General features: G+C 39.3%; 1 protein-coding gene across 1 annotated transcript; it reads right to left on the bottom strand.

Annotated features, from left to right (window-relative positions):
- Positions 1 to 68,928: 68,928 nt before the first annotated feature.
- On the bottom strand, positions 68,929 to 127,954 carry CPE (carboxypeptidase E). Its single transcript, XM_063337355.1, has 9 exons — positions 127,631 to 127,954; positions 86,204 to 86,400; positions 84,244 to 84,411; positions 83,177 to 83,294; positions 82,002 to 82,184; positions 75,648 to 75,787; positions 73,089 to 73,188; positions 70,629 to 70,747; positions 68,929 to 69,528 (listed from the first exon to the last, which is right to left on the bottom strand). The coding sequence occupies exons 1-9, from the start codon at positions 127,908 to 127,910 to the stop codon at positions 69,430 to 69,432; spliced, it is 1,404 nt and encodes a 467-aa protein (XP_063193425.1). The 5' UTR covers positions 127,911 to 127,954; the 3' UTR covers positions 68,929 to 69,429.
- Positions 127,955 to 137,907: the final 9,953 nt, after the last annotated feature.

Genomic DNA, 137,907 nt, shown 5'->3' with positions numbered 1-137,907 from the left:
TTTTGAGTTTGGGTCTCTTTTCCTCACCTAATCTGTGTCAATAATAATAACTAAAAACAGATCCACAAATATTTACCATGTAAAGCAGAAACACATGCAAGACACTTCAGAAAGCTCCATTCAGCAATCCAATATTTGTTTTATTCAGTTCAACACCGATACACTGGGATTGGTGCCAAGGTTATGAATGTTGTTAAATGAATCCCAAAGTGTCCTTTTCCGCTATGTTTTGAATCCCCATTAGTATAGTTCACTGCAACAATAAAGCTCACCCGCTTCTCACCCATCTTTCTCCCTGTGGAGCAATACACACTTTACTTAAGAACTTACATCTACACAGAAACACACTGATAAAACATGCACAGCAGGAAGCTGTTGTGTCGTATCAGGGACAAAATAATTAACACAAGTCATTTCAGATGGAGACAAGATTTCTAATATCTATAGCACATAGCATACACCAGCAAACCCCTCTCATCAGTAGGACTGTTACTAGAGGAGAATTTGATGCAATGACTATAATGCTGGAAAACCAAGGCTGGTGTGTTTTCCCAAGTTTCAGAAAATACAGATGAAACTGGTTTCATTAGTAGAACTGGATAGTTCTAGTAAGAATGACTACAAGCAGATTTCATAGCACACACAGGCAAATCCTTCCTCTTTCACATAGAAATGAAGGTAGCAGAACTACTAGAGCCCATCTTTGCAAGATGAGGCTATGTATATCACATCATCTATCCCCCACTCTGCTAGTCAAGGTAGGATCTATTTTAGCCTCTGGGTACACAAGAACAGATGAATTGTCAAGTAGCCTGTGGGCAAGGATTGCCCTCTCCCAGGTCTACCATCGAGAAGTCCTAATGCTTCTTGAATGTCACAAGTCTTGCAACTGCAGAATAAGTTCCCGCTTATTCTGCTCAAAATTTCTGCTCAAGTAAGTCGATTTGCATGCTACAAATAAGAATGTTTTATCTGCCCCAGTATGTTTGTTTTATCATCATTTATATTATTACATGATATGTAAAAGTACTTGACCTGTTTACATAAAAACTAACTGCCATAAAAAAAAAAACACACTGCAAAATCTGTTTTCTTTATAATAAAGAGAAACTCCACCCTCACCCATTCCTAATTGCATTTAAAATTTTTTGGTTTCTTTCCTTTGAGAACATAGGAGCTCCGGTACTCTCATGCCCCTTGTGAGTTCACCATCCAATTACCTATCAACACCCAGCAGTGAATCACACCCTGAAGTTAGATTTAGTAGTTTGAAAATTCACTTCCAGCAAAGTTCAAATGAAACAGGTCAAAGGGACACATCACTGGTAACTCTGAGAGCACAGATGTTTAACAGAGACAAGTTTAAATTTCATTCTGGCAATAGTTTAGCCTTTGAACTCACAAAGAGCTTAGCCTGTTTAGCAACAGAGTATCCACGACAAATTCATTTTCATCAGTTCGTTTGAGTCAGTAATACTTAAACCAAGAGCAGCGTTATTTTAAAACACCAGGAAATTACTTTATAAAAGTAATGTAGAAAATTAGTATTTTAGTCTCTGTGGAACATTCCACTGAGCAAATCAGGTAGGGATGGAAGAATGCACTCGCAGTGATTTTTGTCTTCAAAACGTTTAATATCAATACCCTTCCATACCTCTGTGTCAGTACGAGAATTAAATATCTGCTTATGTTTCTTACGTGAAGAAGTTGCGTAGACATGCCTTTGTCAAGAGACCAATATGAAGTTGAAAATTACAATGCAGAACAAAATATAAATATTAGCCATGCTAAATATTTCTATTATGGTAATATCGTGTTGAAGTGTTGAAGACGCTCCTGTAAAACTATAGAAATTACACTACTCTAACATACAACCTTCTATGTCCTACTGGATCCTAACACTGTAAACACATTATAATACCTACCATCATCTTATCTGTTCCTTAATCTGTGGCTAAGGAACATGGCTGGGGTTTGAGAGACCTACATCTTGTACCAGAGGATCACGCACAGATCTTCAGTGATTATGCCAGGTGTCCTTGAACACGATTCCCACCCATCAATTGCATTCCTCATTGAAATATTGCAGGGCTAAATCAACTATTGTTCATGAAGCGTATTGAGTTCCTAGGTAGAAGTGTTATGAGTTAAAGATACAGCTTCACGTCCTAAGACCAGTTAATGAAACAAAAGAGGCCAAAAATGAGGGGAAAAAATTCTTCCTTTCAGAGGAGCATTTGGTCCACTATAACAGGCTTTACAAATGCTGACCTCTTCAACAAGCTCAAATAAAAAGCAAGGGATCCTTTTACACTTCTAAAAGTTCAAGTTACTATAAATTATTCTGCATGTTTAAAAGGTCTGGTTTGCATAACACAGTAAGTCTGCCATTACCTTTCTTTCTCCAATTAAAAACATATTATAATGTAATTTACATGACATCAAAAACAATCCAGCTTTGTTTGAAAGGACTTACTTCATACAAAATTACAAAGAATTTTCTTATACGATGTGGGAAAAGTAGAGGACTTACAGCTTGCTATAGAGAAATTACTTTTGAATGGTTTTAATTTTTTTTTTAAACTCCATTACATAAAAAATTATTATGGTTTCCAATGGAAATTGCACATGTATAAGAATGTAAAATCAGCCCCTCAGCCTGCTTTTTTTTTTTTTTTAAATATAGTTCTTTTCTGAGGGCACAGAACAGATCCCGGCTTGGCTGATCATTCTTTCTATTTTATTATGAACATACAGGAAAACACATTAGCATGATTCACTTTCCAAACATTTTTGGGAGAGGATAAAGGGCAGGATAAAACTCCTTTATCTAGCAACATCACCTATGGAAAGAGTACAGCGTTCAGGATTAATTCAATTTGAATTAAAGCAGTTAGAATTGTAATTTGGAAGGTAAGACGATTCTTAGAAAATAAAAATCAAATTCTAAATCACTGAATAGTGGAGGAATACTAATAGAAAAAACAGCAGTGTTGTATTGCTCTAAAATCTGGAAATTGGAATGCCTTCCTCACACACTTGTATTCAGATACCCACTCTGGCCTATATACTGCCTAAGTAATTACGGGACATAAATATATCTTACGTCTTACCTTGTGAATAGCACCTAAGTTCCCTTGTGATTTCAGGCAAAAAATGTAAACATCTCTTTGATAAAACCAAAGTATTTTCAATATTTCCTACTTGGCTTTGATTGTACTCCAAAATTCTCACCCAAAACCTCAAAATATGTTTTCTAACTTCCTGGAAGAGTATTATTTAGTTTAGGGGATGAGAGGAAGGGGAGGGGGGAGAAGGAAGGTTTGGCAGTTGCTGCGTAGGATATGCTGTGAATATAAATATATATTCAGTAGCAAATAAGATAACAGATGACTTATGTGGCCTCAGAATAAAGCGACCAGGCACAAAACTAGAGCCTGATTCTTCATAAGATATTTCAATCTTCACGTTCATGTCATAAGGTGCATTGAGACTCCAGGAAGAAATCCCGCAGGGTGGACAGAAGGGTATTAGATTTGGTACTTTTGAAGATGCAGGCTTTTTGTTTTCACACGTAGCTTTTCAACAGATTATTTCATTCTGCTATTAATCACAGTAAACACAATATTCCTTTTCAGTTTTTGCATTGAAATGGCATCAGCTTTGCTGCAAGTATTACATATTCTATGTTGGTAAGAAGAGGTGGAAGTTGGATATTTTCCCGAGTTGTACCCTTTTTGCAGGTTAACTATGCAGGATGAAACACAGAGACCTCATGGTAGTAGTTAATTTCTGATCAGTACTAATTTAACATGTATCTTATTTCACAGGATGTTAATGTAAACCTGAGGGTGCAATTATACCCTTTAAAATATTTTTCTTAAAACGAGATACTATTTAAACAAAGGAATATTAAACATCCAAATTAGATTAAACTGAACTGTTCGAGTATTAAGAAAAAATACCAGAAAGCCAACAGAGTTCTGATCCAGGCAAAACGAAGCCTTGTGGCTGCCAACCAATAAAAACTCCTTGGACTGTATATTTTTTATGAGTATTCTGTATTCAGAAGAATAACTCTGCTTCTTCTCTACAGCCCAGATACTAATTGCAGCGCATTACCACTTTCCTCAACAGAAACACTATGATGCCTTCAACAGGAAAGTCAAACCCTTGGAAGTTTCACATTTCATTGTCTCTTTGTAGTGTGGTTTCAAATCCCATCGCATGAAAGGCAGAACTATAAACATTAAAATGGAGCAATAAAATACTTTCATATCTTCCATTACAGCCCTGGGAGGCAATGAAAGTGCTGACCCTTACTGGTGTAAAGGAAAATTTACACCATACAGCACCTTGCAAGACCTGCTCCCTGTTTTCGATACACATGGTAGTTGACTATACCATATCTAGTAGGCAATGGAAATTAGCTAAACATATCACAATATCGTTAAATACATATAGTGATAAACAAGAAAACAGTGAAATCAACAACTCTAAAAAAATACTTCTAGTCATGTGAATAAATTATCTACTCATTGACCTAGTTACCATCTAGTCAAGAAATTCACTCGTATCCAAAGGGAAAACAAAATAATCAGGACTTTGGAAATATACTCCGAACATTTTTCAGTTCCATGGCATCTTTCATCTTGCGATTTCTTACTAACGTTAATCCTACACGTGAATGCCATCATTCCCTTTTATATGGAGAAAATAGATACAGGCACACTAAGAATAGTAAATATAGCCACAAGTATCCAGTCTGTGATTGAACTCTTTTAAGCAGGAGTAAAGAAAGTATTGTTTTCTCAGTTAAAAAGTGCTAGGGAGTTAGTCTTTGAAGTTACTACCACTACCTCAGTGGATTGTTTCCTCCTTTTCTGAGGGATTAGAAGCCAGGATATACAGATTCCTACAGAGGAGTCACAGAAAACTGGGGAAAAAAAGAATGCAAAGACCTTACCATTCCTTTTTCAAAAGAAAAATCTTCTAGTTCTTCCCAAAAAACCCAGATTTGGCTGAAGATGATGCAAGAATGCATTACAGAGGCTAGATGAATTACAGTGATATTGACACAGTATCTTAACCAGAGAACTATCCTTTCTTTATGAAGATATTTTACTTCCTCAGAAAAATAAAATCAGAATAAAACCCATAGATTCAGAAAACTCTTTAATATAATGGGATTCTAGCAGCTTAGAAGGATTAAACTGTGATTACTTATGTGAGTAACTTGTAAGGGGACAATCCCTCTAACACGGTGAACAGCAAAGAAGGCAGAAAGGAGGAATCTAACCTCTCTAACCTAACACATCAAAATAAAACACACAATAAGAAACAGGCAATAAGAATAATTGTATCTATTGGGCAATAACTCTAGGTCACTTCAGTTAACATACATTAGCTAAAAGTTTGACAAAGTGTAAATAACGCATGGTAAAATTACACTGAGAAAACTGAACGTTTTCACTGTAAACTGCGTTTCTTTCCATTTTGTTGTTTTATAACTCTGCCTCTCCCCAAAAGATTTGATTGAGTGCTGCATTTCTAATTTTTGCAAATAAAATCAATGAGATAAGAAGAATGATTTTAAACATAAACCTCTGGATAGAATATTTAATAATGCCGGCTCTTCTACAAAATAGCATCATTAGTTGAAAGCATTGATCAAAATGTAACTTGATTTTTCAGGGAGATATTTACAGAAGAGAAAATTTGCTTAAAAGGGGCCACAGGTTGGAAACCTGTAGCTTGTCTCAAAAAATAATATAAGCCAGGTTGGGATCATTTAAAACTCCAGTGTTGAAACATCTCTTGTAGGCAAGAAAGAGAGAGAGGGAAATTTAAGAAGTATACCGATGTGTTAGAGGACAGTTTATTTAAGTTTAATCTATCATATAACAGACTCAAATTCAGATGTCAATGTAATAGATTAGAAAGAAAGTGGGCTGATTAGATAAACAGATCAGTAGATCATTTAGACTCAGACTGAGATGAAATCTTTTCAATTTATGTTACTAAGAGAACTATTTATCTTGGCAGAAGGCTGACAAAAGTTTCTATAACAGCAATATAGATAAGTAGACATAGCTCCAGTTTCAAGAGGAAAAATAAGAGCAAATCTTGAATCTGTTCAGTTGAAGGCAAAATTATTACTAAATGGCGTCAGAACTTCACACCAAGGCCATAAAATGAGAAGAAATGTTATTATCCCGAGCAGACCTATTCTGGCATGCCATTCACTTTCTGACTACAGGACTCATTCCTACTAGTTAAAGCCCAAGCACTCAGAGCTGTGTAGGAACTAAAGACATTTGAGATGAGAGCTTCAATATTGCTGGAGGGTTTGTTTTTCATTTTCAGCTACCCAGCAGCCCCTGGAATCCACAGCCCTTTGCCAGAAGCCCAGGTTACTAATGCAATGCTGGGGAGGAGTCAGGGGTCTGACAATACCATGGGCCAATGCTCTGGCTCAAACTACTGTCTTCAAACTTGACAAGAGGCAAAGGAAAACAACGTGTTTGAAATCCCATCACTCCTTCAGATTGGAAGAAGGTGGAAAAGAAGTACCCCAAAAGAAATCTCCTTGTGATAGTATCTGTGTGGGAAAGTAGTAATTGTCATGAGTCAAGGGCTGAGCAAATGGTGGATTTATATTAATTCAGGCCCTGAACTAAAGAATACTGTGTGGGAAATGTGGTCAGGCTGAAACCAAGTCAATATTTTTTTAAGTTCATTTTTAAAAAATTAAAAAACAGAATTTGTCTTCCACGAATTCAATATTATGTGTAGACCTTAAATCTCATTTTTATTTGCTATAATTCATGTTAATTTTAAAAGAAAAATGTACTTTCAAAACAAATATTTGAAAGACTAAACTAAAAGAGGCAGAATTCAACACAAAGTCTTTATTGAAATGGCATATTTTTGTGGGATAGTGTTCTAATATCCTTGTACATTAGCTACGCTCTTTAACTGAGGGCTTATTGAACTAAATTCACATATATTCTTGCATCTTTCCAGACCTTCTCTTGTTTGCACAAGTGCTTCCGGTACATCAGAGTGGTCCAAGCAGCAGCAAATAGTGAAGTTTAGGCAAATAAACTGAGCCCAAGAAGTCCTATAGGCACAAAATAAGCATTTCAGCAGCCAGTCGGTTGAAAAGCTTCCTGGATACTACAGCTCACATGATGGTAGAAATAAGTCACATAAAGAAAGAATTTAGCTAGAAATTGAGAAAGACTTTACTGGAAACCCCAGCCCGATGTCTCAGTTTAAGACTGGCAGCTGTCTAGTAGAGATGGGGTGGGTGGAAGTCATAACTTCACTGAGGTCATCCATAAAAACTCTTTTGACTTTAATGAGGCCAGAATGATAACTACATCCTTTAGCACAGACCTTATTACACGTGCTTTCCTATGACACTATAATTTCAATATAATAGCACTTCGGGAGCGTTTTTCACAATGATGTATGGCAGAATACAAACTATAAATTAATGTAATCCAAGCCTTCACTACCTACAGTAAATGAGAAGTTTTTGCCAAAGCAGAGTTTTTATCCTGAAAACAAACACTAACTTCTGACCTTTATAATTAATCAGCCTTTAAAACTCTGGTAGTACAAGGCGCCCTTAAGAAAATACATTTCTTTCATCTCTGTGTGGTGGTGTTACATAGCTTTTCCTGAACAAATTGGCAACTTCTGACTCACTCATATTTATGAGAAAGACTCTGAGTAGGCAACTTCTAGCACTGGTTCTCAGCATTATATTTCCTTCTCTACTGAAAATAAGGAAGTATATTACGTAAGAAAACAACAAAAGATGAATAACTTATTGCCCTTTTGGGTAGTCTGGGATATTTACAAATCTACATCCTTGCTGACGCAGTAAAAATACAAACTACTGATCTTGAGAGACTTACTGTCCCCAGGGCAGCACTGCTTTTAATTTTATTATTGTTATTTATCTAGTCATGGGAGAACTGCAAACTGGAAGAGCTCATTTCAGTTAATCCATCTTCCACCCATACAGGAGCAGATAACATGTACAGTGAGACTTCTGAAACATTTGCTTCACTTTTTGAAGGCCTGTCAACTGTTGCGGGTGCAACAGTGCTACCAAAAAGATTCAGACATCGTTTGTTTCCTGTAACTCCTTCTGTTTATTAGGAGGAATATCCCCCCTGTTTCTGTGCTGGAGGAGCACTTTCCTTGCCAGCCAGAGAAGAGCTCTAGGTAGTGCTCAGCACCTCCTCTGGCTGCAGGGTCCTCACAGCGTGGGGTTTCCTCCTTCTGCCAGAGTTGCCATGTCGCAATAGTGGTTAGTATTTTGCAAACAGACAGCTTCAGGAAGTACGTAACCATGGCAGAATCTAAGATTTTATTTTAAAAAAAAAAAAAAAAAGGCAAAAATAACCACACCCCCAGTCCTTGCGAATCCTAGACCCCATTGTTAAAGAGAAAAATTCAGAAGCCATGAAACCAAAAAAAAACAAAAAACCAAAAAAATCAGGAGACAATAAAGAGACTAAAATATTTCTATAGAAAATCTCTTCTGATTTTGAAGCAAGTCAGATTATTCTGGAAGGACTGTGACACATTGGGTTTAACTGTTTGGGTTAAGAACGCAGCCTTCTTCAATATAAAGTAGAACATTGTCACCAACCCTTCTGCATGCAAAATCAAAATCCATCTTCCTTGTAGAGTGGCAGAAAGACACAAGTGCCACTGACGGTTCAAAACCCTGCCTTTCTAGCCACTGCCACCACTATTCTCAAAACACCTCTCCCTATCTGAATTTGCTTATCTAAGTCGTGGTTAAAATATGTGTGTGAGACAAAAAGGTGAGTGAGAGTCATGCATATGTTTTAAAGTGTTGTTAGAGTTTTATACCAAAAATGCTGTACAAGTGTTTGCTTTATTGTACTTACTTTAGAAATTCTGCAAAGGGCAAAAAGCTGTCATAATGCGGGCAACAGTAATTTCAGTTTTTCTCATTTCAGTGATAACGGTTTTCATCTGAAGGATTGAATCTCCGGTGTGTGTTTGCTTTTATAGACTTTAGATTAGAGTTTAATTTTTACCTTCACATCTGTGGATTGCATAAAACACTCATTAACTTACTCCTTTACTAAAATAAAATTATAGAGAATCCTGGGTAAAAGAGCACAGTCTCTTTCCCTTTAGAATTGGCAGTTCCCAATTATTTTTGAGCAAAATCAAATGCAGAGCAAAATGCTTTCCCAGACAACTGAATTTCACTGACTGGCTCCATACCAATGAAATTGCAATGACCTTTTCTATTTGGTAGGCAGTAATAACCTAGACCTACCTGAAATAAGGAGAATTGCTTATTATTCTTATCACATCACAGAGAGGATATTACTGTTTTGTTGCTTGTGTTCCAAACGTACGCAAAGCAAATGCGCAGCTTTTGCTACCAGCAGCACAGCTCACTCCTATCCTAATGCCTCAGAAGTGACAAAGACATATTCCACACTATTATTAAGCAAAATGATTTTACTAAATCTGAGTTTGCTGATATGAAGAAGTAGTGATAAGCCAGAACTTCAAATTCTTATAATGTCTTCAATTTCCTCCCAAGTTTAAAGTATTCAGACCTCTAAGGATACAATGACTATTCACAAACTTGGCTTTAGAGGAAATATTTCTACCTTTAATATTAGAAATTTATTCATATCTGATTAGGAAGATCATCTGATGTTTCAGAGACACCTTTGACAACACCTGTATTTTTATAGAGTTACTGTGCATACTTCAAACGGGAGCTGATCCAGTCAGTGAAGAAAAAGAAAGAAACAACCACCCCCCAAAACAAAACTGCTATTTGTACCACTGGTTAGTGAATGGGGTTCCCATTTGGCTGTGCTATATAAGCTCTTCACTCAGCAAATTTCTCATTAATAAAGGTGCAGTCTAAAAAGAACAGATGGTACACTTGAGAAATGTTGTGCTCTCAAATTAAGCCACACTCCCAGTAATATCCAGTAAGATATATTCAAACTTATCCTGTAACCCACTTTTTATTGATACATTTTAAAGCAAAATCAAATATTTTCTTTATATTTCTCATGTTTATGCAGCTACAGTACTTTTGATGTCCAACTTACTGGAAAAAGTGAACACTGCTAGAAAAAAAAAAAAATCATCAAAAGCCTTATAGGATTTTGAAATGCCAGGGTAGAGTTATCACTTCTGAGATTTTCTTGTCCAAATAGGTTGAATATTAATATCTAACAACATTAACATGTAGAACACACTGCTTAACATGAAATTTAGTGACAGTTTTTTCACCAACAAGAAAACAAAAATACATTAACAGGAAAAATACTAATATATTTGGCTTTTAATTTCCTTCCATTTACTTTAGCTCCTTCTTTCTAAAGTTTCTATTCACCTTTTATTCTAACAAGATTTGGATTTCATATTTATTGTTCTGGAATAAATAGTGAACTGCATAGTTCCTTGTTTATAGCTCAGGCACTATCAGCATATGATCAAGGTGTCTGGCCCTGTAAAATGGTTTCTATATAGTACATATATTTTTTTTTTCCATAAGAATAAATCCAAGTTATCCATAAGTTTTCTTATCTTCAAAATGAATGAATATGAGAAAAGTCTTGGAAAGAATCAGATGATAAAATATTAGGAATTAACAAAATATATGTAGAAGTATTTTCATAGAAAGGGTTAGAAACAGGCATTATGATGCATCTGACAACTTCTAACTGTTATGTTTCATAATGCCTCACTTTAGTACACCTACAATGTAAAATTGGTAGAAGATTTTGGGGTCAGACCTTGTTATATAGTCTACCAAGTCAAAAACATGTTGAGCAATCTTACCACAAAACTGCAAAGCAAAGAAGATTGACTTGCGAAATGATCACAATGAATAAATTGCCAAGATATGCAATTATATATATAAAAGATAATTTTAGTTAATACATATACAGTAGTTCCAAAGATGATTGCAATTATTTCATTTATTCATTTACTATAGCTTTTGAAAATACTACATCTTCCCCCGCTGTTTATTTTCACTGCTTTAAGTTATGCTGCTTTATTTTTGCTAAGAAATAACACAACTCACTCATTTTCAGAGGATTAGGACAACTTGATGATGAAAAGTGCTATGTGAACTTAGAACCTGTAGAATATATTATCTCTTCTGCTGTGTCGTTCTTCATGCAGCTGTACCAATCTTTCCTTATCTGCCACCTAGCCATACCTACAAACGGCCTCGTGTTTGACGATTCTTTTTACTTCTTAAGGTATATCCTCAGCATTCTTCTGCTTTTCTGGTGTTCAGAACCAAATGTGTTTATGTGTATACTATCACATCTAATTATACAGGAATGAATATCACCTCACTGGTGCAGCCAAATAAGTACTGGATTTTCTTATCATAGTCAAAGTTCAGGTCTTATATGGAGACTTTAAGCTTATGTTGTGGCACAATTTTTTCTTTCACTAGAAATATTTTTGTAGAAATGCATTTTCCCAGATTACCCTCACCACTTCTACACTACCAACAAGTTGTTAAATTTCCTAGATCTCGTTATACAACTCCCTAGTGCTCCAGGTTGTTTGCCAGTGAAAGCATCTAATTTTCTTACTACCTCAATAAGAAAATTACTGCCCAGAACGTTACTAATTTCACTGACAGCACAGTAATAAATAAACTTTCATCAACATCGTAGATTTATAGGTTGCGTCAGCTCATAGATAGCGCCAATAAACATCAACTGCATGAGATTTCTAGTTTGTAAATCATCTCTCTCTCTCTTGTGTCTGCTTTTTGTAATACTTGAAGTGTGTGATGGTGTCCTGTACTCTTAACATACTGACAATCAGCAATGCGATTAGAAGTCTTACATTCAAATTAGCAGAGTGAAAACATCTAGATGGTAAAATATGTGGTCTTGCTGTTCAGCTCTCTGGCTCCCATCGCCACTAATTTTCTCCCCAGAAATGGGGGGAAGTGTGTGGGGCTGGGAGAAGTTGTTGAAAAAATAAGAGCTAAATGAACAAACTATTTCAAATAATAACAAAAAAATAATTAAAATAATAATAATAAAAAAAACCAACAACACACAAACCCCAAACCTTTTTTTCCTGCTACCTGTTGGAACCCATTTTGAGTAAGCTAGAAGGAGCTCACGGGCTGGAATGCAGCCACTGAGGGACTGAGACCTTGTAGAGCCTATTCCCACCAACAAAGGCTTCTGAGGAGATGTTTGTTCCGCTTTGACAGAGTAACTTTATTTTAGCAGAAACTCCTAGTAACCTCAAAAAGTTGTATTTAATCTGGATGACGGCATATTTCACTGTGGGGGTATTTTCTTTTTAGCTGGCAGCCATATAATTGTGTCTTGCTGTGGAGATTTTTGTACAGCAAAGTTATTTCAATCACTTAAGAAACCTCAAGATTTATTTATTAAAGGGTATCTATCTTTCGTCTTCATCGAATTTCACTTTGCTTCAGTAGGCTAATCGGGTGTCAACTTTCCTGTTGTGTTTTTTGGTTGAAATGCAGCTCGCTGCCTGGATTAGATAGCAGCTCCTGATACCAGCCCGCTGCTTCATCAGCTGCCCATCAGTACAGAGGCGCACTGATGTGAGAGAGAAACTGCTGCACTGAGCCCAATCAAATAAACTCTGCAACGACTCATTACCTTGGCCCCCTAAGAACTGGTAATGGGGGGGCTCAGAAAGGCTGTGACTCCTCTGTCACGGAGAGGGCTGCTCTCCACTGAGGGGACACTGCTGTGCACCCCTGGGGTCTGGGGTGCATGGGGGAACAACAGCACTGATTGCTCATCATAAAGCGTCTGTCTGGCCCCTGAATCTTCTGCTACCTTTTCTTCTGTTTTCTGTGTTGGTGCTTCCATATCTAAGCAGGTAAAACGATGTAAAAACTATTTTCCCAGGGTTAGACTTTGATTGCCTGAAGAATAAAACTGGGCCTCTCTTTCTGTGTAGGTTAAATTTCTACAAACCACTAATACTAGTTCAGCGAGCAGTAGAAGTAACTAAAATCCAAATCTTGATCTTTTTCTTTACCTCTCCTCCCTTCCTCATTTCCCCCACTGCAAAAAAAAAAAAAAATGTAAAAAAATCAGACAGTTCTGTTTCTACTTTCCAGATGTGAACAACTGGATTAAATTCTATGGAGACCTTTTAAAAAATCATAACAAGTCAATGGGTCACGGTCTTCACAGCATAAAGGAAAAAAAAATGCTAAAGCCTCATTTCTGAGACCAAGCAACATGGCTGCAGCAGCTGCAAGGTCACAGAGATTGAAACAGAACCATGAAAAAGAAACCACAGCCACAAGAACGACAGCAGAAATGATTCGTAATTTTTTTTCCATTATAGGGACCAGAGAACTGCATTCCTTTCTGTAAGCAAAGCTGGCTCAATTGCTATACCACCGAAATTGCTTCCCCAGTTTGGGAATGAAAAGGCTTTCCCAACTCTGTGAAAAGTTTTTGATGTTTGAATCGAGATCATTGAGGAGATTCAACGCAGCAAATAATGCCCTCCAAAACTTGTGAAGATTATTTATTGTGACAGTTTTTCATTTTGAAAATAAAAGTGCCTTCGATGAAAGAACAACACAGACAACACTGGAGATGTTACCCAGAAATATCAAAACCTGTTTTCCCTCACCAGCTTGGATTCTCTCTGCCAGTTCTGCTAAAGGTAGCAAGATTAAAAGAGAGGAGTTGAGCCTATACGCTCAGCAGGAAAAGTCTGATCTTTCTCCCCCCACCTCTTTTCAAGAGGCTAAGTAAAGCTAAGGCATGAGAAGTCTTAAGGTCCAGAGTAAAGCTGCACGAACACCACAAAAAGCTTTGTGAAGATGTGTTTGAAGCAGAAGAATGAGCTCACTTAGCATTCATGACTTCTGCTTTCTGTGAACAGTCTTAATAAAATTACTGATTTTGTCAGTATGCACACCTTAGAAAAATACTGGGTCTCTTTACATGACTAAGTAAAAATAATGCAATGTATTTTAGACAAACTATCATATATGATCAAGTCTAAATGCAACTTTTTCTCAAGCAAAGATTAGTTAGTTTACTAAAATTTAAGTAGCAATGCATTCAGTTCTTCTGCTTTTTATACAGGCTCTGGAACTTAAAAACAAGGAAGAAATTTCCTAAACTCTTTTATTGTACTGTACTGAATAAAGGTAAGAAATGCAGAAAGAATCATTAAGTAACTGGTTCTTTTTAAAATTATTTTGTTCCTTAAGGAACTATTTTAAAATCCATATGAAAATTTAAGGGTATACAAAGGTACCGAAAGTGGTATTTTCTAATAAGAAACTAAATTTAATTGGAAGAACATTTCACACTGGCTTAGAGTAACACTTTGCATACAATGCATATAAACTTGCATTCAATGCACAACGAAACAAACATTTCTTGAATGTACAAGTATACTTGCTGTTTCTGCAGTGAAATTCTGTAATTATGCACACCTAATATGTTTATTGTTACTAGTGTTAGAGCTTTAATGTAAGAAAATTACACTTCCCATCAATAATTAAGCCTTTTGAGAAGATACGTATGTAAGAGTAACTCTATTTCATACTAAGCGTTTAAATTTTTAAGGCTGCAGGGGAAAAATAGCTAGAACTATATTCACTTTACCTTATTATTTCGATGAAGCTTCTCCTTTAGACGTTTGCTGCTTGGAGTGCCTTAGCACTTTGCCACCTCTGCCATGTCCACCCCATAAGTGCTGGGGTGGCCACGGTGGCTCTACGCAAACTCTGCACTGGTGAGTGGGGTGAGAGACGGGTGCAGGTCGAGCAAGTAGAGCCTGACAACCATGCTTTGGGAAAAGGGCGAGGGAAAAGCCCATCATGTCACACTGAGGGATGGGCTAGGCCACCACAGCACAACTGAAGGGAACTTGGGCTGAACCCAGAAGACTTGGGTGGATAAACTGAGTCCGAGACCTTGCTAGGCTTTTTATCACTGCATAAGGCTTTCTTTCTGCTTTTACCTATACATCTTTTTAAGTACCAAGGCAGGGGTGGAGAGCAGGCAAAACTCTCTGGCTTTACTAACACTGGGCATTGGGCATCAGAACCCATTTGAGGAAACAGATCTCTGTTAAAGGTAGCAAATAGCAGCCTTACTGTGTAAATTTTGTCCTTGGTAATTGATTCTGCATTTAAAATGCTGAAGGCTTTCTTATTATTTCTCTAGGAGACAGAAACCCTCTACTGAGCTTTAAAAAATCTTAAATTGTAATTCATGTTTTAAGCTAGTTACCCACATCTCAGGCCAGATCTGTACAATTCACTGCCGGCAGCCAGACTCACTAGTATTTTATGCCTCTGTCATGATCTAAGGATTTATCACGTTTTAAAAACTACATTTCCAAAATACAGCATACCTAGTCATTCTGCTGTATGCTTAACCTTGCTAGCATGCTCATTGCTCAGAAATCTTTGATCATGTAAAACTGGCAACAGCTGGTTTACAGAAAATCAATACCAACACTACTAAATGAAGATGATTCCCTGTGCATAACAGTTATTTTCAGAAATGACTGATTCTTGATTGACTAACTTGTTCTCACTATGCGTCATTCATGCTTAAGTATTAAGATGTTCAAAGTTCTCCAGGATACAAGGTCAGGAAAAGTGGCATGTGGCAATGCGATATGCTTGCTGAGCCTCAAGCAAGCGATGGAAATTAAGCAAGGCCTAAGATTTGTTCACGTTTTCATGGTAACAAATGAGAACTGCATGTATTCACTGGTAGGTAATTTAAGTGGAGACAGATAGCTATGGGGCAAAGTGGAGCATCCTACTGCAAAGGGTTACACACAGCTCTTCTGGCATAAGAGTTCAGTGTTTAATCTTCTCTGGCTAAACTGGCTTATTTTTTAAAAACTCAGACAAGCAATATGATAATGAGATACAAAAGGAACCCTTTTTTAATTGTAGGAGTTGTACAGTGTTACATTTTTTGGATTTACTACTCAAAATAAGAGGGAAACCTGAGTATGATCCAACGGCATCAATGCAAGAGCAACAATTTTAGTGCTGCTCCCATTGTTCACTGAAGCTGGAGGAAGAAGACACACAATAATTCTTTGATTCTTAATGGCAATGGAACTGAGATTTAGGGAAATATATCCCCCATGCAGAGGCAGCCCCAAATAATATCAAGAGCACTCCCCACAGAACATTGCTTAGAGATTTTTGAACAATCGGCTTTGATTTAAAACTATGTCTAAATGTCAATTATGTGTGAGAGACATAGGTTAGTGTTTTACCCTCTGGCAAGGATTTAAAGTCTTAACAGACTAGAATTCAATCTGTAAAAGAAACACCTGTAGTTATGTGTAAAGGTAACAGCCGGTCGCCATCATCACCTTTGTCATCCTTCAGCTTTAGCAAGGTGCATTCTGAGAGGGGTACAACCATGCAGAAAAGGCTACTGGCCTGCCATTGTGATTTACTTTCTAAATTTGTGAATTATCTTCCAAATACTACATTTTCAGGAGTGCCTTTACAAGTAATATGCCACTTGAGATTGAATTCAGGTGCAGCGCTAGCAAGCAAATACCACAGGCATCAGTTCAAGGGTAAATTTAGGGTCCAATTTCAATTTGATGTGGATGCTAATCTTTAAATCAATCTCATGCAAAGCCACTGGGAGAGTAGGAAAAGGTTTATTAGTTCACTGCAAGAAATCAGTATTTCTCTGGCCTTGTTTCCATATCAATACCTTTTTTCACTAATTGGTATGCTCTTGAATCACACGCTAAACAGCTTCTCTTTGCATTCATGCTTTTCCCTTTTTGCATTAACTTCTCATCTGCTTTCTGCATATGACAGTAGTAGAGTTAAGCAAGAACATTTTTTCATTTTAGTATTTTTATTAAGAGAATGGAAAAATGTCATATGGGATTGTAAACGTGTGTGGTTAGGATCTGGCAGATGTTTTATGATCTTAGACCAAAGAACTTATAGAAAGGTCGGTAAAAGAACTAATGATTTTAAAGCAACTTGCTTCAATAGGTTTGATGCAGGAAAACAGTGTGACAGTGTGAGAAAGTTAACCTTTCTTTGCTCTCTTCATCTTCAGCAGAGAGTTCTTGACTACAGATCAATGAAGATCAAACTTACATTAAGCTGACCAGCAGCAAGGTATGGTTTGAAGGAGTGGCACAAAGAGAGGCTGCTCTTATTTGCAGCTTTATGAAGAGTCAACTGGAATCTCTCCTTTCGCTCCTGATTGCTCTGACACTTAAAGGCTATTTATCACTTTCTTGACAAAACTGTTCAAGGTTAACAAGACATTAAACTTTTAGCAAGTGCTTAGCATCCAGAAATTCACCAGCTGAAATAATCCCAAGCAAGTATTTGGTGACCCTTTAATTTTCTTTCCTATGTAAATTTTTACAGACTTTCTTACAAGTCAAAACATACATATCAGTGTCTCAAGGTACTGCAGTCTGAATTAGGGTTCTGTAACTAATAGTGTTTCTATTCAGTGCTCAAACTGAAGTTGTGGTTCATCAAAGTCTGACTTCTAATGAAGTTAGTTATCCTCAAATTGAGTACAGACTAGATGAAATAAATCTGAAGTTTAATTCTCATCAAGAGCATTAATCTGAGATTTGTCTTTTCTTCATAAAGTGACACACCAGTTTGGTATAGAGGAGAAGAGTCTTTAAACAAAAGAGTCTTAAACAAAAACCTTCTTTCCTGAAACAAAATAGTGTCTAATAGCTACTGTTAAAGGCAAGCACATGCCTTACAGCAATGTCAAAAATGTCAGAAAAATTTTGAGTTTCCTCTAGAGTTAATTTGCTTTAAAAAAAGTTCCTGTCATGGTGGCCTTGGATTTAGAGTTATACACTAACAACAAAACTACCACCAGTAGACGCATGAATGTCAAGTGGAATGAGAAGATCTTTTAATCAGAGTATTTGGATAACTCCTTTTCTTCAGGCTCTTATTCTGCTCACTCTTAGCTTTCCAGTAACAGCAAAATATCCTTCTTGCTTTAACCTTGGACAGTCAGCTGTTTTCCCTGCACTCAGTAGACAGCTGGACCATGATGCTGAAGAAAGGGAAGGAAAGGATGCATTGACAACAACTATAATTTAACAAAATAGTGAGTAGAAGTCCCCTTGGGTGAAATGGAAGGTAGCCATCACCACCAAGCTAAACAATAAATTATCAGCTAGATCTGCAACTTCACTTTAGTATCAAGTACAGAGGAAATGGGTTGTACTTCCTATCAACAGTTAAGCAGAAAAAAAGAAGGAGGAAAAATGGCAAGCCTATGTCTTAGCAAACACAATATGATCGCAGTCCTACAAAGTACTGGCGTGGAAAGCTGAAACTGAGAGAATTTCACATAAGTAAGAAAATTCAGAGACGACTTCTGTTCCAGCCTTTCCGGCTCTTCTCCTCCAGCTCTCCAGTTATATTTCTTTCCCTTTTCCTTACTTTTCATTCTTTGCCAGTTTTTTGGTTGCTAGTCAAAAATAGTTGTGGGGTATTTTTAACAAAATAATAAGAAAAAATGTTGAGCAGAAATTTTCCCAAGTATTTCAACAAATTATATAGACCTCTAGTGATTTACAAGCTGATGGTCAAGTATAGCTAGCCTTCCCTCAGATGCCCATCCCTTCATTTTCATGCATCCTCACTATAAACTACCAACCCAAGTAAATAATAAATGAATGGACTTTCCATCAGGAGGAATAAATGGAATTATCTTGGACTACAGAAACTGCAGAAAGGATAAGTAAAAAGCAACACTAAGTAAATAATTTGTGTTCTCAATTATATCATCTATAATAAGCTAAGCTTTAGAAACTTTTAAAAAAGTGGAAGGAATGAGAAGTGCTATGGGAAATATATTTTGCTATTGAGAAGCAGCTAGCTTACTGAAGTAAATTTATGTTCTTCGGGAGAAAGTATACAAATACACTCAGTAGAAACAGAATTCTTCATAAATCCAAAGACTGGAAAAAATTTAGATGCAAACTTGAAAAGCTCAAATATGGTAATTTTAAACTCAATTCATTACAGAGTTAGACTGTTCCATTCTTTGGACCTCTATGCATCTCAGCTAGCAACCTTCTGCCCCTAACACTTGGATAATTACAACTTGCTCATTAGAGGAGCCGCCCTTTCTGCATGTGAAGAGGACTGGACACCCTGGGAAACCTGCTCTGTGTTTGTGGTTTTTAGGGTGACTGCTCTAAAAAAATAAATTCCAACTTCAACATAGACACAGAAACAGAGCTCTAGACTAAAGTCTTAATTTTATTTATGTGATAATAATTTATAACCACAGCAAAGAGAATAATAGAAAAATACCTCTACATTTTCCATGTCTCTCCTCTTCTTCTACCCATAATATCAGCCATCCCGGTCATTCATTCCTCACTCAGTATTACTTCCAGAGTTGGGTTCCATAGGCAAGAAGGACCTTTTTTTTTTTTTTAAGCTAGATATGTGCCAAATCAATCCAAAAATCTCAAGACTATAGAGAGCTCCTTTTACCGAAAAACAAATAGTCAAAGTTTTCATATTTGACATTAGGAAAGTTATTAAATTTTCTCTTGGTCTGAAGTCTTAGGTGTTCCAGTTACTTGCAGCGTGGGAGGATGGCATATATAAGTGTATAATATCATATAGGATAATAACTTTGAAATAAAATCAGCTGATATAAGGTTTCAGCATTTCTGTGGATGTTTGTGCAACAAACCAGAATTTCCTAAAATGAAGACAAATGCATCTGGGATTTGCTACAGCTGGACAATCTGATGAGGCTTCTTTTATGATGAGCATATGAGAAACTTGTTTAGTGTGGCAACGAATCCAGGAATTAGTGGAGAACATTACCATCAGGACATCAGGAAACATGTCATATCACAGCCATCAATAACATGCCCACAAGCTGGAGTGGGTGAATTTGTCATTACATTTCAGACTTCTCTACAAAAACAAAAACCAAAACAAAATAAACAAAAAAAAAACCAAAACCCAACCCCAACAACAGGATATTCATCCCAGATAAGGGAAAAGTGAAGGAATAATGTCTTCATCTCCCTGGCTATATCCCAATTTCTCTGTAAAGTTCATGCAGTTTCCCATCCATTCTTGGTACTAAAACACCACCAATGCTTTTTATTTCTCCTGTTTCTCTCTCTCTCTCATTGCCCTTTTAGCCTTGCTAATAGGGTGTAATTACCCAGGTGAATTCTAATCTTGTAAAACATAGACATGGTCTGGTTGAAAACAAAAAGCAATGCTAGATAAGTGGAAATGAAACATTGGACACCCACTAACTGATAAAGAATAATATCTCTTTGCTTATACTAGTCAATCATCTGATTTACAATCCCCACAAACAATCTTGTTGGGGATTTTTGTTGTTTTTATTTAGGTTTTTTTATTTCCTGCTATTCTTTTGCTCTCCCAATCTGTATACCTAGGTCTTAAGAACAAATGGTAAAATCTGAAAGCAAAGAGCTTCATGTAGAATGCCTTTTCTATGCCTATCCTTCCTGCCAAGAGCATTTTAAAACACAAAACAGATCTACAAAATTTTTTTTCTTATTTAAAAAAATATATAGAATGATTCTAGATGAAAATTGGCCAGAATAAATCCTGTGACTGTTTATGTTTTCTGTTCATAACATGCAAACTAAATAAAAATTTGAAAATAATCCTTCTGTTGATAACATACAAATAATAAAACTCAGCCCCTATTAAGAAATTACCATAGGTTTTGGTGGGAAAAGTTTCTGATTCTTAACAAGGAACAACCCTTTTTTATATTATTTATATTACTATCTGGTGAGTTTCACTCAAAGACATTCTGAAAAGTTAGACTGAAGGAATTTCCTTCATCCTTCAGAGCAGACGGTATTATTAGCAAAAGCTGCAGGTGAATACCATTATGCACATTCAGATGGACTAACTGTACAATCAGAAAAAATACAAAAAGAGTAGGAAAAAAACATCATGCTTAAAGATTCACATATACACACAAAATCACTTATCAATACTGTTGTTTTTCAGCTATTTTCTAACTTCAGGATGCTGAGTTTGGGGGAAATATTAATTTTGGGAAAAGGATGATAACATCACCCTCACATAAGATATACAGTATCTCTGTCAACCCCTCAGACTTTTCAATGTGATTCTGTAGCTGTGCATCACAATATCAAGGCTGGACTTCATATGGGATCTCAAAAAGTGTTTTGCAAGTACAGCATGTATTTCAAGTTTTTGTAGGCAAAAGTTTAAAGATGTTATAAACAAGCAAGTTCCATTGTTTGTAGCCTGCAGTCTTATGAATTTAGTAATTTTTTGTAAAACCATTTACAGTCATCAGTAGACACATTGTCTTGATTTTTGACTGCTGTATGGATAGTTTCCTCCTCAATGGGAGAGGTCAAGCTGTCCTCAACTACAACCATATCCTGCTGCAGTCACCCCACAGACTTTTCAACTTCTCATCTGAAAATCAGTCTGCCTTCACTTCTGGTAGATGTTAAAGCAGTGTCACCCTCAGGCCTTATTCTGAGGTACGAAGCACTGTCAGAAATACCATCTTAAGCACTACCCCGTGACAGCTCTGACCCTTTCCATGACTGCCCGTTTATTTACATTGCTGTACAGCGGTTAACTGCAACTCAGTCATGCCAACCAGCCAGGTCCGAGACTGCAGTATGAACCAGATGAATAACCTGAAAACAGAATTTATGAAATAATGCCTATTAAATCCAGTTTATGCTTTTTCACCCTGAGGTGTTTCATTGCACAACTATACAAACAATTGCATCTAATGCTTCTGGTCAATGAAATGTGTCTGATGACCTCTCTGGAGAAGTGGATAGATAAGTACTGGAAGGGCAGAAGATAAAGTCGAATCTGTGAGGAGGGGGATATAAAGGCAAGAACATTTGCAAAGAAAAAAATTTGCAAAGAAAAAATGCCACATCTCCTTTTGTGGCAAGAGTACATCCCTAAGTACATGTGTATGTCGTCCTAATACATAAGAAGTCATAATAGCATCAATAGATTTACAGAATTAAAGTGAGACACATGCTTAAGGACACTCTTGAAATAAAGTCAAAGTTAGCACCTATGTTTGGAAAAATCCTACATAATACTATGCTCCTTTTTCCTCCTAAACTACTTCCTAAGGAAATTACATGGGCGTTTTACATTAGCAGTGTTTACTTAAAGAACTGATGCTTGAAGCTACGATATAAAAATCACAATTCCTGCCTTGAGGAGTACTTTTCTTAGAAAAAGCAGGAGACACAAATCATACACCAGTTTTTCTGTAATAAAGGTAGATTCCTCCATTAGCCTTTTCTCTGTGCTGTAATGCATTATTAAACACTTAAAGGTACTGCTGATGGAACGCACTACAATAATAGCATAGCTGTAAGAGTTCTACTTCTTTTTCAGGATAATTTATTCCATATTGGGCCAACTGGAAAGCTTTTCAAAGACTGTCAGCACCATTAGCTCTTTTCTGTTGAGGCAAAAGCAAGAGTATTGGATGTGTATTGTTATTCTGAGACTCTACAAGATTTAGAAGCTGGAGAGAATTAGATATGTGGGTGTATCAGGAAAAACAAACAAACCAACAAAAAAAACCCCAAGAAACAAACACAATACAAAAAACTTATCCAGCCTCTGAAAGCTATTTGATCTAGGATTTCTTATCAGCACTTTTATTTCATTCTTTATATTATTATATATCTGGATAAAAAGTCCATTGATGCTCCAAAAAAAAAAAAAAAGAATGAGAAACTAATATAATTTATATTTTATTCATCTTTATTTGATATGTGGTCTCCTGTATATTTAGAGGTCTTAGTTTTACATCACAGAGGTAATCAGTGTTACAATTTACATGCAAAGAACATTCTTGAAGGCTTTCTGCAATATAGATTTTGGCTGTGGTTGCATCATACATATTATGGTCTTGGAGTGTTTAATTCCTAACATGTCTAGGCTCAGTCAACAGCCTGTTGTGGGGCACATGCATTAATCTCATCTAGATGTATATAGGAAGTATTTTTGACAGTCTATAGGTGACCAATTTACAGGTCTCAGAGAAGGGAGGCACTTTGCACTGAAATACACACACTTTATAAAGGAACGATATTGTTGAATAATAACACCTTGAGGAGTTTACTCTTAACCTGAGTTATTTTGTGGATCTACTTTATAACACTTTCACACAAGCAGCTGTAACTGTAACTGAGATGACAGCAAAGTGAAAGCCCTGTCTGAGTAGCTCTGGTAACCAACCAAAGCCTCTCACATCAGTTTTTCCTTGAAAGAGAAGATACACTCGGACACTGATGGGAAGATGAAGCCTTCCTTCCCGTCACAGAGTCACCTGCAAGCTAGTCAAATACATACGATGAAGATTGGTCTGCAGGCATGACTTTTACATCCCAAGGAAGGGGAGACTCTTTGTAATTTAATGGGAAGTATATCAAAACTTTCCACTGAAAATTTAGAGATGGAAACAGGATGGAAAAATCTGGATCTGAATGGAATCCCTGGAGGGCTCCAAGAAAGAATTTGGCTATTAAAAGGAGTGCATTTCAGAGGGAGTCGGATGCTTCTGTGGAAGGCAGCCACCGAGTGAAAAAGAATCCCAACCCCAAACAGCCATAAAATCATCTAACAGAGAGCTAGACTGCATGAAACAGCTTTTTGGTTTGATCTGTCACTAAGTAGATTGTAATGGTGGCGTTTCATTTCACTTCATTACTTATCTGAATAAAATTTTGAAGTGATATTGTTTAGTATGTATGAAGTGATAAGGTATTTTTAGTTGTATTTTATCTTATAGTGGATTACCATAATTTCCAAGCAAGTAGTTAGCATCAAGATATTCCTCACACAGGAGGGAGCGAGTCTAAAAAGACAGGTTTCCAAACACCTTGAGGAAACTCTGCTCCCCAGAATATTCCTTTTCTGCCAGCATAGAAGCGGTACAGACCTGTTTGAGACCGGGTTTTTACAAGACAGGAAATGGAGAAAAATAGCAAGAGAGAGGCATGCCTAATTTCCTAAAATCTCAAGGGAGTTTGCAGTAGACTAGGTCCTTACTTAGAGAAATAACTCTGATTCGTGTGACTATTGTGTCAGGAAAGACAAGTTATTACAATAAATATTCATCAGTAGTTCTATCACAATTTTCTTTAAAAAGTGACATCAGTGTCATCACATGCTTTTATTTGATCACTAGAGCAGAATCTGGACCGTATTAGGAAGATAAAATTTTCTCATTGGCAGGCAGACAAATGAACCGTCAGGAAATTTTCAGCCCTATCATAAAGGACTTTTTGATTTGTTCATCTTTAAAGTTAAGCAAGAAGTTCAGAGTTTTGGTAGATGAAGGACAGCATGCTCAGCACTTTACATTAAGAACCTAGCATGCAAGAGACATCAAAAATTAAACCTGAAATAGGAACACGAATTTCACAAAAATTTTCCTAGTACATTTTTCCCCAACATCATCAATATCAGATTTTGAAAACCAATCGAAACTAGGTGTTTATGATTGCTTTGTTTATTTAACTTTCAGGAGTGCTTACTAAATATATCCTATGGAGTTGAATTTATTTCTTTACCCGCTTTCTTGAAGAGTCAGCTGTCTTTTTCAAGACAAATTTAACTTTTCTGTCCATTTTACAGTAAAGGGCCTTGACTGCTGCCATGCAAATCAATAAATAAATTCAGACATAGATTTTTAGGTGGGCTTCAAAACTGTCAGACAATATTGTGCAGCTTTATCCAATATAAGCATTTTGCTGAAACACTCAGAAAGGAAAGTTCTGTATCTTTCACGCCACTTCCATGAGGGTTTGAGAGATTTAAATACCGCATAAGTGAGAAAGTCATAGCTGGATAGTAACCATTCAGGGTGAAAGTTTTCTAACCTGACTGCCCATTAAATCTACATATTCATCTATTTTACACATCTCAGCCCTACAGGCATGAGACAGGGTGGGAGCCAAACCCCACTGACCTCAATAGGTGCATTTCCTTCACTGAAATAGTTTTGGACAAGACTGAGCACTGATTCACTCTTTTACTGATGTTGCAGGTTCAAATTTAGAAAACCAAATTAGATCACCAGTTTGGAAGAGATGGTCCTGTAGGACTATAGTTCTAATTTACTTTTTTCAAGTAAGTATTTGTTAAGCACCAATTTTATACTGTAAGCTTATATTTCCATAGTTAACAAGCACAGACCTACGTGAGATTACTACCTATACAATGTCATACATGCTTATGGGACCTGAAACACAAATATTAGGATAATGGAGTATGGATTTATTGGCAAAGGGAGCTGTATGTAAACAATTTCACCGTGGTTCCTACTTTTAATCTAAAGTTAGACCAGCAGCATAACAAAAGAACGAGAGAGCACGTCATTGGACACCAATGGTAAGGAAACAGAGGGACTATTCCATGGGATAAGTTTGCTGCAGAAAATAGCACTGTTTTAAATCCCACTACAAATCTACAGCAATTTTTATTAATTACTAAATTTACAATCTTACTGATGGTTTATATCCATATTCTACTTTGGTATCACAATCTAACCAGCATGCTCTAATAAACAAGATGTTTAGAAAATATAATCCAGTTTATTACTCATATAATTTATAGTATGTAAACAGGATTTTTTTATGTATTGCCTAACAATATAAACTACAATCAGTCAATGGAATCCATATTATACGTTCAATAATGCGTGATTTGGGCCCCTGGTACTTTGATAGAATTGCACCGGATCAGATATATCTTGTCCCTCAATAAAAAAGATCAGTTAAATAAATCAGATTAAAGAAACTATGTCAACATCAGCCAGTGGCACTGCAAAAGCCAGAAACATGTGAGTACTTTGGTCTTCCAAACAGTTCTTTCCTAAAGCAAGTGAACTTACATGTATTTATTAAACTATTTGCCTCATCACACTGCCAATAATAATGTATTCCCATGTACAGAAATAGGCTATTACAAGTATGTTATAAAAAAGTCCAACTTTTCATCCTAACCAAAGATGTATTAAAAAAAATAATAAGAGAAACAATGATTTATTAGAATAATATTGCTAAATTTTTAGATAAATCCCAATGAGGAGTCAGGTAGATATTTGGTAGAACTAAATACAAGTGAGAAACAGAAAGGAAACTCCCTATGAGTGGGAAACTGGATAGATGTCTATATCTGTGCATGAGCTGGCAAGCTGTCTTAAACAACTGAACAAATTTCAATAGTTCTCCTGGTAGTTCTGTAAACAATTAAACAATAATTAGCTACGCATATCTGAAAAAAGAAAATAATGTGTTTTTCAAAGCTAAAGATCACATGGATGAATTGATGGCTTTCTGACAGCAGATTACTAGCAACCAACAAAGCTAATTTCTGGTATATGTTTAAAGGCAGTTTGATCATGTTTAATCATCTTGTAAAATTAAAAAAAAAATCAAAGCAAGAAATAATTTTGTACTGGGGGGAGGGGCATTTTTCTGACCACTTATGATCAAATGAAGTCATTATGCAAATGCACAATCACATGTTTGGCACGAGAAATTTACTAGAGTAGAGATACTAATTTCCTTAGCTTATCACGTAGTGCAATTTGTTTTCCAATGCATGCTTCTGCTTATTATTAATAATAAATACATCAGAAGTTCTGTTTCGTGAAAGTCTCACAGCTGGCCCTTCATAAATCTAAAATGCCAATAGCTATCAAGTGTTGCAGATACGCCTTAGTGAGAACATTCCAACTGTTTTGGTCATACTGTAATTTTGTTTCAGAAATATGGTTTTAATAGGATTTTACTAGGGAAAACTTTGAGTGGTAATGCTTGAATTTTCAACTCAGACTTCAAATTACAAAGCGAACGTGGGAAAATAGGTGGAATCTGTGCTGCTAAACACTCCCCATAAAGTTCACACCCTTGAGAATATTTCTAGTACCACAAAAATATTCTCACAAGTGAAATAATGTTTCTTTGTTCCATGTTAATCAAAAGCCTCCAAGAGAGCTGTTTTTATAGATGAAGGGGGAAAAAAAAAAATCTTTGAAAAACATCAGCCAGTCCATATATCAAACGACACTGTAGCATTAGAGAGAAGAAGAATCACCCTAATTGCTAGCATACTACAGAAAATGAGGCAGAGGTCTTCTAAAGGTTTCATGGGCCCATCTTTAAATTTTCTTGTGTCTTGTCAAACAAACTTCACATGTGCCTACTTTCAAAATGTGATTTTTCAGCTCTTCAGAACACGCTCCATGTCCAAAATCTCACTGAGCAGCAGGACTGAAATATAAAGCTATCTTTTTGCCCTGGAATCTTTTCTTCTGATCATAAAATCTTAAAACATAAAGCTGGAAGGGAAATAAAAAGGTCATTCATTAAGCCCTCTACCTCCACCAAGCAGGATCAAACTGCATGTCAGCTATTCCTGACAGATATTTCTCTAACTTCACTGTTAAAGCCCTTAGTAATGAAACCCTTTTGCAAGAATCTATCCCAATACTTATTTAACCTTATAATTAGTTGTCACATGCTGCGGTTAATTCACTGCTTCTTGCTTTAACCACAGCAGACAGCTTTAGGAGAAATATTTTATGTATTTGAAGACTTAACATGCTTCCTTCTTGTCTCCATTAGATTCAACAATCGGCCCAGTGCTTTCCCAGTTTCACTGGTTCTTATCATTTTGGCTGCTCACTCCATGACCCTCTCCAAAAGCCCATCCCTCCAGAAAGAGTGGTGCCCCAAGGCTGACACCACAAACCAGCTCCAAGGCTCTCCCATCTCCGAGTGGGAGCTATTGCATATCCTGTCACACCTACATCACGCCCTACTGACAGAGGTTAGCATGACATGAGCTATAAACCAGGCTTACATGTGACTGGTAGCAGCCAAACTGAACTCTTTGCGAAAAAGGGTTGTCCTGTCCTGTGCTCTGGGGAAGAGACACAATACCATGATGCCCCCAACGCTAATGCTTACCTCCAAGTCCAACCCCTGCTTGAAAGCGCTCGCTGACTCTCCCAGGAGGATGCCATCAACAAAGATAATAAGAACACTCTCTGACCTACTATCCAGCTAGCTAATTAAAAGAGTTGACAGTGGACCTCAGAAGGCTGCTGAATATAGTCTTTGAGTCTGAATTCATCTTCTAATGATTCATCTTACGTCTAGACTGTATTTCCTTTGCTTATGAAAATATCTGCTAAAGTAACAATATTTAATAACTTTTCTCTACTGACAAGGGGTATTAGCCAGTCCTGGGTGGAAATTAAATAGATTTAATTCATTTTTTACAGGCCTGTGTTGACAACAACTTATCTCCTTTTGTTACTCTCCTTTTTTAAAATACTTACAAATACTTGGCTTGATTTTTAGTTCCAGTATTTTTCTATGCATTGAAGCATAGCTGAAGCATCGATAATAATTCATTTTCAGTCCCTTCAAAGATAGACACTAACTTTACCATTTTGTGCCCTTCTGGAATAATATCCAATGTCCCTGATGTAAAAAAAAAAATCTATTCAGTTTTTCTGCTAGGCAAACTGAAAGTACTAGCAGACTTTCTGCTTGACCCTGTTCAATCATGTCAATTGTCTTGATCTTGTTAGATCATGTCAAAAAAATAAGTTATTTAATTTGTCACTTAAATCAGAATTAGATACATGGGCATAACTCTTTATTTTCTACATAGCTACACGTAAGATTAATAAAATATTTTTAAATAGAGTTTAAAAAGTAAAACAATAATAGTTATATTTTATGAGTTCCCAGGTAAAAAGAAAAAAATGAGTATTGGAAAAGAGAGATAAATATGTAAGATAGAAGAAGAAAAAGAATAGGAAGGAAGAAAGAGGTAAAACTGGCAGGAGAAAGAATCAAAAAGAAAACAGAAGGCATGACCAAAGAGTAAATTCTATAAAAAGCCATTTAGGCAACATAGAACAGAAATAGCTTCAGTCACATTATTACAGCAGAAAAAACATCAGCATAACAAAAAAAAAAAAAAAAAAAACAAAGACGAAGAGAGATGAGAGTAAGTAGAACAAACAAAGTATTATCAAATCTGGATTTAAAGTGGCTTTAAAATGTAACCGTATTCAAGATTTATTCATTAGGATAAAACTACTAAGACAAATGTTCAAAAGTGTATTTAAAATAATTTCAACAACTTCAAGAGTACTTAATTTTTGTTTTGCAGCTTTGGCTAGTATAATATTTCTCATTTGGATCACAATCAGACAAATTCCCCAAATTAGCACAGCCTTACCAAACAGAGAAGAAAAAGAAAGAAACAGATCTAAAGATACCAAGGTCACTCTTCCTTATGTTCCTTGGCCACACACCGCTTCTGAATCCCTTACACCAGCAGAGCTGGCAAAAATATTCTGCTTAGCTTCTCATTAAGCAAAGGACTACTATTGGTTTACAAAGCCTGTCTCTACTGGAGAACCAAGCCCTACGTTTGTTCTTAATTTTTTCTTTGCTGCAGCCATATTTAAAATATAGGGAATTCTTGTCTGGAATGAAAGAGGCTGTCCAATTTACACTTAACACATGATATGCAATAGAAAGATGACATGTGCGTGTATAAATAATCACACATAGACAATCCTGACTCTTTCATATATTCCAGGCATCAGATGGTGTAGCCTGATCTTATACTCTTCTCTGGAAAGCCTCCCTTGAATTTCTGTGATCCCTGTACATCCATAGATCATTACTAAAACATTTAGCTTACAACCTGCAATGTTTTTCAGGTGGTTTGGTTTTGTTTGGTTTTGGTTTTTTTTCCACATCCCCCCACATTTCATGGAAATTTCCAGTAGTCCTGAAATAGTGTTTTGTACAGTCCCCCAACCATTGTACTTGGCAGATCTTTAACGACATTGCTGTTAGTATTTTGAAAATCATCCAGTGACTTTTGCAGAGTGTCTCTGTGTCCCAGAGAGAATGGGATACATCACCCTCTCCAAGGGCAGCACCGTACCATCTCAATCCCTGATACAACAACAACAGCAGTCTTATGCCAGATTCTTTTTCTGTTAGTTTTACTTATTCCGATAAATAAACAAGAAAAGATAGGCTGCAAAGCATGTGGAAAGGCAGCTCTTTAAAAATGTTAGGGAAGCAGAAAACAAGAATTGGAAGGCAGAGACTATGAAGACAAATTGAAGTTCTCTTAGATTACATCTGCCAATCTGAAAAAACAACATGGTTCCAACCCTGCCACCAACGAATGTGAAAGTATTGTCTGCAGAGCACCATTTATCTGCTGTGATGAGAAAACTGATTAGCAAGCACCCAGTAAAATTAAGAACACACGTGAGATTTTTCAAGAAAGAAGTAAATAAGGCAATAGGGAGGATATGGAGTTGCTGACACTGAATTTTTCCATCCAGAACTCCCTTCGCTTGAGCCAAAAGACTATTTGCAGATGAATAATAAATGCATAAAGCCAAGTAATGAGTGTCATGTCATGATGTTGTTACATTGCTTTTTTGTGTGAAAAAAAAATCCTTTGCAAATGTTAATTATATTTCATAAATCCTTCATGAAAAATATATTTTTAAACAAAATTTAGAGAGGGAAGAATAATATCACACTGAAGTGAAACAATACAAGGTCACACAGCAAGCCAGTAAAGTGACCGGTCCCTCAGTCAGTTCTGCTCCTGAATTACACAATGATTTCCCCAAGATACCTCAGAGTGATAAGAACAGTAGTATCACAGAGGAGAAAAAACTAAAAGGACACTGTCAGTCCTCAATTAGCTACGCCTACTACCTTTGGTGTAGCTAATTACTACACCAAACTCCTCCATTTGGTACTATGCAGAGGACTTTGGCAATGCTTATTTTCCAGGTTCTTACATATTCACGTTTCCCCTCCTCTATTTTCCATCTGTACCAGCTTCACTGTTCAGATTCAATACTGAGGACTCAAGGCAGGAGAGGGGGGAAACCTCCAGGGCTATCACCATCAGCTTTTCGGGTAGATGTTAGCATATTCAGTACTTGGGAAACTACTTGCAAAAGTGAACGTAAGGAGATAAGCTAAGAAAGAAACAGTGAAGTTATTTTAATGTACACTCTGAAAAAGAATCAGTCACATTTACTAACAGAAGTTGAATTAGCGACTTTCTCGCATCTTCCTACTCGTTAAGGCAGATGTATGATTTGATATGCTGAAAGTGCGATAGCTTGCTGATAAAACAGGGGAGTTACGACACTGGTCATCATGGAAGCAGTTTCCATAGCAGCAGTTGCCATGCCACTTGAACACAGAGCACCAGCGCGGTTTGGGAAGAGCACGCTGTGTGCTGCACGGTACTGGCTCGCTCAAAGTTTGACATCTCATTTCTTCCCCGCTTGCAAAAAGGAAGATGCTTTAAGGGAATTAGGAGATGTGCACCAGCCTGCCAGACTAAACCCCAAGTAATTACGGAGAATAGAAAACTGCTCCAGGGTACGTGCTCAGTTATGTGAATGTGTGATTCAGCGTACATACAGGGTATCTATACATCGGCAAGCAGTAGGGAGGACCTGCCATTGGTGCTGTATGGGTTTTGGGGTGCTTACACTGGCTGAGCAATGCTGTCTAACTCGTGCTTCTGAATACAAACCAAACCAAAGCGAAAAGAGAGGATCACCAGAATACTCACTTTGAAAGGACTACGTTTGATCCAAACAAAAAGGATAATTTAGACACATCACTAGCTCCAGTTGAGGTGGGGATCAAATTGCATTAAAATCATGCGAAAGCCCCTTTACTAGTGTATTGGAAACTTTGTGAAGAAATCTCAAAATTCCACAACAGCAACATTTCACAATCAATTTAAGGTAATAAAAGCTGTGGTGACTTTGTGTGGTAAGCATACTGAGACAAATAAATGCTCGAGGGTTGCCAGATACACTTTCTACTCTAATTCTCCAATTTCAGATTCTCTAAAGCATTCGGTCGGGTGCCTAAGGGAGACAAATCATTTTGCTGCTACAAACTTTTGATGAAACTTTGTTCCTGTACTCCAAATTAACTAACAGGATACACAGCCTGTGATTACAAATCTTCTTACTGGAATTACTCACATCACAGCTCCTCAGAACTTATTACCCCCACAGTCTGTGTCAGATGAAAATAGAATCACTTTTCTGTGTTCCTTTAAAAAGAATTGCTTGTTTTTTAAGGATTGACATAAATTTGGGTGTGTCTGAAAATTTAATTCTGGAGGAGGGAGGTCAAGATAGGAGATAAAAAACAATTTATCTTGCAGACATACGCGGTGATATACAGTCTGTGTATGTTCCTTCACCAGAAGTATTTCACTGCAGACAGATACTGTTAAAAATTAAAAATTATCTAATTATGCTAGTTATGGAAAATCACTAGAAGCTAACCATCTTTTAGAGTGGGTGGAGCCTCCTACATCTGAACCGCATTAAGTAGGATGAGACGGACCTCCACAATCTGCTCTCTCTGAGTCTAGTCCTTGGGAACTGTCTTCTATCCCCTTTTATAGGAGCTAAAAATTGATGGGCCAATTTCCCCAGGGAGATAAGCAGGGAAATAGTTCTCTACTTGCATCAAGATTTTATCAAATTAATGTCTGTCCTATTCTAAAAAAAAAAAAAAACCCAAAAAAAAACTCCACACCAAAAAACCCCAAAACCCTAATCATCACATTTAGATTAGAAAACATTGTAATGGATGTTTATAGTTTAGTAAACTCTCTCAAGGACATAGCTATTTATAAAGTGCCAAATTTGTACAAATACAGAGTTTTGGCAGTCATCATGAGCAATCATTTCCCTCCCCATTTCTGGCCCTGACACTTTGAGGTGCTGAATGCTGAGGCATCTTGTGGAAAGCTTGGACAAACGTTCACAACTGGATCCTTCCAGGATCAGACTGGATGATAATTGCCAAGTAATCCTCCTATCCACCCTCCTAAGCTACTGTGAAGCCGTACGCTGCTCCACAGAGCCTATTTCACCTCAACAGCGGCACACCAGCTTCCTCCTGCCATGACTTACAGTGTATCTTTGGGCTTTGCCGATACCTCCTGCCCACTTCACCCTGCTGACCTGGAAGCCTGGCGAACTAGGAACCCATCTCGACAGCCAGACACCTAGAGCCCTCTTCTTCCTCTCTGTACGGTGGGAAGACAAAGGTTGCATCGCTCCATTGGATACCCCTCAATAACTGCTGAGGTAGGGCTTCAAATCCTTCCCACTGGAGGTAAGGAGAGGGTGTTTAAATGAACATTAAAAAATAATTAAGTCACTAATGCACTGCAGAAAGCCTTCTGGTTACTTTGGGGTTTTTAAAGCTTACTTTTAAATTGAGTGGAGGGAGGGGGTTCCAGGCTTTAATGCTCCCTTTCCCAGTGTGGGGAAATCAGCTTTCCTGTCCAAAAAGAAGCAAAAATCTGTGGGACAAAGCAGACAACAGAAAAGCATACTACACGTAAAAACGTGTGATCTTTCCTATAATCCCTAGGAAACTGAAAATGACAGTATCAAGTCAGATAGGGACTTCTCTTTGTGAAGCAGCACCCTTTAATATCAAGGAGCAGGAGTGTCTGCTTTGAGGTGGGACTGAGTGGGGGGAGACAGAGTCTGTTGTGCAAGGGGAAAAGTATCATCTTGGCTTCTTCAAAGGTCATCCTTACTGAGCTTTTTATCAACAGACAACTCTCTAATGCAGCAAGTAGGATCACTATCAGAGAAAGGTAGAAAATAACCCTGACGTTAGTGTTTCCTGCTCAGAAAGTCATCCCCAGTTGTGCTGAATTTATTGTGCCATTGAACACAATGAGGTCTTTTAATTAAACAGCAAGACAATGAAAATGTGATGAATTGAATCTAAATGGGGCTTATATTTGCCAGTTCTCATTCCGTATGGACAAATGCTTCTATCTGCAGAAAAGTCAAAAATCTGTCATTATTAACAACTCGCTTGGCTTCACTGTTGAGGTTCCTGGCTTGCTTTGTTGTGTTGGGTTTTTTTTCATTGCATCGACATTTTTAAATAGAATCGAGTCCAGATGATATAGAAAGAAAAATACGAAGCAAAGAGTAGCAACCTCGCCTCTCAGATACTGATATTTTCATAGCTACTACAGATTTAACGATGACCTAATATTGTTGGTGTAAAAGCCTGACCTTTTATAAGAAGCTACATAATTTCAGATTCTGCCAGTTTCAGCTGGACTTTGCAATATGTGTATTAATCCATCATAGGCAGACACTACACAATCATGCTTGTGAGAATGGGAGACGAACCCCGACAAATCAGCTACCAAAACACAGGAGATTGTGGGCTATAAGCGGTTCCAGTGCAGCTAGTCACAGACATCTCAAACACTGCCTTCACTGAAGTTAAGTTTCTCAGCCTGCTTTGCATTAAAATACATACATACATAGAGAGAGAGAGAGTTGTAAATGGAAACCGTTGTGGCAACATGCTATGAAATGATCCTTGGATTTATTTCAGAAAGTAAGGCTGATCCTTCAACTAAATGGATTGAGAAATGCAAGGGTCTTATACCAGTTCTATTTGTAAGCAGCGATTAATGATAGTGTAGGTTCTCAAACTGGATATTTAGGTGAATCTAAAGGGGAAGGAACTCATAGGATGTTTTCAAGAACAGTATTAAAATAATTTTCTGATTCTACTTTTGTTGGGTTGTTGGTGGTTATTTAACCTTTTCAAGATCAGACTCACAGTTTGTTGGTCTTTTTGGTTTTCTTTTTTTGCGGGGGCCGGGGGGGGACACGACGATGACACACACAGATTTAAACAATACTGCTTTATAGGTGAAAAACAGACCTGCAATATGTTTTTGGCTAAAATGTGATTTGCTTTGCATCGGTAAGCTATAGTTATAACAAAGACAGCTCTAAAGGGTTGCCATGAATCTGTGAGATTCTGATGAAAATCAAAAGAAATCTTCATTTTAATACCCAGTTCCTGCAGTGAAAAATCCACAGAACACACTGTGCAGAACTGATACATCTCTGAAGCAAGATTTACTAGTTCAGCCAATGAGACCTTCATGTTCCATGAGATTCAAATGATTTAAACACAGCATTTTCCTTCACTATTTTTGATCTCCAGAGCACTTTATCTGAGGCGGCAGCTGTGGCAGAGGAGCTAGCTCTTGAAAATAGCCTTTTCTTTTTAATCACCTCTCTGACTCTGACAATAAGGAGTTAGTTTGTTAAAAGACTTATTTTTTTTTTAAATACACACTGACAAAGAAACAACATTTGATTGGAAAAATATTTCCAATGCTGAAAGGCAAATCGCCCATAAATTCAAGTAGAATGTAGATGAGGTCCTGAAAGTAGTTTCCATGGAATCAGAAAAAACTACTGACGTAGGAAATAAAATTCTGTTCCAAAAAGTAAAGTCATTTTACCCAAGGGCATTGTAGACTTCATTGGTGCCAAAGAGCATCAGGACGTGATGACCAGACCATTCTAGGAAGTCCTGACTAAGGACACAACATCAAGTGGTAAGACTGCGGGTGAGACAGAAACATTTAGGAGTGTATTGGCTCTTTATTCCCATGAATCACAGAGGAGCTGACTAGTTATCAGCAATAACAGCCTTTCTCCCTACGAGAGGGGGACGATACAGGAAGCATATGCTCCAGGCTATTTATAAGGATGTTGCCAGAAACGGGCGTAACATTTTGAACATGGTGACCTGCACCTTTAGATTATAATTGTATGTGAAGTCCTAAACTAGACAGAAAGGATGTATAAGAGGGACATAGAAAGAAAATACAATAAAAACGATTAATACACGACAGTTTCCAATCCATTATTTTCTCAGGAAAAGGATAAAACAGCATATTGCAGAGCTCTTGCACTCCATTTTTTAGTTCCTTTCATCAGGAACAACAATATTCAGCTCAAATTTCTGTTTTATCTACTGTAATGACAAACATCTCATCTAGCGGCAGAGTTAATATTTGCTCTAGAGATAGCTACGTACCTCTGGCAATGATTATGGAATGACTGGGACATAACAACTGCACTGCTGGGTTCTGTGTCAACAGTGACTGCCAACGCTTACTTCAAGATGCCTATGGACTGTTTATCCATTTCTAATATCACTCAGAACAAAACTGTAAATTAATTTGTGACAATTTCTTAGTAACTTGTGGAGGAAGCTTCATAACAGAGTGAGCTGAGGTGACGCTGCTGAAATGCAATAATGTTTAAGACTCGGCTCACATTCTCCTCAGCTACATCAGACGTACAAAACTATTTTAATATAACATTCACTACCAATTTCCTTTGTCTTTCCTCTGAAACACCCCAGATCTACTTCCTCCCTGGCCCCAAGGGTCACTACAGCTGCAGGTGTTCCATGCCTTTGACTATAGTTTCTCTGGGTTTATTTTTTGTATTATTCTTCTATCTATATCTTATCCAAATAATAGAACTGACTATATTACTAGATTGACTTTCTAATGACAGATAGATTTCAACATCCAAATGCTAACATTCGGGTCCTTGTAGAAAACATTAATTTTTACTCGGCTTTCAGATCAGCAGTAAGCATAATTTAAAACAAAATAAGAAAAAAATTGCATATAAAAGCCTTAGAGAGTCTAACTTATGAAAGAATAAGAAACATTTTAATAAACCTACACATATTTCTGGATGGATTTGCCACAATTAAAGTGCTTGTTAGAGAGACCTGGAATTCTAATTCATTTGATTTTCCATAGAAAACTCTTATCCTACTAGAATTATCTTGAGGTACCAGTCAAAAATCCATGAGCTGTTACACATCAGAAGTGGCTGTGGGTTCTTTGCCAGACTGGATGATCAGCTGGCACTGCTGTCTGATCATATGGACTTCTGCATAGGAAAGCAGTTTTCCTTTGCATGAATACGTTAAGCAAGAGTTTCAGACATAAAACCGCAAATAGCATTGATGTGATGTTTAGCAAGGAGGAGTTCTCTGTTAAGACCTTCATTTCAGTTACTTATTATGGAAGAAACAGATGGAATTCAATTTTTGCCCAACTGTTATGAACCATGAATATCTTTTCAGTCAATGCTGAGGGAGTACAAAGATGTAACAAAACAGTCTGGAGACCAAAACATAAAGCATGATTCAACATGCAGAATAAATACAACCGTGTCCTGATTTGTTGATTCAACCAGTACTTCCTCACACATACTAGGCCACCAGCTTGCAGTTTTAGACTTTTGCTGCTATGTTCTGGTACGATAATTTCAATCCAATTAAAGCCCTAACTCAAAGTCACCGAGATCAATCAGCACACCTCCTTTAATGTCAAGGGTTTCATTTGCCCTAAGAAATCTGATCTTCGGGCCTTTGTTTGCCATTCTTGCAGATGGTCTTTGGCTTTACCTCAGATTTCTTACTTGCCTTTCATACTGTTCTGCCATAGACACTTTTTCTTCCAAACCTTTCCTCTAATTGAGGATATGAGCTTTCTTGTTTACTTCTAGTGGCAGAAACACATCCTTCGTAGTAATTATACTTTTCTCTTTGGAGTTATCGTAGTTTCTGGTATTGTCAAAGCAGAAATAATTAGTTGCAACACAAGTGCATGCTTTCCATATTACCTGTGAGAACCAGTTGCATTAAGTGTGGTTTAAATTTTCAGTCATTTGTGGGGGGGGGGAAGAAACTAAGCTGAAAAATATGTTCGCAGTCTGTTTTCTCCATGCTGAATCCTTCTCCCTCTGAAGCCACCTGGAGTTTTGCCACTGATTTAAATAGGAGATTGATAGGGCTCTAAATCAACTTTTTCTGAGATGCGCCCCTTGTTTTTTATTTTAACATCGCCCTGATTATTTTCCAACATTTTCTTCTACCATTCTAGAACACAATATAAATCAGAGAACTTTCTCTTTGTTGTTTGTCACATGTTTTCCTGGAAAATTCATAGTGGGGATTTAAAGGAAGAACATCAGCGATACATGCAAGATGTGTATACACATTTTTCTTTTGAACTCACATCTAAGGTGGTCTTCAGTACTCTATGATTTTTCCTATTGTACACGAAGTGACTCATTCGGACTTTGGCACTGTTCAATATTTTCCTGCTGTTTGAAAAAAGAAAAAAAAAGTGAGCGTGAAGAGGCCTGTGCAGACTGGCTCCATCTGCGCTTCCTCACCGGCTCCCAGGCTGTCGGAAAGTCAAGGACGGCCAACGCTCCCCATGTTCCAACATCACTCGCTCTTAAACAGGCCATTGTTTCCCTAAACACTATTATTGTTTCAGGTTGTCACTTAAAGGAGATGTTACACTTACGGTTAATTCAGAAACGCCAGGTCACTCTGCCCTCAGAAGCGGTGTTTATAACTTCACCTTCTGCAGAGGACGGCTGGCTGACATCGCTGCTGGCTGCAGTTAAAGGATAGCTGTAAAAAGCTCTTCTTTTACATAGTGACTGTTACGGCTTTTTATTTCCCCTCATGCTCCATGCTAAGCTGCGAGGTTTGCATAGCCACCTCCGCCACTACAAAGAGGAACGTTAAGTTCTTTTATAAATTAAAAGACGTTTCATAGCTGAGGTTTGGAGGAGCCAGGAGCGGAAATTTCTGTGAAGCTACAGAAAGGCTTCTGCGGGGAGTAGGCAATCAGAGCAAAAGAATTTGTTGAATTGCTGTATAGATCATTAGGTAATTATAGGTCTTAATCATCTGCATGTTGCAGAAAAAAGCCATGCTGCAAATCAGATCCACTCAGCCAGTTTACAGACTGGCATAGAACTGAGAAGTAAATGTATGGGTAGCTCATAATCATAATCATCTCTTTAATCTGGTGGCACTGCTGCACATAATGATATTCTGAAAGCAAATCTGATGCATGTGACACAACTTTAATAATACTGAGGAAAACAAAACACAGATGTTCCCAAAGTTCAGGAATTTCTAAACAAATACATAGAACAGTAAAAGAAAGATTAAAAAGAATTTACCACCTGCAATAACCTAAAAGAATAATAAACCTGACAACCTGAGCTGAACATTTAAAATGCATTTGTATACTTTCAAAATTGCTGTGCTGTTATGAAAAAAAGAAAATATTTTTTTTTCTCCAACAATCCTACATTAATCAACCTCTCTCATTATCCAAGGCTCTTGCCACACTTGGCTCACAGGTGCCAGACCACAGCACAAGCCAGCAGTTGGAGTCCTTCACCCAAGGACTTTCAGCTGCTGTGGAGCACCCATTATGCCCAATTTAGTTCTTCTGACACTTATATTTATTGTCAGAGGGGAAAAAAAAAAAAAAAAAAAACAAAACAAAACACACACAAACCACAAATTCATATGACATGAAATATAATGAAAAAGAGATTCAATTCCTATCCTGGGAGATTTACAGAATACTCAAGTTACAACTGCCTAAAGAAGTTTTGGGAATCTTCCACAAATACCCTCATACAACAAACACCTAGTGATATCAGGGGGAATTCTTCCTCTCATCCGAGATGATGCAGGTTTGTTTTTTTTTTAAATAGGGACAGTCTATATCAAATTAAGTCACTTTAGTACAAATCTCGCGTGGCTCATTATGAACGGCCTTCTCGTGATGCTATTTCTTTCACCTTATTTTTGTTAAGCAAGTTATTTCTGCTCAGTAGGGTTGTGTAGCCTGTGCAGTACCTGATGCAGAGACATGACACAACTATTAAATAAGGCTAAAAATCGCTTGCTCCCTACCACAGGGGTCTCTGTCACTACCGAGTATGAATAACATAAAACAAGTAGCATCTATACATCATATTCAGCTGGGAAATCCCAATGAATATTCAACTTAAATTTACTCACGTCCACAAATTACTAAGAAGTGTGCAAGCTACCAACCTAACCATGCAACTGAGCAGTAGAACACTGTCAGTAAGACAAGCAAAGGCAACGAAAATGAACAAAACTTGTTTCTGAAGGTTCTGGATTTGTACTATCGATGGAAAGATATAAAACTACAGCTGCCAGCCCAGGTAGCTGCTGTGAAGACCCATGTGACAGCAGGGCCTTTCTGTATGACAGAAACGGTCTTCATCATCACTAAGATGACACCAATTGTCCTTACGGCAGTTAAAAGTCTCCAGTAGACCCCCTCACGCTCTTTCTGCAAAATATTTATTTCCCAAAATAAAGCGTGCTCCAGAGCTAAGAGAAAAAAAAAAAATGCACGGACACATTCACTAGTGTGTCTTTCCTTGGACCGGGCTTCATAAACTCAAAGAGAGATGGTTTTTTGGTTCTGGAATAGTTACGACCCTTCTATCAAACTCAAATTCAGCAAACAGAGCAAAACATGTTGGATAATACAGAGAAGACAGAGCACCAGCTTTCCAGAAGCAGGAAGTATTTGTACTTCCAGCAATTTCCAGGACCCCGTCGCACTGGAAATGTGGAAGGCCTGTGCCCAAAAGCCCTCTACTCTCAGCTGCACGTGTCAAGCTGAGCCAGGTGATGCTTTTGTCTATACAGAAGCTGTCAATTTGCTTTACTTCTGAACCGCCCACTTCCATCTCCCTGCACTTTTACTGCAGCTGAAAGGGTAACCAAGGCATGTGTTGGTTTGTGCGTCCAAGCCACACAGGTTGTGCACTCAGTGCCTCTTGTATAGAGTTTCTTTGCATTTCCTGACTGCCATATCTGCTAATTTTTCATCATGCATTTAGATGTTTAGTGTTTTGTAGCAGGAACCATCTGTTCGCTGTGAAGAATAGCTAATGAAATAGGTAGCCCATCACTAACTGAGACATCTGGTTGTTACTTCACTGTTAATTACAAAGAAGAAATCTTGCTTTACATTTTCTAATAGAAAATGTGCTATTGCTTTTTATTTTGTTTTGTGGGGGTGCTTTGGGTTTTTTTGTTTTGTTTTGTTTTTAAAAAAGATCTCTAATGAGGCAAATAACATACCTTTGCAGAATGGCAATAGAAAAGTCACTGTAAAGCAAGCTTTCTTGCCTCCTTTAAAAGCAGGTTTATATTCTCGCACCACTGGACATTATGTACATAATATCCAGAAGGTGACAGAGATCCAAGCTGAAGAACACCAAAGATTAAACTGCTTTGTGACCCCTTTCTCTTGCATAAATATCTTTCTATTGTGTTTTATAATGGAAAAGAGTGTGAAGAATAACTTTCAATAACAAAGTGGCACTATATTCATGAGGAAGCCAGGGTTTCTTTTCTGAGCAAAGTAACTAGTGATCTGCAATAGGACAGATATCTGAATGTAATTGGAAGACTAGTGGCAAGGGGGAAAATATGTATTTAATGGAAAGGAAATATGTATTCTGGTCCAAATAACGCGTCCTCACAAATTTACACAGTCTAGCTGATGCACTAGAATTAGATTAACACAACATTGCTCATTTCCAAGTGCAAAGGCTGCGTGCAGAAAATGCTTAATGACAATACCAAGAGGAAACTTGCTGAAGCAGTAAGACACAGATGGCCAGAATTCAGTACTGCAACACCACAGGAGTCAAGTTGTGCTAGGGCTGAGATGAGATTTCCCCGTGCACTGATCTGCTCTGTAGAGGACAAAGAGTGATTGTGCCTACTCTGGAGAAAAAAGGAAACATTAGAACAGCTATGTGCAGCAGATTTAGGGATGGAGATGTGCCAGAAGACGGTTCAAAATTTGTTTCTCTTGCCAATAATGAGCAAGCAGATTGAACATTTTAGCATATAGATATCATTCTACATGCAATTAAAAGAAGAAAGGAAAAAAAAAAGCACCACTTTAAAAATCTCTGCATCGAAAGACCCTGGTGACAAGGAATGTATCAATAAATTATTTGGTGATGCTGGATTTTTTCTGTAGATGCTTTGGGCCTTTTTTTTTTTCCCCAAATTAATAGTGAGACTATGTCAAGACGCAAAAATTTCTTTTGCTCTCACATGATATGAACAGGATTTAGGGATTGTTTTAAAATAAAGGATATTGTGAAGCAAGGGGGGGGTTAAGCACTAGAGAAATCAAAAATATCTCCTTGGCTTTACTGCAAAGAAATTTGGATGATATTGGGGTAAGTCATTCAGTTTCGGTGGATTGGTTCTTTATCTACTTAATACTGATATTAGAATAATAACGTTTCCTCCCTTCTGCTTGTGTGTGACTTGCGTATTTCACTCCCTCAAAGCCAGTATTTTCAGCAATACTCTCTTCTCCTGGCATAATATCTCACAAACCGAAGCTGGAGACTTTAGGAATCATAATTCTAACAAGAGGCATGTTTGTAAACCTATCATTTGCTAGTAAATGAATTGAACAGCAGAAGAAAAATAGCTCAGAGGTGAGCATAATAAAAACACACAGGGACTCATTTTTAACATTTCTGTATGAACACTGTTATTTCCATACAGAACTATCTGTGATATCTTTAAATACTGCACTGAATGCAGATGTAACATGTTTATCCTCACAGCAGGGTGGGTTTGCTCAGCTGGCATGAGGCATTGCAGGTAATAAAAAGCAAAAATATTTCTGGATTACAGACATTCATATTAAAGATTTAAATGGTCCCCTGAAATCAAAGTTGATAAGCAAGTTTGCCCTGCCATAAATCTTGAATACACAGTACAATTACTGCCACTTCAGAGCAACAGGTATTGCCCTTTAATGTCATTTTAGATTATTGGACTCTCTTTTTCAACCACGATCAGCGAAATAAAGTCTGAGGCAGGCAGAGGAGAAACAGTGCATTTACTTCGAAATAGAGAAGCAGAGACATCACAAAGTGTTTGAGCAGCACTTTCTAAGTAGTGGTCTGTTACACCTGCCATCAGCACATTTTCAGATTTGTTTCTGAACAAGGGAAGATAGTCCCAAGTTATTTACACACAGTATGTCAGAAGCACCTTAATAGAATAATTTTTAAATGCCAGCGTTTAACCTTTTTATTTATGGCAGAGACGAAACTACTTTGGTTCCATACATATAGATATCTATATCCCATAGACATTTTAGAAGACAAACTTTCTATAGGTTTCTTGTCAGTTTTTCCTCAATAAGTTATCCAGAAAGCTATGAACTAGTTTATATAAAGTGTCATTCAAAATCACGTGAAACTCATGGCTCTGCTACAATGAAGAGACTTCTCTTCCTATCACCCATATTCCAATACCTTTCTGGGTGCTGCAGATTATTGATATTTCATCACAGAAACTTTTATAAGATAAATTATACAGCCCTACAGAATTAAATTGAAGACAGTCAGAACGAAACATGGAATTAAACCTATAATCCGTATCTGATTGCAGAATTCTGCAGTTGTCTTATTCATCCTGCTGAGCTTTCCAGCGCTAGACCATAGAATATGCTGGGGGCAGTCGGCACTGTAATCAAACATCCAGACACACAATCCCAGACATCAGCAATACGTATGTGCCTTTATGATCTGCAATTTAAGACTCATTCAAATCCCAGCAAAGGTCATAATCAGTGTCTTGTCAGCACTGGCATGCACTCCGCTAGCTGAAGCTTCTGTCAGCATTAATGAGGTCAAGAGCTTAACAAATGTAACAGACAGAAAAGTAACACTTAAGGAGATTTAAATATGGATGGATGTATCTACCTAAATTATGGACCTAGCTAGTTCGTGTTTAGTTGAGAACAGAGAAAAATTCTGAGAAAAGAAAACGATAAGTAAACACCAAATAAGGTTTTTTGCTAGTCTAAAAATAATTGTCTGGGTTAACAGGTTTGTGGTGTAAGACATTACTGTGGTCTGGTGCTCACTTTCTCACAAGCTCCATGCTGCGCTTGGCTACCAGCAGATCCTTCTGCCCCCAGGGCTCTTCATCTCCTTAGCAAACACAGCTTCAGCAAGCTCTATGCCGATGTGTGCACTGCCGCTGTTCTTTGCTTTTTATTGCTCTTAGGTTACATAAATACCGTGATCTCCCTCTAAGAAAACAGCCTTTAAAATCTATAGTATTAAACATGTTCACACAATAAAGAATATATGTGGATGGGCACAGAAAAGCCAGACACAGAATAAGACAAGTATTTGCAATTAATACATTGTAAAGGTGATGATGACTATCATCAAAAAACTAGCCAAGTGGTACCATTTTTTCATGTGGGGAGAAAAAACTGGATTGTAATTATGATAATTGGACAAATCTATATAATCATTGATCCTGAACACATATTAATGCAAAATACATGCATTTTTGCTATGGTTAATTGTGCGGTGTCCTTGCTGCTCAAGCTGGCTCAAGCCACTATAAAACACTGCAAATTCTAAGACAGCTAATAATTAAACTGTAGTTACCACTAAACAATCTCATACCACTCAAAAGCCAGGGCTGCCAAAACTGCAACCTTCAAATTCTTTTTACGCTGTTTATACATGGCCTTTTCAGTTATGGTGGTCCTCAGCAGAACTGGCTGCTTGTCACACCTGCGGCAGCCACAGAGTTCCTCACAGAGATGGCAGGAACAAGGATCTGCCCTAGGATCAGGCCCAGGGGTACCACGTCACAGCCATCAGTAGGGGTAGTGAGAGCCTACTCTTTACCAGCCAGAGAGGAGACGCCAGCTGGTAACAGAGATAACAGATATCCCGGCCTCATGCACAACCTGCAAACCAAAGACAGGCAGTCAAAAAAGCCCAAAAAGCTGCTCTCACGAAGAGCAAAGCCAGGTGCCAGAGACAGAAAGCTATGCTGCCTGAAATAATTGTTAGAAAAGTCATCTGCATTAGCGCCTCTCAACAATTTTTTCGGTAATGGTGCTGAATTCTCCCCGGTTGTAAGCTTGCATACACCAAGGGCATCCTGTAACTGATATTGAACAAAAAGGTACCATGGCACAGATTACTTTTGATATAAGGCCCTTAGCCTAAGTCCAAGCTATTAGGTACAGTCCATGAAAATCACTCTGGGAACTGCTGCTCACAATTAAAAATCCAGCCAGTAAAAAATTCTTGTTTCCTATTCCCAAGTACCTCTCAGAAGTAATTATAAACACTTTATAGTGCTGTGACTATGGACAATTGAATTCTAGAAGTAAACTAATCCAAGACTTTTTCTGATCATAGATCATTGCTTCCAGAATCATGCAATCTAATAAAGAAAAGAATATATACCACTGAATGTGGCAATACCACATAATAAGTAATAACAGTAAAGACAATACCGCTTTCTCAACTATTCATAAAGCCTTCCTTTAAGCAGTTCCAGCTCTGAAGATACCATCAAGCATCTTATTTCAGAACTGCTTAGTCAGAATATTTTTTTATTTCCACCTTTTTCTGTGATTCAGATTTTTCTACTGAAAACAATAGGGTGATAGTTTAAGTACAAATCAGGTTGGTTTCCTTTTAATCCGATTTCCTCACTGCTGCATAACGTGTATAGGTTATTTACAGTGTACAACTTTCAAGTACTCTCAGACACGGCTCAGAGGCTAAAAGTACCTTGAAAGCACATTAACCAATACATGCTAAAACCAGCAGTTTAAGACCCACTGCCCGGTGGCTTTGAACAGGCTGAGAGAAATGCAGTTTCATCAGGAAAACTGAAGTCCTTCTCCTACTAAAGTGATAGTATTCAAAATGGATATCTTGCAGTTCATCCCACCAGTCCTGTCCAGATGTCCTTCAGTCGCCTTTTTAAAGGTGACCATTTAGATAGGTAAGAGAATTGACCAAATTTAAGGATGCACAAATAGGCTGAACATGCAAAATTAAGAGCGTATGTCAGCCTGACAAGCCGGTCTTCCGTAAGGAAGAATGAATGACTACTGTCTCATGTTCATCATTGCTAGAAGCATCTACACAGAATAATACAGGCTCTTTCTGGATCACCACAGTCAACCAACAAATAGACATACTGCTCTAAGCCATGGTAATTCACAGGACTTGACATTTGGACATTTATTTAGATAGATGCAGATGACAGAACCGGAATTCTTTCAACCAGTTCTAACTTTGTTTGAAGTTGTATTCACTTGGTCAATAAGATAGAATAAGACTATTATTAATAAATCACTGTATTCTGTTGGCTGGCTCCTGCCAAGCTTGTATTTTTCAGTATTGCTGTTCTCCAGGTTCCCATCTTTTCATGATTATTTTCCTCCCCTGCGATCTTTCTTACTTTCTTCTGGATACCCTGGGAAATGTCTGGATCCTGCGTGATTAAAGTTAATGGGAGCTTTGCCATCAGCTTCAGCGAACATGGGATCATGCTCTGTGCCAAATTCCATAAACCTTCCAGTAAGCCGCAACACCTGTTTTCCTTCTCCTCCCATGCCCCATTTCTCTTCATTGCACATTTTTTCTCTGCTCTGACACCTATTAATCCATGCACTCTATCCGATCCATCATATTCATCTTTCTTCAGCAGTTATGTTGTTGTAGCTCTATGGCTGGAATTAGTGGGAGAGTGTGAACTCACTTACAAAAGTGCTACTTTTCCTACTGCCAAAATAATGTCAGTGCATCACAGAACACAAGTCCAAAATGGTATGCAATATCTTTTCATGCATCTTGATCTGATTTTAATTTTACTTCCAGTCCCACTTGGAAAATCACCACCCTATACATTTATTTCTAAAATGTTCTTATACCCAAGCATTAAATCTTTGCCATTGTTCAGTTTGTTGAATTCCAGCCCCCTCCTTCCTAGCAAACGTAATGAATGTACTTTATTATTTCTGCCAAAATGTTTCAGTATTTAAACTTCAGCAGTTCTTCATTTCTTGTGCAAAACCCCCCCCTGGAATTTTTAGTTTATGTCCTCCCAAGTTTAATTAAATACATGTCTTCTAAAAACACCTATTGAGACAAGCAGAACAAGTGAAACCATCTTAGTAAAGCGTAGACCTTCAGCTTTAGATTAATAGTAACTAAGCAGAGAGAAAGCAAAGACGATCGTTTGGGAATGATCACTCGGGTCAACAGTCTCAAATACAGATTAATCATGGGGGGAAGGGGAAAAAAAAAAAGCACTTTGGGAACAGTTGGTTCCTTATTGAAGCAAGACCTACTGCTCTGTCTCTTTAGCATATCCTCTCATTTGTTAAGACCTTTCATTAGTTGTGTGAATGTAATCCGCTACTTCATCTCCAAAATGCGTGACAGGCTAAGCAGCAGGTGAAGGACATCCTTTATTCAGCTCTTTCTGACTTTGACTTTATTAGAGTGATACATCATTCAGGATTCAAATTAATGTCTATCCCAAGAGACGTATTGTATGGCTCGATATTTACTCTAAAGTGTTCTTTGAATTTGCTGTCTATAGAAACAATGTACACTGCCATTATCAGAAAATTTATCTTCCCCTACTGGAGACTGTTCTGTGAAACCCAGGCTTCTACTCCTAGTAGTTTATAAGATTTCATTTTTTTTGCCTCCCACATTTTTCTTGGGGAAAACTAAAGTCTAAGCAGCTATAGTACTAAGTAAATAGCAAAATATTATATGTCCATTCAAACTCCAGCTAAACACAGACAGTTCAAGGTACAACTGCTAAACACTCATTGCCCACTCACTGCTTTTATAAGAAGTTAGGACACTGCCTGAGAGAGGCAGTGACATCAAATATTTCGTAATAGCGTCACTGGACTTGATTTTTACCTCTTTGTCACCAATTCCAAAATACAAAATCAAGCAGCTTAATCCAATCCAACATCAGCCCCAGATTGCTGGGGTCTCTGGTAAAGTAACCTGAACTGATGCAGCAAAGAAGTCGCACTGCAATCTTATTGCCTCCACTGTACCATACTTCATTTTTAGTCAGCTAACAAATGACATATTATCATTGTTTCTTCTTCTGAAGATTGGACTCAAGACTAAGAAAAGCAAAGCAGTTCTGAAGTGCTTGAACCAGAGCTAAAGCTTTAAACAGCAACATCCACTCAAACGGAAAAGCACGTAGGTAGATTCTTTTCAATTTCCACCAGAGAGATGTAAGAGCAAGCTACTGAAGCACTACTCTCAAATGCAGGAAAGAGAATTTTCTCCTGAGCAGTGCAAGCACACCCCAGACCCAAAATACTAGGATATTAGATAACACCACACAGCAATACTAGCACTTTCGCAGCAACCCCCATTACCACTCACTGGCTTACAGAGCTGCTGTTCCTTCCCCACCATCCATACTGGGGCAGCGTTCACTGCAGATGGCCTGGTGTGGCTACATGTGTTATTCTGTGTTGGTTTTATTTCCTTATCTTAACTTCCATCAGCAATTCTTCTCTTCAGCCCTCTGTTAGGCACCTGATCCTTTTCAGTAATCAATATGTTTAAAATTAAATAGTGGTTTAAGCTCTTGGGAAATTTAAAGGTATGTTGGGTAGTATTCAAGTTATTTTACAGGCACAGAGATTGGGAAACATGTTTTTACTGCGATATTTTATCCAAATAAATCCTTTCTAGTTAAAGATTGTATTTTTAGGGATTTTTCCCCTATTTATAAGTTGGGAAAAAAAAAAGCCAGTACTATGTTAACAAATGTTAACTTTTTGGCTTGCCTTTTTTTGTTTGTTTTTTTTTTTGTTTTTTACAGTTGATTGCGAGATTCAGTTTTAGATGTTATTAAACCACGGAGAGAAAGATCCGCTTCAGGGTAAGTTTTATTCTGTGTCATCATGCTGTAACATAGTCATTCTTGAAGTATTTCTCATCTAAGCTTCTTTCTATTTTGAGGGTTTGCTCTGTGTAGTGATCAACATCAGTGTAATTGATATTCTACCCAGCCATTAATCTACATTCGCACACACACACATACTATAAACCTCTGAGTTTATGGCAGTGCAATTTATTTCAGCATCAACTGAACTGTACAAAACCCACTCACACATCAACGGAATCACACATTGTGGATTGGTTTTATGTAGACAGGGAGTAAATCACCTGATAATCTAATGAGGATGGATTGTGTAAATAGTTCCACAAAGAGCAAATGTGCATAGATAGGGCAATAAATTGGAATGATCGATGGGACAAGTGCCACGGTAAGATCAAAGACATGAGGCTGCAGCAAGCTTTTTAATCACCAGACCTTGCACTGCCATTACCCACTTCCCGTAAATGCTCTCTCAGCACTCTGGAGTGGAGAGTTTCCACTTCTTTCTGCCTCACATCATTCAAGTTCAGTAGGATACAGCCTCCAGCAACACCAGAAACCAGGTGAAGTGCAAACACGACCGCTCTGAAGATGTGTCTGCTTGAGTTAGGCAGCTCGGCATGCTGCTACATGAGGGCTTTGCCACCCTGGCTTCCCCCCAGGCTTGTCTGCTGCTCGCAGTCCTGTCTTTCACAGGCAGATTTATTAGATAAAATCGTGACTGCACTTTTAGGGGAACAGGGCTGACACATCCCCGTCCCCAAGCCTTCAGTGCTGTCCTATGCTTTGTTTTACAAACCACCACAGCAATTTTGCCGGAAGAGTTCAGCACATGGAATGAGCACCAAATTCTGCCTGTCTCCCCTCATGATCTGATCATTACCGTACTTACAGTGCCTGACACTAATCTTGGGTTTGTTGTTGGTTTAAGTTTCTCCCTCTGCCTTGAAAAGCTGCTCATTCTCCATTTGCTCTCCTCAGCTACTGCAGCCTCAAACCCGCTACCTCTGTTATTTCCTTCCCAAATTTCTCCTTTATCCTTCACACATCAATAATCTGTTGACAACTTAACCCATTTTCTTCTCTGAATCTCCTCAAGTTTGCAATATCACTGCCTTACCACCCATCAAAAACTTCCTCCTAAACCTGAGTTCTGATCCCAGGTGCCTTCCATTATTTCATCTTCCCCAAAAGCTTGTTTCATTCCTCAGCAGTAATCTGCTGCTACAGCAACTGCTTCTTTCTCCTCCATCTAATTATTGCAATGAATATGTAGAAGATGCCAAAAGAGAGTGCTGAAATGCAATGAGAAATAACTTTGAAGTACTCAATGCTCTTCCTCCACCAGGTAGAGAGGAAGAGAGTTTAATTACCTGGAGCTTTGCAAATACTCAAATTATCAAATGATCTCCTCTGGTTCTAAAACTGTTCAGAATCCTGAAGATGTTTCAGCTACCAGCAGTCACAAAACGGGCTTCTTAGAGAAGGAAAACAAAAAAAAAGAAAGAAAAAAGTGCTCTTTTCACCTAATTCACACATACTGCGTCACAATTTTCTCAACATTTAATATTTTATGGTTTATGTTTAACATCTCTAACCCTTTATCTTCGCATTTTAATTTCCTTACACTGAAAGAATTAACAAGCATGCTGACTCTGCCTCTTCAAAAAAAAAAAAAAAAAGGTCACCTTAGCTTTATATGCAGCATAAATACAACCTTTGCTTAGGGGTAGGGACAGGGAATTCAGCATACAACATAGAAATGATGCATTTTTTAATAACTTTATTTTTAAAAAAGGATCAGTGTATTAAATATACCAAAATATTAAAGAAACTTTATACTGAAGAAGGAGAGCCACATATTCATATACTGAAGAAAGAGACACATTTGTGTTCTTTGTAGGTCTTGGGGGTGGTGCTGGTTTGAGGTATTTTTTTTAATTATTCTTATTTGTTCTTTTTTTTTTTCCTCTCCTCTCCAGTGTTTAGGCCATGAAGATTAAAGATTCTCAAAGAGATTTTTAAGGCAAATCCGAATGCCTGACTCACTTTGAGAACATAACCATTGCCATCATCTCAGGAGAGTTTTTTAAAAAAATAATTTTGGAAAAAGGTTTCAAAAAAATCTCCTACTTCTTCCCTGCCCACATAATATCCTCAGGCACATGTAACGTCAGTCTGACGTCCGTAGCTCTTAATGAGCTCATTCACAAGGCAGGCTCCCTGAGTAAGCTGAGACATCAAGGCAGATGCAAATGCTTGAACAATTGCTCAATAAAGGGTTACAGGATTTTCTCCAAAATATGCAGGTCAAGTTACTGGAAACGTGCGGGCAAAAATTATTACTATGTAGATTTTTTGGATTTGTCATGTTTTCGAGGTAATAGCCCTGTCTCTTCTCTATCTGGGAATTTCCGTCAGTGGCTGCGTCTTCTAAACTTAAGACCTTTGCAGATCACCATAAGCACTATGGGCATTTCTTACTAAATTGGCTAAGATTTGCTTTCAGCTCCAAGGTAATACATTTTATCCTGGAAAACAGAAAGTCAGATAGCAAAGCCATCCAGTCTGAACATTGTCACTAGCCAGATTCAAAAGATTTGCAGTGGGAATTATTTGTACAACTGATTTCCTTTTTGGAAATAGAATCCCATAATTAAAGAAAAATCCTTATGGGGAAGGCTTTGAACTTAAAGGAAGGGAACTACTTCACCAACAAAGCCAAAGACTTGGTGGGCCAGTGTAAATCCGACTTAAACAGAAAACAAATATGCGGTACTGCAATCATTACCACAGTCTCACTGTACGTCTAACTTAAAACAAAGCAAAGAAAGAGAAAATTCACATCAGGTTTGTTACGTTTCACATAAACTGTAAGTAGCAACAAAATGAAAATGAAATTTCAGCTGGAAATTGCAAAGAAGTAATGGGCTGAGATTCTGTAACTGCTACAGAGACTGAGCTGACACTCCACTGCAAAACAGTCATTTTAGCATTTCAGACACCCATGACTTATTAGAAGCTTCTTAATTTTGATTTCTGTTGGGGAATTTGGGATCAAAGAAGGACATGTGCAAATTTTCGTTTTTGATCTCAAAACGTCAGTCATTCTGGAATCAAATCGGTTTACCAGTGAAGCAAGTTTTAATTTTTTTATTTTCCTTCTGCTTCCAAAAGCCACTCATTTGCTAGCAAGAACTGTGAAAATGACTTATATGGAAGACTTATGTCTTGAGGCTAAATCAATTACACTAACCTTTCGCTTCTTACCTAATATACGTTCTTTATATGTTAAAATAAAAAACCCATATGGAATGGCTTCTGCTTTTTTCCAACACCTGGAACTGTGCGGTACCTTATAAAGCCTGAAAATGATCTGATATACAATATTCTGATGACATAAGACTTTAGCCCCAAAATTATAAAGCAAAACAATAGGTCTGCACAGGTTGCTTTGCTCTTCTACACTCGAGTGAAGACTGCTCCTCACTTGCAAAAAAAAAAAAAAAGTTAATTGCATAAAATTAATCTCTTCAATATATTAATCTCTTGCTCTATATGGAGGTGTGAAGACATCTTTCACCCAAGGCTGCTAACCTTATACCTCAAAGGAATCTCTCACTTAGAAACCAAAAGGACAAACTCTTTGTGTCAAAGTGTCAAATCAAACAACAGATGTTAAAATACATTTTCTAACCAGCTGTGGTTAAAGTACAGATATTTTTAATATGCATTTAATAGGCTTTAAAAACGCTTATTTTTAACTTGCTGACAATATCACATAACGAAACGTCTCAAATGCAAGATGCCCCATGGTATGTGCGGCATTAGGAAAGGAGGAATTTATCCTGTGACCCCCTTCAGCAATCAAAGGCACCAAAAGGATTTCACGGAGAATTTTCAACTGACTTTTATCTAAGGCCATACTGCCCGATCAGGGAAGGCATTTTCCATAAATTAATGCATTAATTCAGTTTTCACTTTTGCTTTCTGTTTCACTTTAAAAGAAGACCCCGAGGCTGGCAACGCTGCAGTACATTGCAAACCCATGCTGCTTTGTAACAGAGGGCTGTGTTCAGGGATAACTCCACAGCTGACCTCAACTGCAAGAGCAGGCCCTTGCTAGAAGAGAGGCTAAGGAAGGAAGCATAACTGCAGCAGCTTCCATCACGTCAGAAGACAAGAAGGAAGAGGGACAGTCAGGATAAATCCATGACAGCAATTAGTCCTTGAAATGCAGTGTTAAGCTTTCCTGTAGTTTTATTGTGCATGCTTACATTCATATACTCTGTTGAGAAAACAAATAGTTAATTGATCTTATGACAGAGTCAAAGCATGAGTATAAAGAAATAGTAATACCAAACCAAGCCCTCACAGGAGAAAACAAATCCAAGTAGTTCTGTTAATTCCCTGCAAGCTAACATATAAGTTCCTGATCCCTGAGGGTATGTTCTATACAGAAGCAAGGCAGGAAGAAGGAAAAGGTAGCTAAAAAAAGCAGATGGATGGACAGGACGGAAATAATAAAGAGAGAGAGAGAGAGACTGTTCTAGTGGGGGAAATACTAGAAGAATTAATTGGGAGATAGAAAATGAAGACCTGAGACACAAAGCTGAACGGCTATATGGGATGTAAAAAGATATTTGACAGGGTGGATTCTTGAGGGACATATGGGATTATTGCTTGTTGCCTTGGGTTACAGCAGCTCTTCATACCTAGACACCAGAAATACTGAAGAATACCATCTGGAGTGTCCCACCAAGCCTTCATTGACTAAAAACAAAAACCAGAATTTCACTAACTAAGGAGTGTTTCATTCTGATTACACAATAAAGAGAGCTGCAAAGAGTATGAATTGAATATTGCAATATTAACTTCTTGGCTTATAATTCAAAAGCTGCAACACAGCGATTTCCCTGTTTGATTTTTGGGGACAGCAGCACTACAAAAGAATGAATTAGAATTTCTGCTATGAGCTCAGGACAGCAGATGTCCTTTAAATTTTATTTAAATAGTACGTGAAGCAAGTAAATAATAATAATTTAAAAAAAAAAAAAACAGTAGAGGAAGAGTTTCCCAGTACATTGCACAACCTTACTGAACATTCAGATGTATTACACCTTTTTGTACTGTCCATATTCAAATGAGCCAATCACCTAAATACATGAATAAGTAAAGTACAGTACACGTATGTTAAATCAAATATTATCACAGGCTTATCTATGCCTGGGCTAAATCCAGAAAAATCACAGCAAAGCCTGAGAAAAAGGTAGACTTGGAATACACATGCAACAGAGCTTCCTTGTGTCCCAGAAACATTACTGAGCTATTGCACAGGCTTTCGGTCATCGGAAAAAGAGGAAATGAAAAGGGAACATCTGCAGTGTCTAAAGTATTCTAAAGGGAATATACGGGAAGGATGTTTCAAAGCTATTTGAGCTAGTGTCAAACAGGGTTAGGAGATGCAAAACCTAATGAAGGACATTAAACCACATACTACCAGAGTTTACCTTATGTAGTAATTATTAAGCTGTGTGATATATATATATACACAGTTCTGAAAATTAATAAAGAACTGTGAACAAGCAAGAATCAAACTCAGTGGACCTATAATGATCTAAACTGGCCTTGTGTTTTTCTCTTTCCTTAGAATATATGCTCACAGTAAAACGGCTAAGGCAAAGGTATTACTTTGAAAGAGCTTGTAGTACCTACCTCAAAGCGCTTTTTGTTGAATTCAAATTGGTAACCTCTTTATGCAGGTATTACATTGCCATCTAGTGTATGCAGCATATATTGTAAACCCCAGGAAACATTCACACCGTATATCGCAGCTGAATTTTCCCCTTAGCTGACTTTCCTCAATGTTTTTTATCTTGCAGAAAGACAGATCTCCTCCAGGGTATTCAATCCCAAGAAACATGACTTGTGTTTCAAAGAAATTCAGCACCATAAAGAACGCAGTACTCTAGAAGCAGCCGCTCTACTGAATCCCATTCTCTTGTATTTCGTGGGTACATCCACCTGAAGTTTTAGGAATTTTAACCGTTCTCATGCAGCAAAGGGTGTTTGGGATTCAGTGGTCCTCCCCTGGAGGAGAACCAAGCCCCCACCCCTGACAGCAACACAACCACTCTGCTCTGGAGCAACACTTGGTTGAGGAGAGAGGAACGATCCCAATCCTTCTCATCCTGCTTTCTATAACTAATTAAACCATCATCAAGAAAAGTACGGCAGCTAAGCTGCACCGATGACTCCACGTTGCAACAGCAGAGTCCACGTTGCAGCAGCAAAAGACCAATTGCTCCAGGCCCCAGGTGGCCATGTGGGAGTCTCCCAATCCTCCTTCAGGAGGAACTGAGGTTTCTCACCAGCACACCAGCCCGTGCAGACTGTTAGCAGTTACATATCCCACCCTTGAGGGCTATCCTTCCCCGCATTACTTGGTAAGAGTACTTGAACCCACAAGCTGCGAACACTGCTAGAGGCACGTCCCACCAAAGTTAACAACAACAGGAGACATATGGGCACATGTAAGAGTGGAGCTTGGCCATTTTGAAGTCTTGCAACACCAAGTACTGAGCAATGCCCCACCACGCTTCTGAATATACAGGCTTCACTCCAGTTTAAGAATTTGGGCTTTTAAACCAAGACCTCTGAAACACACATTTCTCCAGTCTTTATGGTAAGATTTCTCTTTTTCGGAAGAGTTCTTCCAAAACACAAACAGACGCAGATCCAGAATGCAAAGGTTAACTTATAACATTATTAAGGCTACAAAGGAACAAGTAAATGCACCAGCACTGTATTCAAGAGCCCCTGGCCACCACATTCAGGGTGAGGCCAGTCTGGCACTGAGCACTGGGATGCTGCAGCGAATGCTGAGTGAAAAAGAAAAAAAATGGTTCCACACTCACCTCATCTTCCAGTTCACCTGAGACAGAAACAGGCTCTCCACTAGAAAGAGAGAACAGGAAAGAACCCTTACTATGGTCAGAAAGGGAAGTAGTATCTCAAAACCATGCCTCTGCTTTCAAAATCAGGCTTCCCAGTTAGGGAACTGAAGAAGCTCCTTTAACCCCTACATCAGTTACAAGTATCTTGTTTTACAAGAAGTGGCTACAGCTGCTCTTTTCACTGCCTCACCATTTTAACAAGATATCAAGGGCCTGATGTTATGCATAACCAGCACACTTTGCCTTCTTTTTGCTAGCTGTTAGGGCTTGAATTACTGGTTCTCCTTGTTAACACATTAGCTTGCTTTACTAGCCTTATCCCATGATATATTGCACGGGGTGTAGTAACAATAAATGCATGTAATAGCCTGTAGCCTTTTGTTTAGCCATTACATACTTGTATTTTTTCATTACTACAATTAATATTCAAAATAAATCCTTTGTCAAATTCAGTCTTGGTTTGTTACTGACCCACATTTGCTACTTACATTGTGATTCAGGATGCAAATGTGCATGCAGCCCATAAACAGCTGAGCTAGAGGAGGAGGCTAGCTAGAGCCCTAATTCATTTCAGTCTAAAAGAGCCAAGTTAGCAAAACCCAACTGTTTCAGCTAACCAATGCCATTTTAAATGAAACACTACACTGGCTCTGTCAGCAGATCAGAGAGGCCAGTCCCTTCCCGCAGGGAGGGAGGTGAAGGACAATTAGGGCTGATAACTTCTCTCGTTAGTGCAGCTGTTGGGCGTTATGCCAAGAGGAAAGGTAGCAAGTGCAACAGGGTGATTATAATTCCTTTTTTTCTAAGTGTGTTGAACACTGATTATGCAAGACACCGATACTGGTACCTATCACCGATCGTGTGAATGTTCCCGTCCTCTTTAATAGGGCAGCAACTCGAGCACAAAAGTGAAGCAAGTACTTAAGTCTTTAATATAATAATTTACAGATACAGAACTAGGGAGAGATTTTAGCACACCTCTTCCATGCCCTCCTGTGGACTGTTTCCCTCATTGTATGACTATCCTGAAACTTCTTCCAGCCTTAAATTCACAACTCTTTGTAGGCCAACACAGCATCATCTAAGTTAGTTCAGGCATATCTGTAGCCTTTTGGTGTGTAGTCAGAACAAGCTGCCATTGCTGTAGCTGGAGCTTGGTACTTTTCCCATTTACTAAAACAAAAGAACTTACAAATAATTAGCTGAGCACCATCTTACTACATGACTAGCTAGTAGAATAAAAGTATGTTTTATTCAGAGAGCAAGATATGACAAGAAGGTAATTATTTCTATAATAAGTGGTATCGGCTTTATTTTTGCCACAAAAAAAACCTGGATTTTTGTAACTAAAGAAAAAACTGTTCCAAACAGAAGAAAAAATCTGTGACTGAATCTTTTTCTAATGATTTCTAGTGTATTTTTTTTTTAATCCAAAGTGGAAATAGAAAGATGCTTATGTTAAAATCCAGAGGAGAAAGAACTCCTGTGGTTAAATGCCTAATAACAGAGATTTCAACAGCATCCTGTTCATGAGCCTCAATTTGTTTGCTAGCTCTAGCAATCCTGTTCAGCATTTGAGTTGCAGCCAGCCTTTCATTTGAACTCGTATCTGTATGGGAAAGATGTTGTTCTGAAGAAGCCGAGGAGGGTCAAGAAACTTCTGAAAACACTGTCCTAACTCCTAAGCTAGAGCACAAGATGAAGCCCGTACCAAGAGCACGCCTGTGTGCTAGTTTGACATCAAGCATCGGTAGCCGGCTAAGTAAGTCAAACGAGGTTTCTCAAGCTTTTCGGACTACAATTTTACAAGAAAGTGTGTGCTGATCGTGTGGTTACACGCATTTTTTCACAGTAGAAGTATACAGGAAAACATGATTTCTAGCCATTCGGCTACAGAACTGTTTCACATAGTCCATGTCACTTGCTGAGCATTTACCTGTCCTGGTTTGAGGCAGTGGATGGCAAAAGTTGCCACTGAATTTAGCTGTGAGAGGTGTATTTTCTCACCTGGAAGAAGAGGACTTTACCTTCTTGTCCTAAAACGTGACGACTTCCAGTTAAGCTTCTGCAGCTTTTTGCATAGTTGCTGTAATATTTCTTTGTTAATAAAGGAAGCAGTAAGACATTGGAAGCAAAATTATAATACAAAGGGGAAAATCTTAGTGGAATTTCCCATGGCAGTGTGAGGCTTTTATTCACAAAAGGGGCAGCCATCTAGAATCTGATAACCAGATGTGTCCAGAACTCTCTGGTTCCAAATATTTCAGGTATGTGAAGTTTCAGAACATGACACGTTATGCCAAAAATGCACACAGGAGAGGAAACAGGTAATTGGGAGGGAAATGCGCAGTAGGAGCACATGCCAAACTGCCCCTGCTCAATGTGTGAAAGCTGAAAGAGGATCTTTGTGGTGGGAAGAAAAGGGACATAAGGTCATTTTCTGCTCCATAGGATGGCATTTGGAATCCAGAGTAATTCCACTGAAGTCAATGGTTTTAAATATAGAGTGGAAAATAGACTCTGGCTGTGATCCGCTTTTAAACAAAATGGGAGGTGGTGAGTCAGTTCAGCACATCTTTACTTCAAGTGTCTCCTCCTCTCTAGGGACAGCAAGGATCAAGGCCAAACAGGTACCTAAACACCTGAATTTGCGGACTCACAGGTGTGGTGGATTAAGGGGCAATACGGAGGATGGTCACCTTATTAGCCAAAATCTGCTTGTCCCATCTCTCTAACAGAGGATTGTACCCAGCTGCAGAGATGGTTTGAGTCACAATGCATTTCCCACTTCACAGAATTTCAAGGTGGAAACATAATAATGCAGTCTTAGCAGCAATAGGCAGCATAGATGTCCAGGTCTTGTTTTAAGTTTTGGTCATCAAGTAATAACTAAAAGGTATTTAGGGCATTTACATAGTTCTTAATTTTATGCTTAGATTTTCCACATACTCAGAATCCAAGTTTTTTGTAGCTTTTTTTTTTTTTTTAGCTTTTCAAAGCAAGTTTTCCAAATATTAAAGACTTTGGTTAAAAAAAAAAAAAAGCTGTAACAGGAAGTGTTTGCACAACTTGATTTTTATCTTTTGGTTATTTTGATCTGCGATTTTCTAAAGGAAAAACATTCTTTGGAAAAGTATGAAAGTATGATTTTTTTTTTTCCCCCCATTTTAGGCTTCTAAGTGCATTCCAGATCCACTCTCCCTCCTTGCCCCCCTCTCCAAAAAAAAAGAAAAAAAAAGAGAGTTTATATTTAAGTATTTATTGATTGCTCTATTGATTCCTCAGATAAATAACCATATTGTAGCTTTCCTGTCAGTTTTGTCCCAGATTGCTGTTTTGTTCTTTCTACGTAGAAATACAAAATATTTGAATAACTGAACTTACAACACAAATGAGAGTTGCAAGATTGTACGGGAAAGGCCTGTCTTCTCCACACAGCTAGTTCCCATCATGTCTTTTCACGTCCCCTTTTTGTAACCTCATTGTAAGCAAATCATTGTGGGTAGTATACGTTATGAAGAGCTAGAAAAGACATTGTTGGTATAAGCAAACTGAATGTGAGCTGTTGCCTTAAAATATTCCAGCAAGTTACTGCTTGGCTGCACGGCACAGATTCACAGCCGGTACCTATGGGCACACCTCCGCTACCTTCCATACAGCAGTGCCAGTGACAGCCGCTGTGGACCTTCAGCCTAAACTCAGCATCCTAAAGTTTCAAGGCATAGTCAAATTTCAAGGTTTCCTACATAGTATCTAGAAGAAATATCTGGGAAACATCAAAGGAAAATATACTCTGAGACTGACAGAATCTCAGTAATGGTAATTGTGACTCTGGCGTTAGAGGAACTATTGCTAAGGAATATTAGTTATTTAGCTGGTGGCAGGGAAGTGTAGAGAAGAAAAGTAAATCAAACAGAATCCCTTTTTTAAGCTTTCCTTCCTCCACCGCAATAATCTACTCAGTTGTGAAAAACAATTGTAGGATGCCCTCGAGAAGAACTGGTTTAAAATTAAAAGTGTGGTGTGCCTTTGTTGTTTTCCTTCATTGTAGATTCAGTGTCCCCATAAACACGCAGATTTCACGTTCTCAGCTTCGGCTGTATCCAAGAAGGAGTTTCACTGGGTGTGCTCCTGGATGTTTCTGCTCCTAGCTGCTTGCCTACAGTTAATGAAGCTTATCCTGATATTTCCTCTTATTACTAAGCATGGTTTTGATTCCAAGATTAAGCAGCAGCTCAAACTATTCGAATGAACAAGTTTTTCAAGTATTAAAATTGATGTGGTAGGGATTAGGGTAGGTCAAACGAAGCCATTTCACGGGCCATCCTCTCTTGCAGGAAAAATATGCCTTGCAAGGCAAAATGAGAAATAGAATATGAATAAAACCATGAGATAGTCCTGAAGTCTGAGTCACCTGCAGCTGACTGTAATATGCTAAGAAAAGTGCTGGGCCTTTTGCCCACCACTAGAGAGAAAAGGCTGTTAATTTATTATTGCCCAACAAATACAGAGGTCTGAGATAAACCCTATTGTTGCTGTTTTATGAAAGACTAGGTGAAGAAAACGCTTGAAGTGAAGCATTGAAGTTCAGGGAAGACTAAATATATGTGTATATTTAAATATATAGACAGGTATACAGAGGTATATGTATATAGATGTATATATCTATATATATGAATGTATGTGTATGTAAATAAATCTTTGCTTCCCTTTTGTGAGTGCTTTTTTGCAGTTTGCACAATATTCACCTAAGAATCCATTTGTCTAAAAGAAAGTACAAGTTGTGTTGGGCTGTTTGCTCTAGTATAAGAGACTTAATAGTATGAGGAACTGAACTGCAGTTTATGATTGCACTTTTCTAGCCCCATCTTCAAGGAGAATAATTCTTGAATAAAGATATGGCAGGACATGAAGTATAAAGACTACTCATTGCCTTCAACAATTTCTATCCAAAAGCCCAGATTAACGAGGTTGTTCATTAGAAATGATAAAGCAAATGATAAAACAGCACAGAATGCCTGTTCTGTGACTGTATGACCTTCTATTAGCAGCAGCAGCTTAGCTTCACCCTTTAGATAATGAATTTCGTCATATCACAATCTCTTTCACATTTTGTGACCTGGAAACCATCTTCTTCTGCAGTGCACAGGCCATACCAGGATTTTAGCGTGTACCTTGGGGATGCTGGAATGAAAAAAAAGGAGTTTGTGGAGAAAGGACAATTAAAAACCTCTGGGCAGGGGAAGGAACGTATGGCTTTGACATCCCATCCCTCCCTATGGAAGTAGAGGGATTTGAGAGGAATGGAGACTTGCAATACAAATAATTTTCTTGGATATTATGGGAGTTGAAGCTGCTGACAATATAAGTATCATGCAAGCAAGCCCGTCTTTTATTAGTAAATATTAGGAAGAGTGTAATTCCAAGAAAATTGAGAAACACGTAAGACTGAAGGAGAGAAAGCGCTTTTAAGCATTTTGATTGACCTTAAAATCAAATACATTCCTATAACGTTTCAGCAGGTTCTATTGTATTTGAAAATTCAGTTCAGAATCATAGCTAAAAATCTCACTTGGCTTCATTCAGAGCACAGATAGTAAGGGAACCACGCCAGAAGCAAACATGGAAAATCAATACCCAGATATTTTTAATGGCATACAGATACTGCCCACGGAATCCAAGCCTGAATTCTCAGAATCCTGTAATTAACGCATCCAAGAAATGCTCTTAGATTGATGAAGCAGAAGGGATGTGTGATTGTCTAAAGCCTTGGGAAACAATTAAACCAGATGGGACAATCAACTGAAAGGGCGTACCCATGAAGACTAAAGGATTGGTTCAGCCAAGGTACACAAACAGCACTTAAAGAGTCTTTCAAATTGACAACAGTCTTACTTTAAAAAAATTCATGTGATGAAAAATCTGCTGTACAGCTATGTGAACTTCTGCAAAGGTGAATTAGCCTCACTAAGAAAATACTGAACTTCTGAATTCTGCTTCCGCGTTTGCCTAGTTTCAGCTGCCAACTATTTGATCTTGTCGAGTCTTTCTTTGCTAGACTGTGGGTTCAATCATGTGGCTACATTAATAATAGCTATGAAACTAGTAAAAATGCTTTTAAGTATAAGCATTATACCATAAAATATCAAAAATCTGAATTGACATTTTTACAATTGAAAGATTCGTGAGAAGGCAGAATAGTAGGTTTTCCAAAATTTTACTGTTTATCTTTCAATAACCCTTTTTAAAAATTATTCTTCAACCCACAGTTTTCCAAGGCACTCAAGACCTCTAGGAAGTTTTATCATATGTGAATTTTTTTGGTACACAAATATTCACTGCAATCTTTTTATAATCATTTAAATTCGTATTTATTGTACTTTTATTTTGGAATTCATAGTGTTTTCTGTTTTTATTTTGGCTTCAATTTTCTCAACCTTAAAATGAGCTTTTTGAGATCAATTAATTTTGAAACAGTCTGTGAACACATCTGTTTAATTGCTCTCCCAAAGCAAAATTCCACTGGGTAAAAATTTCATTCTTCTGTGACACTTGTTCAAGTGTATTATATGTAATTACTATTTTTCTCATTTGGATTTTGTTTTCCTGGCAACTATTTCTCTGAGAATTCTTAACATAATGTGCCAGCAACTTATATAAACCCACAACTAATAGTACTGAATATTTTTCATGTTAATTTGAATTTATCTTGGCATCTTGTAATACCATCCAGTGTATTGGCAAACAGATATTAAATGACTTAACTTAGAATGTCCTCCAAATTTTGTTTCTTTTCAGTGGAAATCCCCTGCAAGCTATGTCTATCTTTTGAGACAGTACAAAAATGATCAGAAGATTTCTGCAGATGTTTAACTTCTTGCATATTGCCACATACGTTAACAGGCATCTGATGTTGAGGCCTATCAGACGGATGTGGAAATAGAGAGCTGAGGAGAGAACCTGTATTTATTTGGAAAGGCATGTATCATGTCCTGATATAACAAAGTTCAGAACCAGTTTCTTTACATTTAGTCTTTCAGTTGCCTGAAGAAGGCACAAGACAGCGTTCCCTTTTGCAAAAGGCCTACTAAAACAGCTAATAAATAGGCTTTTTAGGTCAAAATGCAGTAAAAGATTCAGCTCTACAGGCTTCAGCACAGCGCATGAAGGCATCTGGTGCATCAGACGTGATGCAGGGCAGCCTGTACACCGGGCCAGCAGCCGCCGTTGCTGCTTTGATATAGTCACCAGCCACATTAGAGTTGTAACTTACGCATTTTAAAGTGTTCCTGCAAGCAGCAACTGGACCCCAGGCTTCCCCGGCCTCTTCAGCAAGGCGACTGCCTGGCCCTCCCCACTGAGGGGCACCTCCTTTGCCCCCTGGGGCACCCAGCTCCATAACACAGGTCTGCCTGGGGTTCACTTGTCTAACATAGGCATCTAATTTAGACATCATTCATAAAACTAGGAGTCTGCATCCCCTTTATGGCAAACCGAGTAGGTGCCTGCAAGGATTTCTGAGCAGTTAAGTGCCTAAAATAGCCTAAAGAAGATGATGTACATTCTTGCCCTGCTCCTTCCATCCCACACACGTTCACGTGTGTATGCACACAGGGAATCCAAAAGATAAACTTTGTGGCATCTAAGTCTTTTCTTTGCAGTAAGAACTTCCTGTGTCCTAATTTTTTACACATACTAAACATCTGCAAGAACTGACTCCCAACAGTTTTTATTACACCTGTTAAAAGCTAGTAACAGCGGGACTGGAGTGAATGCCCCTCATTTGCTACGCAGTAATATTAAATGAGTCCAGCACAAGCCAGTTAGTTGTGTTTCAGTGTGTTTCTGCTCCCAAAACTGCTTCTGTATTTTATCCAAAGCTCCTTTAAACTAAAAAGCATTCCATCCCCCATAGGAAACACAAAGCAGATATGCTGATATATGCATATACAGGGATAAATATCACTATCATGATAAACCTTAAAAAAAATTACCTGAATCTGAAGGGGAAAGAAGGCAGTATTAGGTTTATTGCTATTCCTTTTCAGATTGAGCTTCTAAGACCATGTCTCAGAAACCACATCTCAGACCACATGTAACCTATGGAATCCAGGAATGCTTCCCAGCCTCCAAGTCTTAATGTATGCCTGCCACACTCTGACCTGGAGTCAGGGGCGTAGGCCAGATCCTTCCTCCTATACCACCAGGGAGGTGTAGCAGCTGTCTTCTACCTCCACTGGAAGAAACCTAAGCCTGTAGGCCAAAATCAAGCTACTGGTGGGTCCCCATCCAGGAGACTGGAAGATTCATGATGCCAGGCCATGCCGCAGAGGGCCTGCCTCACAGTGCAAGTGCAAACTTAGGACCTTAGGCACAAGAAAGCCCTGTAATCCACTCCTGATGGGTCTTGGCACAAGTGATCCTTGAGCTGCTCAGGCTGGGCTAGTTTTTGACACACCCAGAGAGAGAACGGGAAGCAGCCAAGGAAAGCCACATGAGCGGATATTTAGTGAGCCGAAGGGCGGGAAGTCAGACTGTAATTTCGTACTGCTCTTGGCAGCCAAGTCCTCTCTTGAATCTTGTCCATGGTTTCTGAAATGTGTTTAATTTACCTTTTGTGTGAGAGGTGCTGGAATGTGGAGGAGGGATGTTGGTTTTGCACCGCTGGACACCAGCACACGTGCCACCGCGGACTGCAGAACAGATGCTCCTCTGAGTTCATGAACTGGAATCTCACATTACTGGTTGGTATTGCAACACTGTGATTCCCTCTAGCGCCGAATGCTGCAGTCAGGTGAGAAGTTCACCTAGCTCAATATTTTGCCTCTAAATTATATCCCTGACCACATCCTGAGTAAGTGAATGTAACAAAAATGGCACCCTGATTTACCCTCCTATCTTCCACTGAGCAGCAGTTCCCACTGGTCCAGCTAATCTCCGTAATTTCTACTTTAGGTCTTGCAATGACTCTTAACAAGTTCCATGACCAGTTCTGTGCTTTGTGAAAGTGGTCTTCATTTCTTGGTTTTATTATTTTGCATCTTTCTCCTGGAAAAAAAACGAAGAACAATTACTGCTAATGCAAAATGAGTAGCCTTGGCAGCAGATAGTCCTGACTACTCAGATTCCAGGCTTGAGGGTCTGATAAAAACCTCAGTGAAACTAACAGGAATATTTCCAGAGTAGCTTTACCTAAAGTCTAAACACACAGACATACTGCACTCCTAGAATCCCCTAGGCACTATTCAGTCCTTTACTAAAGAATGACTAGCAAAAAGGTCTACAAAATCTACTTATTTCACAATACTAAACTGCTTCCATTGCATTCCCAGATGTCAAATTCCCTCTACATTCCCAATGCAGGAGCCAAACTCTTCGGCTTCTCTCTTTGACAATTTCCACTGTTCACTGAGGGAAGCATGATTACAAAAATCTGTGGTGGCTTAACTGAATACGAAAGTAGGACAAAGATAAAATAACATGAATTATTAACCATTAATTCAGGGAAAGTCTAGCACTGTGATAAATGGTGCCTAATCATGGATGTGTTTAAGTCATTGCTGAAATATAATGCCTGGGGCATGGAGAGGCAAAATAAGGAGGGCTGAAGAAAGATCAGCACGGCAAAGCCATTTAACTCAATTAACATACTCCCATTATCACAGTAAGCAAAAGTAAACAGTAGTTGTTTCTAAAAATCTCATTTTTATACTGTCTATTGCAATACTTGCTATACTGCTCAAAACTAAGGCCCTGGAGACACAGGATTACATCAACTTCTCAGTTGTCATTTTCTTCTCCCCCTAAAGCAGGCTTTAAAAATGGAAACTTGAAGCAAGCTCACTCAAAACCCTCACAAGCCGGGAGACAAACCAACCCACTGGGGTTTTTTTATGCCATGTCTTTCAGAAAATCTCCTGAGTGTTTTTGTTTTCTGGGTTTAATTATAGAAGTCAGAAACACTGGAAGAGGGGCTGTGGCAATGACCGAACTTATGAGTCAAATTAACAAGCACTCCATTATTCACAACAGATGTAGCTCTACATAAACAGAAACGTACAGGGGGAATAAAAGAAAATACCTGCAAGGAGACGATTAGAACGAGCTCTTTGCAAGGTTCAGGAAGGCAGAAAGCAAGTGCCGTGGTGATGTTTCTGGGTCCTGCATTTCCAGTGCTAACTGCAAGCGGGAAACAAGGCCCTCCTCCACTGGAGCAGGTTTACCGAGAAGCTCCAGATGGCTGCTCGAACTCTTAGAGAGGTGGACATTAAACTGCTGCTAGTCTACAGCCTCCACAGGCCTGAATGAGGCTCAAGGGAGCTGCACCTTTTAAATTTAAATTCCAACTTCTCTACATCTACCTGTCATCCTTCGCTGAATCCTCTTTCCTTTCATGGGCTAGTTATTAGGTTCCTAACACACCTGTTAGGTCTATTAAAAGAAAAAAAAAAAACAACTTGGTAGCAATTCTTTCTTACATACCATCTCGGTTTTAATTTACACGTTAATGTGTTATTATCAGCTCAGAAATAGCCAGAACTACACGTGAATTCACATATACCAACACAAACACCACAACCTAGGAAAAGGGAAACATAACTCAGACGCGGTGACTTTATTTGCATTATTTCATTATTATAACCCTGACCACCGTAGTTACCAGGAATACATAGTACTGCGGGTTTGCAAAGACACTGCACACTGCGCTTTCTGATCCTGAGGACTGATATGGAAAAAGAATACATTTGTAAATACTGGGGAAGGGAGAGAGATGCAGAATTGTATGCCCTGTCCCCACTGACCCTGCATAGATGCAGAGCATCTTATTCTTATCCATGACTTTACTGCAAACCCGCATGGGAAAAGTGCTCAGAAAGATGTATGCTCCAAAAGGAGGATGTTCTGGCACAAAGTTAAGGGGCTATGGATGGCTCTCAATGGGATACCGGCACTAATCCCAGTCTTGTTTCTCTGTTCAAACAGCAATTTAATTGGCACATGCACCTCAATGAGGATGTTTATGGCATACTCTGCAGACACACACAGCCAAAGAGGTCACATTTTGAACCTGTAAATTATTCACACATTTTACATTTTAAATAAACCTGCACATTTATTGTACAATGGTACAGCATGTGCCTTTTTAACCAAAAGCTCAGCATCACACAACACTTTAATCTTCCATTTAAACATACACAGACCTACAACACAGCTCAGTTCAGCTAGGAAAGCTACATAATGAATTCATTTATGGAGAGTCCTGGCTATGCTGTTCTTAAGGATGTTTACCTACAGCAGGAACAGTGGCAGTGGTTCTGGTGCTGTAACATTTAATCACTTTAACCTGTTTCAGCACAGTAATAGCAAGCAGTCATCTAGAGCAAAACAAAGAGATCACTTAAGGGACACTACATTTAATCACAAATGCATGACGCAGTAGCCCAGAGGATCTCACACGTGTAACACAAGTAAGGGTTAGAAACCTGTTATGAGATCACTTTGATGTAATGTCTGCATGAACTATGCCAGAGATCCACCACACGGGAAGACGGGATGCATGAAAGGCATCGCACCACGTAGTAACATCGTTTGGATTGAAATTGTTAGGTCTGGAAGGGGCAGAGCAGGGTGTTCTCCACAAATATACAATTGCATTATTACATTAGTTTACAGGTCAGAAACACTCCAATAGCCATATGCCCGCATGCCAGCAGTCTCTTGTTTTAATTCGTTTTTAATACTGTTTGCTTTGATTTTACCTGGTTCAGTTGAAAACAGTATCATTACTTCCAGGCAGTGTGGGTTTTTGTGCTACGTGTCTTAGACTTTTTCAAATTGTCATAAACCCCCGAGTTGGTGTAACTGAGCATCCTTTACGCAAACCCTTCTGCGCAGCTACCCACAAGTTGTTATCAAGACACATTCAGATACAATTCTTTATTTGCCACAGGAGTTCCTCATCGAAATGGAGATTCAAAGTTCATCACTGCTTAATGACTTACAGCAAGTGAAGTCCCCCTGAAGTTTGGAATTAAATATCTACTACCCAAGTGAGCTACAGGTTATATAGCAAATTCTGGATGAGAGAAAGTTTATGCCTTTTTATTGCTGTTCAACTTATCAATGCGTGTCAAACCTTAAGCCCGTTGTTACTTTGAAGGACCAGGTGTTATTTTAATTAAAGAATTTAAAATTCTCAAAAAACACTATTTTCAGTAGATTTTTAAATACCCAAAGGAGGTAAATTTGGATCCTACTCCTGAACACGTGATTATTCACTTACAGTGGGAGTATGATAGTGCATTGTTGGCTGGTACTGAACTCCTACAGCATCAACTAAAATAATATGCTAATCAAAACACAGACAGTGATAATAAAGAAACAGAGGAAGCGAATCTGTATCAAACACCTGATCTTGAATTAAAATAGACTAGCAACAGTGTGTAAGCTTTCAAACAGACGAGATGCTTAGTTGCTATCACGTAGCGTACCGGCAGCGGTTTCAGAAGAATTATACCAAACTTGCACCCACTGCACTTCATGTGTATTCTCTGACTCTGCATGTTTCACTCATTTTAGACAAAATACTGAAGTTAATTCAAAGTATACTAAAAAGAATGGGAGAAAGAAGGAACTTTTAAAACCACAGTTGCTTTTTTTATTATCTTCAAGTATTTTGGGAAAATTTCATCACACTGAAAAATTTCTCACTTAGATATCCTGCTTCTAGCTTTAGATAAGACTAAGCAGCAAAAGAAACAAAGTCGGAAACGAACCCATTCTTGGCTTATGAGACTAAATGCATGTCTTCGGTAGACTTCCCTTTCATTGTCTAAACTGCAATGTTTTCGTAGCTTTTGGTGAACATATGAACTTATGGCTGATTATCTAGACACCACTGACAAATGTAAAGATTACTGAAAAGGTAATTATCTAATTAAAACAGCCATCACCTGAAGCAATCGTTTTTTCTTGCTGTAAAACACAAGCAGCATATTAACTAGATGCACAAGCTCCTCTTCTTTGCCCATTCAGAAGTTTTCATTTTGTTAGTAAGTCATGAGAAATAATTAAAAACTGATCTTGAAATATCATTAACGGTTTAAGGAATAAAGCTCTGCTATTTCCTGAATTCTTTCCATGCCATCTTCAATAAAAGAGCTTACGCAGATTCCTTCTTCTTACTAAAATGAAGTCAGCTTATGTTTCCTACATAGTTAAATAGCCCCAACACCAGACACATACAAAATGTTATACTGAATTTTAATCCTTGCAAAACAGTATTACACCACACACTGTTATTATAAATCTTTTCAATAACATCCATTATAGAACTCAGTAAAGAGCACTGTCTACTACTATGCACTGTCAAATATTTCTGGCAGTATTGGGAACTGACTACAGCATATTTCTTTTTGAAAAATCAAGAGTTAACCTACATATTCTGAACTTGCAAATAATACACAACAGATTGTACTTCCATATAGGCGGCAGAGACATTCACTCATTTTTTTCTGATTTGTATATGAGAGTAAATTTTCTATAACAATATGAAAGAAAATTAATAACTTATTTATATAGCTAAGAGGCTAGTAGTTATTTATAATCATATTAATCAAAAGATGACTTAAAAATTCAAAATTAATTATTGTGAAGTGCACAAAATCTAGAATATAGGGACCTTCCACAGTACATTATACTAAGTCAACATATAATAGAATAAAAGCTGTAAAGCCAAAATCTTAATTTAAAAATTTAGTGTTTCTGACATCATCTTCCACCATTCCATCAACTCTTCTTTCTCCTCTTCTTTCCTTTCAGACAATGACTCCAGTTCAAAATCAACCTGCATAAGAGAATCAAAAACATTGGTAAGATTTGCAGAGAGAGAGAAGTGTAAGCTTTTAAGAGTTACTTACTGAAAGAAGCTGTTTAACACAGACATGAGGTTTAGGCAGGTACCTTCCATTTTAGGCTAGGTTTATTCCAAAGTCTCTCAGGGCTGATTTAAATATGTGCAATACTAACATATCAGTACAATACACTTATCTACAAAATGCACATAAGTGAGTGACATTTCTAAAAGAAACCAGACATCTGTCCGGTTTTGACTTGTCTAAACACTTCAAAAAAATATGAGTCCATGAAATTAAATTTGAATAATAGCCAGCCTAGAATATAATAGAAAGTATCATCAGCATATTGCTAACACCTAGCAATGCAGACCCCCAGCATATCAAAACATATATTCAATTTTATGCCATCAAGAAGATCCAGGGAACTGTTCTGACACATGGCTCATTAGTGTAGATACGATGTGCTAGTGTAGTATAACCTAGCATACGATACACGCTAGAGAAATAAGCATTTATTTTAATTGTTAAGAGTGGAATCCACACCTGTACAGAGGATTAATTAGTAATTCTTCCAAATTCTTAGATGCAGCCTAGGTCTTATTCACTATACATGTTAGCTATCTACACAAAGCAGAGCTCCATCACTATTTTTCTGCACAGAGATGAACACTGGTTTTAACCTATGCAGATAGCAGCTTGACAATTTAGATTAAAAGTATCATATCTCAATGAAAACCTCAACATCTCTTACTTTTTGCGTTGCAATATTTAAAGATACTCTGTAATCTTTTATCTGATTGGCTATTCACACATCAACCAATAAAAAAAAAAGTGTAAGTATCCTAATATTACCCCTCTCTGTGTCTTTTCATTTTAAATCTCCAACAGGAGATGCAATGAGCGTACAATGAGATTACTCTCAGTTGCTTGTGCAGCAAGTACTAGAAAATTAGATTTCCAATCTGTCTTCTAAATTAGCATATTCTGAAAAATCACCTCGTGCTTATATGTACACCATGAAGGAAAGAAAAATAAGAGACTCTTTTTTACATATAATAGATGATAAACCAACATACACAGGAGCACTTACCACAACGGCAGGGCTAAAGGGCACAGCCACTTTTTTAGTTATTGCTAGATAGCCTGGTGCTGAGGCTGTAAGTTTGTAATTTCCAGGCACAAGCAATCTCCAGTAATCACCATCCTTGGCTGTAGAGAAGAAGAAAAAAAAAATCCAAATAAATATGTATAAAACTAATTACACATTTCTTTTGTCCTGAAAAGATTCTTCTGTAAGGGCCGTATGAACATATCATTACAGATTTTCTTCTTCTTTTCAGGTAACCAAAACACAGATTTAAACTCTGAAGTTGTGCTGTAGCCACCGTGAAAGATTTTGCCTGCTGAGGCTGAAGGTTCTCCAGCACACTGAAGAAAAGGACAACATGGGACATTATTCTACTTCAAAGGCACCCTCAGCCAATGTACTGCTCTTGTAAAGTGTCTGAGTTTCAGTTTGCAATGCAATGTGAATTTTGAATGTCCCCCAGTATTCTGAAAATCCAAATGTAAATACATCTAATTATCATCAAATTTAAATAAACGGGACCACTTTTTTCAATTTATCTTGCAGAGAAAGCTATAAATCATAATTTCCTAGAATATTCCATGTGTATCATCCCTGAAGCATAAATATCTACATGTTTCAGTATCCAACGTCTAGCGAAACAAAGAAATGAAAGTTTGATCCACTCGTGTCAAAGAAAGGCTCCTACTGCACTGAGTGTTACTGCAGATCATCTTTTTCAGTCTCAGAATAAAAACGCATCATCCTCCTCTATAGAAATGACCCTCTCCCATTTTCACAAAGACTCACCAGAAGTGGGGAATCATAGATTCTCTATAGAAATGACCTCTATAGAAATGACCCTCTCCCATTTTCACAAAGACTCACCAGAAGTGGGGAATCATCTAATTTGTCACAGGCTAATACTCTGAATTTCTCTATCTCCAGAAAACATTGCAAGGCTGTTCTAAAGGTCAGTTAGCAGTGCCATTTAAAAGACTTGGCCGTGCTCTTACTGCCAGTTCCTTAAATGCTTTTTCAGCACATCTGCAGCTTCGCAGAGCACAGAGGGAAATGTTACTTAGATGTCTGCAATTCACATGGTCAAAAAGTGTCAGTAGTCAGTCCAGTTGTTCCCAGACTTTTCTCTTCATAAAACAAAAAGGGAAAAAATACTGCTGCAGAGCTATGATAATGATCTATTCTAATTCCTGGCACTGGAACAAAGCTGAATTTTAACTCATGAACAAAGGAGCAGGGGGAAAAAAAGCCAAAGAACATTTATCCTTCTTTTTGAATGTGCTAAAATTCAAGTACTTGTTTTCCTCACTGTTTTGACAATACATGACTTCCAGACTTATACACACACAATGATGTGAGAGGATTCATGATTAGGTGCTTTTCTGTACCATAGAAGCATGAGCTGTAATACCGTATGCATCAGTCGTACCTCAAAATACCTCTTTGCACAGCTTACTCCCATTTTATTATCCCTGAAAATTTATTTTCAGCCTTTATACTTTTTGCCTTCTTATATACAGTGAAAGAAGGTGGCTAATGTTATCATAGACTGTTCTCGTGCTTGGCAGAAATGCTGCCCTCTTTGCAGGTGATGTGAGAACAAACACAAATCGAAGCCAACGGAAGGGTCTACTAGTCCTGTTTCATAGCATTCTGCATCTCCGTAACAGTATAGTAAGACATATCATTGAGAAAAGGACCGTAACGTAAGCTCATGCATAAAGCAATGACATTTTATTATTGTTTTTCTAATTAGTATCTTGTGCAAACAAACAAAAAAAAAAATTGTCATTCCGAGTAAGAAAGCATAGGTGTCCAGAGAAGCTGCAAGCTGGCACTGTGTGAGCTACCTTTGAATTCTTCCCTAGAATAAAGCACATCACCAAAGAGGTGACATAGAATTTTCTATGAACAACATGATACTTTCCACTTTTTAGAATCACCCTTCAAAAAAAGTCACATAATTGTAAACAGGAGAAAAAAAAATTATCTTCACAGGAGAAAGTTACGTAAACTGAAAATCTGTCAAGAATTTACGTACCAAAAGGTATGATCACATCACAAGTAATATAACAGTTTGGGACTACAATTTAGCCTTCAAACCCAAAATGGCACTGTCAATGGGACTTTAAATCCTGGCAGAGCTGTGAAACACTACTTGCACCACAAATTAGAAGACAAACTAAGCATGGATAACCAAGAGCCACCAGAACCAATTCACGCCAGAGATCTATGAAGTCCCAATAACCAGTGTCCAGCTACTTTGAGAGCAAAATACAAGAGAAAGATTCATGAAATCCTGCAGGCAACAAGCTTCTTGAGGCACAACATGCCTGTCCTGGCTTCAAAATGGTGCTCCCTTAAAGCTTCAGGCAACAAGATCTGAAATGGCTGCAGGCTGCCAAGCAGAGGGAGAAGCAGTGTGTTCTAGCACTTCCTGTTTTGATGAGGTACAACACTCACCTGATGTAATGTCATGGCTTATCCCCTCCACAGAAATTGTAGCATTTGCTATCGGATTGCCCTGAAGATCTTTAACAAACCCCTTCACTCCTCGATGAATCTAAAATAAATAAATAAAGTCAGCAACACATGGGAAACACTGGAAAATTCTTAAGAAAAGATGGCATTTTTGTCAGTGAAGTATCTATTGATATATCTAACGATCCATGTTATAGGTCCCACAGTCTACTTGCTGACAACTATCAAGGATAATTACTAAACATCATAATGGAACAAATGGTGAAGAGGAAAAATAATTCAGCTGGTAGTGCTAATTTCTCTGTGAAATACAAGCACTTCTCAGAAATATGCAGCAAATCATAATCATAAACACTGACTTGAAAGTCTTTGTCACTGGGGATTAATGAATGTGCTGAAAAGCTTTGAAAGGCAGCCTAAAAAAAAAGAACCACTTTTTTTTTTTAAAAAAGTTTCATCAACTGTAAGATTTTAGGGCTAATAATGGACATAACTGCTTAAAAGTGAAACCTTAACAAGGATAAATGCAGGCACTTGGGCTTCGATGGGCAATGTCTATGTGAGATGCTTGAGGTCTTTATTGTGCACTCAAAACATCCAGGTCTTTTAGCTGGGACCACATAGAGTCACAACACCCCCAACATGGCCTGTAAGAGAAAGGCGATGGTGGGTCATGTCCTAGTTCCTTCTTGCCTCTTAGGCAACATACTCCAAACAACAGCACCAGCAGCACCTAATCTGTCTTTTCCCAGCATATATGAAAATAAAGCACCGACTTGGCTGCAGTGTGTGGAGAGACCAGTCCTGTTAGTATTTCTTAAGCATGGTCTGAAAGCAGACTGAGCTCCTCAGAGGCAAGACACTGAGGATCAACCACCTTTTCACAGCTTGAGATATGGAGCTCTCAGCGTTCAAGGAGAATGGGACGTTTTGAACCTGTGCAGAGATGCATCTCATTGGGAGCCTGGAAATTAAGCGGGGAAGTGCTGTGGAGTTTAGGCTTCTCTCTGATTCTGTGGCATTTGAAAAGACTTGTGGATCGCAAATTTTGTTTTGAGATTTTGACATTCCCCTTTACGAACCTATATGGTGTATTCAGCTCCTATAATTTAGTTCACCAGATTCCTTTAAGTTACACTGTGGGAGAAGCCTGACACAGATTGGCTTAGAAAAGCAGAAAGTACATATTTGCACTGTCCTCAGCAGTCACGGGGGAGCTGGAGCACAGAGCTGGACCTCTTATCCTGTAGGAGGATAAAAACCATTGCCAGATAGACCATCTGAACTTCATGGATAAAGCCAGCAGCTCCGCAGGAGCAAAGGAAGTTGGCAAAATAACCTCTTACACATCAGTAATTTTGAAAATGCAGTGACATCATAGTTTTCCATGAGTCAGAGAAAATTAACCCATGTGCAAAAGAGCTGAACAATTTGAGGTGGATCCCATAATAAAGAGGTGAAAACATGCAGGGCGGATACAGCTTTTTCCTCAGCCTACACACAACTTACTAACAGTATAACTCAAACATTTTAAATGTTCAAATATTTAAGATTTCTGGCTAACTACAGCATTTCTGCACAAATAAATTCTTAAAGAAATGAATGTATCATGTGACCAGCTCTGCTAACAAAGTATGTTTCTGACTTCACAACCCAAATGTGCAGCCATTAATGATATTAGATATATTTGTGATCTTTAACTACAATATCCAGGTTTCAGAAATTCAAAACTCCCACACTGTTTGGAACAATCATTTCACTGTGGCTTGTTACATTGGCATGGAGTGAGGAAAAAACCAAAAACCCACAAACCAACAAAAAAACCCCCGAAACCAAAACCAAACCACACCAGCAAAAAAACCCAAACCCCAAGCACGCACAGAGATCTATTTCAGGAGTCTTACCTTCTAGAACCCCATTAGCACAAGATTATCTAAATCCACAACTACGTTTTACACTTCTCACCAGATTTTGTATAATTTTTAATGGAATCATCATATAGACAGCTCTATGTTGAATATCAGCAGCTCATGCCCTCAGAGAGCAGCGCAGTATCTACAAAGCCAGGATCAGAGATGTCCCCTGACATTACACTGAACTGCCTGGCAGCTACAGTCTCATCCAGCCATTCTGGGGCCCTGTGCATCCAGAGCGATTCACCTCACGTCTGTAGGCACACTTTGCTATCTGTAGAGGGCAACCCATCTCCTCTTAGTATACACATCAGTGCTGGGGAGATGAATTATACACTCTGGTGACGTGTATTTCTTTTCATCAAGGAAGCCAACACAAATCATATAAATTACATGTCTGTAACAGTTTAAGTAAGGTGAGATAAATTCCGCATTATAACATCTTTCTTCTTTTCTTCTATTCCGCATGCTCAGAAAGATCACACAGGATTTACCGCCTTAGAGATACATAAGCATTATGGAGCATCAATTGGATTAATATGAAATGTTGAATTAGATGTTCACACAGCACAAATTTTAGAAGTTTCCTGTACAATGACTAGAGTTTTACCATCCTCTTTTTTGTTACCTGCTCAATGTAATTGATAAGGGAATTCTTGTTGTCCTCCCAGTAGCCCTTCAGAGTTTCTTCAGGTGGGAATTTTTCACAGCTCAGCTCCACTGTGATTTCAAAGCAGTTGCTGCTGAGATAATTGAAATCCTGCATTCCTACAATGCCAGAAAAGAGAGTTAGTGTTGCATTTTGCATGGTTCTGAGGTAAACAGAGTAAAGGGGGACATGTGAGATGCTGGGGCTGTTAAGAATAGCTATAAATACTATTGGTGCAGTTCTATTGAATCAGCTTAGTTCTCAAATCAGAGGCATTAAATCAGAGAAACCAACAAGAGAATTCATTCCCAGAGACATTTTCTTCCCAAGGAAAGCTTAGAAAGACTTAACATCCAGCCTGTATACTTCTACCTGATGTTGCACCTGCCCTGTATACTCCTACCCAACACATGCTCTTGGATAGCTGACATATAAATTACTTTTCTTTCTTATCAGGAACAGAAAATTATTTCTGATTATGGCTAAAATATTTTCAGATGAAAGTAAAATGCGATCACTTTGTAAACAAAGAAGAATGACAATTAATTATAAAGCAAATGAAACATGATAAAGTGCCTTTGAAAAAGAGGTTTATAAAGACGGGTCCTAAAACATGGGGGTTTTTCTCTGAAAATAGAGGGTTTCATCTTACAAGAAAAGCATCTGATTGCTAAGGAATATTCTTTGACAAGCTTCTTAGCATAGATTCCAAATGTTTATGATTTTCCACCAAAAAAAGAATTAAAAAAGCAAACTTTCTACAAACTTCATTTATAGGGAAATTTTTCTGTCAGTGGATTCTCAAACAGAGGACTGAAAAGACGGCGGCTACCAAGCATTTTGAGCATTCCCATGGTGGTCACTGAGGGATTATAAAGCGCTTCAAGCACAGCTAATTCATTCAGCCCTATGTTCCCCTGTGCAAGCTACATACGAAACCTAATGCAGTCTCTTTACCAAAGCACCGTTGTTGTGCACCGGTCCAGAAACGTCCAGAGAGCTGATGTCATATCCAAAAGAGAACACCGAGGGCAGTGAACAGATTGAGTCAGGTGGGATTTTGCCAACACATTAGAGTGAATCTATTTTTGGTCAACCAGGCAATGAGAATCCCTAACTACTGATATGAACAGGGACTTTTCAGATTCCTAAAAGAACCTTTTTATTTCTAAGCCTTTTTTAAGTGGCTGAAAAATGAGGACACAGGAGGCAAAGATGCTCTTGGGAAGGACGGCTCTGATGTCCCAGCGGGCAGAAAGCAAGATGGACCATTCAGCAGTACACAGCGAGAGAGCAGCAGAGTCAGGAGTAAAATCCTGACGGCAGTGCTGACTGCCAGGCATCTGTTCCAGACACTAGATAATGTTGTTTTTCTTGATTTTTGCCTTTCTTCTATAAGAAAGAAAGAATCCATGAAGAGAAGAACTGGGAGCTGAAGGGCATGATGTAATTTTACTGTGGTGCCAACAACTCGTTGACCATTACTGCTCCAATTCTCTGGAAACTTCTCCCTCATCCCCATGTCCCAAAGCAAGGGATGCCCTAATTTCTCAAGGACAGAATAAAGAAGCAATATATTTTCCAGTTTTGTGCACAATGTCCATATCCTATAGTTTGTTTCCCAGCTCCTGTCCTTGTCCACAGTTTGTATGTGTTGCTCCCGAAAAAATTCAGCTTGCATCACCGAGCTGCAGGTGATGATCTGAATCTCTGGGATGGAGAAGGGGGTGAAGGGAGCCTAGATCTAAACTGTGGCCTACTACACCTGTATTCTGGAGAGCATCAGGCTGCTACATACAATTTGCACTCTACCTGCCTATTTAACGTGGCAATTAGGTGCAACATCCAAGAAATCGATGTATTTCAAAAGATTTATGCAACTCTGCGGCAACCTTGCTGCCACTGGTCAAGCTCTCTAACTGCCCTGTTCCTTCTTGTCTTGCGCATGGCGCACATCACATGCACGCACACCACCACACACCCAAAGCCTCCCATTTTAACAAAGGATAGCACAAGACTAGCTTTACTGTGCTTTAACAGGGACCACTCTCTGAAGATCAGAAAGGCTTAGCAGGCCTCAGGTATAACCGAGTTTCATGCCCTTCACTGCTGACCCCAAGTAGGACTTTTCTTTGAAACTGGGCAACACACACACACTCTTCTGTTGCACTGCTCCACTGTCCTGAAGGATGACAGTGTCTCTATGTTAATACTCACATAAACAAGCTTAGCATATGCAACAAAATTAATTTCTTCAGCTTTTAGCAAAAGGAACTCCAACCTTCACAAAGAAAGCGGAGCGCAGGGTGTGCGCCTGGCGCCCAGGCACCAGAATTACTTGGACTTTGAATTACAAGCTACAGCACTAAGCTAGTTCAGCTTCTACACATAGAAAGACAGTAACTTTCAGCAGGACTGGATGAACTTGAGCCTTGTGCATAACAGGGAGAACGTGTGCCGCCTCCTCCTACACATGTACAAAATCCTAAAAAAAATTTACCTAACAGTGCTTAAAAAGCTGGTAACTTGAAAGGTAACTGGAGTTAGGAATGAATTAATGGAGTGCCAAGAGTGATTTGACAGTATCTGAAAATAAAAAGACACTTAAACAATAGCCTAATAGTACAGCAATGTAAGCTGCTTTGAAATGCTATTTTTGTAATGACACGAATCTGATTAGACTCAGGTGACTCTGTAATGACCGAACAAGCAGAACAGGCATGTGGCTAGTTAGTAATTCATTGCTATCTGCTCTTCTCATTTATATGTCCAAATAGATATTCTACACAAAACATACATTAAAAAAACATTATCAATGTTGAAAAGTTATGCAACCGACAGCTAAGGAAATGCCAAAATTAAAGCTAGCTGTGCAAATTTAATTTGGCTTTCTTGTGCATAACTGAAATCATTAATTACACACTGACAGGGAGAGGACCAGAGTTAAAAACAGCATGGATTTTATGTACAGGTTTGTTTTTCCCCACGGTCTGGTGCCTAACGGGGCCTTTCCTGAACACAGAAGAATGACCTCTTTGCCTTTGCTTTCTGCTCTCTGAAAAACCTACAAGAATCAACTAATTACAGATGACAAATAATACAAAGCAAGCGTAACAGGCATCGTGGTCTCAGATTTAGCACCAAAATGCTGTTGGGGGAGCTATCTTTTCCATGTCCCTGCTACAGAGAAGAAGGTAACTACTAACCAGGTAATGGTGAGAAAATTCTCAAAGTGTATTAAGCGGTGGAAGCAAGTGTCAAATATTCCTGTACATCATCTGCTCTCTCCACCCCAAAAACCTGAACGGAGAATTGGCCACCTTGCCTGAGGTTGATGAAGAAATCCTAAGGTTTGACAAGAGGGAAAGACAGAACGTGAACGCAATGGAGGGTTCATCTTTGCTTCCAGTTTGAGACAAGGGCTGCTACCAGATGCTCAGCCTTACTACTGAAAGAGCACAGGTATTCGGAAAAACATAGGCAAAATCAACTCACACGAAAGAACCACCCATATACTATCCCTGCATACTGAGGAACCAATGAAGACTGCTGCTGGTCCACCACGTAGTGCTGTCTTTTACAGAAGGTAAGTGATACGGGCAAAGAAATTGATGCAACATAACTGGAGGCACCATAATAAGCTCTACAGGGCAACAGCAACTTTAGTAATTTCTGAGGAAGAAAAATCAGCCCTTCCTAGGTCAGAGCTCTTGGTCTGAATAGGTACTGTCCAAGGCGGCATCTAGGAGAGCAAAGCCTCTCTCACTTGGCTCAGCTTTCCTCTACTCTCCCCTTTTTCCTTCCCTCACCGCTGCTCTGCTAAAGCCATGCACTCCTTTCTACACCAAACACAGCTCCGGTGCCTACTCTCACCTCTTTTCTATCTCTATTCCCAGTCACGTTGCTGCAGTTTTCCTCCTTTCTCTACAAACTTGTGGCAAGGCCTCTTGTTTTGCCTCTGTTCAATCCAGGGAGATCACACAAGGATGCCAGCCAAACCTCCAGATGCCCACAGGACACTGAGCTACTCTCGCCCCCTTGCAGGACCCAGAACAGCCCACAGCAACCCAAAGGTGCAAAGGCGGAGAAGCACCACCTTGGCTCCGAATCGGAGCAGATCCCATGGAGACAAGGTCCCCAGAGAGTTCCTCTTGATAACTTCTGAACTCTGGTAAGGATATACAATGAAATACTTTTCCTAAAGCAATACAAATGGCTTCTCAATAGCTTATGCCACTGCTAACTTTGAGTGCGTTATCATATGGATAGCAAGAGGTCACTGATACAACAGGTAACTCACATGCCACATTTCAGTTTCCAGACAGAGATTTTCAGACTAAAGCTTCCAAGAAAATTTTCACTTGAGCTAAGCAATGTTCAGTTATTTTCCTTAGCACTAGACATGGAAACGACAGAACTGTTTTTGCTGAATTATTTTTGTTTTTTTTAAGTCAGCCTGTGGCAAACATTACCATGGAGGTTTTGTTCAAAAGTCACAGCTTGCCAGTTGATTTCTACACATGGGGAAAAAAATAGACTTATGTTGTATGGTCCAAAGTACATTGTTGCCTCTCTATTTTTTATTAGCTGTACCATATTAGGGTCATAGATCCTGGTTAGTACTAGGATTTCTGTCTACTAACTTCTGTACAAATACATGAGAAAGAGGGCTCGCTTGGGGAATTTGCAGTCTAACTTAAAGTAAGATCCGAAAGGAGGAAATAATTTCAACTTTCCTACAAGTTTTTCCAATGGAAAAATGTGCCTTTGGCTTGTGCAGTTTAGTCTGAATCAAAGCATTTCATCAAAACAATGGAAAGACTGTTTTTTATAGCATTTTCCTAAGGAAAAAGAAGCTGAAGTTAAATATGTCCATGTTTTTATAGTTAATACTTAATATTTCATTAAGATGATTTCTGGACTGAATTGAAACAAAAATTAACTATTAAACTGCTCAATGTTTTGTTTATATTGAGGTTTTTTTCAAATTATGCAGACTCTGTTTTGCAAGGGTGTTTTAATGGTTCCAATTTGAAGTATGTGGAAAGCTTCACACAAAGGGAAATTTTTGCTTTTTAGTCATATTCAGAAATGTCAACATTTCATTTCATACCCAGTCCCTGGTACCTGTGGTACTACAGCAGAGGAAACATGCTGCTCCTGTGAAGACTGGGAATAACAACTCTAAGTTTAAGCAGGCAATTGCTGGCTGTGTGAGCCCTACCAGCCGTTGTTCTGCTTCTAATTTTTTTATACGAGCTTAATTATTTTCCTCTTCTAGTGCCCCCTTTATTGTAACAGGAGCAGAGCTCGGCTACCACCTAAGCTGTCCTAATGCTTTGAGAGATTCCTACTTATTCCATGTAAAAACTTAAAATTCATTCAGAAACTGTAATTGAATATTAAGAGGAAAGGAAACAATAAAACTGGTACGTGTGTTCCAAGTTATCTGGTACAAACCACAAAGCCAATGCACAGGAAAATCACTCCAACGTAGTTGAGTTTCTAGCTCAGAAATCCCCAGCTCAGTTTTTGCTCCAAAGTTTTGTCTCAGTTTAGCAGACACAGAAGACTGAAAAATTTAGCTATCCCCAAACCTTTTTTGCCTCAGTTTACAAAGAAAATGATATATCAAAATTCTTAGTAAAAAGGAATGATATGTTTCATTTCACGCTACTCTTCCAGACTTCTCCTGGAAAATTATCCATTGATGCGATGATGAGAGCTCTGCTGTTCCTCTTTGCACGGAAGGCTCTACCAAAGTCTAGGGGAACACTACCTGGGCAGGAGTCAGGTACTAATTGAGCTGCAAAGTATGGAGATGCAATTATCTTCATGGCTGGATTTTGTTCACACGGAAATCAAAAGCCAAACGCCCATTGCCAATACCATTGCAAAATCAGGCTTCTCCACCTCTTTCAAGGTTGGACACTTTCAGTATTGAGGTTAAAACGAACAGTCAGTAGCCTGCTCTCTCTCATTAGGGCTTACCAGGGGATTTTTTACTCTTTTTTTAATTAAAAAAAAAACCCAACTCTTAAGCTCTCATGATAGCATGGCAATCACTCACCCACCGTAGAACTAGTAAATTTGCAAACCTTGTGTGGAGAAACTGTATAAAAAGCAATAAAAGAGGAATATTTTAATAGGCATCATGATGAGCTTTATGGGATTGTGTAAATGTACTGTGGTGAGTGATCTTTCTCTGATTTAGCCTTAACCACACCAAAAGTTGTGAATTTATTGCAGTATTCCAGTCTGTAATTAAACTAGTGAAAACTCAAGCTTAAAACAACCACCAGAGACGCTGAACCCCCACGCAGTGGGGCTCACCTCCCGGGACGCTGTACCATGCACCACCATTAGTTGTTCCATCCACAAAGCTGCTGTCATCGTCATTTTTACGACACGGTGGTCTGTTTGGATCAGACATAGCAGGATTAAAAGAAGAATAACTGCGAGCCAAGCTTTGAAAAATGGCATCATCGGGGCAGGAGCTGTATTCGTGAGCGCTGCCTAGGGAGGAAAAGCAGTCCAGGAACAAGGATTATTAAAAGGGCAGTCATACCGACTGGGCTCACAACCTAGACTACCAGCACTGCACAGCAGAACTGTGCCTGGAAATTCTCTGTACTTGGGTAAGTGCCCTATCTACTATAGCATTATCTTAATAACATTAACATTTCCCCGATACTTCATCAATGGGACAACCTGGTACAGGCAATTATTAAGGTGACTATTCATACCAATCTTAATATTTATGAAAATATTAATTTCAAAGCGCACCACAAAATCTAAACTATTCTAGGGTTTAGATATTTTCTTAGCACACGCAGTACATAGAAAAAGGTCTCTCCCTAGTGAATTTTACGGTGTGATGTTAAAAGAATTTGCAATTAGACTGCGAGAAAGTAGATTGAAGGAAGACAATCGTAAACAATACCATCATCTTATAACCATTTCAGTCATGTGCACATCCCCTAGTGGCAGAAGAAACAAACAAATATTGCTGTGTGCTAAATGATAATGCGTCTGCCACAACGTGATCCTTTTTATATACAACCAATACTGAGAAAGTAGGAACAATGATAGTTATTTCTATTAGCACACTACCGCTTTCAGAAAGTCACTTTTTAAAGGTGCAAGTAGAGAAGCCTTAGATCATTCAGGCAGCCTAGGCACATCTCTCGCGCTTCAGTTAATAGGGTACAAACAGCCCCAGCTAATTTAAGTGCTAAGTTGCCATGATTAAAATATCTGAGGGACCATGATTCCCTCAGGTATTACATCATTTTTGTGATGTAACTCTACTGAAGCAAACTAACATCTTCAAAACTAGAAAACACAGTCATACAGCGACTAGCTTTGAACGTGTGATTAATATGCTAAAATAAGTCATTACAAGGCAACAACATGTTTACAAAGTGGACCTTAGGTTGCAGTGAAATAAGCATAGAATGTGATTTCTATCTATCTCCTACTATTTCACGTTAACTTCTATTACATACCACTCCGAGTCTCATCATAAGGATAGTTTGCGACGAGGTCTCCTCCATGAAGATTGGCAGAGAGCACAAAGGGAATATCCATAATCCAGTGAATGACACCTTTTGTTTCAGGAGCGAGCTATAACAAAATGGCATTACCAGCAGTTACAAATTGATAATTCAACATAGAAACTTATTCAATTATGTATAGTGGGCTTAATTATTATCACATATATTGTGCAAGACATTTAAATGAACAGCAATTTTATTTTGGCTTCAGAGAGAACAAAATCAGTCCTTTACATCAGATTCATAATTACAAATTAAGTAGATTAATATGAGTCTAAAACTGGTGTAAATTAGTTGAGAATAAGACAGCAAATAAAGCAATCTCAATCTTATATTTCTTCCCATTATGGCTAAAAAAAAAAGCCTACAAAATTTTAAATCAAGGAAAACAAACTAATTCAAAATAAACGTTGGTAGGCTATTCTCTGCACAGAAAGTAAAATTACTTCATTTAATAATTTGAATTTGAAGACAGAATATGGTTATTTAGGCCACAATCCTATGGGACTACACTCACAACACTATATTTTCCAGAACCTCCTCTGAGGGTAAACACAAGAAGATAAAAATCCCTCCAGATATACGCCTGTAGATTTAAGGCTTAAGCTTAACAAAAATGCATGTATTGTATGTGAGAATAGCTATCTAGCCAGCAACGCAATTAAGCACAATACACAAGTGAATTTCTGGCAGTGGTAAAAATGCAGAATATCTGCAAGAATAGCTTCAAATCAAGGCAGAAGGCTACACAATCTCTCGCCTTAAAAATAAAAGATGTTTTGAGCGAGGAATTGTCTAAGGATTAAGCAATGTGGATCAAAAGAGTTCACTACAGCAAGCCATTCTGAGAAAAAATTCAAGAAGCATCAGATGGATAAATTTAACAAAATGAACAAACTATTTAGAAGAATGTGAATCGTAAAGACCATACACACATCTCTTCAAGGTTGCTACATGTCTGCTTGCATAAAAGGGAAGAGATGGGCACGTAAGTGACCCGATACTCAGCCCCTACTTACCTTAGGATTCTGGTCCACAGCTTTTTTCATGTTTTTCAGCAGATGGTTGTTCGGGCCACCTTCTTTCTCGTTAACATAGACTATTCTATCAAGATCAGGGAAATTTCGGTTTAGATCTATCCCTTGGGCATTACTTCGGCCTACAAACCAGTCTTTAAGTTCACCGGGCTGAGTGAGAAAAGGGAACAGAAAGAGAAGGGAGATGAGTAGATTCAGGAGATTACATATCAAGCTTTATACGGGTATATTTAGCCATGCAAATTCAAATCATGGGTTTATTTCTCACATTCTCGAGAATAAGGAGGAATCAAGTAGAAGTAAAAACTTCTGAAGCACCAAGAGGTGAGTCACCCTTATTTCTTCCTAGAACTCTGTGGGAACAAAACCAACCTCTGTTTCACTGAGGATCTTGGAGGAGAGGATCATTCTCATAGTGGCAGATCTGGACTAAGGATGGGCAAAATTACCAGCAGCATCAGATTTTCCAGTGCCTGCTGAGTCTTCCCCTGAGACCTGGCTTTTCCCCATTGCCTCATGCCCATGCCCATGAATTACAGACCTTATCTTAGTGAGCCTCAGAGCAGCTGTAGATTTCTCAGCCAGCCACAAGGAACATCTGCACTTGTTTCAAAATTTCTCTAAATAGCTTCAAGGTAAAGAAGGACCTTAACTGTTATTTACCTAAGATTTTTATTTTTATGGTGTCTGTCAGCTTCGTTCACTGCAATGGTGACACTGAATAAAGATGCAGTGAGAATTTTTGCAAAAATCTTTTCTTTAAGCCAATTCCCTAAAACAGGTTTTGGGTTGCATTAAGGAAATGCCTTCAGAACGCACAGGCTTCCCTAGCTGGTCTCTGTAAGGTTTTAGTACTGCATAAAGTAGGTTTAATTTGATTACTGTTTTTAATCTTGGGGTATATTGAATCTATTGTCACACACTGTGTACAGGCTCAAGATGCTTCAAAGTTAGAATAGCAGCTATGAAGCAAATTGTATAAATCTAATGTTAGGCAAACATGTAAAAGCAAGTGTACTTTGACTAAGGAGCAAAAGTTTCAAATAATATTATTATGGTATCTCTACAGAGAGAGATTTCAAAGAAGTAAAACGCTGCACCAATTTGAGGACAGCTTCTGCTTCGTTGCCACGAGAGGGAGACATACGACTGGGTATGAGTCAAAAGAGTTCTGTCGTTTTGGAGTTTTTTTTAAAGACTTCATGAGAATCAGTTAAATAAAGATCTTAATACGGTTACATTTGTTTAATCACAAACAAATAGTCACAAAAAAGATTCAACATTTCCATAGTAATTTAAAAAATAAATGCATAATACATACCAGAAGCTTTGTAAAACAGGATCCTATTTGGCCTCTATTTGCTAATTCTGCATTAACACATTACGTGTTTCTTGACTGAGTTGCCATCCTAAAATACATGCTAAATTTTCTTGACTAATACCTTAATTAAAGTACCTGAAATTTAGAATCGAAGTTATTCATATTAAAAAGGTGGCTCACAAAGTTTGCTTGTTTTGGGATCAAGCTCTGATGAATGTGACTAAATCATGTAAGTGCATTTACATGACAATATTCTTAAAGGAAACATCAACTTTCCCTCTTCTACCACTTTGTATACCATCATGTATAACTAGAAGTTACTTGTTTAGGAAGCAGCTCAGTCAGTGAACTCAGATGAAAGACTACGCATGAAACATAAACATTATATTTAAAATACAGTAAACTCACTCACAAGAGAGACGGCTATTTGTTGAAAACCCAAGCATGAAATCCTCCGTGTTAAACAGAACAAGCCTACTGTACTATTAGGAAATACTTCAGTTATGCTGTCCCAGTCAACAGTCACCACCAAAAGTTCATGTACCTGTAAAACTGCTAGTCCAAGTGTCATTAAGATCCTAAGGTTGACATAGACATTGATAACTATTCTTATATACAAACCTGGGATGCTGCCTTCTCAAAGCCATCCGGGTTCAAAGACGGCATGATATGGATACGTGTGCTATGGATCAAGTTGATAATAGTTTCATTTCCTTTCTGGTATTCATTACACAAGTACTGAGCCAAGAAGATGAGCAACTCCCTTCCGACAGCTTCATTCCCGTGCATATTCCCAACATATTTAAACTCTGGTTCTCCTGCAAGAAGGAAGAAGAACATGTCTTAGAACAACACATAAAAATCACCCATGGCCTAGACCATACAGCACACCTGTGATGCGGCTATCAACTGGTCACAGTATCCCCAATAAGGTAACAAGGCTCCTTCAGAAAAGTGGATTTTGTTTTTTTCCTAAACTCTAGCTAAACAAATAATAATTTACATTCAGCTGTTTGCCAAAGGCAGAGAAAGAATAGGCAGGAAAGAAAAGAGGACAACACAATATGCCAAAATAAATACTAAGCACAACTGTTAACATTATTACTGTTGAGACCTAATGCAATTGATGCCTCAATACTACAAAAGAGTGTCTTGATCAGGTAGTTTTTAAATATATAAACTAACACTAACAGAGCTTCTTATCTTCAATATATTCTCAAAGATTAGGCTAAGCTTATCACACTACACATGCATTAAACAGCAATTCTTTTACCAAAGCACCGCCAGTGAACAGCTGTTGATCCTAATGATCTGAATAGTCTTATTCAGAAGTTGCTTTGAATATTCAGCTCAGACTTTATGAAGCAAGTACAATAACTAAACTCAAAATTAATCTTTCCCATTTAATAGTCCAATAAATGGTCCAGTATTAAATATATACATAAACATTCCACATACAGTAATGAATACATATATGGAATGATTACGCATATATTTAATGTTGATTTAATGTATCTTGTATATTCATATATAACATTCCATGTATACTATTTATTTAATATATATTCCCTATACATTCGTATATCTATTCAATATATAAATAAGCAGTCCAATATTCCAAATTGCTTTTTAGTCACATTCGCATGACCCTAGACATGAAAAAACACGAGAGAGGTCTTACAGAGCTGTGAAGGATATACCTTTTAAAAGACTACATTTTGAGCCCTGATTCCAGAAAGGTTTTAGTATAATATAAACACCTGAATGAGATTAAAAGGATTGTCCAGGAACTAAAATTAAGAATATGCTGTTCTCTGAGTTGAAGCCCTTTTTCCTTATCCTTTTCCTTTTTAAATGCAGTTCCTCAGCTGTAACAGTTTTATCAAACATTCTGCTGATTACGTGCTCTGAATAGTCTTTGAACACACTTTGCAATAGCCTTTAGCACTATCACAGGGGCAAATTCAAGCCAGGAAGCGTGTCACACAAACAAGACCTAAATAATTGCTAATCAAGCACACAGACGTATCTGCTTACGACTCTTCAGTCTGTGCTTGTTAACCTTAATCCAGTGATAAGGTGCTAGCAGACACGGGGCTATTAATACCGTGACTTCTTTCCTCCCAGCTAAAATGTTTCTGCACATATGGATTCATCCCTGAAATTTTTTGTCAGTTAGATACATTAAAAAGTTTTCTAGTTTCAGTGAAATAGCTTCATTTTATCTGATACACACAATGCCATTACAGCGACTAACAACCTCTGTTTCCTCTTTTAGCATTGAACTCCTATTTACTGTTTTTTCTTATCTGTTAATACCAGGGAATGCAAGAGGTCTGATCACCAACACCATGCAATCAACCCTGTCCATCAACCCTATCCTATTAAAATAGATGGATACTATTTGACAAAATACGCAGCACTGTCTCATAATTACTATGAATTAACATGAATACTTATCCATATGTATACTGGGATGCTACTTACGGGAAAACTGCTTCACAAGCTAACAGGCAAAGTTGTTACTGCAGTACGTGTATGAACTGTGGACGAACACAGTTGCATTCTGCATTTGTGGTTTTCCCTCGGACATCACTAAGGAAGCCTGAAGGAGAAATAATTTCTCCTGATTCCCAGCCCTGTGCATTAACCCCCTGGCTTTTCCACTTGAATTTTATAAGGCCTGGGTCAAATGAAGAAATAGAAACATACGTTTCCTACACAGTACTGCTTGCCCCCCTCCCCAAAGGATCATTAACAGTGTTTAGAAAGGTTCGTGAAAACAGGCACAGGGTCCATAGTGAACCAAGAGTCCGGCCTCATCTCCAGCGTATCTTCAGTGGTCATGACCCATCTCAAATGAGCATTAAAAGTTAAAAGGAGTTCAGGAAAAGGTAAAGAGAGTCATTGGAAATATGGAAAGTCTTTCCTATGAAATGCGATTGAAGAAATCAGACCCATTTTCCTCAGGAAGAATAATGAGGGACAGTCAAATATACTGGCCATCGTGGCACGGAGGAATCTGTCTGGAAAGCAGCACTTCCCTAGACCACAAAACAAGAGACAGTGATTTTCAGTTAAAGGAAACAATGACCATTTTTAGACTGATAAAGAAAAAATAACATCACTTACAACATGAAGCGTGAAACCAGTATTCAAAGAATCCTGTTGGCAGTGAGGCGCCAGCAGAACTCCAAGTTTTGCTAACAAACCAAGAGTTAAAAAAACTAATCTAAAAGCGAATACAAAGGAACGAAAAGAGAAAGATAATAGAGAGCTGAATAACAGCCCTATTTCAAAACTTAATTTTGTGTTCATATTTTAGCTCCCCTGGGCATCTTCCTACTCCTTTCTCTGAAGCAAAGGAATCCATCTCCTATCAGTCCTCTGGCTGCAGAGAACAAGGCTGCATGGTCCACACAGGTGGGACCTGTTCTCTGCCAGCGCTGCCGTTTTTTTACCCCTGGGTGCAGCAACCGAAGAAATACTGGGTTTCTGCTCAATACCAGAAGATATTAAATTTCATGCGGTATCCAACAATTTTAGGAAAACTCTTCATCATTTCAACAGTGTAATTTACATCTACAGAACAATGGAAAAAATGGGTCATTCTCCTATCTAAACTTTGCAGCTGCTCCAAGAGAAAAACTCGATTTTTACTGTTTATTTCAGGGGAGACAAATTAATGCTACAAGCTGGCTGTGGGGGAATTAGCAGTTTGGTCATTAGTTGTCCATGCCTATCATGGGCAAAGTTAAGGAGCCCATTCTAGAAAAAGGGACAATGCTGCTGAAGTCATTAGTTACCATCACAGTGCCCAAAAAGCCAAGGGAGCTCCCACAGGCTACTATATCTGCTGGCTTTGCAGGTAACGAAGCCCTTAATTTGCATTTGCATTTCTGCCTTTCATGTTAGAGTAAAAACTGCAGCTCAGGGTGTACCTTCTGGAAACCTTTTTTGGAATCCTTTCCTAATCATTTTAGGCTCCCAAAGGAACCAGCTCCTTCTCCTCCACCCCATGGGCTGACACAGACACCTCAAACGCTGAGGATGCCAATTGTCCAGTCCCTAAGCCAGCACTCCTCACTTTATGGGTGCTCTGGTCTACTCATTGAATATCTCCTGCCACACCATCTCTAACAGCTTCAGTCTTCTCTGGAGAACAGCCCACCCCATGGGGAAAACAGCCTTCAGTCACCTGTTGCTAGCAGGCTACTTAGAGGAAGAGATGCTCCTCCCATTAATCCTTCATGAGCCATTTAATGCAGAGCTTAATCACCCTTCATAGGATTCTGTTATTGTAATAGCCTCACAGAATTATTTTTTTTTTTATGAAAGGACTCAGTAAATCTCAATTTGATGATGAACTTTTAAACAGTTTCTCCAAACAAGTAGACACACTCCTGTTCCACTGCAGAGAACAGGAGGTAGCTTTAAGTGAGAAGCAGCATGAAGAAATATAACTATTTTTTCTCATTTATTTGACCCTCTCCCCCAAAAAAGTAAAACTGTTTTAATGAATTCCCATGGTCCAAGATATGACAAACATAGATGAGTATTTACATTGCTTGAATATTTAAAATTCTTATTTAATCTTATTCATTTTCTGACAATAACTTTTCAAACTAATCTCTCACTCACAGTAGAAAAAGTATGTCTTGTGTAACAATGTGAGCATGACATTTATCAATGCTGAAATGTAATTTCATCCCAGATACAGAGGTTTGTGACAACAAATGAATGGGTGTATACTAACATCTTTTGGGGCAAGTCATAAGAAATTAAATGCAGCGATCAAGTTTATAAATATCTCAGTATCTCTGGTGAAAGCTCAGCAATCACATCATTATGGCTTTTAGAAGGCTTTTACATCCCTCTTAGATTGGCTGCGTGGTACATTACAACCTGGTAAATGATTGAGGAAGAAGTATTTTAAAATGTCGTGCCTTTCTGGTGCCTGACAAACATTGTGAAATGTCACCACTCGCTTCTGTAGTTACTGTCAGCTAAGGTCTTCTGCAGTTTCCTAGGAACAGCGTGTACATGATTAATATTAGACAGGTTGTCCAATTAAAGATGATTAACCACTGCCATTTTCAGGTCAGGCTGTATTTGTACAGTAAAGACGGTAATTTTCTAAAATGTAGGGACAAAAAGTTTAGCACCTACTAATTACATATACTATGAGTCAAGGTAATGTCATGCCACTAGTCATGGTCTAATGTCAAGCAGTTAACTTTGAAAAGTACAGTAGTTCACTCTTGGAAGTGCAAGCCATATGGAAGGAAAAAAATAGCTACTGGAAAGTTTAAGTGTTTAATGAACTGTTTTGCAAGTCAGCCTCAAAGACCCTTAAAAACTGGAATCCTTCTGCTTTCCTGTATTTCTCATGGAAAATCCAGTAACGTCTCTGAAATAACAGATTTAGTGTTTTGGATTACTTATAGTTGTTTATCATTTTTAATATGGCAACCAGTAAACTTTTCTTGTAGATAAATGGCATGGAAAATACCAGAACCCCTGCTGGCATGAAATTCATTCATTAAATGTGATTGAAGACTTGCTTATGCTCCACATTTTTCTTAGTAGTTCAAAGAGAAAGAAATTCCCTGGAGATGAACTACATGGAAAACCAAGGATTATAAAATAGGTTTCTCCTTTGATTTTGAGAAAAGTAAGAGAGGGAAAGGAAAAAATAAATGAGGACGTGTGATCAGAAAGTGAAACAATTAGGAAATTCAAATTTCTAACAACCTGTAAAGAAAATGTCTGCAACCTGCCTCAACAGCATTTCAATATAAATGTTGATCTCCATGACTTGTGTGAAAATGGCATTGAAAGATAGAACTGCAATGCAGGATTAGTTTCTAAATCTTTGTATAGGCCTTATATAATTTTAGGTTGACATATACTAAGACGTAGCGTTGGTCTAACCTTGCTGAAAGAGAAACCACTGGAAAGTTTCACAGGAGGCTTACACGAAAGCAAAAATGGGTCAATATGGAGGCCTTTGAAAAATCCAAATCTTTCACTTTCTTACCACTAACTGCTAGAAAATACACTGAGAAGAAAAGAAGAGGAAAAGAAAATCAAGAATCTTTTGGCAAGCTCCTGCTTTAAATAAATGCATGCATTTTTTAACAGCTATGATTCAAGACTGGTCTCAAGCTTTTTTCGGGAAATTTTCTTAATTATTTGAAACACTACCACGTAAAGTTAACAGCAGCATCTGTACAGCACATTGAACCCAAGTGAAAGCACACAAAGAACAGCTATGTTTCTGCTGGCCTTGACACGAACAAATTAAGATGCGATCTGCATTCTACCAAGCATAAAGTCTGTCAGTTGGGCTTCAAAATAGGATCTTGTATGTCTTTGCGCTGGAAATTAAATCCTCCAGACAGATTACCTCATGCTCAAGGCAGTTATTTCCACCAAGAAGGTTCTGCGTGACTCGATGCTTCCCTCAGGTTTCCAACAGCCCACCCTCACCCTGGCAGTTACAGAACTTGGCACAGCCACCCACGAGAAGTGGGCAAAGCATCTGCTCGGCTCCTCCGCTCCCCACCTACAGCTCTGCGCTGGCACATCCCTATGCTGATCTTCCCGCAGCACCCTGCACTTACACTGAAGCGTTGCACAGCATAGCACTAATTCGGTATTTTGGGTAAAGCCCACTTGCTTTACCAGAGAGCAGAACAGTTTCTGCCTTCTAGCTTTGTGTTACTCCGCACGAGCTGATGGCACTATCTAGTAGAATTGATCATGATTCTTTAAATCATAACAAATCTTTTGCAAAGCAAAACAAGTTTACTCATTTAATCAAAACCTTTAACTTAATAAGAAACACTGAAATGTGATGTGCGCAGAACCCTGGTTTTCTGTAAATGTTAAAAAGTGCTCTCTGAAGTTCAAAGCAGATTTAAAATTCATCAGAATTTTGGAAGTAACAAATAAACATCTATATATTCAACCGGATTAACCAGATTAGTTTTACATTGCATTGCATTTTTCATGCTCTAGGAGAATTGAATAGGACTTTGCATTTACAGAATTCATTACATCCTTACAGCAGCCAAGTATCATTAGCTCAGCATTGAAGGTGAGGTTCCTCAGAAACCAAACCTGGAATGAACTGTCCTGAACCACCCTTACCAGCCTGTGGTAGAGTATGAGACAGGTACAGTTTTTTCACCTCCCAGTTTTTCCTCTCCTTGCTAGGAAAAAACCCAGACCAAAACGTACCCCTGGGATTCTTTGTGGAGGACACTGTCAGTACAGAGATGACACAGATCACAGAATCACAGAATGGTAGGGTTGGAAGGGACCTCTGGAGATCATCTAGTCCAACCCCCCTGCCAGAGCAGGGTCACCTAGAGCAGGTTGCACAGGAACGCGTCCAGGTGGGTTTTGAATGTCTCCAGAGTTGGAGACTCCACCACCTCTCTGGGCAGCCTGTGCCAGTGCTCTGCCACCCTCAAAGTAAGGAAGCTCCTCCTCACGTTTAGGTAGAACTTCCTATGCTCAAGTTTGTGCCCATTACCTCTTGTCCTGTCCCCGGGCACCACTGAAAAGAGCCTGGCCCCATCCTCCTGACACCCACCCTTTAAGTATTTGTAAGTGTTGATAAGATCCCCCCTCAGCCGTCTTTTTTCCAGACTGAAGAGACCCAAATCCCTCAGCCTTTCCTCATAAGAGAGGTGTTCCAGTCCCCTCATCATCTCCGTAGCCCAGCTCTCTCTCTGTCTGCTGTGATGCTGGGTGTGGGATACAACTGATTCAATTCATCTTTTCCACTGTGCTCAGTAAGAGAGGGGGCTTTTCCATTTATAACTATGCATGACCAAGTGAATTTTCATTTCAAAGACACTTACTGTATCCCTCCAGTTTTGGTTGGCACATAGAGCAAAGATACTTTTTTAATCCATCATGAAAACAGACGTTCTGATGAAGAGAAAGTTGATACATAATTTAGACACGTATTTATGATGGTTCCTCATCAAGTTCACTTAACAAGCTTTCTCTCCTCAGCAAACTCTAGAATCTGCTTTCTCACTTCATCTACGAAAGTACCTGCCAGCAATCAGAGCACTTCAAAAGGACTGAGCTCGCCTATCTCATTCCTTTTGCATGTAACAAACACACAAGAAATTTCAAAGCAAAACTAGTTCAAATGCCTGCTACCAGCAGGAGACACAATTGGGGTCTGCTTTTCCTCATGCTGATTTCATGAAGAGAAGAAGTAAAAGTCGGAAATAACCAATTTATATTCAGATCCTCTCTAAAGCCGAAGAGGCAGGCAGAAATACTGGACAAATAAGGTGAAGAAGGAAAAGTGAGCTCTCCCTTTTTACTGGAAACAAACAAACAAAGTCAATGAAAAGATGTAAATAATTCTTTCCCAGAAAGATATACAGGCCCATTTCAACATTGCCATGTGTCTTCCCTCTGCCAAATGGGTGGCCAAAAGCCCGTAAGCGCAGACACGAGCGCGCTCGGACGCTGTTTCCAGGCTGGAACTGACGGGCGCAGTGATTCCCCCAGCAGTGCCCAGAGCAGAAAGCAAATCTGAAGAGGGCTGAGGATGTAAAGTCAGGCCAGAGTTCCCCCTCTGTAGCATCACGTCCCAGTACTTGCTGCGAGGCTGCAGTTCGGGAGGAAAGCAAGCTCGGGCAGCTTTCGGGGCTGCACCAGTATGTGCAAGGAAGCGCACTCACAGAACCCACCTTCACCTACCAAAACTCTTTGCATTTTTTCTCTCCAGGGAGAAAAGCTATTTATGACTGAAAAGGATTACAATTCCCATGGCAAGGACAGTCTGGGTCCTTGGGAAATATATTTTCTGTGCTTAAGGATCTAGAAATAATTAGCAGTGAGCCCCCAGACTTCCTCCCTTGATTTCCAGGAGGATTTCTGAGGCATGGCAATGGCACTTGTTACTCCACATACTGGATGCTCCTTCTTTATCGGTAACTAGAAAATCATTTTATTCCACTGCTGTTTTGTCACAATGTGACACTGTGTGAAAAAACCTGTGGGCTGCAGATCTGCGATTCAGACAGATGATGCTAAAGTGCATTGGTCATTGCTAACAGATGGAGAGGGATAAAATCTCCCCATAAATGTACATCTGGAACAAGTCCCTCATGTAGACGACGTGTTAGAGAATAAGAGCATCTTTTGTGCTGGCATATTTATTTAGCTCCCCTTGCTTAGATGAGCCCTAATATTTACTGATCATAGCTTCTGTGATTATTGGGCATGGGGTTTACAGAAAGAGTTATAAAGTGTCCTTTTAAAATAAATTACAGTAAGGAAGACATAGGTAAACTGTGAAAGCTAATTATGCTGTTACTTCGCTCCTTTGTGGAAAAAAACATATTAAAGATTGACTCGTGATGACTAAGAGAGGACACTATTTACATCAGAACATAAATTACGTGATTTATGTCAATATCTTCAGAAACCAACAAATACCCAGGTAACTTCTTTTAATCCTAAAACTATTTCAGCATCACCCTTTCGGTACAGAGAATTTTAAAAAACAGAATTCTGTAATTTCAGAAGTTAGGGTGTTTTTTTACACCAGAAAAACTGCAGCTGCACTGTAGGCTTAAAAACCTGGTAAACTATATGAAATCTTGATTAAAAAGTAGCTTATTGATATCTGTTCTTTTGCTGCACTTCAACTCCAGCCTGATTTTAGCAGCTAATACTCTCTCAAGTTTCTGCATTTAAGGTATGAGTGCTATGTGATAACCAGCAGTAAATCTTGATTGTACTTGTTCTTGAGATAGCAACAGTTAAGTCAGGTCTGTAGGAAGCAGCAGAAAAAAAAAAAAAGGTTAAGTGGGTACAAGAGTGATCAAGATTGGCAGTCCAACACTACATCTCAAACGTTGCCACACTGGGCTTCAGAACATTCCAATGGTATGTAAAATTTTATTTTAAAATGGTATCGTAAACCTTAACGAATTATTTATAGCCGGTTTAGGCAGAAATGCAGACCTGGGTGCTTGGAGGGGGTCTATCTCTTCACACTCACATGTTTGAAATACGGATACCCTTTAGAAACTGTCCCCCATGTCATCCTAAGCATTAAAAAAAAAAATGATGATTCCCAGCAAGACAGTATAAGGAGAGGAAGCTAAACTGCTACAGAGGCTAATAAAATCAAACTTGGTGCATAAGAGGAAGAAGTGAATCATATAACAGCTTGTTGACTCAAGAATAATGATGGAGACGACTGAACCAGCAAATCCTTTATCTCAGTAGAGATGGGAGTGGATCCAGAAGGCTTTCAAGAGAAAAGCCTTTAGATGAAGGAGCTTCAGACAAAAATTCTCATATGGATACTGACCCCGACACTGCAAGCCACAGCATAGCTGTATGGCTGCAAGATACAGAACAGCCTTCATAGCACAGAAACAAATGCTTCACAAAAAAAAAAAAATCTGTAACGGCTTTTAGGTCTGCCCAGGGACGCACATTCTCATGTCCTAAAAACAGGCCGATTTTTTCCTTATATAGGGAACAAACATAAAAGCTTTGTATCTTCTCAGCTTTCCTCAGAGCTTCTGCTGGGTTTTCCCTCCAAAGAGTATGAAGACAGTTCTGCATTAAGAGACAGGAGAGCGGGGCACCTGTTCTCCATATGGTCTACAGTCAAGGACAATGGAAATCGCAATCCCATCCTTGAACAGCACCTATAAGTGCAGAAAGTGAACCGGTGGCTGAGCGACTAGGTATTTTATAATGAGCTCTATGTACGGCAATAGAGCCTTGTGCAATTTGATGTAAAATGAACTTACCCAGGGCTTATTCTCAGTGCAAGCAGAAAGGTTAGTTCAAAGTAGCATGGCATGTTCCTCACAAAAGGGTGAATAACAGCCGTTTCCTACAATTATACCCACTATACCTCCAACATGCAAGGCACATTAAAGTGCAACGACCAGCAGGATCAGAAGCTCTTCCTAGCACTGCTGAATTATTTCTCCCTCTGAGCAATACAAAAAGCTACAGTAATCCAACTTTTGTGCTCCTTTCATCTCACTTGAAACTTTCTTTCTCCTTTATGTTACTAGCAGTACATCAGACAAGCTCTTTCCTGCCAATGCAGGAGAAAACATCATATGAGTGAAAATGTACTTGTCATCTAAGAGCAAATTCCTTCACTAATAAGAGTCCAAAGGGCTTTTGTTACTGGTATCAGTGGTATCTGGCATCAGTTTGAGTGTATGCACCACAGTTCCTGGGTAGTCATTTATATTTTTTAATAAGTGCATTAAAACACTAGGCGCTGAAATATTTTGTCATACTTCTGTAATTCAGACCAATACTGAAGCAGTGAAAGTGAGAGGCAAACTGTGCCCTACCTTTGAGATTTATTGCATTTTATTTAATTTTAAGCAGGTGTAGAAAGCTGGAGAGGTATAATGAAAAAGCATAATAAAGTCGGGCACTTTTTTAAAAGCTGATTTCATGCATTTCGTACCTTTATTTATTAACAAATATTCTGAGATTGCTGCAATTACTTTTCTCATACATACTGTCATTCTTCATGGCTAGAGACGCCATGAAGTAGCTAGCTAGCCAGACCACAGAGGAGAGAATAATACAGCCAAAAGGCATCTCCTGAGAAGCCCTACAGCTGTATTTTCACTTTGAAGTTTCAGGCATTTGGGACTTTTTGAAAAGAAAAAGTTCTCTAATGAAGAGAAATGGATGTCTAGGAAATACTGATTCCAATCAAATAGGAAGAACATCTGGTGTCTGATCCAATAGGCTCTTCAATCAAGGACAGTAATTCAATGAACTGGGGAACAGTACTGGGTAGAGTGGACGCAGTACTCTACTATTGTGTGTGTGTATGTGTGCATCTGCATCCTACAGACACACGTGAATGTCCCTCATTGAGACACTCAGGCACCAAGGAGGTCATCCCCAGGTCATGAAAATATTTTTCATGTTTCTGTTCGCTAACATCTTCTTAGATCTAAAGCAAACTTCTAATTTTAATGAAAGGAATTGCATTTGCAGATATTCAAAATCATATGAAAACACAGATTTGGCACAGTTCACAAACAAAATCAAAACCACATGACTCCAAAGGAGAGAAATGGAACCCTTTAGGAAGTGACCCAGTATTCCCTGTCTTTAATAACCCCCTTACACCTTATGATGCAGTAGTTCATTCTTATTTAATCAAACAATCTGAAAGACAAGCCTTTTTTATCAAGTGATTCTATTTGTGCATTAAAAGACAAACTTAAAGCTGCTTGGATTGTTTGATAAAGTATTAGCTATCCAGTCTTTGCCATATTTTCTACTTCTGGTTTTTTTTATATGCATTTTACTTAACTTTCTCTTTCATCCTGGCTTTAACTTTTATGATCACAGCATGACGACTGCCAAAAACATGTTTCAGTATATTTTTCCCAGCTGTCTGCTGAGCCATAAAGAAAAAAAAATAGTTATAATATGTAAAAAAATCTTTAAAATTGTGTTCAGATTATAGGAACACAGAAACGGGAAGGCAAAGGGACTGAAGATTATCACATTGTCCATTAAAGACCACACTTAATGAAAGGCAACAAATTTGGGAAACAGCGGCCAGCATATAAAACTCACCAAGACATGCTACTAACCCAGCAGGTAGGAACAATACTTTCTACCAAAATCATCCGAGTGATATTTGACTTCACATGGCTCTTCTTCTAACCATAAAAACTTCCATATTTATACAAGAAAGACATTTTTCCTTTTAACGTTGCTAGTAGCAGAAACGGCCATTGCAATTATGCTGAGAGCTCAGTTGTATCAACTTTTCCCTTTGTTTAGGACTTGAACCAGTGAAGGACACTAAACACATGCTTTCCTTCAGCATATTAGCGTCAGAGGGGTTAGTCTGGAACATAAAGTCAAGCACATGCTCTCAGGAGTTTGCCAGAATAAGGCGTTACGGTCTCATGCAAAAGCAACAACATCGAGAAGAGATTTTCCACTGACTCCTGGAAATTCTGGATCAATCTTTATTTCTGAAAAAATTCTTTCTGGATACTATTTTTCCATATTTGGTTTCTGTCCACATTTAACTATTATTTTTTTTTAAGCAAAAGCTTTCACCTATTTATAAATAATCCAGGGGTAAAAAACATAGGCCCTATTAAGACAATATTTTTTTTGCAAAGATACTTTCTTTCCACTTGTGTAACCCTAGAAAACAAATTAATTTTTCATGTTAAAATTCTCAAGGTGGCTTGTTTTCACTGAGGCCTTCTCTTCAAACCAGATATGAACCAGCAGATTTATAAAAGCTTGAGAACTCCATCTTGCACCAGGCAATATGAAATTTAGAATCATGACACTTTGAAAAGCTACTCCAAAGGTGCAAGCATCGGTGCAAGGCACATGATTGTAGTTGGGTGCTGGTGCTTAACCGTCTGCTCTGCAGACTCGTATCTGGTAACCAACTGTAGAAAAGCATAGTGAGTACAACATCAAGCCTTTCTTCCTCTTACTTTAGTTAAAAGGGGATACAGAAAGGAAAATTACATTTATATTATACTACTGCTATGCTAAGACAACTATTTCAAACTCTTCAGTGTTACAGAATGACCTTTTTTTTTTACAGAGGGAAAACAAAGCAGCCCTTAGTGAGAAGGCTATGCTGGGAACAAGCACGTGCCAGGCTCTCAGGGTAATCTTTATTTCCCCCGCTGGACATGGTAGTCCACTACTGTAACCCCATGAAAGCGACAAACTCAAAACCAAGGTTTGCTGATGAAATATTTCACATTGGGAGCAATGCTTTTATCACATCTCATGCTACTCAGAATGTTTAGATCCAAATAATCTACTCAACCTGCCAAAGGAAGCAGGATATGAGGGCGAACATAAGTCTTTTATGGCAAGAAGAAAAAACCCCAAAACCCAAAAGATAATTTCAGGAACCGTAAGAGTTTCCTGACTAGGAACAGCTCCCGGACTTCCATCAAGATGTTGTTCTGTCACGGCTGCATAACGTACAAACTACCAAACTAAAACAGAATGCCGTGTAACATAGGAAAACAGAATTTATCAGGCTTTCTGAGCTATGTGTTATACACGCCTGTTATGAACAGTTCATGCTTTGGTTTACAGCTCTTTCCAACCAGACAAAAATAGTCCGACCATGATATTTTTTTTCCCAGAAAAAGACAAACTCCTATTTTAGCTTGCTTGTCAATGGTGAGTGGGTTGAGTCATGTATAGAAATATGAAAAAATCAATATAGTTCACTGTATTGATCACTGAACAATGGCTGTTTTTTTTTAAAAAAAAAAAAAAAAAAAAAAAAAATCATCGGTCGGAGCCAACAGCCCTCTTTCCCAACATGTGTGCAAGCAGGATTACAAGGGCCAGTCGCAGTGCAGAAAGCCACGCAGGGATCTTAACCATGGGTTACTCAAAGCTGCCACCCCAGCAGTGCGAGACTTTCCATACAAGTATTAATACTGTTATCACGAATCCTTAACAGTTTCCATGGCAGGACAAACACCACCGTGCTACCACTGAACAAACAAAGATTGTACCAGGTCTCAGATCATTTCCTGTCTAGGCAAAAGAAGAAAAGAGAATAGGAGCATATGGCAAGCACAGGGCAGGTGATGATCTCACCATAGATCTCATTAACACTTTTTCCTCCCTTACCTTGGGGAACTGCTGTGACAAAAGTAAATATTATGGAGAAATCTGAAGAAGGACATCAAATCATGGCCTCTGACGCTGTTTTGGGGAAGTAATTTGCTGCCACGGATGTCACCATGGGAGTAAGTACAAGGAAGGCGGTTTGAAAATTTGTTCAGTGGACAACAGAAGCGATCATTAATGGCTCAGAAGTACAAAGTAATATTTTAATGTTTACTGATATTTTGCCAGTTAATGTCTCCACAGCAATAAAATTGAGTACCAAGCCTAAATGATGCTCCAAGCCTTTGGACCCAAAGACACCTACAAAATAGGCTGAGTAAACAACGTTTAGCTCAAATAGAAAACTGAATATGACTACATTTTTTCTTAAGGAACAATTCATTTTGCGATGTGACAAAAAAAAACAAAACACAAAGAAATAGAGAGGTTTGTATAAGGAAAGCAAGACTGTCCAAAATGAAAATCAGTTCATTGTACAACTAGTATAAAAGCAGGTGAATTTTGGCAGAGGGAGAAATACATAGCACTCTCTTGTCACCATACTGCAATTGTTCCTGTGTATACTGTTAGTATGTTTCCACTAAACAAAAATTTAAGAGCATGATTATAACACTTTTTTGAAGTCTGGGCAGCTGTACTGCAGAGCTCTTTCTTCAGGGATTTTCGGTACAAAAATACCCTAACAGATGTCATTTTGGTATCACATCGATGCGCATGAGAGAAAGCAGGATGACATGTGATGTTCAGCTGCTATTTGCTTATCATTGGGCTTTATAGCTATATGTTTCTATTTAAAGGAAGAAAATGTGCTACCTTATGGCTTTATTTTAGGATTGCTGAACTGTGATTATACCCACACAAATCCACCCACAAAGGAAAACGCAAGTTTTGTGAGAAGTAATGTCACACCTAGTGAATATAACATATTTTTCAGGCAAACTAGACACAACTAGAGAAGAGAATGTGTTTTCATTCTGCCCTTTATGTGTAGTTTCATTTAAATCCCATGAATATTCAAAATCTCAACATATAAGAGTGAAAGACACGTATTTTTTTTAACCAGGTAAGTGAGGATGACAGAGAAGCTAGTAAGTTCCACATGGACATTGTATATTCTTCTCCTGCTAGAAGATTTTGCTTTAAAAGTATCTTTCAAGGTTTATCAATTTTTTTTAAAATAACTAACTCCTGACACCCTTTGTAGACTATGCCCTGGTCTGATGAACCTTCCAGGATACTTTTCTTTACCACTTCGACCACTATAGCAATTCCTTACACCGAGCTACTTGATACAGCTGATGTAGGTTTCTCACTGCTATTTTCTTTCACTTCTCCTTTAATTTATAATCTGCAAAACATCTTCCAGTTCTACACAAGCACCCCATCTTGGGGAAGAAAGGAGGACGTGAGAGCATGAAAGCGATGCTGGCCCTGCCTTTCACAGCTGACCCCCAGATCTGAATCAAGATTTCAGGATGCGGCCGTTCGAGCCAGGAATTGGCCACGCCACTTGGAGGGCCACCTCTCCAGTGTGACACTACAGACAGTCTGAATTAGCTGTCATGACCTAGAGGAGTCTCAGAAAGGTGACAGTCACCAACAGATGAAATTGTGCAGCTTGACAACACAGTACCATCAGCAGAAAAAAGTGGACTTGCTGTTCACAGTCTCCCACTGTGGCTTATGTGTATTGAAACCCTCTTCCCACACAGAGTTTTTAGACCTTTTCCCTGAACTCCAGCTCTCTTACGAAGTGGAAATCCTAGCTAGAACTAGACACAGTCTCTTCTTCCTACAATTGAACAACTTAAGAGTCTGCAAGCATCCTGGAGAGCCAGTATCCAAGCACCTGTCAAAGGAAAAGGTGCACGCCACAACAATTTTATTTTTAAACTGAATTTGCCTGCTAAATTAATCAGTAAGATAACAAATGCTGGTATTCAAATTTATTATCAAAGTCCAGAGTCACACCTTTCTTAATATGGAAATTAGAGTCTGTTTCTGTTACTGTTTGAGTCAGCAAACTCAAAAAGCAGTTCTGGCTTTTTAGAAAGGCTGGAAATATTAATTACTGAAAAAAAATAACATTCTATAGAACAGAGAAATGTTTTAGCACATCTGAGATTTGACAAAACAGTGTCAAACCAGGTTACTTCAAATCCTGTGCCAAATTGTCTATGAATTAAAGAAGGGTCACTGCCTAAAATAATCAGAGTCCAGTCCAATGCTGCGCTTAAACCTGTTTCTGACAGTGAGCAGAAAAGTAGCCTGAACTAAGACTAGAAAAGAGCTGGCATAGAAATCAGCATAGTGGTTCACAGCAGTGATTGATTTATTTATTATTTTTTTATTTTATACTTCAGTACTCTTTTTCATAAAAGGAAGGCCCAGATGTTTGAAAGTTCAAACCTCCACACTTCAAACATATAAGCACACATGTAAGAAGTATGTGGTTAAGACCTGGATAAGTAACATTTCCCATTTTTTAATGTTGGTTTGTTGTTCTTTTTTTAATTACATGTGGTGCTAACTGTATTACTTCGTACAGAAAGAGGATTTTGCTCTTTGGAACTTTGCCGTGCTGGACTTTTTGTTACGGTTTAGTTTGGTCGTTTTACTCTTTCAGTTTTGTGGTATGGGATTGCTCCATTACTCCGCCATCTGACTGCAACTAGTTGTCAGTTATAAAGGAATAACAGACATAAAGATGACGGACACGGCTGAATATGGGTGGCAGCAAACCTCCGAAGCAGCAGTCTACTGGTCTAATGAGCACCCATGTAACACAGAAGTGCCTTCCATAAATAATTCTCTCTGAAGATACACTGTTTTCAGGACCACTGTACATTTCAAAGCACTAAAGAGGCAAGAGAGATTCCCCTCAGAGCACATTTTGTATGTTAGGTGTATCTTTCTGTCAAATATAAGAAATTAAGATTTCACTTTGGCATCAATATTCTATGCCTGGAGATACTGGATACTGAACGTGCCACATTTCGCTGGCACGAATTCCTAATGCTATTTTTTTCTTGCACAAACCCTGCTGTAGGTAATTTCACAGAATTATTCTGAAAGCAGAGTACTTGGTAGCAGACCAAGCTAAACTCCACTTTCTTCAGAGGGCCTGTTCAATGCAAGTTTCTACACTGTCACACTAGTGACAGCCATTTAAGGATCCTGACAACTTTGTCCCCCTGCTATGCAGGGGAGGCGAGATGTGGGATTTGGGTTCTGCTCTACTCTCTGTTACATGGTGCACTTCAATGGCCTTTAAGAGGATTTGCACCATACCTTAGTTTTTCAGAGTCATGAACACCTACATACAGCAGAGAGAAGACAGAATTTATTCATATACACCCCATAGTATAGAATCATAGAATCTTCATGGTTGGAAAGGACCTTTGAGATCATCGAGTCCAACCATACACACACCAAAAAAAACCCCTATAATCTCTGCCACTAGAGCATGCCCTGAAGTGTCACATCTAGACGTTTCTTAAACACCTCTAGGGATGGTGACTCAACCACCTCCCTGGGCAGGCTGTTCCAGTGCCTGACCACTCTTTCAGTAAAGTAATTCTTCCTAATATCTAACCTAAACCTCCCCTGCCGCAACTTCAGACCATTTCCTCTGGTCCTGTCATTGTTCACCTGGGAGAAGAGGCCAACACCCACCTCTCTCCAACCTCCTTTCAGGTAGTTGTAGAGGGCAATGAGGTCCCCCCTCAGCCTCCTCTTCTCCAAGCTAAACATGCCCAGCTCCCTCAGCCTCTCCTCATACGACCTGGTCTCCAGACCCCTCACCAGCCTGGTAGCTCTCCTCTGGACACGCTTCAGCACTTCTATGTCCCTCTTGTACAGAGGGGCCCAGAACTGAACACAGTACTTGAGGTGAGGCCTCACCAGTGCCGAGTACAGAGGCATGATGGTTATATATACCATATATGGTTATATATGGTTATCTACCAGAAAAGCAAAGATTTAGACACTAGGAAGAGAACCTATGACTTGTTACCACCATGCCTAGCGTACTACACCTAATTTGCCCTTAAATCTCTCCACTGGATCTATGCATTGCAGAAACTATCCACAAAGCAATGAAATAAGTATGGGACAGTTCAGCAAGTCAAAAGCATCCTTATCAAGGTTTACACAGTAGCTATAAATCCTTCTTTACATCACAGTGCACACAAACTTTATTTCACGTCATAACGGGCTTGAAGCGGGTATAGAAAAATATGCTTTTTCTCCTTTAAAAATTGTAAGGCTATGGTATTATAATTATTTTCACCAGCCATTTCACGTATTTACGGTGTTGCATTAAGACAAAGTATGTTTCTTCCAAGAACTTCCAAGCACTCGTCTTCCTTCAGAAACACTTGTGGGTTTTTAATTTATCTTACCCTTTTACAGACAGTTAGAAACAGAAGAGAAAAAGAAGCATATTTAAACTACTAACTTGGAGCAGAAGCAAAGAACACACCTTAAAAAAATTCTTAATACGAAGAAAATATTTAATACATGCTAAGATTTTCCACTGGAAATCACTGGGGAAATACAAACGCTGCTGTGCTCCTGTAGCACTTACATGTCCTTCAGTCTGGGGAACGGGAGGCCAGGATTTCCTGAGGTTGAAATACAATGCAGAAGATAACCACATTGGACTTTTTCCACCAAGTCAAGTTAAGTCCAGAAGTTATTGCAGACTTAAGGCCTACAATGGTCTACAAAGGGTCTACAAGAAAGCTGGTGAGGGACTTTTTAGGATGTCAGGTACTGGTAGGACTAGAGGGAATGGATTAAAACTAGAGATGGGTCGATTCAGACTGGAAGTTAGGAAGAAGTTCTTCACCATGAGGGTGGTGAGACACTGGAACAGGTTGCCCAGAGAGGTGGTGGAAGCCCCATCCCTGGAAGTGCTCAAGGCCAGGCTGGATGTGGCTCTGAGCAACCTGGTCTAGTGGGTGATGTCCCCGCCCATGGCGGGGGGGGGCCGAACTAGATGATCTTTGAGGTCCCTTCCAACCCTAACAATTCTATGATTCTATGATTCTACTTCAGGGCGAGTTAAGCTAAGCTGCTGTAACAGGTCGATTAATAAAGGCAATTATAGAGAAGAATACCAAACCGGTATAAGCTACCCCAGGCAGACAATAAGATGAAATAAGAAATAACATACCATGTCAGCCTCTGAAAGGCGTGAGTTCAATTCTGCTGCGAGGCTCGTGAGCGAACAAAGGGAGTATCTGACAGCATCGCAGCGGCTGGAAAACAGCGCTTTGAAATTCATTCACTTACCCAGAAGGCTATTCCATGATTCAAGCTGATGTTTTTGAGAACAGCAAAGAAATACTTTGAAGAAATCGGAGGTCCTCTGAAGTAAAGGGGGAGGGAAAAGGAAGTTACACTGCACGGGACCCAGAAAGAGGGAGGACAACAGGCAGAAGGTGCGAACCCGGCAGCCTGCGCTCAAACAGTGCTCTCTTCTGGAGACAGAGAATTAGAGGTGCCAGGTGCTGAGCAACCCGGCCACATGGCCCTCAAGCGAGCGGTGCCTCAGCGCTGCATGTTGCCAGTCCAGTCCCAGTGCCACCCACAGACTCGATGACAGGCAGCACCAGGCCACAAAGTTAATGTTTCCATGACCTCGTTGTAACCTAGTGACTGTGCCATCAGCTTTCCAACACCATTCACCCTGCGAGATCACACCACCTGGAGCATCCTGCTGTTTCCACGTCATCTAAAGTTGCAAAGAATTGTTATTAAAGTTGTTATTACATTGTAATTAAAAGAAAAAAAACAAAAAGGGGCGGGGGGGGGGGAAGTCTTCACTGGTTTATCATGCTGCAGACCTAACAAGACGGACAAGCAGTTGCCTAAGAACAAACAAGGAGGGAACACTTCTAGGAATTTGCTCATATTTGTTTTCATAATTTAATTTTCTACCTTGAATATTGCTAGATGTTTTTCCTGTCTTTTTTTTACATGACTATTTTCATATTTCATGTTCTCACCTTTTTCTCATAAACCATCTCCTCACTATTAAGTTTACACAAGTTTATTACTTTCTCTCTGATTAGATATTCAACACTGAAAAGTAGTTTCCATATGTGACTTCACCATCCTCACCCTTTGGTTTCCATCCATCCACCCTGCAAAAGATCCCATTTGGCACAGTAATCAGCATCTATTCACTGAAGACCTGTTGGACACTCAAGACAGCAGCAGCTATGTCTCACAAGCTACTGCCAAACTAATACATTTACATTTATTCTCTTTACGGCCTTGGCAAGTGGTAAAGTATAACTCATGCTTAGCCTCCCAGGGGACCATAATGTTGTGGCTTTTTAAAGTGCTAGGAACTGATGGAACATCACACGCATTGGGACAATGATAGGAAATGTATTGTCCCAGTTTATGTGTCAAAGGGTGAAATTATTCTAGCTGATACCTCTACAGGCTTAGTGCTTTAAAATTACACATTGCTCTTTCTGAACCATTTTTAACTTTCCTCTCTTACATTTTTACATTATATCCATCATCACAGTATTCCTACCCCTGAAAAAAAATCCTGCAACCAACTTCTAGTTCCACTTAAGCAGCTGTGCAGTGCGTAACTGTTTGTACAAAAGCCAGCTCGTTTTTCCATTGTTGTGTTGACTTTACTACCCAGGAACAATGCATCCATCTTTATTATAAGCAGAATAAATTCGAATTAAGGAAAATGGATCCTTAATAGTGATGTTTTCGTCCATAATATGGACCAAAATTATGTTTCAATTACAGACCACTCTCAAAAGTCAAATTAATCAAAAAATCATCTACACTGCAATTTCACTTTTACTAGAATTATGAAGAGTTTTGCCCAGTTCTTTCTCTTCTGATCATTCTAAAAATGATAATGCTTAATAATTAACTAAAAACACTTCTTAATTCATTTCTTGCATTCCATTTATCAGCGAAATGTAGTACCAGAGAGTCTCTCTATAAACACTGCTTATGATTCCTGGTTCCTGAGGAAATCCCACAGGTTTCAAACCATAGTTATGATACTATGACAACATTACGAGTTGACACGACAAATACAGTTCAGCGCTTATGTGGGAAAAATCAAACGGTCAGGAATTTCCTTCTAGAAAGGAGTTCTGATTAAAAAAAAAACACACACAAAAAAATACAATAACAACACAGAAAAGGAAGGAACGTTTAGAATTATAGTTAAGTTTCACATTAATTTCCAAAGTTTTCCTTGAAGGAAAAAAAAAAAAACATGAACTAAATCATAGAAAGTATAATTATATTCAATTTCACTACTTTAATAACTTCCATTTATTTTAGTTATTAGGAAAATGTGAAAAAATCCATTTTAAGACATTTAATAATGTAGTGGCGTCAACAAGACAATGAGAACAGTCAACACCAGCTTTGTGATATCAGCTACGAACATTATTTCATACAAAAAATATCAAGGAAAACTTAATAACAGCACTTCAATAACATCATCAGCATCGACAAAGCAAGATGTTTCCACAAAGAAGATTTCTTTGTTTGCCTATTTCCACAGAATACCTGGATATTACAATACCCCCAATCCCATTGGGAATGAATGCCTCACATTGTTAAAGATCCTCTCTTTCCAAGGGTGCCAACCTCCAGATTATTAGGAAACACAATAAAGTCATATCTGTCCTCGTTAAAAATTCTGTGACATTGCCTTCATGAATGGATTGTTTATCCTGTCCCTCTCCCCAGATTTCAATTTCAACAAGCATACTGCATGAGGAAATCTTGTAAATGGAGGTGTGACAGCAGCATGGACAAGTTTAACCTACCAAAGTGGATGAACAACAGTGATGGAGATGCAGGTTTACAGGCTACACAGGCTAGCAATACAAATTAGCACCCAAAAATCTTAGTCATCTCAAAACACCCTCAGGAAAAGCTCTATTAACATAGAGGAAACCCCTCTACTAACATATTTTTATCAACACCATTGAATTCAGACACTTGAATAAACCAAGTATAAGTTTACTTTCTCATACAACTGCACTTTTAGTTAATTGGTAGACACCTTATGAAGGGATGGGCCCATGCCTATCTTTTCAGAATAAATTTGTCCTTCGCACATATATAAGTAATTAAATTGTCTTTGAATATCGTCTTAACTCTTCAGCAATTTTCGAGTCTGTTCAAGTCTTGGTAAATAGGCTTGCCATGATCCTTCAGAGTAAACACTACTGAACAAATCTCACAACATGGACGGATCTTTTTAACTGGCATCAAAACACTTCTTTCTCTTTTGATATAGCCTACAGAAAATCCTTCCTAGAATAGCGGGCACTCAGCAAACATTTTCTGCTACTGCATTATGACTGTTCACATAGCAACACACTAACACTCTTGGGAGAATTTTGTTTCTTTTTGTCTAAAGAGCTTTCACAGACTTTAACATTAGGTAGATTCTTTTATTTCTTTTCTCTATTTGTAGAGAAATAAATAAAACAGTTATTCAAGATGCACCATATGCCTCTAACGTATCTGCTCTTACCCCTTCAATACATGAGAAAGTTTTAGAAAGTTACCTTTGATATTTTTGTTCCCATTCTCTAAGACCACTTCCTTTTTAAAGTTATTTATGTTTTTCCCCTTTGAAATTACTGAACAGCAAACAAAGCAAGCTCTTGACTTGAACACAGTTTGGGCTTAGTAGATCCTAAAGGCTTTTGAGCCCAATGTGAACGCTTGAAATCCTGTTTTCTGAGGGTATCATTCATTCTGCCACCTACCAATGGTGTTCTGGTTTGCCTTAATCCTCTGGTGAGACAGGACCACTGTGTCTGCAGAGTTACAGATACCGGCCTCGCTCTTGGAAGTCGAGCAAGCAGGCTGACCTGAAAAACCTCCCCTGAGCACACTGTAATTTTTACAGAGTTGCCATAAAGTTAAAAAGATCTTTTTCTATAACATACAATAACACTTGAAGTTTTGAAGGATGGGTCAACATACGCCAGGAAATCACCTGCAAAAAGACTTAATAAACAACTGGAGAATTTTGATAAACCAAGAATGGCAAACTGAGACATGAATTTCAACAATACTTTCATGCTTAGATCTCCGATTAGTAGTTGGGTAATTTTACATGATTATTCATTCTTATTAAAACTTATTTAACCAAATCTTCCTCCTAGGTGAAACCTTGCCACTATAGAATGAAGACCTGTCCCAGAGGCTTGACTGATCCAGGAAATCAAGGAATACAAATAAAAGAGACAAGATTTGTGATTTTTCATATTTCAAAGTCCAAAAAATACATTTTTGTTTTGTGAGGATTTGAAAATAAAAAGTAGCTTTGGAAAGGGTTTCTTGCTTGTTTGTTTTTTGGTGTTTGTGGTGTGTTGTTTTTTTTTTAATTCCCCCAAGAGCTTAGCAAAACCGATTGTTTTTCAAAGTAGTCTGAAATTATAATTGCTACTAGGGATAGCCAAGGAAACAGGAAAGAAAAATCAATCGGAGTATCAATTTTGCACACACTGCAGACCATTAAAGCTTTGCTAATAATATCAGGAAAGGCAGAACATCACAAATTAGCTATATTACTGACTAGAAACAAGGGAGGAGCATGAGCTTTGTGTATTGTATCTGTTGTTAAACTGTGTACACTGTTTTGACATAAAACAACCTACAACACAAGATCAAGCATAATTGTATGCTAATTTATATCAGTATATTATCTTCAGATGATCTGGGATTCATTCGCTTATCAAACAGAAGAATTAACAAAATCTCAAAATCACTGGCTGCTCCTTGTCCTGTCCTGCCCTGCCCAGAGAAGGGCAACCAAGTTGGTGAAGGGTAGAGCACAAGTCTGAGGAGGGTTTGAAGGATAAACCTCCAGGGTTTAGCCTGGAGAAAAGGAGGCTGAGGGGAGACCTTATTGCTCTCTACAACTCCCTGAAAGGAGGTTGTAGCGAGGTGGGGGTCGGTCTCTTTTCCCACGCAACAAGTGATCGGTCAAGAGGAAATGGCCTCAAGTTGTGCCAGGGGAGGTTTAGATTGGATACAAGGAAAAATTTCTTCACTGAAAGGACTGTCAAGCATTGGAACAGGCTGCCCAGGGAAGAGGTTGAGTCACCAACCCTGGAGGTATGTAGATGTGGTGCTGAGGGACATGGTTTAGTGGTGGACTTGGCAGTGTTAGGTTAACAGTTGGACTTGGTTTAAAGGTGTTTTCCAACCTAAGTGATTCTATGATTCTGTGATAATAATTCAGAAGTCTCCATGAGACTTCACTGCTGTGGCCGATGAATGCCATCAGTGCTAGCTGAAGAATGTTAAAATTGAGTATTTACCATCCTTCTTTTCACATTTAATGTCATTGCTTTATGAAAAGGTAATTGCAGCATGAATATGAAGGCCTGGAAATTTTACCAAATATCTAGTTTTTAATGTGGAATCCTATCTAAGATAAGGACTAGCATAAGTTTTTACTAAATTTACTTTCTCATCTTGAGTATTCAATGAGCTTTAAAGGTCAGATCGGCAATTACCACACTGACCAGTGCACCTTCACTTCCACATTGATAAGCTTTTGCTACAGCTCCCAAGAAACAGAACCTCTACACAGCCAATGATTGAGAGATCTGAATTTTTCCTTTCTACAAGGACCTTTTGGAAGATTTTTGATATAAAATGTATATGTACACATCAATATACACATGCAATCATGTATGATTTTAACTGATTATAAGTTATTTCATGTTAATAATGGCTTATGAAGGCACACGTAGCCCACCCTCTTGTCTCACATCCATAGTACTTAACAGTGTAGGTAATACATTAAAGTCTGGATCCCTTGACGTCACTGGCAAAGCTTCAGTGGACTTCATTGTGTGCAGAACTGAAACCCATATAGATTTTCATGACATTTAGTTTTGACTGCTTTACTGGAAGATGCATCCATCACTGCAAACCAGTTAATGGGAAAGCTGGAAGAAATAACCCTTGACATACATTTCTTGAAATGCACTCAATGGGCTTCTGATAAACTGTTTCAAAAATTAAACATGGTACCCAATTTGCCAGGTAAACACAAAGAGAAATTATGCTGCATTAATCTCAATGGTTTTTTACACAACAGAGAGTAACACAGGGGCAACCAAAGGGAAACTAACAGAAAAGGATGATGACCGCATTGCAATCAGCCTATCCCTCACCTAAAGCAATCGGAGAGAAAAGTTTGATCCACACTCCTGTTGAGTCTGCTCATGAAAATCTCAAAAACCAAATCAGCATTTCTCTATAAAAATATTAATGGTGAAAATATCACAATATTTCATTTGCTTCCTTCCCCTCCTATAGACTAGGCAAGACCCTGTACACTTACTGCCTCTTGTACTCCCAGGCTCTTACTCTCAGTGGTTTCTGTTCAGACACTAACAGCAACGACAAATCCCAGTTTATCACAGACAGCAGCAACCACCAGCTGAACCACTGATGTCATTATTTGTCTATTCCTTTTATGTATCTAAATGTAAACATGATTTCCATCTCCGTTCAAAGTTTTGAAAGGGACATTTAATGACAGAGCTATAAATGGCACAGAAGGATCCTTGCCTGTGGTTTCTCCCTGGCATTTTTAATGTACATTTCCTTTTACAGCCACAGCTGCTTCAATTTTCCTGAGATTCTGCTGGAGATCCTCCTACAGAAAGGGCAAGTTCTGCTCTAAACCACAATGTTAAAAACAGATTGCTGACTAACGTGCCATGTTCTTGTTGTAAATTACAGCTACAGCTTCCCTCTAGATAGTATAATCTTGATACACGCTATAATGCAGCCTTAAGGCTGGAGAAAACTGAATCTCTACAGAATCTGCAGCAAAACCACATTTTCTGAAGTCTCTTCTGTTTCCTCCCCTGTTTCGCCTTTGCTGTATTTTGAGAGGCTGCTTTTAAAAGGCAACTGCAATGATAAAGAAAAAAAAATGCGGAAAAAAAGAGATAGTGAAAAGAAAGGAGGAGGAAGAAAGGAAAGAGAAGAATGTTTTAAATGAATCCCTGTATGAAAAAAAAATATGCGGTTCACAGCCTTCCAGGATGCAATGAGCTTAAATTAGAACTGGGAGCTCATAAAGGTTTCAACCCACATTTTTTTATACCAGCAATAGGGTAAGGGCCATCTAACTCAATGTCCATGTAATTGATTTTAATAGAATAGTCTGTGAAGTGCTCCCAGATGACAGGCACCAGCAATAAGCAAACTGTAAGTTGTTCAGCTCTGGATGCTCACCTGTTCTTTGCAAAATACAGCTCTCTTCCTAACTCTGGTTAGGGGAATGATGCTCAAGGTCCTGACTCACACCAATCTACTTTATGCTGAAAAAAACCACGAGACCTGCGATATAGCAATTTAAAGTAAATATTGCCACAAAGCAAATAAGGAACTTATAGAGACACCATGCTCTACTCTAGCCAGTACTTACAGAGTGCATGAATAAGAGCAGAAGACAATGCCTCATTGCCCTAACGTGATTAGAGAGGACACTAAAGAACCCTATGCAGGACCTGCAACAGGAGACTCTACCTCCTCCAGCCATGACAAATTCATATTTTTGGTTTAGACTATCCTAATCCCTTCAGGTCCTGAAACGAAAAATGGATTGGACTGCACTAATATCTCCAGTTTCTGTGGTGTTTGGGCAACACAGCCATCAAAGGATTCCCTCTCACAGATTCCTGCAAGCTATGCAAGCACTCTTGCTCCAGGGTCCCAGAGGGTGAACTGCGGGAGAGGCAGAACAAATACCTTTCTCAAAGTTGCAGAGGAAGTCAGAGATGTAGACGGGCACTAAATCTTTGTCAAGTCTTAGAATAATACCTAAGCACTCCAGAGTGACCTTATATAGTGATTTCAATGGGACTACTGGAATAGCACTGGAATGCCATCCAAAGGTGCAATTCACCTGGGATGAAGTTTACAAAGCATAAATCTAATAGCAGCTCTGTTTACATTTAAACTGAGCATTTCTGGAGCCTTTTATTGATTCTTTATACATTGATTTCGCCTTCTGATGAGTCAGCTGCTTCTAACTACAGTTTTCCGAAATTGCCCCCACAATATGGGATTATATTATATATATGGGAATATATATATATGGGATTAAAGTAACCCAGTCAATACAGAAAATGTATTGCTAAAATAGATTTATTGGATCTACAGATCTATGGCAATGGTACTGTGAGAAGAACTTGTCATTAGCCATTTATAGCTGCTTATATCAAATGCATATTTCCACATCATTAGTTTTCAAGGCTACCAGTAAAATACATGATAAATTGATCAGTGTTCATTCCACTTCACATTAACATTAAATTTAAAGAATTGGGTTGAACACTCCAGACAAAAAAGCCTAGTTGCAACTATTTCCATTTCAAACAATACAAGACATCAGACTTTGTAACTCAGTATGATGTTAAGTAGCTCAAACACTATTCCAGATGGTATTGTTTCTCGATTTGATCCTCTTTCCTCACACCAAAATAACCTGTGAATAGTTTAATCAGCTGCAGTAGGCTCATTTAAGTGCTATGGAAATGCTGCAAGAATGGAAGTGGGATTGTTCAGTCTGGAGAAGAGAAGGGTCCCGGGATACCTTATAGTGGCCTTTCAGTACCTGAAGGGGGCCCACAAGAAAGTTGGGAAGGGACTGTTTGCAAGGGCATGTAGCGATAGGACAAGGGGCAATGGCTTTAAACTACAGCAGGGTAGGTTTAGATGAGACATTAGGAAGAAGTTCTTTACAATGAGGGTGGTGAGACACTGGAACAGGTTGCCCAGAGAGGTGGCGGAGGCCCCATCCCTGGAGACATTCAAGGCCAGGCTTGATGAGGCTCTGAGCAACCTGATCTAGTTGAAGATGTCCCTGCTTACTGCAGGGGGGTTGGACTAGATGACCTTTAAAGGTCCCTTCCAAACCTAACAGATTCTATGATTCCATCCTTGGAAATGAACGAAATGAAGTTTAAAAAAAAAGTTCATTCCCAGACCATAAATATTGATATGTCGAATTTCAGTATCTGGAGGACTGAAACAAACCAAATAATGTGAAGGCATGAAGTAGCGTCTGGCCAAAATAGGCGGCTCCAGAAATTAAGCTTTTAAGTATAAATAATTTTCAAGAAAGTACAACTTCTGATTATAAAACTGGAAACCAACAATTATGGCTTTGCCTACATTGCTAAGGGCACCCAGGAGACCTCTTGTGCCATGTGGCGTTGGTGGCTTACACCCTCGCTCCTCAGGGCTGGTCCCTTCTGATCATCCCCGTGGTTGGACAAGGCTGCGATGGGCCCCACCAGCTGTCTTTAAGAAGTAATTACTTGTGGGTTTACCTAGTTCAAAGCGCCTGCAATCACGTGAGGGGTGTGTCACAGCCTCTCAGGCTGATTTTAATAGCAACACTATGAAAGCGTGTAGCATACCCTGGGCGTGTTGTGAGAGTGGGCAGATGTATGTGATGCTGCGAGACATGGCGAGGTAGCACTGGAAGACTGCTCAGGGATAAGAGCAGCAAACAGTGCTGCGGCGGTCCTGTCCATATCCCCGTGAGGTGGGTTTAGGGGTGAATTCATCCCCAAAACTGCACCCAAGCTTTTTCTCAGAGAGAACTGCATGACCAGCTTCAAGAAACACATCAGGGAGCAAACTGACTTGCAAACAAGCAACTGGGGCTTGAGAGTGGGCTGGGGAGATAAGTTATTTGGCTTTCTTCATGTGCCCTATATTCATTCTGACAGAGTTAAAACAGAACTAAGCTGTAAAAACATTAAGCATCAAATATAATAATTCTAAAGCTATTTAAAGGAGCTAGAAAATCCACAGCTATGTATTTCTTGGGTCTTGCATTTGAAGGGAAATTATGTGAAGAATTTCTTTTGGCATCAAAGTGGGAGTTCCGGAATAAAAGCCTTAAACCTAAAGATTTGTGAAATACATCCCAAGCCTTCATTTCATTTTATTATTGTACTACAGAGTACACCACCAATATCCCATGAACTTCTGTGGACAAGTGTTACACAGCTGCAGAACGCCATGATGAACGCTCTTCATCGGTAACTTCAGAACATGGGTAACTTGAGAATGCAAAAATGCTTCCATTCCTATGCTTTCATAGCGTTTATCATCAAGATTTAACTTCAAATACTATTAAGTCTGTCCAGGAGAACAAAGCCTCCAGCTGCTGTTCCCCCCAGTCACTTTTCCTATGATGCTCAGCCGCAGACAAACCTCTACATGGGAATTCACGGGCTCAGACAGGAACGTTTTCTGGCTATTATTTGGTCACTCTTTAACCATCCATCTCTGTCTGGGGAAAAACTCTTGAGAATTATTAAGTATCATGATAATAACTATCAAAGAAAAAAAATAGTGAAAATTTATGAGCCTCTGAGGAATGTCAGCACTGTCATGTAAGCTCCTTTGGAAGATAACTCCCACTCCAGAGTGGTATTAAGAAAAGCAGATGAAGACTCACAGCTATAAATAGATCAAAGATAAGGTTTATCTTAGTCCCCACAAACTGTCTTTCTTATCAAATACTTTGCTACAAAATATGTTTTCAATGGTATATAGCCAAACTAACAGAAAATATTTCTTCTTGAAAGCATGGACTCTGAAATAACCTAGAGGGGCTCTGTTTGGTCAGACCTTATTTTGTTCATTTAACCCTACTTTTCCTTAATACACAATACGATGAGCAACATGATCTCCTGCTTGTTCAAGGCGGTGGAGCTGCAGCTCCCAAGCAGTTTCCCAGTCTACAGTGAAAAGGCTTATTTTTGAAAAGCGAAACATGGCTGCCTCCACATACACACCTGAAGAAACATGCAAAAGTGCATGTTTGGGCAGTGAATACTTTAAATGTGTGCTGACTGAGTATAAAACAAACTCCTGAAATTCCCCGTGCCGCTGCCCAAAGCCCCGCTTCATCTCTGTACGGGCTGTGACTTTTCAGAATACTTTTCGTGCACGAGGCAGCTTTCCAAAGGCCTCTTAACTCTTGTAACTCGTCTTACGAGCACAAATCAAATCATGTTGGCCAACCCTTTCCGTAAGAGAACTGCACCTTTAAATACCACTAATGCCAGATGGTCTCGGCATATAAAGCAGCATGAGACAACATATTAATGCTACTCAAACAAGCAACTTGTGCTAGCAGCAGACCAATGAAATCAGTCTCGGGCTGCTAAGCCTCTCTGTCTCCATGGCAACATCTATTTCAGACAACTCTTCAATTTTCAAGTCAGATGAGCTTGTTGGCCCTTAAACTTCTCTATTCAGGGGGTCTTCTGTTCTTAGGTACTTTTTCACTTTGTACTGGCTACCTTTATAATACAGAACCTATTTATATCAGCTGCTCCATGGAGTATCAAGGAACACATGCTTCTCTGCTTCTGCTTATTTATAGATTTTTCCACTAAAGATTTGTACTATAAGACTTACACTAAAGATTTGTACTATATATTTCCACAATGGATTTGTTCCCCTAACTGTAACACATGGAAACCTTGCAATATAGATGTCTCTGTTGTGACTCTACCTACCATCACTGGAAGAAAAGGGAGAACTGATCCCTTCTTCATACTCCTCTGCTATCAAGGCAGATTTTTAAACAAACAGGAAAAAACGTATATCTGCAGCTGGTAAACAGAGAGAGAAAATTTTGACTTCTCCTCACCATATGTCCATTAGCATAGCTGAGTCAGCACAAATATTGGGGCTATTTGCTACTAGGAAAAATCTGACAGGAAGCAAGTAGGAACCACATCATAAAGGTAAATTAAACACTGAACCACATGCCATCTATCAAGCATATATATATATATATGTAGGGTATGTGGCATAGCCACATGATAATCTGCAGCATGGAAGACGAGAACCTAGGCACGTAGATGAGAGCCTGAGGCACAGGAGAGGATGTTCTTATCCAAAAAGACACGAACTACACGGCAGAGCCAGGAAAGAAGCCAGACATCCTTTATCACAAGACCACTTTTCCTCTCAGTGAAACAACTTCCTACAACAACGTTTAAAGTTTAAACACGTGATAGTCCAGCTCCCAACCCCACAGCTTTTTTCTCCTCTCCATCCCAGGATGTGCTGGTGTCACCAAAAAGAAAGAAGAAATTTCATTCAGAAAAGCATAAACTTAGATCACTCATTCCTCATCTGCAGGCTATTACACAATCAAAGCCACATTTAGGCCTCTTTTTTAAGAGCACACATGCAAGTTGGCTTGAGCATTAGAAATTAGAAGCCTCCTGCTTATAATGAAGATTCAGTTGTACAGCTCCCAGTGACTTCAGTTTGATCTGTTGGTGCTCAGCAGCTGGGCAAAAGGAGAAATTAACCCCCCGTCTAGTTTATATCAGTTGAAAATCTGACATGGAGAGTCAGTTTACCATAGCCATAAAGCTCCCTTTGAAGTAATGATCTTTTACACGTGTAAAAAGTTTATAGTTAGGTTGTAGACTCATCCTGATTTTGCTTGTAATTCTAAAACTGTGCTTTTATGCAATGAGCCAAAATGCAGAACCAGCCAAAACTACAAAACCTTCAGTTTAGCATCAGAAAAAAAGGTTAATTTTGAATGATAAATGTGCAAGGACTACACCATTCATAACAGTGAAAGACAGCAATGTATAACTGAACGACAATCACACCGTGGGCTCCCTTTACTTTTGAGGGACACAAAAGTAAAAGGTCATTTATATGACATGTCTCGCAGCTAGAAAGCTCACACTTTCTCAATAGCAAAAAAAAAATTTACTGGATCATTAGATTGGTGTACCAGCAAGGATGCCTTCGCCAAGAAAACAGCTCATTAAACCTTGCCCAGTCAGATGTCCCATCCGATCAAACAGTTCTTTCCAACTGGCTTTAAGGCAGAGCCACACCTAAAGGTAAGCATTCAAAATGGCACACGGCGGCTGTTCTCGCTGTAGGCAGGCCTCTGCAGCCAGAGCAGTATCTTACTTCGGTTGTAAATCAGGCAGCTCATGCCCCATGGTCGTTGACAGCTCCCCGCAAAGAATGACTATCTCAGATTGCTCCGTGGGACTTAATTTGTGAATAAACAAGGATGTCAGGTTTTGCTGATAATTCAATATGAACAACTACCAGGAAGCAGCTACTGGCTTACACAGTCATAAATGTCTCGCTTCAGAAAAAGAATGAATTAAGAATAAGTCTTTACTGCCTTCAAACCTCTCTCTTACCTGACCATTGTTGCTACACAGGCACGTTTCTAATGTATGGCCTTGCATTGACCCAAACCCCTCTGACCAATCACCCTCTTACCTGCTGCTGTCATGGGAAGACATGCCCAGTGCTGATCCGGCCAACACAACATCCATGTGCTGCAAGAAACCTCCCTCCAAAGGGAAGGACACTACGGACCAAGACCACGCTTTTAGTCTAGTGCCTTCATCCCCAACAGTGCCCCCGAAAGGAGCAAGTAAGGCGCCACAGGACAGCTATCATGTCATGGTAAATACCACCGTTTCCGTATAATATGGCAGAACCCTGATTCCAAAATCCCAAATCCCAGGAAGTCAAGCGGTTTTCTCCAGCACTGTTGTTCCACAGAGCTCCTCACCCACACAGCACCAGCTTCCAACCTTAAACCTGAGCTAACGCATGCAGATCTACGGCAGCCCAAAGAGCTCAGATTGCTGTCACGCTGCAAAACAAATCTCCCTACCCCGCTACCATCTTACCTTTTAACTACAAAGACCCTTGGTGTCTTCGTTTAGCCTCAGCATAAAAGAAAGTAGGCTTCCAACTAACAATCTGATCCCACTGAACCCTGGCTTTTGATTTGCAACTTACTCTAAAATAAAGTATATGAAATATACGCCCTTTACTCTACTGCTCTCGATTCTACCCGTTATTTTAACTAACTGATCCAGAAGCCTTGAAGTACACACTGCAGTTTTCACTTTTCCTTCATTCCACAACATTTTAAGAGAATTCAGCTACAAACTTTCTTTCCGGTTTAATTCTCAACTCAATGGGAAAAAATAAGCAAGAGTATGTGGTAATACCCACATGAGACTTTTGTTTTAAAAGAAAACATAGACACACAAAAAAAAAAAAAGATGTGAAATGACTTTTTCTTTTTTTTTTTTTTTTAGAAGGAACATGAATTAAATAGGTATGAAGACCTAACAATATAAATTAATCTGCCGGGAAAAAAATCAGATATATATATATATCAGATATATATAAATAGTATGTTTCACAAAGCAAGCGTATAAAGCACACCAAGGTACTTCAGATGATGACACACGAAAGCTGGGATTCATCAGGACTTAACCGTAAGCTCTTGCACACGTTCCTAAGTTAGAAGCCTGCCCAATGTCGGCTCCTCTTATAGTCCGTGGAGAAAACGGATGTTTTCAGAGGGCACTGCAGCCCAGCCAAGAGGTCCACCTGCTAATCAGCGAAGAGAGATTATAGCATGTAGACTTCTGAGTCATGTACCATATTTGAAAACAAAAATTAAGTGGAATGAATACAGAATTAATTCTAAATTAGTTTTAAAACTAATAGCCTAGTAGTAACTTCATCCAACCAAAACTTCATGTTTATTAGAAAATAGGAAGACGAGTCTTGCAATTTTCACCCTCTGTGTAATTTAAAGGCTTGAGATATTGATCACTAAATTATAGAAAAATAGACAGCTTCTCCCAAATAAAGTAAATTAAGAATTAATATAATAGCAAAGTAATTTTTGGATAAATCACATGATTACAATTTACTGCCTTTAACAAAACGTCTCACAAAATCTTAGGAAATCACTGTGCTTCATATATTTCTCATCGATTCTCTGGAGTTTGCATTAATGTCACCATAATAAAACATCCCTTTAATGTCAACCAACGACAAAACAGGCTCACCTCCTGTTTTCATTGGAAACTGTTGAGGCATTCTGCGGATGTGGGAGGTGATGACAACTTTTGCCTTTAAAAGAAATTAAAGTAATCGACTCTCTGAAAGGGAGCGGGATTGTCAAAACCAGCCTGGGTCAGACCAACAACGTCTGAATGCTCTGCATACTCAGACTAATTTTAAGCCTGACAAGCAAAACAACTGCCTTCTGTACAGCCATGTTTATTCTTAATGATCACAGCCCTTTTTACTACAGCTTAGTTGCCCTTTGTGTTATTCCAGCAAATAAAAGAGAAACTTTTGACATGCAGTAGCTGGGATCTAGAGCATTTTTGCAGGTAGCACCCAGCCTCTCTCAACCCTTTTTTAAATGGTCTAACAAAAAGGGAAGTCTTTGAATACCTCAGCCAGTGAAGCAATTTGGAGAAAGGGTATTGTATCTCTAGGAAATACTGCAGAGACTGGCTAGCAGTTAGCTGTCTAACCACGCTTACTGTGAATTTCCATTGACTTCAATGGCAACGTGAGCGGCATTAATGACTCGCTGCAAATGTGATCTAAAATGCGCTTCTGTCTCCTTGACTTTCACCAGTTTTCTGAGCACATCTTTCTCTTGGTATTCTACACCTCTGGTTTTAGCTGAACATTAAAACTGAGATAGGAAGGTAGGATGAATTCAGAAATATTTTTTATTTAAGAAAGAAAAACCTATATTCAAAAAAAATGAGTGTTACCAAGTACATTCTAAAAAAAAAAAAAAAATATTAAGTTAGTCAAGGCTCTTAAAAATAAAACAGATGCTTTTAAGAAACTCGCTCAGCACATACAGCCAGCCACCTTGCTGCCAGCAAATCCTACAGCCCTCTCGAGACCTGCGCAACCTACAGAATCTGCAAAGGACACTGGACACGCCGCTCTGAACACAGGCAGCATTAAAATCGTGCTGCCAGAGACTACCCCAGCCCAAATCCTGGCTGGGAGACTCCAGGGGGACTACCCTAAGTGGCACTGTGGCCCGCAAAGGGATTTCACTGGAAAGTTAATTACAGCCTCTCAGTCTTCTGCAGAATGAGTGAAGTACAACCAGCCCCAGATTTGCACCCCCAGAAGGCGAGCCAGCAGCGCGTCCCCTGCGGCGTTTGATGGGAAAGCCAGAACGTCCTCACAAGCTCTGAAAGAAAAATCTGTTCCCTGATGCACAAAGGGAAGAAAAATCCAAATGCAGGCGGCTATGTGAATAATAGGTCCAACCGCATTTTATTCCGCGTTTTCTTTGACACATCCCTGCGGAGACACCAGCAGCTGCCCTGCTCATGCTCTGGGTTGGGCGCTGCGGGCGCTCGCTGCCCCAGGAGCGGCTCACCTTTAAAGAGGATTGCAAACGTAAGCCGTGAGGGAAGGAGAGAAGCTGAGCCTCAGCTGACAGAAAAATGTGACAGCACGATGTGGCCAGCACAGCATCTCCCGTACTCCTCATACAAAGTGCTTTGCTTGTGCCCACCCATTTACAGCCCCTACCTTTAAGCAAGACTCGGTGCACTCGCATTTAGCGGCGACCAGCCCCGTATCCCTGCCTTCAGAAAGGGAACGCTAAACAAGCGGCCATTGATAAAAACCGATGTTTGCTTAAACCTCAAGCATGCAAAAATTAGGTTTGCTCTCTAGTACCTAGAGTTAACAGTGAGCTCTTGCCGTCTTCAATTTGTGTTAATGCTCTGCAAAACTGGGAAATATTACCAGGGCCTATCAAAAGAGCTCACAAGATTTTCACTCGCCAGTTCCAAGCGCAAGGAAAAGAAGCTTTACAATATCAAGCGCAATTAGTTGTAAGTGATAAAATTAGAACGGGCACATCTGATGACGTCACTGTAGCCAAGAGACGAGTTACATGTTCTCTAACGTCACCACTGCCAGAACTCCCTGCCGCCAGCCTGGGCGCTGCCTTTGCCCATCTGAAGCAGGACAGCCCGCAAGACCCACGGGTGACACCGAGAAGTGGGTGTCCCCCCACTTCTCCTGGGCTACCCGGCTAAGGCCACGCAGCAGATTCCTGCCCACACCGGGCTGAAATCACGGCAGCCTCCCACACACTTGGTTCTTCTTGCTGCTGCTGTTTTTCAAAGAGTAGCAATTGCTTGCAGTTCTCTGGAATGGCTGCAGAGTCATTTAAATCGCAATCATTTAAAAAAAGATACTAAAAAAACCAGTCTTTTGTGCAACGGTGAAATACAAACATTACGAGCAATAATTATTTTTTTTTTCCTGTGAATTTGTAGGGTTTACTTATCGCAATTTCTTGTCACAGACAGTATTTGCTCACACGGCTGGTGCCACAGCTGAATGAGGGAGCACTTCAATGACAGAAGAAAACCCTTGGGTACGCTTTCTGTATTAGCGGGGAGATCTTGGATTTCCCCATTCATTAATATACAGGGGAGGCATGATTTTCACTTCCCTTTTAGTCATCCTTTAGTTATTTTGCAGGAGAAAATGGCTCCAAGCACTGCAAAGCTGGAGTGTGAGAAGCTGAGAGCCTGAAGTTGGGCGAGTTTTGGGGGGCCCAGTACAGGAATTGCAATCTGGGAAGCCAAGCAGCTTATTTAGGCTCAGTGCCAGCACTGACCCACCCAACCCATTTCCTCGCCGTGCCAAGAGGGGTCTTGGTTAAAGTGATGGGTCCCAGGATTAACGTAACTGAGTTGCACCTCATAAAATGGACTGAAGTCGCACCCGCGGGGTCCTGCACACGCCCCGAGTCACAACTGTGGTGCTCACCTCACACGCGGCGTGCTCCTGCCTCGCCGGCTCACCACATCTTGCTGTTGTTCGAAACTGGAAAGTCCACAGTGTGCCATTTTATAGAGAATCAGATGTCTCGCTCAACTACCAATAAACCTCTTCCTTCTATTTGAAGTATTTGTAAAGATGCTTGTGGGAGGAAGGATGAACAATAGACCCATTAAAATTGAAAAAAACCTCTTCTAAATCAAATGCTGTTTTGAAAAAACATTAAATACTTTGTCTCCAAAATGACATTATTCTGATATTTTCGGGATTTCTGTTTGCTTTGCTTTAGCATGAACAATTTGACTTAAAAGTCACAAAAATTTGCACATAATTTTGTTGTCACAAAATCTGTATTTTCATCCATCCTCTCTCCCCTCCATTGGATGCAAAAGTAATTTTCAGATCCTGTAGCTGTCACACACATAACCAGTCAATTCGTAAGCCTCACTCTGAGGATTTCTTCACAAAACCAAACACTGAAAAATAACCACTATAAAATCTTAGCAATTTATTTTCAGAAAGTAGGAGGTGAGAGAAATTTTTACCTGCAATTTTTTCATGTAAAGAGAAAAAAAAAAAAAACAACCTAGGAATCTTGAAAGTGTCAATATATTTCATTTTCAGGTTTGAAGTGAAGCGGTAATGGAGGGGACTGGTCTCGCACCCCCAAAATCAATGGTACAAATGAGTCAGAAGTGGCAGCATGCCTAAACAAGTGGCTGAACATTAACGGAGGAGGAACTGCTTTAGCCATTAATCAATTCTAAATATATTTCACTGCTGTTAAAGAATGCAATCTTGCGCCCCAAATGAGCTTAGTTATGGCAATAAAAAAAGCCTCAAGAGACCCATCCGTTGGGTGTTTGTTCAACAGAACATCAGATACCCAAAGCAAGAGCCCACTTCCTCTCTCAGGAGCAGTCAGTATTCTCCTGCACCTGAATTAAGGCAAAATGTTGTTTACTTTGTCCCAGAAAGAATCTCTGCTTTACTGTCAACTGTCCTCTGTGTTCCCTTGGTGCATCATCAACTTCCCACAATCTCTTTCTCCTCGCTTTATCTCACCTCGCCGTCTGCCATCTTCTGTCAGCTTTCCCAGACTGTATTTTCTCACGCAATCAAAGCCCCTCCAAAAGGTTTTGATTGCTTCCAGTCTGGGTTCACACCACAACTTCTACACCTAACCACTGATGCGGTCTCATCCAAGTCTTCCTCTGCCTTAACTTTCTAGTCCCCATCAATTCAAAGGTTATCTGCATGGAACAGCAGCCTCAGTATAAACCTGTTTGTTAAAGTGCAAATATCTTCAGCTCTGGGTTTTGCTTCTCCTTATTCAAGGGCTTCCTTTCCATCAGCGACTGCAGGCTCCAATCTCCCATATGGGTATGGTATTAGCCTAAAGAATCTGCTGCCACCAAAAAAAAAAAATTGCAAAATATTAGAACAAACTCTGGCACGAACCAGAAGGGACACAGAGTGGTCTTCACAGAGTGGTAGAGCGGTCTTCAAGTTTGCAGAGAAGGCAGCACGTTCTCCGAGGATTTAACGTAGGATCAGAAACTTTAGGCAGCCTCACGCTTCCGGCATTCAGCACATCCCTGGGAATTGCTCTGTGAAGGCCGTGCTCATCTTCCCAGTGACTAATCTGGGCTTCCAAGATTTGCCAAGACACTTTGTATGCTTATGCGAGAAACCAGACTGGCTCATACGGAGTCATTCTGGTTTCCAATGCAGTATCAGCACTTTAAAAAAAAAAAAAAAAACCAGCCTCATAATGTATATTTACCCCAGCAAAAGATGAGGCCTCAATGATTCGTCCTAGTTACTTCATTCACTAAGGATTTGTTCCAGCTGCTTTGGAAGTCTAAAGCACTTTTCTAAAATTTTCGTGTTTCTCTCATGCATTTTTTTGAAATATTGCACATGTATTACAAAATTATTTTCAAAGTAGCTGATATTGTAAAGTTAACATTGATTTATATGCTTACACACGGTCAAATGTATTCACACAAAGCTGCATGGCCACGCAATGCGCATGATTATGCCATGTATGCGCAGTATTTGATTTACTCAGTACAAAGCATCTTCACTCAGTACAAAGAGTCTTTATTGACGGTCTGCTGACAGTTTCCTGATTTATTTTGTCAGCAACTTGCTCACTAAGTGAATACAAACATTTTTTTTTTTGTTTTCACAGCGGCTCACTAGATAATTCAGGTACCATCCCTGCATACTCACCAGGCTTCTAGAAGCATGAGCTCTCTACAGACCATAAACCTGTAAGTCACACTGTGTATTTCATTTATACGTATACACACATATATATACATATATATTTTAAAATAAACCCTGTGACACTCAGGATATCTTGTAGAAACAGTTTATGTTCAGGACTAACAACTTCTTAACCTGTCATGAAAAAAGAAAAAATAACTACGTGCGTGGCTGTGAATCTATCACTTTTTAACAATAGATGATGATAAATCAGGTCCCGATCCTGCAAGCTGTAATCACACAGAATATCCTTATTCCTGTCGTCCTCCTGGGAATCAAGCATGGATGCTCAGAGTGAGCGAGGGTCCCCCCTCAGGTAAGAGCTGCAGAATCAGCCTTGTATTTCCTGCCAAGGCCGGTACAAGGCTCCAATTCTTTTACTGCACAGCTTAAAAAAGCTCACATAGAAAAATAAACAGCGCTACCTTTTACTACACAGTAGAAGAAAGGGCACGTTACTAAGTAGAAAACGCCTCAAATACAACCGTAGGTGCTTAGGCTCCTGAACAAAGAAGCAGGGATGTTATCAGTGCCTTTGCAATTATTTCAAGGAGCGCAGCCATAAGCAGGCATGGGCTCTGGCTGGTTGCCCTTCCTGAAAAGACCCTGAGTTTCTCTCATGCCCCACTGCAGATGGCGAAAGCTGCAGCAGCTCTCCGCTTTTTGAGAAATGCTCACTACCTCACAGAATGAAACCCAGGATTTAAAAAACAAAACAAAACAAAACAAAACAAAACAATGAATTTGTTCTGGTTCAAACCCTGGTTAATCCTCTGCAAAAAAAAAAAAAAAAAAAAACCCAGCATTTTCAGCATCCACCACTAAAGATTGCCAGGACTCATCACATTCCCTGACATGTGATTCAGACACTACAACATGTGGCATTTTCGTCTATAGGGCTGCCTTTGTGAGGGACTGAGCACGTTCTAGGAAATGCTTGATGTTCACTGTGGCTTACGTGTGGACAGAATCCATAGGAAGTTTTCTTTTCTGTAGTTTGTTATCGCTCATTGATATACAGTTGGATTCTCTTTTGCTTGGGCTCAATGACAAACCCTTTCTCACATCACTGACACCAACAGGAGAAACAGCGTGTCTGTAGGAAGAGCCACGGCCCCATCTCGGACAGCACAAAGTGCTCTTTTTCTCCCTGTTTCAGCCGGCTTGGCAGAAGTGCCAAATAAATGAACTGTAGCGACTGTCCCCTGACAGTAAAGCAAAGTCATAATAATAATTGCATATCATTCTAGCGTGCAAATTACATAGTGGCAATAGATTAATTCTGAGCTTCAGGATCACCCCTCATATCAAGATGACAACATACTACAAAGAAATTTTTCAAATTTCACTGCAATTCCTACATTTTTCATTTCAAGACAACGCTTTGCTACCTTGCCTTCCTCTTCCATCTTCCTTATGTCCAATATCCTATGACCTCTAAGTTTTATCAGTAGCCCTAGCGCAGTCGTTAAAAATGTAAGTCCCTCGAGGATACAAAGCGAGGTTATATTCAGATCATAAAGCAGAACATTAAGCACTAATTGTACAGAACAAATCCCGAGACCCACAGCAGCCGCATCTCCACCTAAAAATCACAGACTTCCAGACCTGTTCTGTAACCTACCAAGGGAAATGTGAAGACACGACTGCAGGTGGCTTATGGTTGGACCTCAGGTACTGAGCAGCTTTCAAGACTAAGCCTTTTCACATCTAGACCTAAGAGATACTATCAATTCTGCAACTGGAAACGATGAAAAATGCACACTCGTAGGCGTAAAACAAATGCACAGTGCCAATCACATCCCCTTCTATAAAAAAAGTCTCAGACCCCAGTTACACATAACCCCATATCCTCAGACGCCTGTGCGAATGCCCGCAGCGTGCCGCGGTGACAGGGTTTCCGCAGGCAGCCTGGCCGTGTCGCGCAGCTCGCACGGGCACGTTCATACCCAACGCTTTCTCCCCGACCGTCTGGTTCGTGCCAGGGAGCGGGGAGGCCAGTGCCCTCCCGGGGAGGCCACCGCCTTCCCTGTCCGCACAGCTGCGCCGGGTGCCCGCCGGCAGAGCCCAGGGGCGCCCGTTCATTCCCCGCTACCGCCGCATCTGCTGGCGTTTCACTGCAATTTTAGCGCGTTTCTGTACCCAACCGGGCGCCACATCCAACGGCGGCGACATGAAGCCGCTCAGCGCCGGTGCAGCCGCCCGCTGACAGCGACTACAGCGAATATTTTAGGGACAGCATCCGCCCGCTGCCGCCGCACCCCAGGCAGCAGCCCCGCTCCGCCCCGCCCCGCCTCTACCCGCCGCCAGGTGCGGGCACGGCCGCCGCCCGCCGCCCCCCTTTACCGGGCTCATGCTCGCCGGGGCGGTCGGAGACCTCGATGACCAGGAGCTCCCGGCCCTCGGCGCTGCGCCCCACCGTGTAGATCCTGCTGATGGCGGGGCACTGCAGCCAGACGGCCACCAGCGCCTCCCGCAGCTCGGCGTAGCGGTGGTACTCGAAGGAGATGCCCTCCTCGGCGCTCAGCCGCCGCCGCCGGCTGGCCGCCCCCGCCTCCGCCGGCTCCGCCGCCCGGCAGCCGGCGGCCAGCAGCCCGCACAGCGCCAGCAGCACCCGCACCGCCATCCCGCACGCCTGCCCGCGGCCCCGGCGGGAGGGAGGGAGGGAGGGAGGGATGAAGGGAGGGAGCGGGGGGCGGGCGGAGGGGCGGGGAGGGAGCGGCCGCTCCGCCCGTCTCCGCGGAGGGCGGCGGGAGGAGCCAGAGCTCCCCGCGCAGGGCGGCGGTGGGTGCGCGGCCCGGCGGAAGGCGCTGAAGCTGCTGGCATCAGCCGGTCCCCGTGTCCAGAGGGAGAAAAGCGTTGGAAGAATCCCGGGGCGCGATTTCTGCATCGCTTCGTGTCATCTGTGTGGTGAAATACTTTCGTCCTGCACGGCGTTCGTGCAGTCCCACCGAGCTAATCCACTGGCAAAAACCTAACGGAACAGATGATAGCTGCTCCACGAAAGAGTCAAACAGTATTGCTGCAGAATAATACAAACGTATTTGATTGGCCTCACGGGGAAAACTATGAACCATCATCTATAAGGTACCCCTGCTCATCATCTATAAGGTAGCTTTGCTGCATCACAGCAGGCAAAGGATAAAAAGCAAGACTTCCTTTCTGATACCGAGAATATTTAGAGAGCACATCCCACAATTGTCAATGTTCTGGTGAGGAACCATTCACAATATATCAATAAATCACAGTCTCAGATCACAGATTGCAGATACTACAGGACTTCTGAAGCACCTGTTTTTTCAAGCTGTTTCTATAGGCATAGGTGTTCAGACTACGTCAAAACGGTCTGGAAAGGACAACTGATAAAAGCAAAAGGCTAAATGCTAAAGAGCAACTTCCATATCAGGGTTTTTTTAATTATTATTAAAGGACACAAGGCTCACTGGAAAATTTTGAGAAGTTTGGAAACCACACATCCAGTTCCTCCCCCTACAAATAGAATTTTGTCCCCAATAATTTAATACATGTTTTGCGCTGATCATCTAATCTAAAAGGGTGAGCCTGTGTAACATCCCCTTCCATCACCAACTTATACTGAATCAATTTATAGGAAGATTTGTTAATAATGCTTTGTGATCCTATGGATATTTTCCCAAATTATGGGTCATCTAGTTCCAACCAAGAAGAATGGAAATAATGTCTTTTGGGAGAACATCTTCATTGCAACTTGGTGATACACCAGCTCAGAAATTCATCCGGCACCTGAAACTCGGACCTGAAAATGCTACTATGTATAAATACTTATATATCTATTTATCTGTGCATAAATACTTATATATCTATTTATCTGTATTCATCTATACTTTTCATCTTTCAGTGTCCTGACTGTCAGTCCTGGATTATTTGATGTGTGACCAAAGGTCAGCTCACCCAGACCTTACCATCTTTCAAAGCCAACTGGGTTCAGAAGCTTCTCCGCCCTGTTTAATTCCAGTTTTACAAGAACACAACCATGAGCAAAGGCACCTTCAGGGCACTTCTTAGAGCCTGGAACTCTCCATTTTTACTGCTAGAAAACTTCAGAGACGGCTATCATATGATGTCACATTAGTTCTGGAGTTGTGACAATGCAAATGCAAACTTACTCCAAGCATTTTGTAAGACTGAGATGCGCAGAGACTCCCTGATAACGTTGTTTTCTCTTACAAAGATCACCGTTCTGATTTTGGGTTACAGAAGTGCCATCCCTCTGACTTCTCTCCTCCCTAACAGCATGTACTGTATTATGAATTTGTTTATGACTTCACACTACTTTAGAAATGTGCTCTCTGTGCAATGCTCTCAAAAATGAACGGCAAATAAAGGTAGCTGACCTAGCATTCACAAGATTCACATTCTGTATCAGTTTGTTGGCTACATTCATCACAGGCTAAACATTCCTCGTTTTCTTCATCGCTTTCCCTTGCACTTTATACACAAAGCAAACAAATCTGCTGATGCTCCGATTTTAGACTTACAGTATCATTTTCTGGGAGAACTTTCTGAGCTGTCAAAAAAACCTTTGTGCATTGTAGCAACTCTCATTGGCTTCCCTTCCAATTTATTTTAGCAAAATACAATGTCACTAAAAGATACAAGTAGGCTCAAATATCATCTATTTCTTTTCATCTCTTCAAGCAGTGGATTATGATTCCACTACACAAAATTAGTCTCTCAACTAGATCCGAATGGATTTACATTAATTTCCATATTTATTAACCCCCTACCCCTAAAAAAAAAGAGAATGAGTACTTATAAAACCACATGCATGTACACATCTTGTGTAAAACAAGGCGGTTTGTATACTACCAATTTTTTCATTTTGAGTTCACATGTACTGATTTCTTTTTAATAAGGGATCAAGAAGCAATGATTAGTTTCTCAGGCAGCTTAGGAGCATTCGCAGAACTGAGCAGGAGGAATAAATCGATGACTTCCTTTCTATCCAACCCCTCCTCCTATTTTCCATAGTTCAGAGATGATGACTGTCATCACAGGCAAAGGCCAAATTTCCTTGTAATATGGAAAAATGTTTTTCACTTGCCTTAGTCTCAGAGGAATACTCTAACACCAAGGGCATTCCCAGGCTATGTGCATAACCAGGCTCCTGGGTACGGCCTCGTAAGCTAATAACACTAATTAGAGCAGGGAGCAGACCTCAAGTGCTCCCTGTCCAGAAAATGTCGTGATCAGCAGATTTCAAACCTGGCTTTACCTCTCCCTTATGTCTGTATATGACACGGAATAGTAGATTATATCTTACTAACAGACACAGCCTAAATAATTGGGTAATGGTGAAGAAAGCTTCATTGGCGTTTACAAAAATGCTTATTTATAGACAAATATATATATATATACACAAACTTATATACAACATTCATACGTATTTACATATCACTTCATTCTTTTGTCCAAAACAACTTGCTGAACGTGATTCAAATTTTCAGATACTTTTGACTTGCCTGACTCTGTCTTTTTCAGCAAATCATGATTCACTAGCAAGTATGTAATTAAATCTAAAAAAAAAAGAAGAAAAACCCCACCAAAACCAAAAAACCCTCACACTCACAGAGTTCTGCTTACAAGACTTGAGTAACTCTGCACTTTTTTAATTTGTGTGGCAAGAAAAGCAGGCTGAGGCGGCTATTTTCTTTTATAACCCTAAAAGAGAACCCTAAACCTGCGTCCACTAGGAACAATAAAAGTACATTAGGAAAAACAGAAATCCTAAAAACATTCTATGATATTTACATTACTAATAACCAAGTACTGTTAATAATGACGCCATGGAAATTCTCAGTAAACTTCTCTGGTTTATATTGGGAAAGAAGTGAGAGGTTACACTATACTGCATGGGGAAGACAGTGCTTTCTAACAGACAAATAACCAAGCAGGATGCTGAACATAATGCATAAGGGAGAAGATCATCAAGACTAAATCACTAATTGGTCTTTAAACCCTGCTCTGAGGAGGACAGGGCATCTTTGGCCTGCTAATATTCAGTTATACCACGTTTTCAAGCCTTGGAAAAATTCTGAAAGACTGCTTACGGCACATCTATTCAGAAAAAACAGCTATAGACCATGTACGTCCTAGAAGACCAGGTAAAAGCTGGTAAGGGTTTCAATCAAGAAATTCACAATAGGAATAGAATAGCTCCAATCAATTTTAATAAAGAGAGCAGTTGATCTCCGTGTTAACACATAACCAGGCAAGCAGACAGAAATAACTTGTGAGATGTAAGAACCTTTTACAAAATTTATCTGAATGCTGGTTAAATACATGTATTATACCCAGCAGCTCTGGTCACTTGAAGGTTTGTCTTCAAGACAGAAGCTTCTGCTACCAACCTCCAAAATGTCTTGAACAACTCACTGGCTCTGTTTCTTGGATGCCTGCAAAACTGGGTTGAGATATGGAAAGTTGCAGCTTTTCCAGTACCTTGAGAACAAGCATAAGAAAGAAAACACGTGAAAAAGAAAGAGAACACATGAAGAAAGGCTGAGGGATTTGGGTCTTTTTAGTCTGGAAAAAAGACGGCTGAGGGGGGATCTTATCAACACTTATAAATACTTAAAGGGTGGGTGTCAGGAGGATGGGACCAGGCTCTTTTCAGTGGTGCCCGGGGACAGGACAAGAGGTAACGGGCACAAACTTGAGCATAGGAAGTTCCACCTAAACATGAGGAGGAACTTCTTTACCCTGAGGGTGGCAGAGCACTGGAACAGGCTGCCCAGAGAGGTGGTGGAGTCTCTGTCTCTGGAGACATTCAAAACCCGCCTGGACGCGTTCCTGTGCAACCTGCTCTGGGTGCTCTGGCAGGGGGGTCGGACTAGATGATCTCCAGAGGTCCCTTCCAACCCCTACCATTCTGTGATTCTGTAAGAAAAGGCAGGTCAAAGGAAAGATAAATTAATAAATAAAGGCTGAATTTTTAAAAATCCAAAACCAGAAAAGGCAGTTACACAGGACCTTACAGAGAGGGAAAGGAAATAAAAGCACCTTCTAGTCCTGTAGTGCAAGACTGAATCTTTAATTTTTTCCACCTGGTAGATGACTCACCCAGTTACTGAAATTCAGCCTTATCAAGCATTTAATTGCTGACCGCGCTTTTGTTGTGGTGGGCATCCTAAACATGCAGCAATTCTGTGTAGAGCCTCTTCACAAACTGCAGCTTAAATTTCATACAAAATGCACCTGACTTTAGCACTTGGGCACTGCGTACCTACACAAATGGCAGTGGCTTATTTCTGCTGCTTATTTCAGGCCACAGGAGTAATCACTGCTCCCAGGGTGACATTAGGTCCCAGACACAGAGCTGCAACGCTGTTTCTGAGCAGTGTCATGGCTATACCGCCGAACACTCTCATACAGAGAAACGATCATGCAGGATCACCTTGAGATTCCGCAAAACTGGCTGACAGGGTTCTTCAGAAATGGTGAGTCATTATCCAACAGGAGCGTTCTTCTGGTCTTCCACAGGGACTGGCATTTCAAATTCTGGGGGCTAATTTATTCAGTGATTACATAAATGTGAATCAAACCTGATTAAAAAATACGGATGACAAAGAATGGTGAATAATAAGGATACAGCAGCTCTGGAATGTGATTTAGATTACTTGGTAAGTCAAGTACATTTAAATATTTCAGCGCAGAAAATTGTAAATTAGACTTAAGAGCAAGAAATATAAAACACACTCATCACAGTCCAGCAGGCAGTATTGCTAGAAGCATTGAGAGGTCACAATAGATGGGTAACCCGACTATGTTTTCCAGCGCAATGCTGCAGAACAGCTGACTTTATCTTTGAATGTTTAGACCTAAGGACAATGGTTAAGAGGAAGGATGTGATTATACCACCAAGGAGGTGTTAGAGACAACGATCCGGACACGCACTTCTGACGTCTACAGCTCAAGCAAGACATCAAAAATTCAGAGAGAAGCCTCAGAAGTAAGTTGAGAAATAGATGAAAAGCCTTACTGTGGAGGACATCATATAATCTGGTTAGCCGGTGAAAAGATACAATTGAAAAGCGATTTGATTGCTGTGTTTATTACCTTCACAGTTAGAAAGTTATAGCAAAAAACAACGACAAAAAGTTGCCGCCTTCCTGGACCTGCCAGTTTTAGGTTTCAGTGGCTGAAATTTAGCAGAAAGCTGCAGCTGGCAGAGGGAGGGAGGCAGCAGCAACGCGATGGAGATTTGGAGGCAACGAACCAGACACTGTAGTGAGCAATAAGTATCTGTAGCCAAAACGTAGGTTACAATAATATCATTTTTCAATAAAAATTAATGTTAAAAATCTATAAACATATCACACTTTTCTTTAGATTTATCTTAAAACACTCAGCAGTCATTAATTATCAATTTTGTGAAGACAATAAATGAAGTGATATAATTTACAAATATAATCATAATGTCAATTATTATTAATATACGCTGGCAAGCTGCGCTGCAGCGTAATATGAGCCTCCTTATTTAGCATTTCACATCAGCAGCAAAAAGCAGTTGATTATTTTGCAATCCTAATCTGAGCAATTTATTATACTTCTCAAGTTTCCATGGTTTTTGACACAAAACCCGAGAAATTAATTAATCACTTTCATAGGAGTTACTTGTCATAGCCTAAGGGGCAGTACAAGCTGTCATTTCCCACAGATGAGCCTTACTTAAACTAAGCTGGACTTTCAGGAAAAGATTAGGTTGTGAAAAATGTTGCTTCCCCACTTATTCCCCTATCCTACCACGTTTAAGAGTTGCATGTCTCCTTGCAAAAGAGGACAAAGGACAACAAATTGTGTAAGGTTTTGCTGTGCCTTGTCAAGAGCCAAAAATTGTCACCCGTATGTTGCTTTCATTTTTTTTTTCTGTTGCACAAAAATCTCTTAGTTTTCAGAACTACACATAACCTAAATAATCAGAGAAGTCTTATTTAATAAAGGCCTAAACCCTCAAAAAGGTAATTGCCTAACAGTTCCTGATATGCATAAGAGATACACAGTAATGAGGTAGGTGGGTTACCAGCCAGCACCAGTTCAGTAACAGATCCAAGGCTCTGCATTTGAAAAGGGGGTGGTAAAATGCAGGTCTAGCTGAGTCCCGCAGCAAAACAAGCCTGTGGTTTTCAAATGCAAGTTCCTGTGTTGAGAGAGGTATGGTGGGCACATTTTTTCAGGGGAGGGGAAAAAAAAAAAATATATATATATATAAAGCACAGCTTGCATTATTCTCTAGGGATTTGTTAAAGAAAAAGGATCAAAAGCAAGGGTGTGATCACATGCTACTCTAAGGATGTACGTAAAATAACCCAAAAAACTGAAATAGCAAAAGAAAAATATGGATTCAAATCGTGGAAAAAGAACAACAAAAAAAACAACCAGGCAAACCGGACCTAAAAAGATGGCATAAGTGTTATAGTTGAATTTAAAATAAATCAAGTCCGAAATAGATTCAATAAATATTTATTGAGGTAGGAAGGCAAAAACAGCGCTGGGCGGCCGGGGAGTCGCAGCTCCACCAAAGGCTCGCAAATTCAAGCAAGCTGAGCAGCTCTTTTTATCCTCACGGAGGTCGGGTTTCGTCATCTTCGGTACGCCCCTCCGTAGCTTCTTGCTTGAGGTAGTTTAGATAAAATGTTGGTCACAGAATCAGCTCAAAACAATACATTCTGATAACATTGTGGTTAAGCTTTTTGTCAAACAAGAGTTCCCATGTTGGTGTAGCAAGATAATATTGTGGACATGTCTCTTCTGGTAAAACAGGGAGTTCTCAAGACTGCCACAATGGGTTCGTTCCTCTTGCTTAACAGGTTCGATCAGCAAATCACCTTTAGTTACTTATTACAATCCCCCCCTTCTTTTATTTATAAGTGATTTGCTGATCAAACCTAGACAATACCTCACAAGCTGCATCTAATTCAGGATTTTCGTTTCTTTCTCGTCGGCCAGGTGGGTCTAGTTCATAAAAGACTAAATCTTCCAATTTAACTTGGAATTCTGGGGGTCCGGCTGTCACATTATACCGAACTTCCATTGAATCTTCCCATCGACCTAAGGTCCAATTGAAGGGTTGATGTTCATTTTCTAAAGTCATGGTAATCAATACCATTAATAGGATACCAGCTTTCATTTCCCCACTGTTTAGTACCTCTCTGCCTTCCTCGTCTACTCCTTTGCAGAGAGCAACGGGATATCAAGATCTTCTCGGCAGCAGCAGATAGTCTTCAGGGGAATTTTGCTGTTATCCTGTCAATAATTCCCAAGGTCTAAAGAGTTAGTTATCTCTCAAATATATTTCCACCTATGTGGTTGTTGTGCCCGTTTCCAGGCGAATCTTATAGCACACTGTCTTAAAACTCTATACCAGTCTGTTTCATATACTTCCCAAAGTTCAGGTACTGACAGTTCCCACCCACAAAATAATTTACGAATTTCCACTGGATCCTCTGGTCCCCTGGCACGTATCAAATCATTGCGACATTTCATACAGTAGGGTTGTCTCTTAAATGAAACACAGGACCAATCTCTATTACAATTTAGACATCGGCAAACAACCCAACATAAATGTCCGGAAGTAGGGTGTTTTAAGCAGGGTATTCCCCAGAGATCTCCTATTCCGGGTGATTCGGGTATCTCCGTCTCTGTTTCGCAACAAAATGGAAAAACCTGGGGAGTTCCTGTTAGTTTGTATAATCCACCCCCCCCTGTTTGGTCCGGTATCCTTTCTTCACTCCAAGGTGCAAAATATACCTTTCGTAGAGTATTTCCTGGTGGTATTTGGAACCATCGATATAAACTATCTCTTACTTCCCTTCTGGAGTGGTTCATTTACCGGTCTCGCTTTTCCGTATCTTTACTCGAAGATCTCCTGGTTCCGACGTCACAGTCCACTTCTCTGGGAAGATAGGTCCCTTAATCCTACTAGCGTGAGTCCATCCTTTTTCTGCTGTCCGTACAGCCGTATCTGTGGTAAGTAAAACAACAAAGGGTCCTTCCCAACGGGGTGTTAGGGAGGTCTCTTTCCAGGTTTTGATTAGTACCTGGTCTCCGGGCTGGATTCGGTGTATGGAAATGTCCAAGGGAGGTCTTTGTACTACCAAGCCCTTCTTTCTTAGTTCCTGTCTTCTTTTTGTAAGTTCTAAAATATATTCTGTTAAAAGTTTATCCTCGACTTTTGGGTGTTCCACTAATAACCCAAAGTCATAAGGCATTCCATACAACATTTCAAAGGGGGATATACCAGTATCTGTTCTTGGCTGAGTTCTAATGTAAAGCAAAGCCAATGGTAAACATTTAACCCAATTCATTTTTGTTTCCACCATAAGTTTGGTTAGGTGTTTCTTTATCTCCCCATTCATTCTTTCTACTTTCCCAGAACTCTGTGGGTGCCAGGGAGTATGGTATTCCCATTTTGTACCAAACAATTCAGTTGTCTCTTTAATTACTTTGGATGTGAAATGTGGACCTCGGTCTGAGTCAATTACCACAACAGTCCCATATCTTGGAATAATTTCTTCCAAAAGAATCTTAATAACTGTCTTTGCAGTAGCTCTTACCACTGGAAAGGCTTCTACAAAGTGCGTAAGGTGATCAACGAAGACCAATAAATACTGATATCTCCCCACCTTTGGCAATTCGGTAAAATCCACCTGTATTTTCTCAAAGGGTCTTTTAGCCAATTCACGACCTCCTTGAACCTTTTCCCTAAGTTGTCGTTTATTCACTTTGTGACAGGTTAAACATCCCTCTAAAATCCTTTTAGCTAGACCGTATATTCCGACACAGGCATAGTTTGTCTCAAACTGATCCACTAAAGCTTGAATTCCCCAATGAGTTTTATGGTGTAATTTATTCAGTATTCCCCGAGCTAATCCTTTTGGAAGAATTTCCCTGCCATCTGGTAGCAGCCATTTATCGCCATCTCTCTTTGCTCCAATTTGTTGTAGCTTATCCAATTCTTGGAGAGTGAAAGTTTTATCTAATTTTAGCCTTTCAGGTTCCTCTCTCAAGGTCTGAACCATTAATAATGCAGCCCGTTTTGCCTCCGCGTCGGCTAGATTGTTTCCTCTTACAGTATGGGTTAGTCCCTTCTGATGTCCTTTTACATGGACTATGGCTATCTTTAGTGGACCTCTTAATGCCTTTAAAACTTCTAAGATTAGCTTTTCATGGACTAATCCTTTTCCCTGGGTGTTAATTAAGCCTCTCTCTTCCCAAATTTTTCCAAAAGTATGTACCACCCCAAAGGTATACTTTGAATCTGTATAAATAGTTCCAACTTTATTTTCTAAGAGCTTTAATGCCCTTAGCATAGCATATAACTCACACGCTTGTGCGGACCAGGCTTTACTTAATGGTCCTGATTCTTTTATCTTAAAAGTATACCCATCCACAATAGCATAACCTGATTTCCGTTGTCCTTCAACCACTCGTGAGGAGCCGTCCACAAATAATTTTTCTCCTTCGTCTAATTCATCGTCTTCTAAGTCCTCCCTTATTTTAGTCTGCAAATTTATTAGTTGGAGGCAGTCATGTGTCAAATCTTCTTTAGGTTCTCCGTACAAAAATTGGGCAGGATTCTGAAT

The sequence above is a fragment of the Chroicocephalus ridibundus genome, chromosome 5 (genome assembly GCF_963924245.1).
Source record: "Chroicocephalus ridibundus chromosome 5, bChrRid1.1, whole genome shotgun sequence".
Lineage (NCBI taxonomy): Eukaryota > Metazoa > Chordata > Aves > Charadriiformes > Laridae > Chroicocephalus > Chroicocephalus ridibundus.
This window is presented reverse-complemented; position numbering and strand designations above follow the sequence as displayed.

What these genes read in the sequence shown, in the direction of transcription:
- CPE (XM_063337355.1), bottom strand. Translation starts at nt 127,910, where the DNA reads ATGGCGGTGCGGGTGCTGCTGGCGCTGTGCGGGCTGCTGGCCGCCGGC. An exon ending in CCCCGGCGAGCATGAGCCCG is followed by an intron (nt 86,401 to 127,630) that starts GTAAAGGGGGGC and finishes TCCTTCTTGCAG; the next exon opens with GAGAACCAGAGTTTAAATAT. An exon ending in TTATGATGAGACTCGGAGTG is followed by an intron (nt 82,185 to 83,176) that starts GTATGTAATAGA and finishes TTTCCTCCCTAG; the next exon opens with GCAGCGCTCACGAATACAGC.